This window comes from Diplotaxodon limnothrissa, linkage group LG4, assembly GCF_057381915.1.
Source record: "Diplotaxodon limnothrissa isolate DT_005_m linkage group LG4, D_limnothrissa_male_GT1.1, whole genome shotgun sequence".
Classification (NCBI taxonomy): Eukaryota; Metazoa; Chordata; class Actinopteri; order Cichliformes; family Cichlidae; genus Diplotaxodon; species Diplotaxodon limnothrissa.
In genome coordinates this window covers 504,481-648,659 of record NC_140599.1, presented here as the reverse complement: position 1 = coordinate 648,659, position 144,179 = coordinate 504,481, and the positions used below count along the sequence as shown (strand labels likewise).

Below are 144,179 nucleotides of genomic sequence, written 5' to 3'. Positions count from 1 at the left end.
TTTCAACATTTTAATTAATCTATGTTTCATGTGCCTGTGCTTAAGACAAACACCAATTAAGTTAGTGTCTCTCCTCATGTCTACTGACTGACAGACGCCAGCCTCTACCTAAACAGCTGCTGACCATTCACAATCAGAGCCAACCTCGAATAGATAGTCGACACAAGGAGAGACGGAATGAAAGAGAGCTAATGGAGCAGAGGGAAAGAGAAAGAAGAGAGAGAGAAACAAGGAAAAAAGTAGAAACGGAACATAAGGAAAGAGAAAGGAAGGAGGAGAGAGATCGCAAAGAACAAGAAGAAGAGAGGCACAAGAAAGAAAAAGATGGTGGAGAACAAAATGAGAGGGGTCACAGAGATGTGAAAATGGAAAGTGAGAGTGAAAGAAGGGAGAAGGAGAAAAAAGAAAGGGAACTTAAAGAGAGGCAGCAAAGGAAAAAGGAAAAACAGGATAGGGAGCAGAGGGAAAGGATGAACCAAGAGAGAGGATGGAAAGAAAAGGAAAGATCACTGAGAGAACAAAAAGAGAGGGAGAGGATAGAAAAGGAGAAACAGGAGAGAGAGAGAGAACAAAAACTTAGGGAGAGGGAATGGGGAGAGAGGCACAGAGACCAGAAGGACAGACAGCAGAGGGACATGGAGACAGATGGTGAGCCGAAAGAAAAGGAGAAAGCTCAGGAAAAAGAAAGAAAGGAGAACATGGAGCAAGTCAACAGAGATTATACAATGGCATTAAAAGAAGAGAAGAACCGAGGAGACATAAAGATGGCATTTCAGGGAAGAGCCAAGACTTCAAAGGACAAGGCTGAGCCTCCACCCAAGAAAAGGAAGAAATGGTTGAAGGCGGTGCTGTCCTCTTCATCTGAGTCCGACTACTCCTTACTCAGTGATGATGAAGGTCAGCTGTTCTTTGAGTGCATATGATGCACACATTTATTTTTAACCCATTGCCTTCAACCAACGATTACTGTGTCCAGGCCTCTGTGCAGCTGGTTTTGTGTTTTAGGGCCTGTGCGGGGTGGAGTGAACAGTCGAGCCATGAGGGACATGTTCAGGAGCTATGTGGAGATGTTGGTCAGCACAGCACTTGACCCTGATATGATTCAAGCCCTAGAGGACACAGATGGTGAGCACTCAGTTCAAACTACACTGTAGTCTTAAGTCAGAGAAAAGCATTCTCCAAGAAAATGGAGAATGCATGCATGTCTGTCTGTATGATTCCAAGAATTTTTGTAATATGCAAAGAAAAACAGAATGCAGTATTTGGAAATTTCACATTTTTATTCAGCATTTCAACACAAATCAAATGTTTAAACTGAGACATTTTAGTATTTGGTGAAATATATTAGCTCATTTTGCATTTGATGGCAAAAACAGTCGTTGAACTAAGTAGATGGAGTTGCTATATTATTGACAGAAGAACGTTGACCCATTCTCTTCGGTGTTGTCCACCCATCCACCCATCCATTCTCTTCCACTTATCCTTGTCAGGGTCGCGGGGGTGGGGTTGGGGTTGGAGCCTATCCCAGCTGTCTTAGGGCAAGAGGCGGGGTACACCTTGGACAGGTTGCCAGTCTGTTGCAGCGCTAACACATAGAGACAGACAACCATTCACACTCACATTTGCACCTATGGGCAATTTAGAGTTACCAATTAACCAATCCCCAATCAAATTAATTCAAATAAATCTTAAAGAGTACCTATAAGTTGTATGTGCAGAACAGTCCAAGGAAAACAATTAAAAGGGCAACTAAATCCAAGAGCCTGGAGAAACTACAGAAGGTGGAAAAAAAGCATAAAACACAGGGCTGACAATATGTGACAAAGACTAAGAGAAAGACAGCAACTATAAATATACAGAAGGGTGACTGGAGCAGAGATGAATCACCTGGGGAGCAGAGCTGCAACAAGACAGTGCACTCAAGACTAACTGATAAAACAGGAAGTAAGAAAGAATGGATACACTAACATGTGAAAACTTAACAAGGCATGGGGAACACAGGGCAGCATCACCCTGTAAAATCTAATTAGTTCCCAGAAATCAAAAAAACTATGCAAACTCGTTGCCTTAAAAACACTAAGTAAAGCTTACTTATGACTGTTAGGACCACTCATTCATTGCAAGTATGCAGTACTAAGAATAACTTGATGTTTCTGACTGTGCAGTACTAATTGTTTACCCACTGACAAACATTTCAAGTTCAACTAAATTAAATAACAATTTGTGGTAACTTACTTAAAAAAAAAAATCACATTACAGGGCTCTAGACTAACTTTTTGCCACAGTTGCACTGGTGCGCCTAACTTTTTTTCTTAGGTGCAGCAGCACAAAAGTTAGGCGCACCCAAATGTTTCAACAGCATCGCTTAAAACCAGTTTCACATGTGCACTTTTAAGGGGGCAAAATTGCTGTCCATACAGACAATATTCATTTGTAAATGATTAACTAACAATCTAACAAGACTAGAAAGGAGAAACTCAGTGCATCATGGGAATCCCCGGCAGCCTATGTCTATTGCAGCATAACTAAGGGAGGATTCAGGGTCACCTGGTCCAGCCCTAACTATATGCTTTAGCAAAAAGGAAAGTTTGAAGCCTAATCTTTAAAGTAGAGATAGTGTCTGTCTCCTGAATCCAAACTGGAAGCTGGTTCCACAGAAGAGGGGCCTGAAAACTGAAGGCTCTGCCTCCCATTCTACTTTTAAATACTCTAGGAACAACAAGTAGGCCTGCAGAGCGAGAGTGAAGTGCTCTAATAGGGTGATATGGTACTACAAGGTCATTAAGATAAGATGGGGCCTGATTATTTAAGACCTTGTATGTGAGGAGCAGGATTTTGAATTCTGGATTTAACAGGAAGCCAATGAAGGGAAGCCAAAACAGGAGAAATCTGCTCTCTCTTTCTAGTCCCTGTCAGGACTCTTGCTGCAGCATTTTGGATCAGCTGAAGGCTTTTCAGGGAGTTTTTAGGACTTCCTGATAATAATGAATTACAGTCGTCCAGCCTGGAAGTAATAAATGCATGAACTAGTTTTTCAGCGTCACTCTGAGACAGGATATTTCTAACTTTAGAGATGTTGCACAAATGGAAGAAAGCAGTCTTACATATTTGTTTAATATGTGCGTTGAAGGACATGTCCTGGTCAAAAATGACTCCAAGGTTCCTCACAGTGTTACTGGAGGCCAAGGTAATGCCATCCAGAGTAAGAATCTGCTTAGATACCATCAGGGGCGGATCTAGAGAAATTTTCTTAGGGTGGCATGAGGGTGGCAAAGAAATCAAATGGGGTGGCAAAATCGAAGCCTTTTTTTTCCCAAACACATATGCAGGTGGTTACATATGGTTAGAATAATTCAAATGCAGTAAGTATACACGTTTTTCATATAAATATAGTCTAGAACTTAATTATTGTCTGTAGCCCACATAATTACACACTTTAGTTACATAAAACATGTGAGTTTTGATGTTATGTACTGTATAGCCTGTATAATAAATAAATATTTAGCACAACAATTATAAAATCCAGAAAGCTACACAACATGGGGCGGTTCATTTACAAACACAAGTCTAACTTATGTTTCACACTGTTAGAAAACAATCACATTGTTACAGCTTAAATTACACAAAATGTCAGAAATCTGCACTGTCATGAACAAAAATTTAAACCTAATTTTTCATGATTTGTTGGATGAACCCTCTGAGGTCTGAAATACAACCGGCCACTTTTGACTCCTTTTGAGTTTACGTTTGTATTTCACCCTCAGATTGTTTCATTTTATTTTTTCCCCCGTTGCCTTGTTTGGTGTCTTTTCAGCTCAACTGAATTTAGTTGTTTTTTTCACTGACATACTGCATTAGTGTTACTGATCTGAAACCACACAAAGAACTTAAAATCCTACTAGTATTTTTTTACTGTAAAAAAAAAAACCAGTAAATTTTTATAACTTGAAATGCAAATATAAATTGTACATTTTGTAAACATAAACAACTATTTATCTAAAAATGCAGCCAATACACCTGCCGTTTCTTTCATTTTCTACAACCATTTAAACATATTACGAAAATTAAAATAAGAGAACAATCAGGTGTTGCAATAAGATGCCCTACAAATGATGTGTGCCAGTAAAAAAACAAGTTTGTCCACCAACAGACAGAAGAGCACAGGGACAAACCTGCAGGCCTGACAACAGCAGGTGTATCACTGGTTTTCTACTTAGTGACAGTGCTTACAAATGTGCCTCTGTGACATTCATTAGTGCCCTCACTGACACACAAAACAAAACGACTACACAACAGAACAACTACACAACACACTAAGTAAACACTCCACACTAAACGTCACAAATCTCCCACATCTAAACTCTCTCTCTCTCACTCGCTCGCGCTCTCTCACTGCCGTTACCGTCCTTTTCCCTCTTCCTAAACAACCAAATCCTACGTGTTGACTGTTTTTTTTTAATTGGTCGACATGGTGCATTTTTCCACCGATAGGAAAGAGGTGGCTTTTTTTCTTTCTTTACTGTTTTCGCGCTGTCCTTAGAAAACGCTTAAAACACACCCACACAAAAACGTGACGACAGTATTTAGAAAAAAGTGTGGCTTATATATATGATCATAACTCTGGATTTACTGGCCTGTAATTAAAATTTAAAAACTTTGAAGTCTGAATTTTCAATGTGGCTGAAACAGAGACTCAGCGTGGCTGCAGCTTGTTGCTGTATCAGCTTACATCAGTCATGTGATTTGGAGGTGCAGCGTGTCCGTGGACCACAGAGGGTTAATAACACTCACCTTCCTTCCATTTCCAGAGTGTAACATCCACCCACCTGTGTAAAAAGCGAAATTCCCATGGTGTTGTTCAGAATGTGCTCTGGCACAATCATAAGCATCGCTTGCTACTGAAAATAAGAAAAAAGCCGGTCCTGCTATGGGCTGAACCATTTGTTAATGGTGGAGGGGGAGACACTATCCAATATATTCAGTTTTAGTATTTATATTCACTGTTGACAGTAACTACGCTCAAACTCTTAATGCTATCTTATTTTAATAAACAACACTGTCATATGCAAAACTGGGGTGGCACTTGGGGTGGCAAGGGATCATTTTAGGGTGGTACTTGCTACCCCATGCCACCCTTCTAGATCCGCCCCTGGATACCATATTTCTAAGATTTTCAGGGCCGAGTACAATAACCTCAGTTTGATCTGAGTTAAGAAGCAGAAAGTTAGCGGCCATCCAGGTCTTTATGTCTTTAAGACATTCCTGCACTTTAACTCATTGGTGTGTGTTATCTGGCTTCATGGACAGATAGAGCTGGGTGTCATCTGCATAGCAGTGAAAATGTATGCTATGTCTTCTAATGATGCTGCCTAAGGGAAGCATGTATAATGTAAACAGAATTGGTCCTAGCACTGAACCCTGTGGAACTCCATAATTAACCTCAGTGTGTGAAGAGGACTCTCCATTTACATGCACAAACTGGAGTCTATTAGATAGATATGATACAAACCACTGCAGCACAGTACCTGTAATACCTACAGCATGTTCTAATCGCTCTAATAGGATATTATGGTCGACAGTATCGAACGCTGCACTGAGGTCTAGCAGGACAAGCACAGAGATGAGTCCACTGTCAGAGGCCATAAGAAGATCATTTGTAACCTTCACTAAAGCTGTTTCTGTGCTGTGATGAGCTCTGAAACCTGACTGAAACTCTTCAAATAAACCTCTGCAGATGATCTGTTAGCTGTTTGACAACTGCTCTTTCAAGGATGATTGATATAAAGGAAGGTTGGAGATTGGCCTATAATTAGCTAAGACTGCTGGGTCTAAAGATGCTTTTTGAGTAAAGGTTTAACTACAGCTAGCTTGAAGGCCTGTGGTACATAGCCGATCATTAGAGATAGGTTGATCATATTTAAGATCGAAGAATTAATTAATGGCAGGACTTCTTTGAGCAGTTTTGTAGGAATGGGGTCTAAAAGACATGTTGATGGTTTGGAGGAAGTAATTATTGAAGTTAACTCAGTTCAGTTCAGTTCAGTTCATTTTTATTTCAAACATTTCAAACATGTGCCTTCACAATCATTACAAAATATCATTCCATTATTTGTTTGAAAAGGAGTAGGCTGAAGTATTTACTTATTTGTCCCTACCCCCTCAAGTTTTACCTCTCATTCATTTAATTTTTTTTTGTCTTAAATTAAACAAACAACATATGAAACATATGAAGTAAAACAAAACATAACATACATAAATCAAAAACAAGAAATTAGCAAGCCCCACCACAGTATAGTTTCTTTCATATGAAAAATACAGAATGTGTATATTTGCAGATACACAAGTTATGGAAAAACAACAAACCAAAACAAAACAAAAAAACAAAAAAGAACCGCAACACCATTACCAGCAACATTACCGTCCTGGGTTAACCCCGTTTTCTTCATTCTTATACTTATTTAAAATTAGGTTTTTATATTTTACTTTAAACTGTTTTATGTTTTGACTGTCTTTTATTTCTTCTGTTAGACTGTTCCATAATTTAACTCCTGCAATTGAGATAGACATAGTTCTTAAAGTTGTTCTAGCACTTTGTATTTTTAAATTCCATTTCCCTCTTAAGTTATACCCACCTTCTCTTTCTATGAACAATTTACAGATTTCTTTGGGAAGCAATTTATTTCTTACTTTATACATTATTTGTGCTGTTTTAAGCTTCACCAAGTCTTGGAATTTAATAGCTTGCATTTTGACAAAGAGTGCATTTGTATGGTCCCTGTACCCTACATTATTTATTAATCTAATGGCCCTTTTCTGTATTATAGTTATTGTTTGTGTGTTACTTTTGTATGTGTTTCCCCAGACCTCTACACAGTAGCTCATATATGGCAGTAGTAAAGCACAGTATAAAATGTGCAGTGCTTTCTGATCCAACATATGCTTTGCTTTCCCCAGGACGGCAATGCCCCGTGCCAATTTCCCCCGAACATAAGTAATGTGTGGCTTCCAACAGAGCTTGTGGTCAATGATCACCCCAAGAAATTTTATTTCATTTACTCTTTCTAAATATACATTGTCAACACATATTTCTACTTGGATGTTTTTCTTTTGGTTTCCAAACAACATAAATTTGGTTTTATCTAGATTCAATGATAATTTATTTATATCAAACCACTTCTTTAATATCGTTAATTCCTGTGTGATCATCCCCAAAACCTGTGGCAACTCCACACCTGAACACAGTATATTTGTGTCATCTGCAAATATTACAAACTTTAAAATCTCCGATACTCTGCAGATATCATTTAAGTACATAATAAACATTTTTGGACCCAGTACTGAACCTTGAGGTACTCCACAAGCTATATCCATCAAATTAGATTTATATTCATTTATTTTCATTGTTCTCATGACAATGACAATAAAGTTTCTGATTCTGATTCTGATTCTGATTGTACATATTGTTGCCTATTCCCTACATAGCTTTTTAACCATTCCAAAACTCAGAAAGATCAATTGGAGAAAAAGAGTCTAACTTAACATCAATGGTACTAAGAGTAGCTGTAGATAATATTACATCTGTGGGATGATCACTGGTAATTTTTTTCTCTAATGATTAAAATGTTATTTGTGAAGAAGTTCATGAAGTCATTACTAGTTAACGTTAAAGGGATGGTTGGCTCAACAGAGCTCTGACTGTTTGTCAGCCTGGCTACAGAGCTGAAGAGAAACCTGGGGTTGTTCTTATTTTCTTCAATCAGTGATGAATAGTAAGATGTTCTGGCTTTGTGGAGGGCTTTCTTATAACGCAACAAACTATTTCTCCAGGCTAAATTGATGATCCTCTCCAGCTTACGAGTCATCTGCTTTCACAGGAGCTACAGTGTCCAGAGTCGTACGTAGTGAGGAGGTGAAATTATTAACAAGATAATCGACCTCTGTTGGGGTAGCGTTCAGATAGCTGCTCTGCTCTGTGTTGGTACAGGGCATTGGAGATGATAACAGTGGGTGGATTATATTCTTAAACTTAGTTACAGCGCTTTCAGAAAGACATCTACTGTGATAAAGTCTACTCTCCACCGCTGTGTAATCAATTATTGTAAATGTAAATGTTATCAGGAAATGATCAGACAGGAGAGGGTTTTCAGGAAACACTGTTAAATGTTCAGTTTCTATGCCATATGTTAAAACAAGATCTAGAGTGTGATTAAAGTGGTGGGTGGGTTCTTTTACATTTTGAGAGAAGCCAATTGAGTCTAATAACAGATTAAATGCCATGTTGAGGCTGTCATTTTTAGCATCTACATGGATGTTAAAATCACCCACAATAATTATTTTATCTGAGCTCAGAACTAAATCAGATAAAAAGTCTGAGAAATCAGACAGAAACTCTGTGTAAGGCCCAGGTGGACGATAGATGATAACAAGTAAGACTGGTTTCTGATTTTCACAGCTGGGGTGGACGAGGCTAAGCATCAGGCTTTCAAATGAATTAAAAGTCTGTCTGGGTCTTTGGTTAATTAATAGGCTGGTGTGAAAAATTGCTGCCACACCTCCCCCCCGGCCTGTGCTTCGAGGTTTCTGGTAGTTAGAATGACTCGGGGGTGTTGATTCATTTAAACTAACATAATCATCCTGCTGCAACCAGGTTTCTGTAAGGCAGAGTAAATCGATTTGTTGATCAATTATTAAGTCATGTTGTGGAGGTAAGCATATACGACACAGAGCTCTTAATTCTCACTCCTTCTTTATTCCTCTCCAACATCAACTGAACACATCGCGCCACAAAACACAGCAACACACACTTCCTCAACACTGGGTGTGAGTGGAGCCCTCTAGTGGTCCACCACACATGCCCTAACAACCAGCAGAACTAGTCCCTTTAAGCAAACGGCCTGAACGGCTGAACCGGGGGGGGTGGGGAACTGGCTGAGGGAAACCCAGCCCGGGAGCAAGGCTGGCACTGGCGGTCAGAAAAAGCTGCAGACAACTCGGGCTCCATTGGTTGTGGGGCGCTCCTAGGGGAAAAGGCAGAATCCATCAGCCCGGTGGCAGGTGGGCGGCCGTGGAGAGGGGCCTGGGCCGGGACCACCTGATCATCTTGCAGAACATGTGCTGGCTTAAGTCTGTCAACAGAGACAACCTCCTGCCAAAGTCCAAAATGTCTCAGTTAAGAATTCCCCGAGGTCTTCGTTAACCGCGCTACGCAATCCCAGCAAAACCCAAGGAAGACGGTCGACCCAGTCGTCACCTGTTAAGGAAGCCGGAGTGTGGCCTTGAGTGACCGGTGAAACCGCTCGCACATCCCATTAGCTTGCGGGTGGAATGCTGTGTTTCGGTGGACCTTGACCCCCAGGCCGTCAGCCATGGCAGATCAGGAAGTGATACTCTACCGCAGAGCGAGACAATGCTAAACTTAATCATCATCTTGACCTCCTCTGACGACCTGTTTGCTGCTGCCTGCCACAGAAAGGCAGTGTTAGAGGGGACTCTTGAGCAGTGCATTTATCGCAGCATATATTGTGTTTTCTGGATACACTGCTGCTTTTTCAGCGCTCAGAGATTGATGGCTCTGTATCAGAGCTGGCTATGAATTTCTGACGGATCAGGCCTTAACTTAACAAAAAAGTTATCAATCGTTCTTTTCATCTTTTCTCATTACCCACAGCTACATCCATTCTGTCAGGCCTAGGCTACTCACTAGGGCTTGGTATCATCACTGATTTCTATAATCCATCTGATTCCGATTCACAAGGTCCCGGTTTGATTCAATTTTGCTTCTGATCATTTATCAGTACTTATACATGTGAGACTTTATCAGAGGTGTGAGCATCACAGCAGAGGCCTTTGTGTCAAAGTAACTGAGGATAAACAGAAAAACATGAAGCAGATTTTACTGGCTTGCCTTTTTGTAGCAGATAACCCTAAAAATATTCTGCAATTTTGCACAATTTTAAAAAGTATACATTTCTTCAGTATATTCTTGTCTGAGGTCATTTAAGCTAAAAAAAAAAGAAAAAAGAAAGACAGCAGCAGACTGTGCTGTAAACGACGGTAGACTGGTAGGGTAATAAGCGAATGAATAATGCAAAAATTGAGATTTGAGACGGGAAACTGTTCTTGAAGTACAGAGAGAGAGAGAGCTGTGCATGAAGTGTGATTTTTATTGTGGTGGAAGCAAAACAGCAAAAGTCGGAGGGAATTCCTGACGACATTTATCAAATGTGAATTGTAGTTTGGATCTTGTTTTGCTGCTGGTTCAGTGAATTTTGGTTGGAGAGAGATAAAACCTGCAGCTCAGAATCCAGCACAAAAAAAGGCGTAAACACAAACCACGGACCCGCCGACGCATCAGAATCAGTGAGCTGTCGGCTTTCAGCCCCGACGGCGTGTCCGTGTACGGGCCGTCGGGTGAGAAAGCCGACAGCTCACTGACTCTGATGCGTCAGGTCCGCTCTGTGTTTACGTCTTTGTGTGGAATCCGTTTACCTGCTCTCATTTACTGTTTGGTGGTTGTTGAAATAGTTTTTGAGCTTTACTGCTTTATTTAAGCTACCCACCTCTCTCTATCCACCTGCACTTTCAACAGGACCACAGCCAATCAGAGAGGTCCCGCTCCTGACTATCTCTGATTGGTTTAGATCACGATAGAGGCATAATGTGTGTCTGTTGTTGACCACATGGAGACTTTTCTTTTTTTACTCAAACAGTTGGTCGCACCGGTGTGACCTAGGGTTTTTTTTAGTCGCACCATTGAAAAATTTGGTCGCATTTGCGAACAAATTGGTCGCACTCTAGAGCCCTGCATTATGTTTTATCATATTTGACATCTCTAGTACAACACTTATATTAATATAACGCTGAATGCAAGTATGATTCAAAAGAATAATTAACATTTAACATCACTTCTTGTGATGGTGTTAAAATCAGCCCAACTTTTATTTTCAAATGTAAAAAGGTATATGAGCCAGCATGCTGGACACTGTTCTGCTGAACAACAAACAGTTATATTACCATCATTGTTATAATCTTACAATGAAACAAAGTCTCAGATTTAATTATTCTGAAACTAAGTTTAGGCCTACCACAACTTTGTTTTGAAAGTTACCTTACTGATATAATCAGTATAAAATGTATTTATTGTCTGTAGTTTAAACAACACATTTGTTTTTCATTCCAACACAGGAGCTGGTATATTCTAATATTTTAAGGATGGCTTGTTTCCAGTCCAGGCATCACTGCCTGAATGACTATCATGGATCGAGGTGATCCAAATGTAGGTGCAGAAGAAAGTCTTTAACTTCCCTTCAGTACAGTGGCAGTGGATGTGGGTTGGAGATGCAATGAGCTTGAACCTGCAGGCGACCATCTTCACTGACAATCTGTGACGGAGGACTCATCTCTCCTGGTGTCCTGCAAGCAAACAAACATATTTTTTAGAACACCAACATATTTGCTTTCTTAAAACATTTTTTCTTCATTTACTATAGAATAGACCCCAATTTAGACAACCTCAGGCTCCGTCCCCACCGGAGAGCTGGCATTCAGTGTCCCACCTGTCAGTCTGGATAGCCGTGACCACCACCCCACACACATTAATGTTATGAAAGCATATTTTTAAAAAGGGCTCTGCAAACATGGCCAATAACTTTCATTCTGATGATCTGGAAAATAATTTGGGCACAAAACAAATTGCACTGTTCAAAAACTTGCAGACTTCACTATATACAGTGCAGACAGTGTGGTCCCTCTAAACTAAGTCTATGGGATATGATCTTTGAATAAATGCAGACCAAACTCTCAGTTTTTGTATTTACTTACACAGCATGTCTTGTAGAATTTACTGGGGTCGTCAGCAACAGCATAGTGCAGTCATATCTCAAGTCTAATAAGAGAAGACAGGAAAAGATCATGTTCTGTCTGGGGCATTCAGGGGGATTTTCAAGATGAATGAAAATGTCCGGCTTTTCCTACAGAGGACCCATATGTGTGACTCCATCCCTGAGCTGCTGCTTTGTGAGTTGTTGTTCTGTGCTCACAGACGGGAGAGACAGCATGCAGCAGTGCCTAGTGGTGTTTAAAAGATGCCAAAGCACAACTGCAGCTTTGCAGACAAACTGCAAAAAACTTTCCCTCGTACCGTCCCGGTACTGGTAATCTTTCTTATACAGATGAGGCCTTATTTCTGTACCATTATTTAATTCCAGAGGTTTTTATGTTATTTTTTTGCCCCTGTTGACTTGTAAAAGCCTATATCACATTTTTTAATTTCACCATTAAAAAAATATGGTCACCCTATCTTATCAAGTAGCTGCTCACGTTTCTGTTTCAAACAGTCAACAGAAAATTTCACAGAGAGCTTTTCATATAACATTTTTAAAGCTGTGGGGTTAATTTTTAAGTAACATGAGCCCAGAGGCAGCAGCAATGCTAGGCTAACACCAGTTAGCTAGCAAGTTCATAAACCTGGTGCTAAACTGAGAGAAGCCACAAAAACAGTTTGAATAAGAGTAAACATTTACTCACCAAGTCAGAGTATCACGTAAAGAATCACAGCAATGACAACAATGATCTCTTGAGCTGAAGCTTCTCCAGGTTTGCTCAACATATTCCAGAAAAAAAGCAGGCATCATGAACATGTGGACTGAGCTGTGTGAGGGACGACATGGCATTTTCAAACCATATCGTTTTATTCTTCCTCACTGAGAAGCAACATTTCCTGCTGACTTAGTTTTCCTAATTTAAGACAACTCAAATAAACTTAGTTTATCAGCTTTTTGAATAAAAAGTACTGGTAACTTACTTAACCTCCTAAGACCCGAACTCTTCCACAGCATGCTTTCTTTGCTATTTGGGCTGATTGGCACCTGATGAATGTAAAAACAAAGAATTACCAGATTTTTTTTTTTACCTAATTTTTGTTCCTGAGAAAAATGAGATTGACATATGAGGATATTTGTTTAAAATTTCGATAGAACAGTGGCAGTATAATGTCCTCGTAAGTGGATCAGGCCCTTGTAGAGCAAAATGTAGTATTTTGGTCTAGACAACCGAAAATGTGATGTCCACATATGTGGACGCAGGTCCTAGGAGTTTAAACTGAGTTCTAATAACAAATTGATAAAAATTGAGCTCAGTCTACTTGATATTTTTAATTAAACACAATATTATATTTTACAGTGCATAACTGAAATGAGGGATAGAGTAAAACAAACAATAACCCGTCATTGTCCTGGGTATTTTGAGTTTTTTGTGGGGTTTGGCTCCTTTTTTCAGAACTCTTGTGTTAAGCCTTTTTATTTGGTAATGTTAGTAGGTTGTTATTTTCCATTGTGATGTATTATTCTCTTTTTGTATTCTAAATTATCTTGTTTTGTGATTCCTTTCTGTCTCCCCATTATGTCCCATTTATGTCCCCGTGTCTGTGTGGTCTCCTTTGTCCTTTCTCCATTTTCATCTGGTTTCCATGTTTAATTATGTCAAGTCAGTATATCTTAGTCCTAGTCCTAGTGTTAGTTACTTCCTGTTTTATTTTGATAGGCCTTCATCTCGTATGCATTATGTTCAGTTTTGTTTCCCTTAAATAGATGGAATGACTCTATTTAACCACGACCTCAGACTGTCCGAGGTCTTGGTGGTTATGATAGGGATGAACTGCTGACCCATGCAAATGATTTCAAGTATTTTAAGACCTTTTAATAATTAAAGATAAAATGGTGCAAATAAGTTGCTAAGACAAAGACAGCATGCTCCATCTTTATTGTTATTTTTAGTGTATCCAGTATGGAAAACTACTAATTAAATTACTTGGCATCATTTCAAGAGTCTTTTGAAAATTGCACTGACATGAATTAAAATGTAAGGTTTAAAAGTAAATGAGTATTCTACTACTTTAACACATCAGATGAATTATACCTCCCGCCCATGAGGAAAATTGATAGCATGCTCAGTGAACAGAAGAAGAAGTTGTTGAGGAGAGTCAACATGAGTGCTCAGCACCAGGTAAAGCTTCATATTCTTCTGTTTTGGTTTTATTTGGCACTTCTCAAATCACTTTGTTTTAGAGATTTGTTGAAGATGATTCCCCATAGTCTAAGTGTTAAACCAGATACATTTTTGTTAACTGAAAACATTTCTTTGCAGAAATCTGATTCTTTGTGGCCTTAAGCTAAACGTGACCTTTGTCTCATGACGCCAATTTACTTTCATCATCCAGGAGGCTTTACATATATTCCCCAAAATGACAGCAGATCCTGTGGAATCTGGAGTTGTCAAAGTTCACCTTGGTGGGGAGGGCTACAACCGCAAGACTCTCAACCAAATCAAGAGGAGCATTCCTAAGCAGCAGGTGAGAAAAAGCTATGACGCTGCACATTTATGTAGTCAATACCCTGTGCCTGGTGTTACAAGCTGAAAGGCAATCTGTTGTTATCCAACAGCTGTCTAATCGCTCTGAAGGTTTTTCAAAGTTTTTCTTTTGACCTTGGCTGCTTTTTCACTAATTTTTAGTCCATTTTTAGAGGAAATATTTTTTTGGTTGTGGAACACTGACCTATGGATCATTCAAGTATAAAAAGGGATTTAAGCCAGTGGTTTGGGGGATCTTGTCAAAATTGACGAAATAATGAAACCATAAACCTACAGTCAGATTTTCATCCACCATACATTACCATCTGGAATGCAACTTATTGGCAACAGCTTTATTTTTCAGCATGACAGTGACTTCAACATTACTGAGGCAGTGTGTAATGGTCTTGAAAGAGACCTGAACAAAACGCAACCCAACATCCAAAGAAGAACTTTGAAGGTCCTTCAAGAAGCCTGGAGAATCATTCCTGAAGACGACTTAAAATAAATACAGGGTAGCTTGCCTGAGAGAGTTGTGTTGTGAGGCTGTGTTGAAGAATAAAGGTGGTCATAACCAAATATTTACAGACTGTCAAGCTCTTTAGAATTGTACAAACTCTGGTTTTACCTTATATAATGCATTTCCCATTTTCCTAACGATAAAGAAATAATGGACTCAAAACTTTTGCACACTACATGAGTACATCATCACACCAGTTAGTCTGAATCTTTTTAATAATTATTATGTGCAGGGCATATGTCAGAGGCAAGATTTAGAAAAATCCACACAGTTCAGTACAGTCAGTACAATTACAATCAGTAAAAGAAAAGCATATAACCTTTTGTAGACACTAAGGATATTTCTATTGACTTTTTCACAAACATTTTTTGTTAGTTTAAATCTATTTTAAAAATTATAGGTTTTATTTTTATTTTAACTAAATAAATAGTTTAACACGTTTAGGTTTAGTTTTTGTTAACTATAAAACCCTTCACCATCACCAGAGGGACCTTTTTTTAATTTTAATGAAAGAAACTGTTACATTTTTTGTAAAAAGGAAACATGAATCTTGTGTCCTGTCTTCCTCCCCTCACCCTCAGCTGGTAGCGGTAGCTCTCCCTCCCTGAGCCTGGTTTTGCCGGAGGTTTCTTTCTGCTAAAAGGGATTTTTCTTCCCACTGTCACCAAAGTGCTTGTCTACAGGAGTTCATACAATTGTTGGGGTTTTGTCTGTGGTATTATGGGCTGTTTACCTTACATTATAAAGCACCTTGAGTTTCACCTTCAGTTTTATTTCTTTGGTGCAATATAAATAAAACTGAATTGAATTGAATTAAACACAACATCACCTCAAGGGTTAAGAAACATCACAGTTTTGTTAAATACTTAGGTTACCTACTATGTGTACAACTTTCTTTAATTCAGTTCAGTTCAATTCAATTTTATTTATACAGCTCCAAATCAAAACAATAGTCGCCTCAAGGCGCTTTATATTGTACAGTAGACCCCAGAGGTGTGGACTCGAGTCACATGACTTGGACTCGAGTCAGACTCGAGTCATTAATTTTATGACTTTAGACTTGACTTGAAAAAATGTTCTAAGACTTGTGACTTGACTTGGACTTTTACACCAATGACTTGGGACTTGAATTGGACTTGAACCGGTTTACTTGAAAAGACTTGATATTTTACCCCAAATATAAAATTTAACATGCATATTATATAGAGATTGAAAATGTGACGTCATTCACGGGTAGAACCGCAAAGGATTCTGGGAACTCGTGGCAAGCGGTACTAGCGCACGCAGGCTTTCAATTAAAATCAGTTATACAGCGATAAAAAGAAACACAAAAATGTCAAGAAGCTGTTGTATTATTAACTGCAATAGCCGGTCGCATGACAGCCACGGGAAGCCGACGGGTAAAGAGATCGGTTGTTATCGGATTACGTCGTTGAAGAGAAATTGTTCGAGCCATGTTTCCAAAGTAACAAAGACGCGACGGATGGTCTGGATTGCAGCCATTCAAAGATCAAATATAACGTCCCAGAACACTCCAGCTCACAGGTTAGTCTGCTCCAAGCATTTACACGAAGGTCAGTGTCTTTTAGTACTTAATACGTCATTTTCATAACATAATTGGTGATATAGGTTACAAGCAAGTCTGGCGCTGAACAGAAATTGTCGCGCTATGCTCCTTTGTTTATTGTGCATAAATAGTGAATTGTCCTGACACAATATTGCGTTTCGCTTCTGTTATTATGGTACATTGACAAAAACATATACTTTTATTCACAGGATAAAACAGGTTTTTGTATCACTAATTGTCCAGTACGATTACAGCATACAGTATTATTGTCACTGCTACATTTCTGTGATGGGTACCAGAAATTATTTCCACTACTAATTAATTACCGTTGAGCTCAAAGGTCCTATTAATAAACGGTTAACGAATGTGTATTTATGAAGACGATTTGTGAGACTGGTAAACTTATGATACGTACGATGGTCTTTACTTTCTACACGGTGCATTTCAAGGTCCTGCACCCATCCGTCGGTAAACTGTACCTGGGCTTGTTGCAGTGACCGGAAGTTACTAAACTTCATGAGTGTGTGCACTCACTCCAAGAACCGTATGATTATAAATATGCATATAAATATGCTACGATGCGATAGCTGACTTCATCTAACTAGCAAATGTTTTCCAGGCTACGTTGGTGATTCAGTTTTTTTTAATATGTATGATATTTTTGTCATGCGATTTTAAAGCCGGTCCTACAACCGCATCCAAGAATAACATGCAGCTTATCTCAGAACTGTCGGTGAAAATTATTCTTGGAGCTAGGTTTAATTGAGCTGCATTTTAAAGAGGTGCAATTTCACAATTTGTGTATATTTTCTAAGTTCACTATTTTGTCATGTGTTGAGAAAAACACAGATTAAAAAATTACATGGTCTAATATTTACATTTAGCATAACTGCAACATTATTTTTTCGTTGTTTTTTTTTTAAAGACTCGAAAGGACTTGAAATTCAAAGTTTCAGACTTGTGACTTGACTCGGACTTTTACACCAGTGACTTGAGACTCGACTCTGACTTGCCTGACATTACTTGAGACTTGACTTGAGACTTGAGGATAAAGACTTGAGACTTACTTGAGACTTGCAAAACAATGACTTGGTCCCACCTCTGGTAGACCCTACAAGCATACATACAGAGAAAAACCCAACAATCATATGACCCCCTATGAGCAAGCACTTTGGCGACAGTGGGAAGGAAAAACTCCCTTTTAACAGGAAGAAACCTCCAGCAGAACCAGGCTCAGGGAGGGGCGGGGCCATCTGCTGTGATTGGTTGGGGTGAGAGAAGGAAGACAGGATAAAGACATGCTGTGGAAGAGAGACAGAGGTTAATAACAGATATGATTCAATGCAGAGAGGTCTGTTAACACATAGTGAGTGAGAAAGGTGACTGGAAGGGAAAAACCCAATGCATCATGGGAATCCCCCGGCAGCCTACGTCTATTGCAGCATAACTAAGGGAGGATTCAGGGTCACCTGGTCCAGCCCTAACTATATGCTTTAGCAAAAAGGAAAGTTTGAAGCCTAATCTTGAAAGTAGAGATAGTGTCTGTCTCCTGAATCCAAACTGGAAGCTGGTTCCACAGAAGAGGGGCCTGAAAACTGAAGGCTCTGCCTCCCATTCTACTTTTAAATACTCTAGGAACAACAAGTAGGCCTGCAGAGCGAGAGCGAAGTGCTCTAATAGGGTGATATGGTACTACAAGCTCATTAAGATAAGACGGGGCCTGATTATTTAAGACCTTGTATGTGAGGAGCAGGATTTTGAATTCTGGATTTAACAGGAAGCCAAAACAGGAGAAATCTGCTCTCTTTCTAGTCCCTGTCAGGACTCTTGCTGCAGCATTTTGGATTAACTGAAGGCTTTTCAGGGAGTTTTTAGGGAGTCAGGTACTTCTGATTAGAGACCTTAGTTTCCACAGGAGCTACAGTATCCAGAGTCGTACGTAGTGAGGAGGTGAAATTATTAACAAGATAATCGACCTCTGTTGGGGTAGCGTTCAGGTAGCTGCTCTGCTCTGTGTTGGTACAGGGCATTGAAGATGATAACAGTGGGTGGATTATATTCTTAAACTTAGTTACAGCGCTTTCAGAAAGACATCTACTGTGATAAAGTCTACTCTCCACCGCTGTGTAATCAATTATTGTAAATGTAAATGTTATCAGGAAATGATCAGACAGGAGAGGGTTTTCAGGAAACACTGTTAAATGTTCAGTTTCTATGCCATATGTTAAAACAAGATCTAGAGTGTGATTAAAGTGGTGGGTGGGTTCTTTTACATTTTGAGAGAAGCCAATTGAGTCTAATAATAATATCTAATAATAATCTTGTGTTGCTTTGATCATTAGTTGTACTTTTTCAAATAATACTGTAATTACTAAGATGAAAGACTTTAGTAGAAAGAAACTCAATTCTTTTTCTATCACCATTTTCAGGATATGAAACTTTCGATTGACATTTGCCGGATATACAGTCTGTATCATTCTCTTCACCACTACAAATATCACACCTTCCTGCATTGCAAGAAGGAGGTAAGGATTTTGCTGCACTTTTGCTATAATACCCAGTGTGTATTATATTAGGGATACAATAAATGATATAACATAAACCACCTATATGGCTGGTTTAACAAAGTTACTGAAGTTCCTGTTGGTCCCACGTGCACATGGGGATCGGGGCTTTCAGGCACCAAGCCTGTGGAGCTCTCTTCCATTGTCTTTACACTGTCCAGACTCCGTTGACTCTTAAAAAGCAGCTGAAGACATTTCTATACAAACAAACGTTTATTTAATTTGATCATTGTGTTATATTATTATTTGTATTTCTGATTTGACTGTTTGCACTTTGTGATCTTTATCTGTGAAAAGTGCTATATAAATAAATTTGACTTACTTACTAACCGCATAAATTTAAAAGCTCCCCAGTCCTTTGGAGCTTCTTTGGAACTACAGAGTGACAACACTGATGTATAAGTGTGAACACACACACTGTATAGACATTATTATTAGCCATGATACTGTATGTAGGTACTTAACATAACTGTTGTTTTCTGACTAGACAGACAATATAGAGCAGGCAGCGGAGGACCCTGGCCAGGAGGAGGTGGTGCAGCAGTGTATGGCGAACCAAGGCTGGCTTGAGAGCCTCTTCAGTTCTTTCATGGAACTGCTTACTCTTAGTGCAAAGACCTAAAGGACGATCACAACCTCTGCCTCCAAAAACAAACATCCACCTGCAGCATTAAGTAGGTGGAGGTGTTCAGAATGTGTGAAACAAAGCAATCAGAAACTGGACGCCAGAAATGCAACGAGAGTGGCCCCTATTTTTTTTTAAAGGGAAGGTTACCATTGTAAGTATTTGCTTTATTGCTGTGTCCAACTATTGTACCAATTTATGAAGGCTAGTGAACTATTGGAAAGCAATGGATTTCCCCAAAAGTCAATGAAAGATTATTTGATTAGAACTACAAAGCTGACTTTTGTCAGGACTTACACAGCATGGATATATATGTGCAAGCTGTCTTTTATGTAAGTATGTAAGTAAAATATGTATTTAATGTGGTTTGTATAATTTACACAAATCCATTTTTTAAATGTACTTTTCTCAGATGGAATTGTTTGCAGTTCACATTTTTGAAAAATGTTTTATAGGTGTAAAACCAAATGGCCCGTATGCAAAGCTAAGCTAAAACGAATGGTTTAGTGAGATGAAAGTGAGGTTTAAAAAGACAGTGTGAATGTCTTTTCTTTCTATCTGCATCAGAAAAAAGCAGGACGATAATATATTTAAAACCAAATCATGATGTTTCTGTTTGTTCTTCAGGAGATAATGAATGATTAATTTCCTTAATGAAGAAGAATACAAAAAGAATGAAGTACTGCTTTCTTAAAGGAAGTATGAGTTAAAATGATGATAAACCCTTAATATCAGTATTTAATGTCATATTTTTTTTCTGTTTGCTGCTGAGTTTTCCTATAAGTTGAACTCTCTGAGGATATTCTTGCAGAGTCTGATTTGTAAATATTGTACAGCTACTTCATCCTCTAGTTTCCAGTGGCTCTTCAGTACATGCAATTGCTGTATTGGACATACTGCATTAAAACTCTGAAAATAACAAATGCCCCAATGAATCAATAGCCTTGAGCTGAAGTCTTTTCAAGAATGTTTGCATCATAGCTAAGTGGATTTTAGCTAATGCAAAGGCACTGCCCAAACGTTTGAATTGATGTATTTAAGTTTACTGTAGATAGCATCACTTTAAAACAACTGTTCAGTTGTGCTGTACAAGGCAGCAGTGTTCCTTCTTTTTCTGTAATTTAGCCTTTCTCTTTGTTGAGAGCTCTAACAATAGTTCATCCATCAGACATTCGAAAGCATGGGGTGGAGTACAGTTTATTTATCTTCCTCTCAGGAACTTTGTATCTCAAGCAGGAATCGTGTGATGCAAATCCAATTCAGCATAGAGTCCTAGTAAGGATTATTTTGTAATCTGTTTCTCTAAACATGATACACAAGGACATTAAACCTAAGCAGTCCACAATATGCAAATGAATACTGACAAAGCTCCAGGTCAGTGAGAGAAAAGGATATGGAAAACCTTTTTGGGAACACCGACCGAATCAAGCACTCATGGGAAGACCGAACTGTGGGGTGTAAGTGTGCAGTAGAGAGAGAATGACACAGTTCATCAGTGTGCTGTGTGGTTGTAGTGCTGTAAATCCAAAGCTTATAGAAATTAGGGGTGGGGCTAGGACAGAGAGAAGAGAAAGAAGATTAGCTGCTTCAAAGGTTTCTTCGGTGATAAGAAGCTGCCAGTGGTTGTGTGTCCTTCTCTTTATTACACCAGCAGGTGAGTGAAAGATGTCTGGGTTACTGTTGTAAAACTAAGAGGAAACTTCAGTGTCGTTCAGCACTTCATAGATACAACAACAACAACAAAAAAAATCCAGTATATGGTTATCGTGCAAATGTATTTATACAAGCACTGAATTTTTTATTAGATATTGTTCTGTCAAATTTGACATGTGCTTTAATGATTGTACTTTATCTCAGATCATATTTGAATGAAGTTAGTTCATTATCAAAGTTCATTAAAATACTTAGTTAAAACTTTTTATTTGAAACTTATTTTTGGTGATAAATTTCTGTCCTGTCTGATCGTCTTTTAGTTGTATTTGCATTTGGCTTTGATTTCATCCTGTTTTGTGCTGAGGCTTGAAGCATGGTTCCAGACATAGAGAGAATTATTGAGAGCATCGTCCGCAGAGACCAGGACAGCGTGCAGCTTCTGCTCAACAGCTACAACACACAGGTCACTATTCTCTGTTACAATTACTGTGTTGCTATAGAAGTATTTATTTATGCAACAATGGAAACAGTTTTTCTGTACATTCGACACTGTAAGCTAAAAATTTTAAATATTACTTATCATCATATAATCATTACAGCACTTCAGCAAAAAAATCAGGTTTCTTCTTATTTAAAAGTGACTTTGCATTAATATATTAGACACAATTAATTAGCATTATAAATTGGACGTTGCACAAATTTAGAATCTGGTGGCTTCTAGCGGTTTTCCCAGAGACTGAGTCAGTGTTGATTGTCACAGCAGCTAGTTTTCTTGGCCTGGCTAGTCCAGAACCAGAGCTGACCCCTCTAGTTCCTGTCATGGTGCCCGTGTTGGTCTGAGTGGCCTCGCCAGCTCCGGTCTTTGAGCCAGAGCCAACACCTTAGTCCCTATTTTTGCTCTGCCTCCAGCAGGATCCACCTGTATGATGCTGCATTGCTGAAGGAATTCTGGTTCAATCATTCAACCTTTGACAAAAAACAGTTTTTCCAGTTGCTCTTTTAAGAGTGTATGTCATTATTAAAAATATGTATTATCTATATATATATCTATGTTGTGAACCTGCTATTCTCTGAAAAAAGAAAGAAAAAAATGAATATGAATGAATAAGAAATGATATGAAAAACGAGTATCCTTAAAATATTGTTTTTCTGAAATTAAATTGGCACTGTCGTTATCAAATCGCAGTTTGACTGATGTTCCTATATTCTAGGACACTTTGTCAGTGCAAATCTGTGATCTGGCTTTTCTCCGTTTTCCTAACTGCTTGTGTTCTTTCATTTCTCCACAGTATGCAGAGTGCTTCTTTTTCAACACTGAGGCACAGGAGAGGCAAAAGGTCAGCTCTGTGTGCTTCTCTCCAGTAGTTTCATTCTTTTCGTCTATATTTCCTTTGCCATAGCCTTCAGCCACTCTCATGTCAGCACCCTGTCAGTTGTGTTTTGACTCTTAGCGTGATCTCTAAATGTATATTATAAAGCATGCTTATAGCAGTCACTGGAGTATTCTGATTCTTTGCTATTTGTTTTTAGAAAAGTTTTCCTATCTTCATAGCACATGATTTTCCAAGTGCTCAGTGATTATCCCAACCCACCAACAAACAGAGGCTCAGGAATACGTTAGATGATCTGGAATAGACAAAAAAAGTCTTCTTGGATTATTTCTGCTGATTTTCAGTTTGCTTGAATTTCTCTTGCTGCTTCTGTGAGGGGTTCTGCTGCCAAACTAAAAAACAAGAAAAGGGAAAAAACCAGACTATTAACTGCTGGGAATTCTGGTCTGTTGCGTACCCTTTGACAAAGTTCCTCTTTATTATTTTCATTTTGTTTTTCATCCTCACGTTTTAGCAGCCCTCAATTTTTATGAACTGCAGTTAATAAAGGTAAAATTTGAACCTGAATGATTAACAGTCCCATCTCAAATGAATTTCTTTCCAGCTCATCTGTGCTGATTCTGCTGTCCTCCTCCACCTCAGTCTTCATCTGTTTCTAATGCTTAAATATCAATTCTACTTTTTACATGTATTTCTGTCACTGTTCATGGACTATCTGGCTGCAGCAGCAACAACTGGAAGAGGTTTGGGGCATTGATTTTTTTTAATTAGCAAACATGTACACTAGATAGAAAATTGATAGGATATGCATGTTGGTGTGATCTTAAAACTGGACGCAAACAAACTGATTTCTTTATCTACATACAAGGAGTTTCTGACTTCCAAATTCCAATTAAAATATATTGGCCATTGCACTGTATGGTAGCCGATCATGGGGTTCCCTCTACATGCAGTATGCACAGTGCAAACCACCAACCAGGCATATACCCACTGATAATGATAGTTCAAAAGAAAGCACTTCATTTTTTAAAATCACCTTAAATCCAGCCTCCTTGCTTTCCCCCAAAGGCGTCCTGTATATCAGCTGGTGCCGACACTAACTGGCTCCTTTCAAACACACCCGATCAAGCTTAGAACAGCACTGTATTATACATCACTAGTATACTACTACCACACAAGTATATATCAACATACCTTTAACATTTATTAAAAAAATTATATTTTGACGTTTTGACAATATTGTTTTTAGGAACTCTTGTGCGAATAAAGCACCTTTAAAGTTAATTATAATTAGATAGAGAGACAGAGAGAGTGAGTGAGCGAGTGCTGACTCAGTATAACAGTAATCCAAAATAATACCAGTGTGTGCATGTGAGTTCCAAAAGCGATTGCTAATTATATTTAGAGCAGCATGTTCTCAAAGCTGCTTGAACACCTCATGACTAAGCATTAGCAGCGCTGACCTTCACTGTACAGACATGCTAGAGCTACACAAACTATTCTTTTTCCTCTACACTCTCCGTACGCTGCGAATTAATGTCATCGAGATATTTGCTTAAATGATCTTGTAGTTTTCAGTGAAACCACTAAACTTACATACAACTACCACAATAAAAGGATGTGGTATTTGTCTTAAGTACTTCAGTGCTTTTTGGTATTATAACTTTAGTGTAGTACTGTAGTGCAAGTGCTGCAGGATATAAAGTGAAGAGGATGTAAATATCCAAATACAGCATGACTAAAAAAGTGGTCATGTGTACTTGTCTTTATTATCATGCAGCCATGTCATAATCATCACTCAGTCAGCACTGCTCCCTCAGCAGTGAATCTCAGATGAAGCCTGAATGAATGTTCAAACTATAAACATGCTGAGCTTCTTGTGTTGCATTAAACAGACTTTGCAGTGATTCGTGCTATTTCTCTCTCTCTCTTGGGTAATTAGTTCAGGAAGAAAAAATTCAGGGACTGTGCTCCTGCTTCCGACTCTGACATTGACTCAGATGATGAGAATGCAGAGCTTCTGCTCCGGCAGGTAGGCCAGTGATTATATACCCCTGTGTGTCTACTCTTATGGCTACATGTCCCTGTGTATGCTAACACAAGTCTGCCACACTCATCCCTGTATTTGCACATTTTGCATTCTTTGTCTTTTCTCCTTGCAGTTCGTCATTCTAACCCTTCTTCACTGTAACATCTCCCCCCCGACTACTTTTTCAGGATCTGTCTGCAGCCCTGTTGTGCTTCATTGGTAGTCAGCTACAGCCGGCGGTTTTACGGGTTTGCCTGCATACACTGCGTATCCTGTCCCGTGACCGTAGGGCCCTGGGGCACATGGTCACTGATAGTGCCCTTCTCACATTAGCACACATGGGAGGCATCGCCATACCACAGACATGCCTACAGCAAGAAAATCAGGAAGCTGAAGGTGACGTGGGCAGATCATGCAGCACAACCCATATTAGAGCTGTGAGTAGTTGTGAGCAGGGTGCAGAAGCCGGCACTGCCCCGTCTGGGTGCTTTGTGGTTTCATTTTCTGTTCTTGCTGAAGGAGCTGTCTCTCCAGCCACACGTGGTTCAGTGAATCACTGCTATCAGCAGAAACATGATGGAGCGCATGTGGCGCTCTCCCGTGGCAAAAAAGACACCCAACAAGATAACAGTGAGGAACAAGAGGAGGATGGAGAGGTGTGCAGGAAGGAAGCCTTGAAAGTCTTGTGTAATGTCATCTACAACAGCCCCCGGGCACAGGAGAGAGCCAGTGCACTAAGGTGACATTTTTAAAAATGTGTCGACTTGGTCGTAAAGTTGCCTTCCAAGCTACAAGTTTCATTCTCTGCTAAGAAAACGATTGGCAATAAAGTCTCAATAAAAATGTCAAATGAAGGCAAACAAAAACATCAGAATGATGCATTTGAGACATCTTACAGGATGCAATGTCAAAATACTCATATGAAAACCATTCTTGGCTGTCACTTATTTTCTCCTAAATCATTTACAATCTTTGCAACTATTTTTTCTAGTTATATTCAAATACTGTTTATTCTTTATATACAAGGATGTGACGCTAATCAGCTCAACTGCTTGCCTGAAAATGTGATTCCTATATTCATGAAAGGCTATTGCAAGGTTTGTGGGAGAGTCTGAAGGAGGAGATCTGGAGTAAAGTGCCACTCAGCTGCCACTTTTACAAGCTGAGGCTACTCTTCTTACTCACAGCCCTGAGACCTGAACTCAGGCTGCAGCTGCAACAGGTAAATGATTTCTAACCTATCAAGGATGGAATTACATGGTATCATTGCTTTCTAGCAATAAAAAAGGTGATCTTGAGAAACTAAATGCAGTCACACTTTCTTTATCCTGGGTGTGTATGGTATTCATTTATGAGCAACAAGCTATGAGTTGACAAAGGACATCTGTGACAGGCTTTTCATGTTGGACAATCTAAAGTGACCATGATTGCTTCAAACACATGAAGTCTCTCAAAATGTCCTATGACATTGTTAGATATGATACTGTTATTTACAGGAGCCATTTAATATTCCAGTTATACTGAAAGTGGACCAAAACTTTAGCATTTTATTTAGAAATCATTTCACAATAGAGTGACAGAGCAGTGGATGTCAGCTGACTGTAGATTGTTGTCACATTAAAATCTTAGGAATAATAAAATTAAGATTTGATTAAGTATTTCTTCATCATAACTAAACCTACAAAGCCTATTAGACAAACAGACAGTCACACCACCTCCAAGCCCTTATAGGCCTTATATGCTGATCAGGACAAACATGCATGTTTTCTGGTCTCCTGAAATCAAGAGTGTCAAAGAACCGTGCTTCACATCTGCCTTAAAGCTCAGTGGTTTGTTTGTTCTTGTCAGGAGCGGGGAGTCTCAGTGCTGACCAAAGCCTTGGAGCAGTGCCTGGCTGTGAGCTGGGGTGTGGAATATGAGGTGCTTACCGACAGTAAACAACCTCCCATTTCCATGGAGGTGTCCCAGAAGGTCATTGAGATCCTCAAGACACTCTTCAACATCACTCACATGTTCCACAGGCAGGAGCCTGATGAGGTGATTAGCTGGGGGATTCCTCCAATTTAGCTGGAGCTTAATAACTAAATCAAAGAAACTAACATCATATTGCTAACATCTGAATGTTTGTTCAGGTATTATCACTAAATTATTTTGTTTACAATACCGTGTCCACTTTAAGATAATCCTATATTTTTTTTCAGAGGTGACCAATGTCTAGGTTTTGTCTCTTAATGGGATTTTAAAAAATGTGTAATACATTATTATTGCTGCCATTTACGTTGCTGTTAGTTGATTTGCAAATCACTCAAAGCTTTAATTGAAAGCCATGCCAAAAAAATAAGTTGGGCAGGGGCACGTGTTGTATCCTTTTCTTTTGCCGTCACTGATAAATAAGCTTTGAACGTCCAGTAGCAGAGCTTCAGTTTGGTCAGGGAGGTAGACCAAGGCAACAGGCTGCAACTGAATCATAGTTAACTGATCAGCAGTTCAACATAAGTTGAGCCCAGGCAGGACACGCCCCAAATCTCCAGCCTTGTTCCTCAGTCTGTCAACTCTGCCTCAACTCTGCCTTCCTGTAATGTATTCAGTAATCTTTCATTGAGCTTATTTATATATATTTCCGGAGTATTACACATCTACTCTTTGCAGTTGTTCTTGATCGATTTGTCCTCAGCAGGAATGTAATTCTCACCACTCTTTATACAAATTTTACAACAGTTCAGGCATTTTTCCTAATGCAGACTCATCTGTGCAAAGACAACCAAAAAAATCAAGATCTTTTTCACATATGTCAAAATGTGTAAAGTCAGTCAATCATTTCAACCTTGTGTAAAACTTTTTACCACCATTTCAGGATGTTGATACTGAGTTGCTTTTTCCTTTTATTAAAACCTCACTGACTTTGAAAATAGTGCTAATGTGGGTTAAAAATTGTTCAGAAAAAAAGAAATGTGAAGGATTTATTTAAAACTTTACAAAATTGATGCTTGTGAAACTATATGGATCAGGAAACAGAGAAATATGCACAATCTGAGAATATAGTCAGAGTGTTCTGGTCCTTCAACACCTGACGCTGACCTTGTTAAGCCGGTATGGCTTCAGTTACATATCTCACACTGCAGTTTTAATGTGTTGTGAGATTTAAGTGAGAGGTGCATCAACACAGTGAAAATGTCTTTGGTAGTGAAGCGTGTGTGGAAATGTGTTACTGATTTGAGAACTGCATTTAGAGTGGTGAGAATTACGTTTCTGCTGTGTGATTTGTGCTTCAGCCATCGAAAAAACTTATAACAGGCTTTAGATAGAAATTTCTTGTCCTACGCTGAAGCCTGATGATGCCACTTTCACATTATCAGGGTTGTTTATTCAAAGTTCTTGCAGAGGCAACAAAAGCATACAGTGTGTTAACTATGGCAAGTAAACTCTGTTTAAGCCGTCTATATCTGACAAACAGAAAATACAAAGGTGTTGCTACTCTGCCTCTATGGTTCCCTTTGAAACTGTTGGCCTTTACAAATTCAATATACATTTTTCTTCTTGTTTATCACATAGACTAAACCTGTCTGAAATAAATAAAGTATATAAATATTAAGAGCAAATGTGAAAGTAAATTTGAGAATGTTCCCCAAACGATCTCACTGTAACTTTGGGCATTTTAACATCTGTGCCATTTAGCAGTAAGCCTTGCTGCTCTAGGTCTGTTACCCCTGGTTTAGTCATTAGAAGGGGAAATCAGAAAAAACATAAATCCTGCTAAAAACAAAACAAAATAAATCTTTTCAGTCCTATATTATCTGTAAATCCAGTGGAAAAGGAAGATATAATAAAAGTATATTAACAAATTCATTGCAGGAAACATTTTTTTTCCAATTAAAAAACATTAGATTAGCACAGAAAAAATGATGCACATGCTTCAGGTTCAGAGAGGAGGAGGTGTGACCAATGCCCAGTTGTTATAAACTTTGCATCTTATACATGTTTAACTGTTTTAGGAAGATGCTGCCCTGTATCGACACCTAGTGGCTGTGCTGCGCCATTGCCTGCTCCTGTCATGTGAAGGAGAAGACACATTAGAAGAACTCCAAGGGTCAGACTAGTATTTCTGAAGCTTTAGATGGTTTTGGCTAAAATAATAGATACTGGAGTGATTATTGATAACCTAGATGACATTCTTACAGTTGATCTAAAAAGTGTTATGACTTCTGTCCACAGGCACACGGTGAATGTCCTGTCAGCATTGCCACTGACATGTCTGGATGTCCTGGTGTCTGTCCAGGTGGACCAAGCATCCCATAAGTGCGAGGGGGTCAACATGGACTGTGTCCACAAATTGTTGCTCTTTATGAACCGACGGCTAAACAGGGCAAGTGAATATGTGGTGAAGGAAACACATGTTGTGACTGCATAGGTTAGTTTGACAACATGACTGATACGGATATCAGTGCTGGTATGTTTTGTCTGATGAGCTTTACAGATGAAAATGAAAAATCAGGATCAACTTTAAGATTTCCTGAAGTAACAAATAATTAAACCTTAACTAAACCATACCAGGAAAGCCTTCTTTTCTATAACCGAGGATTATAGAAACGATGGCTTACCAGAATTCTTATCATCTACTAAAACCTAAATACAGAATGGTTGAACCATTATGCAAAGTAGGTATTTTTCGTGATACACAAAATATCTACTTCACTGACTTTAAAATAAAATGATTCTGAAAAGCAGAAGCTTTATCTCCTTGTATTACACCTGCAAGGAATCTTTTGTTTGCCTACAACAGCTTGACAGTGAAGGATTTTCATTATTTCATCAGAATGATGTCATCCCTATAGCATGGTTATGGTTACAGTGGTTATTGACAGATTATATTGCTTATTTATTTAATAGATAATAAAAAGTAACTAACCGATCCAAATTGGATCTCTTACTTTACCAAATAAAGTAAGCGATGATGGCATTAACATATAACATGTTAATGCCATCATTTATAAAGTCTAAGTAAATAATTAAAGTATTTAAATGCAAATATATATATATAGAATGACTAAGATATGACCTCAGTGCTTTTGAGTTTTATAAATACTCCTTTCATAGTGGGTGTCCAAATTCATGGGCCGCATCCTCCTGAGGCCGCATGTCACAGCGACACGACGAAGGCTGTCCAAAATTCGTAGACTCCTCCGAATGCAGCCGACTAATGTGCCCTCCTATTCCCCGAATTTGAAGGATGGGTCGGGTGTGTCCTTCGTGTCCCACCATATCCCAGAATTCATAGCGTGGCCCAGCCAATTCCGGTTTCCAACAATGGAGGCCACTACTAAGTTTTAATATTACTGTTATTAATCTTTCTGGGTCACAAAATAAACTTTAAAGATATTTTCAGGTGAGAAAGCAGCCGTGTAAACTTCAAATATCTGCTCGGTTTATCAAGATATCACATATTTGCAAAAGTGCTCCCACATTTTCGGAGACGTCTGTTACCCACCAGCTCAATAGCTAGCTGGGGTGAGAACAGCGAACTCCCTGCACATCGTTTTAAAAGCCCCCCTGGTCTTTCGCTACTCAGGTTAAAAATGATATTTACAGTGACTTGCAAAAGTATTTTGCCCCCTTGAACTTTCCCACATTTTGTCACATTACAGCCACAAACATGAATCACTTTTATTGGAATTCCACATGAAAGACCAACACAAAGTGGTGCACACGTGAGAAGTGGAACAAAAATCAGACATGATTCCAAACATTTTTACAAATAAATAACTGCAAAGTGGGATGTGTGTAATTATTCAGCCCCCTTTGGTCTGAGTGCAGTCAGTTGCACATAGACGTTGCCTGATGAGTGCTAATGACTAAACAGAGTGCACCTGTGTGTGATCTAATGTCAGTACAAATACAGCTGCTCTGTGACGCCTCAGAGGTTGTCTAAGAGAATATTGGGAGCAACAACACCATGAAGTCCAAAGAACAAAGCAGACAGGTCAGGGATAAAGTTATTGAGACATTTAAAGCAGGCTTAGGCTACAAAAAGATTTCCCAAGCCTTGAACATCCCACGGAGCACTGTTCAAGCCATCATTCAGAAATGGAAGGAGTACGGCACAACTGTAAACCTACCAAGACAAGGCCGTCCACCTAAACTCACAGGCCCAACAAGGAGAGCGCTGATCAGAAATGCAGCCAAGGGGCCCACGGTGACTCTGGACGAGCTGCAGAGATCTACAGCTCAGGTGGGGGAATCTGTCCATAGGACAACTATTAGTCGTGCACTGCACAAAGTTGGCCTTTATGGAAGAGTGGCAAGAAGAAAGCCATTGTTAACAGAAAACCATAAGAAGTCCCGTTTGCAGTTTGCCACAAGCCATGTGGGGGACACAGCAAACATGTGGAAGAAGCTGCTCTGGTCAGATGAGACCAACATGGAACTTTTTGGCCAAAATGCAAAACGCTATGTGTGGCGGAAAACTAACACTGCATATCACTCTGAACACACCATCCCCACTGTCAGATATGGTGGTGGCAGCATCATGCTCTGGGGGGGGGGGCTTCTGTTCAGCAGGGACAGGGAAGCTGGTCAGAGTTGATGGGAAGATGGATGGAGCCAAATACAGAGCAGTCTTGGAAGAAAACCTCTTGGAGTCTGCAAAAGACTTGAGACTGAGGCGGAGGTTCAGCTTCCAGCAGGACAACGACCCTAAACATAAAGCCAGGGCAACAATGGGATGGTTTAAAACAAAACATATCCATGTGTTAGAACGGCCCAGTCAAAGTCCAGATCTGAATCCAATCCAGAATCTGTGGCAAGATCTGAAAACTGCTGTTCACAAACGCTGCCCATCTAATCTGACTGAGCTGGAGCTGTTTTGCAAAGAAGAATGGGCAAAGATTTCAGTCTGTAGATGTGCAAAGCTGGTAGAGACAGACCCTAAAAGTCTGGCAGCTGGAACTGCAGCAAAAGGTGGTTCTACAAAGTATTGACTCAGGGGGCTGAATAATTACGCACACCCCACTTTGCAGTTATTTATTTGTAAAAATGTTTGGAATCATGTCTGATTTTCGTTCCACTTCTCACGTGTGCACCACTTTGTGTTGGTCTTTCACCTGGAATTCCAATAACATTGATTCATGTTTGTGGCTGTAATGTGATAAAATGTGGGAAAGTTCAAGGGGGCAAAATACTTTTGCAAGCCGCTGTAAGTCACTCAGATAACTTAAAAATGTTATTGTTTGGCTTTTTTCAGTGTTTTATTTGTTCCTGAGTAAATCAGTTTGGCTGAGATTAAAGTTGTAGTTTTCACACAGCTGAATAAACGTCAAACAGAAAACTGATTAAACAGAAGTGTGAAATGGTCGAGAGTTTACTCCAGTGTCCTGTTATATTTTAGATAGCAAGGAGCAGACGTCCGAGTTTATTAAACTCCAACGAGACAGCTGGTGACGCAGATCTGAAGGCTAGACCGTCTAATTTCACATTTCCGGCCTACCATATATATATATATATATATATATATATATTTGTGTTGTACCTCGTCAATCTCTAGCTGTGAGAGCAGTCCCTTCTTTCGAATGTTGGAACACTGAGCTACTAGTTGTTTCGCCGTCATTGTGGATGTTGGGTATCGAAGAATCCATAGGTCCCTCATCCTATTCATGTAGCCCCTTCCGCCGGGGTTACTTGCGTAGTAGCATTCCAACAACGCCCTGTTTTCGTCCCTTGCCCACCGATGCCTTCTTGTTCCAGTAGCCCACTTTTCGTCAGGGTGCCCTGGTTCCTCAACACCTGACGCGGACCTTGTTGATCCGGGCGACGTCCGAGCCGGCATGCCTTCATATTTATCTGTCTCGCTCATGTCTGCGGTAGGCTTGCTTAGCATAGGGGGTCTAGCCTTAGGACCCTTACTGGATACAGACGCCCCAGGCAGGAATCGAACTTGCGATCCTCTGTTCCAAAGGCGTGTAGTTTAACCACTACGCTATCCAGCGTAGCCGGTGGATCCCCCGTAGCCGGTTACCAAGATTACGTGAAGTACCCTCAGAAGGTCTGCTAGATGATGTTAATGCAGCACTACGGGCAATACCTACAACCACGATTACCGACACTAACAAGCTGATCTACAATACGGCAGCAGTGATCAGTGAGATGCTTGGCTACAAGTTGAACAGCCACAAGGGGCAGTACCCTCCATGGAGAAGGAGGCTAGAGGGCAAGATCAAAGTAGCACGGAGGGAGGTTAGCCAACTAACAGAGTTGCAGAAAGGTGCGACAAATAAGGTGCCTAAGAAATACAGCAAGCTGTCCATACCTGAGGCCTTGGAAACTGCCAAGCAAAGACTCACAGCCTTGGCCAGCCGCTTGAGGAGGTACACCAGAGAGATAGAAGGCAGGAGAATAAACCAGCTGTTCTCCACAGAACCAGCAAAGGTGTACTCTCAGTGGCAAGGGAACAATAAGAGAACAGCACCACCAAGGCTGGAGACGGAGCAATACTGGAAGAGCATATGGGAGAAGGATGCAACCCATAACGGCAATGCTCAGTGGCTAGTGGATCTGAGGGCAGACCACAGCGACCTCCCTGAACAGGGTCCAGTAACCATCACAGTGGCAGATATCCAAGAAAGGGTCTCCAGTATGAAGAGTTGGACAGCACCAGGGCCCGACATGGTTCACGCCTACTGGCTGAAGAAGCTGACTGCACTCCACGAGCGTCTGGCAGCACAAATGAACCAGCTGCTAGTTAACGAGAGACACCCGGAATGGCTAACTGAAGGCCGGACGGTCCTGATCCCCAAGGACCCCAAGAAGGGACCGGTCCCCTCCAACTACCGACCAATAACCTGCCTCAGTACTACATGGAAGCTCCTGTCAGGCATCATATCGGCTAAGATGAACAGGCACATGGGTCAATACATGAGCGGGACACAGAAAGGAATTGGCAAGAATACCAGAGGCGCAAAACACCAGCTACTGGTAGACAGAACAATCAGCCGAGACTGCAAGACCAGACTGACCAACCTGTGCACTGCCTGGATTGATTACAAGAAGGCCTATGACTCAATGCCCCACAGCTGGATACTGGAATGCCTAGAATTGTACAAGATCAATGGGACCCTAAGAGCCTTCATCAGGAACTCAATGGGGATGTGGCGTACAACACTAGAGGCCAACTCCAAGCCCATAGCACAAGTTACCATCAAGTGCGGGATCTACCAAGGAGATGCTCTGTCCCCACTGCTGTTCTGCATAGGCCTGAACCCCCTCAGTGAGATCATTAACAAGACTGGCTACGGATACCGACTACGGAACGGAGCAGTTGTCAGCCACCTCCTGTACATGGATGACATCAAGCTGTATGCCAAGAGTGAACGAGACATCGATTCACTGATCCACACTACCAGGCTATACAGCAATGACATTGGAATGTCGTTCGGACTGGAGAAGTGTAGTCGGATGGTAACAAAGAGAGGGAAGGTAGTCAGAACTGAGGGGATTGAACTACCAGAAGGCAACATTGCAGACATAGAGGACAGTTACAAGTACCTGGGGATCCCGCAGGCAAATGGGAACCATGAAGAGGCCGCTAGAAAGGCTGCAACCACCAAGTACCTGCAGAGGGTCAGGCAAGTCCTGAGGAGTCAGCTGAATGGTAAGAACAAGATCCGGGCCATCAACACATACGCCCTGCCCGTGATCAGGTACCCTGCTGGGGTAATAGGCTGGCCAAAGGAGGAGATAGAAGCCACTGACATAAAGACAAGAAAGCTCCTGACCATGCATGGAGGGTTTCACCCCAAGTCCAGCACCCTGAGGCTGTACGCTAAGTGGAAGGAAGGGGGCCGGGGACTGGTGAGTGTCAGCACCACAGTCCAGGATGAGACAAGAAACATCCAAGAATACATTGGGAAGATGGCCCCAACTGACCGAGTGCTCAGTGAATACCTCAGGCAGCAGAAACCCAAGAAAGAGGAGGGAGACGAGGAACCATCATGGAAGGACAGGCCCCTGCACGGTATGTACCACCGGCAGATAGAGGAGGTGGCTGATATCCAGAAATCCTACCAGTGGCTGGACAAAGCTGGACTGAAAGACAGCACAGAGGCACTAATCATGGCAGCACAAGAACAAGCTCTGAGTACAAGATCCATAGAGGCTGGGGTCTATCACACCAGGCAAGACCCCAGGTGCAGGCTGTGTAAAGATGCCCCAGAGACAATCCAGCACATAACAGCAGGGTGCAAGATGCTAGCAGGCAAGGCATACATGGAACGCCATAACCAAGTGGCCGGCATAGTGTACAGGAACATCTGTGCCGAGTATAACCTAGAAGTCCCGAGGTCAAAATGGGAGATGCCCCCAAGGGTGGTGGAGAATGACCGAGCTAAGATCCTGTGGGACTTCCAGATACAGACGGACAAAATGGTGGTGGCTAACCAACCGGACATAGTGGTGGTAGACAAACAGAAGAAGACGGCCGTAGTGATCGATGTAGCGGTTCCGAATGACAGCAATATCAGGAAGAAGGAACACGAGAAGCTGGAGAAATACCAAGGGCTCAGAGAAGAGCTCGAGAGGATGTGGAGGGTGAAGGTAACGGTGGTCCCCGTGGTAATCGGAGCACTAGGTGCGGTGACTCCCAAGCTAGGCGAGTGGCTCCAGCAGATCCCGGGAATAACATCGGAGATCTCTGTCCAGAAGAGCGCAGTCCTGGGAACAGCTAAGATACTGCGCAGGACCCTCAAGCTCCCAGGCCTCTGGTAGAGGACCCGAGCTTGAAGGATAAACCGCCCGCAGGGGCGTGCTGGGTGTTTTTTATATATATATATATATATACACATACACAGTGAGCTGGGAGGGGGGACCAGGGCTCCAGGGGAGAGAGGGGGTAATCCACACACACGTTTCCTCTTCTGCACAGTCACCGCCACAGCTCCTCCGCACACACTCACTCCTCTTCAGCCGCACTCGCTCCAAAACTCCACTCACGCCGCCACACCCAGGAAGGGTCCGTGATTTGGTCCAGAAGGGGGATATCTACACACAGAATTCACTGTTAGTTACACAGCAACATACACACAGGGAAATCTTTTGAGAATGCCGAGAGCACGAACTCAGGAGGTTCAACGTTCCAGCGGTGAGCTGCTCTGTGCCACTGCCTTAAATAGCAGCTGGGGAAATCAGCCAGATCAGCAGCAGGTGGAGACAATCACACAGGTGCGTGGGCAAAGAACGAGAGCCCGTAACGAGCTCCACCCAGGCAGAGAGGAGGAGAAAAGGCATAAAAAACAACAACAAAACCCGTAGCCAGCGTGAGCCAGCCAGAGAGACATGGGGACCATGAAACTATGAATTTGGACATCTCTATAGTGTACTTCACAGTTACTTCAGACAGTTAGTAGCTGTTAGGTAGATATTTGGTGTGACCTCATCTAAAGTGAGGAATGCTTTTGCCTTATAAAGCATTTATAAATAAAATAAAAGTAACTCAAGACTTGAATAAGTATCAGCTCATCTTCATAACAGAAAAATGAAGAGATAAAGAATAAACAAATATTTATTTGCAGATTCAAACATAATCCACTATAATCTGAGGTAATACAGCTGAACCAGAGTTTTTAAGAGTGGTTTAAGTGACAAAGATACACTAAGCAGTTGAAGCGACGTAGCTAGAAGTAGCTTAACTTCAATATACTGAAGTTTATTCATTTAAAATAAAATATGAATAAAGTTATCAAAATCAGTAGTGAGTAACTGACAGAGCTTCACAAACAAGTCCAAATGTCATTAAAGTAGTTTCCATTACATTCTCATGACACAGATAATTCTCCTTGATGATGGAGAACCACCTCTTAACTTGATCACATCCTTACCCCGAGAAGAACGAGACAGAGACCATCCACTACTTCTTTCATTTAAGCTGAGCTCAGACACCCTAACTATTCTGCTTAATTCAGGAGCACTTTGGAACTGAACCTGACGCTGACTTGACTAAAACTAGCTAACAAAACACGAACCAGAGGAACGTTGAACCTCAGGAATGAACTCTTAAACATCCCAGAGACATTTTCCTGCATTATCAGTTTAATAAGATGAACGCTTTGTTTATGGTTTTTACACCTGTTTGTGAAACTCTGTCAAATTTTCACTACTGATTTGTAATAACCTTATTCCTATTTTAGCTTAAATGAACAAGTTGTAGTATATTTAAGTTTCACTGCTGTGGCTCCAGCTCAGTGTAGCTTTCTCTCTTAAACACCTCTTACAAACTGATTCAGACTCTGGTCCTTTCTACATTTCAGTATTCTGCAAACCTCAGGTGGGTCACGTTTGCATCTGGCAATATATATTTGTATAATTTGTATCTCTTTGTGCTTTGTCTGTGTCATTTTGTGTTGTGAAGACAGCTGAGACTTGTTTGAATCTTGAGGTACTTTCATTTTCATTTAAAAATAAGCCAAAAATAGTCCTCACTTTACATGAGGTCACACAAAATACTAACCTAACAACTACATATTTTTTTTATAGATAATATTTATAAAACATCTATTAACACACTGAACAACAATGAGCTCATGTCATTAATCATTGTATATATATAAATGTGCCTCTGTTAATTATTTACTTGAACATGAACATGTTATATATGAGCTTATTAATCAAGAAAAAACATTTATATCTGTTTATAAATGATACACTGAGAAGGACTAATGCTTTATAAAGGATGAATTTAAATGAAAAGAAAACAGAAGTGTTGGTGTTTGGACCCAGTGGTTCCTGCGAGTCCTCCTCTGTTGATTTGGGACCCCTGGAAGTCTATTTTAAACCTGTTGTTATCGACCTTGGTTTTAAGTTGGACAGTGATTTTAAATTGGACAACCAAATCAGAGCAGTGGTAAAGTCCAGTTTTTATCATTTAAGGCAAATGGCAGGAGTAAAATCCTTTCTTTCGAGGCAGCACTTTGAAACGGTGATACATGCTTTTATTTCTTCCTGCCTGGACGACTGTAACTCACTCTATGTGGGGGTCAGTCAGTCGTTGCTCTCACTGTACAGCACTTTGTGTCAGCTGTGGTTGTTTAAAAGTGCTTTATAAATAAAGGTAATGATGATGAGGTGATGATAAGCACTTACTAGTAGGGATGGGTATTGATAAGATTTTTACGATTCCGATTCCAGTTTCGATTCTGTTTAACGATTCGATTCTTTTTCGATTCTCTTATCGATTCTTTTTTTAAAAAAAGGAGGACACTAAGGTCGATTAGCTTAGAACTTTGTTTTATATCTTCTCTTTGAACAAGATAGAAATTTAGGAGTTACATGGCCTTACAAACCCAACAGTGAGATCTTAAGAGATCCAGCCTACGGCTCTTCAGTGGGGTGTCACAGGGTCCCCAGGAAACAAAAATTGTAAATGTAAAATAATAAAATAAATATTCTTCTGTAGCAATAACAAAGTATAACATAAATGATTCTGTAGCAATTACACAAGAATATCCAGTAATGTCCCTGCCTACAATTAAACGCATTCACTTACCGAAAATCATCTGCTGTGACAAATGTGTGCAAGCCTTTGACCACAAACTGAGTCACTGCTCGGTGACATTCGTCTATCCCGGCCTGAAAGGAGACGCTACCGGTAGACTGCAGCGAGAACTGCCAGCATCTGAGCCAGACTCTGTCTCATCATGGTCACCTAAATGCACAGTGATGGCAGGTTTTGTAATAAGGCAGATCGCGCTAACATAATATGCACTGTTGTTGATTATTTACCTGCCGCATTAACGGGAGAGGACGTGCAAACGTTACCGCTGCTGCTGGGTTGAGATTCACGAGTCCGGAGCGGAATTAAAAACACGACATTCATTTCAGGTCATCGCGTGTTTTGTGAGCAAATGCTTTTGCATATTCGTCGTGTTTCCTCCCTTAAATGAAACATCTACTTTGCAAGTATTGCAAGTTGCCCTGTTGTCATCCGTTCTCGTAAAGTATAACCAAACTTTTGAGCCACCATGTTTCCTGCCAGGTAAATGACGCTCCGCAACGTGGTGACGTCATTCGGGGCGACTGGAATCGATAAGGGAATCGTTTGCAAAAATGGCAAACGATTCCAAGGAATTGAAACAGTGGGAACCGGTTCTCAACAAGAACCTGTTTTTGATACCCATCCCTACTTACTAATTCCTTACTATTGCTTAATAGTGTTATCACACTATTAACACTATATTATTATATAGTGTTACCCAGTTTTTATTCATCTTTAGTGACATATGTAAGCTGTTTAATTGTACACAGGGCCAAAAGCTGAAGGAGAAACTAACACCTGTACTGAATCTACTGACTGAGAGTTCTCGGGTACACAGGGAGACGCGTCACTACATACGGCAAAAGGTAAAAAAAAAAGAAAAAAAAAGTACAAAATGGAAACTGTATCAGCAATTTTTTATCTAACCTCAACATTTGGAATAGATCCTACCTCCACTGAGGGATGTTGCCATCAGACCTGAGCAGGACAGCTCCCTCAGAGGCCAGCTGGTCCGCCTAATGACCCACGTTGACACAGATGTGAAGGATTGTGCTGCTGAACTGCTGTTTGTGCTCTGCAAAGAAAATGGTATAGTTGCAGTTTGCAAGACTAACTGTAGTGATGGGAAAAGTCAAGTTTTCAAAGGACTCTATACAGTCAGGTGCGAGTTAACACAGTGCCAAGAAGAACAAACATCAGCAGTAATCTTAGAGCAGATTATTATTATTATTATTTATTGTACAATCTACTGTACAATATAAAGCGCCTTGAGGCGACTGTTGTTGTGATTTGGCGCTATATAAATAAAATTGAATTGAATTGAATTATTCTTCCCAAGAGCTGACATTCTATCCAATTTACCCCAAGGTCAGACAAGCTTTGAGAAATTCCAGAAAAACCGAGGAGCTACATCTCAGATCTTACAGGCCTCAGTTAACATGTTAAATGTTAAAATTAGCAGTACAATAACAGCAGACAATACTATTAGATGTAAGCAGTTATGTATGGAATGGTTGGCAGGTGAAAGTGTCTTCTCTGGAAAAAAAAAAAGAGCCCCTGGTATTTCTCCAGCTTCTTGTGTTTCTTCTTCCTGATATTGCTGTCATTCTGAACCGCTACATCCATCACTACGGCCATTTTCTTCTGTCTTCCACCACTATGTCCGGTTGGTTAGCCATCACCATTTTTTTCTGTCTGTTTCTGGAAGTCCAACAGGATCTTAGCTCGACCATTCTCCACCACCCTTTTGTCCTCAGGACTTCCAGGCCATATTCGGCACAGATGTTTCTGTACACTATGCCGGCCACTTGGTTATGGCGTTCCATGTATGCCCTGCCTGCTAGCTTCTTGCACCCTGCTGTTATGTGCTGGATTGTCTGACGGGCAAACTCAGAGACGTGGCAAGAATGAACTCAGAACTAACTCGTTAAACTTAAATCATCCTAATAATATCAAAACACTCGGAAAAGTACAAAATTAAATAAATAACTAAATAAAGTTGAAATGCGGGGATTCATGTGTGGGCCATTGAGTCATAGGCTGTCTTGTAGTCGGTCCAGGCAGTGCACATTTCAGTCTGGTACTGCAGTCTAGGACGACTGCTCGGTCTACCAGCAGCTCATGTTTGGCCCCTCTGGTGTTTCTGCCTATCCCTTTCTATGCCATGCTTATGTATTGAGAGCCATGTGCCTGTTCATCTTAGCCTCTATGGTGCCCGACAGGAGCTTCCATGTGGTACTGAGACAGGCTATTGGTATTTGGTCCCTTCTGGTCGCTTCTGGAGGTCCTTGGGTAACAGAACTGTGGCCTTCAGTTAGCCATTCTGGGTGTCTCATCCATTAGCAGCTGGGTCATTTGTGCTGCCAGATGCTCATGGAGTACCTGAACATCTGGGGCCTGGTTATGTCTAACTCTTTTTACTGGAGACCTGTTCTTGGATGCCTATCACTGTGATATATATATATTTTCTTTCTTTAATTCCTGTCTCGCCCCTGCGGGCAGTCTATCCTTCAAGCTTGTGTCCTCTACCAGAAGCCTGGGAGGCCGAGGGTCCTGTGCAGTAGGTTAGCTGTTCCTAGGACTGCGCTCTTCTGGACAGAGATCTCCAAACTTGTTCCTGGGATCTGCTGGATCCGCTCACCTAGCTCCAAGTGCTCCGATTACCACTGGGACCACTGTTACCTTCACCCTCCACATCTTCTTGAGGTCTTCTCTAAGACCTTGGTGCTCCTCTTAAGTACAGGGTGGGCCATTTTCCTCGAGATGGGTGGTGACCATGGTGGCCATTTAGAAGTCATCCATCTTGGATACAACTTTTGTTTTTTCAATAGGAAGAGGGCCATGTGACACATCAAACTTATTGGTAATGTCACAAGAAAAACAATGGTGTGCTTGGTTTCAACGTAACTTTATTCTTTCATGAGTTATTTACAAGTTTCTCTTTGTTCACAGCCATTGACATGTCGAAGAGGTTAACACGTGAGGAACTTGAACGCGAAATTGTGTTGATATCTGGTGAATGCAGTAACCGGGTCATTGCAGCAGATTTCAATGCAAGACACCCTACGAGACCACCCATCTCCCATGCTACAGTCAGCAAACTGCTTGCTAAGTTTCGTGAAACTGGTTCAGTGTTGGATTTGCCAAAATGTGGACGCAAGAAAAATGTCACTAATGAAGAAACATCAGTGTCTGTCCTAGCTTCATTCAGCAAGAGCCCACAGCGTAGCACTCGCTGCATGTCACTGGAGAGTGGCATCAGTCAAACATCCCTTCGGCAGATATTAGCTACTCACAAATGGCACCCTTACAAACTCCAGCTACTGCAGCATCTCAGCGAGGATGACCCAGATCAGCGCACAGAGTTTGCAGAATGGGCAAAACAAAAATTGGAACAGGACCCTCAGTTCACGCAGAAGATTTTGTTCAGTGATGAGGCAAACTTTTATGTGAATGGTGAAGTTAACAAACAAAACCACCGCTGTTGGTCTGACACTAACCCACATTGGATGGATCCCTCCAAGACTGTGGGAACAACAAAAGTGATGGTTTGGTGTGGTATATGGGGCACAACGATAGTGGGTCCATTCTTCATCAATGGAAACCTCAAGGCCACTGGATATTTGAAATTGCTACATGATGATGTGTTTCCCTCTTTATGCACTGAAGCTGGCACGTTCCCTGAGGTTTTCCAGCAAGATGGTGCACCACCACATTATGGTTGCCAGGTCCGAGCATTCCTAGATGAACAGTTTCCTGGAAAGTGGATTGGTCGTCGTGGGCCAGTTGAATCGCCCCCAAGGTCTCCCAATCTGACCCCCTTAGACTTTTATCTTTGGGGTCATCTGAAGGCAATTGTCTATGGTGTGAAGATACGAGATGTGCAGCACCTGAAACTACAGATACTGGATGCCTGTGCTGGCATTTCTCCTGCGGTGTTGCTATCAGTGTGTGAAGAGTGGGAGAAGAGGGTTGCATTGACAATCCAACACAATGGGCAGCACATTGAACACATTTTATAAGTGGTCAGAAACTTCTAAATAACTCATGAAAGAATAAAGTTACGTTGAAACCAAGCACACCATTGTTTTTCTTGTGACATTACCAATAAGTTTGATGTGTCACATGGTCCTCTTCCTATTGAAAAAACAAAAGTTGTATCCAAGATGGCCGGCTTCTAAATGGCCACCATGGTCACCACCCATCTTGAGGAGTTTGCCCCTCATATATACTAATGTGCCACAAACAGGACTTTAATATCACCAACCATTCCCATTTTATTACGGTGTATCCATATAAATGGTCCACCCTGTACTTTTGGTCTAATCCACCAACTTTCTCATGGAGCAAGCTCTTGCACCAGACTGAGGGTAATTGATGGTCTTTAATATTTCTCCCATTTCCATTTAATTGCACCAGCAGTTGTTACCTCCTCACCAAGCTTCTTGCTAATGGTCTTGTATCCGATTCCAGCCTTGTGCAGATCTATAATCTTGTCCCTGATATCCTGATCCAAACAAACAAACAAACAAACAAACAAACAAACAAACAAACAAACAAACAAACAAACAAACAAACAAACAAACAAACAAACCATGAAAACTGTAATAACTTTAATTTTTCAATCACTTCCACTCTTCTGTTAATACCTATTAACACCTATTAAAGCATACTGACGGGCAGGTTTAGGACTGAATATAAAGGAAGTAGCTCAAAGGGCAGCTTTATTGTTGGCACTCACAGGTAAAACCAATAGAAATACTAACAAGGCTGGAAAGGAGCCAGGAATGCAAACACAAACACACAAAACAAGGGAACACTTTAGAATTGAAAGTGAATTAAAAATAAATAAATAAATATGACAAAAGATAAAACACATTTCAGAAACTTACATGGAAACACTCACTGCACAGTAGGAAATTATTTCATATGGAAACACTTTCTTCTGTGTTCCCTTCACAGTCAGCCGATTTGTCAAATATACTGGATATGGCAATGCTGCAGGGCTGTTGGCAGCTCGGGGACTGCTTAATGGTAGAATGAGTTCTAGTAACAGCCAGTACTCCAGCGACTCAGACTCAGACACAGAAGAGTACCGAGAGGCCAAAGCCAAGATTAACCTGGTGACTGGCCGGGTAGAAGCAGACCAGCCTGATCCAATGGAGGGCATGACGGACGAAGAGAAAGAAGAGGAGGCACGTCACCTCATCAGTATGATCAACAGACTGTCACGGTGAGTGTGTTAATAATGCAGAACACACAGTATGGTTAAAGAGAAGCTTTCATTTATAATGATGTATATGCTGTTTCTTACTCAGTGAACAAATCATTCAGCCAATGGGTGTGACAGCAGAGGGCAGACTGGCTCCACTTTGGGGCCAAATGAGTGACTGCACGCTGGAAGAAGAGGAAGAGGAAGAATTGAATCTCATGCCAGAGGGGGGCAAAGACAGTCAGATGGAATAGGATGATGTAAACAAAGAGCGAGGCAGAGATGCTAACACACGTATATCCAGTGTTGGGAAGGTTACTTTTGAAATGTACTCCACTACAGATTACAGGATACATGCCCCAAAATGTTGTTTGCAATGTATTCTATTAAGTTACTCAGTGTGAGTAATGTATTCTAAGTACTTTGGATTACATAATATTGTCATGCTTTTTACAACTACGTAAATATACTATTACTGAAGGCTACTCGCAAACGCGCTAACATTGCTAGCTGGCATTAGCTGGGGTTAGTTCATAGACTGCATTCAGAAGTGCACATTTGCAGCTAGCAGGTTGTTAATGCTATCCAGCAAGTCTAACTGTCTATGAACTAACCTCAGCTAACGCCAGCTAACAATGTTAGCTTGGTGACGAGTAGCCTTCAGTAATAGTAGTAAATCACACATAATCCAGGTAGCTACCAGAACTAAAACAAGCTAGCTGCAGTAGGCTAATGTTAGTTTTTTAAAAAAAAACAACTTACTTCCAGATAGGGTTGCCACAAACAATTATTTTGATAGTCGACTAGTCACCGATTATTTTTGCGATTAGTCGACTAATCAGATCATCATCCATTGGACGTAAAACGTACAGCTTATTGCACCAGCAGCATCTGCTCTTATATAACTATCATTAGCTTACAGCTTTAAGTGTTTAAGGTATGTGCAAACTAAAAATAAAGACAAGATGATAGTTTATTAAATTTTATTGAAATTTGCAGATTGTTTCGGTGAAGTTTAATAATCTCCTTGCTATCTAAAATATAACAGGACACCGGAGTAAATTCTCGAGCATCTCACACTTCTGATAATCAGCTGTCTGCTATAACTTTAGTCTCAGCCAAACCGATTTACTCAGGAACAAATAAAATACTAAAAAAAGCCAAACAATAACATTTTAAGTTATCTAAGTGACTCATATGTCATGTTTAACCTGAGAGAGAAAGATGGCGGTGGGTTTGAAAACTATTAGCCGGGAGTCCGGTGTTCTCGCGGCTCTAGTTAGCCTAGCCCCCGGCTAGCTATCGAGCTAGTGGGTAACAGGCGTCTCCGAAAACGTCGGAGCGCTTTTGAAAATACGTGGTGTCTTGATAAACTGAGCAGATATTTGAGGTTTACACAGCTACATTCTCGCCTGAAATATGTTAAACGTTTATTTTGTGACCCAGAACGAATAATAAGAGTAATATTAAAACTAACTAGCTGCCGCCATTGTTGGAAACTGAGCTGGGCTGCGCTATGAATTCTGGGACACAGCTTCTTCTTCTTCGGGGTTTAACGGCAGCTGGCATCCTTGTACATGCAGTGCTGCCATCTTCTGTTTGTCCGTTATTACACTCTTAAATCCTACTACTTATTCCTGCGTCTTTTGTGATCTTACAAAGCTTCAAACGACGCGTCGACTATTAAATCAGTCGTCGACGATTTTGATAGTCGACATAATCGTGACTAGTCGACTAATCGTGGCAGCCCTACTTCCAGATATTTCTTTAGGTTGGAGTCTTTTGACGCTGAGAGCAGATTGGTTGCTGGCAAACAAAGTTTGCATTGCACGCTCAGATTTCACCCATCCCTTTCTTCTCTAAATGTAAATTGGTGATTGCGCTGGCTCCGGGTCCATTGTGTAACTGAGGCCACCAACATTAACAGGACACTTACATTAGAGCCTCTAATTGTGTGTTTTGTTGGAGAATTAGAGAGGGGATAGCCTAACATATTAAACAGGAAAAGACTGCCATGTAATCCATTTATTTCAACAAAGGAACTGCATTCTAATTATCACCTTTTAAACGGTAACTGTAATGGAATACAGTTACTCATATTTTGTATTTTAAATACGTAACGCCGGTACATGTATTCCATTACTCCCCAGCACTCCCCAACACTGCACATATCTGTGTTGAAGATCATTGTTAAAGAGAGATAATCCATAAAGTGAAGGGTATCAGTCACTAGATGGCGAGTGAGCTGAATTTGTTTCCCATGTTACTTTGTATTTTACTATTTTATAGTAACCCTGTTAGCAGCTTTGTAAAAATATAGTTTTTTCAATATGTGTTATTGAATGTGGAAATTGTGTAATGTAAGCTTATAAAATGAAAGCATTTTCTGTATCATTCTATAATACTGTAGAAATCATTACAGTTAGTACACATGCAGAACTGCAGCATCTGATCCATTTATAGAAGGCTTGCATCCTAACAGATGAAGTATTGCTTGAATTCTAAAAGGCACATGAAGTATCTTAGATTAGCTGTACTCAAAGACGAGTGTATAAACATACAATGCTGTCATGTCTTTTTTCTTTCTTCGTCTTTTTTTGGCTATTCCCTTTAGGGGTTGACGCAGTAGATCATCTCCCTTTATGCCACCCGATCCCTAGCATACTTTTCTGTCACACAAACCCTTTGCCTGTCCTCCTACATCCACTACATCCCTAACCTCCTATGAAGGCTTTCTCTTTGCTTCCTGCATGAATCTTTTGTCCAATATATCCACTATCCCTCCTCTGAACATATCCAGACAATCTCAGTTTTGCTTCTCTTACTTTGTCACCAAACCCCTCAACCTGAGCTGTCCATTTGATATACTGATTTTGTCCTCCTGATCACTCTCAACGAAAATTTTAACATCTTCAGCTCTTCTATACTCTATTTTACTTGTTAAGCACCTTGGCATACCCTTGGTTTTTAAGTGTGCTTTATAAATAAAGTTTATTATTTATTATTATTATTCCACCTCCAGCACCTCCTTTGGTCAGTGTCACAATCTCCAAACCATACATTGTAGCAGGTCCTGAATGCCCCTGATGTCATCTCCACCCACTCAACCCTGCATGCCTGCGTCTCTCCTTCACCACTCTTGGGCACAGTCCCTTGCTTTGGATGGGAGACCAGGAATTTAAACTCATCTACCATAACTGCCACTACTCAAAACAAACATTGCATCTGTAGTGCTCAGTACTCACTATAAGCCTTCTCCTTTGCTGTACACCCAGCATTACAACACTCCTGTCCACTTTTTTCATCTCCCTGACTCCCCCACATTTGTTTGCTAACCTCTTCCTTTGAATACTTTGCTGAAATACAAAATAAATAATAATAAATACATAAACAAATGGCCATAGTTTTGTGATTCTGCTGCACTGCTGACACATCTAATATTGAATTTAAAATCTTTTTCTTCAAATATGTGATGGACCTGCAAGAGCAGGAGTCGTCACAGGAATTATTACAAAAATTATATTTACAAAACTAATAAATTTGAGCTCATAAAAGAGGTCAAGGAAACAAAACTGAACTGCAAACTTAACAAACCAAATGACTGCCCAAACAAACATAACTCACCTGACAGGTGGATGACTTAATCTAAGTCATCCACCTGTCAACTTGACCCTCTCCCTACTGTATTAGTTAAAGCCTGTCTTCCCTCGTTAGCTCCTCTCATAACCAATATTATTCATTCCTCCCTGAACACTGGGATTGTTCCTGAAGCACTGAAAAAGGCTTCTGTTTTCCCAAATCTCAAAAAGCCTGGTGCAGACCCCAATAACTTTGATCATCTTCGCCCTATATCAAATCTCCCCTTTATTTCAAAAATTCTTGAAAAAGTTGTCGCCGCCCAGCTTCATTTACATCTCAATGACCATAATCTCTATGAACAATTTCAATCTGGTTTCTGCCCCAATCATAGCACAGAAACTGCTCTGTTAAGGATTACCAATGACCTTCTGATGGCAGCTGATTCTGGTCTCCTATCCATCCTCATCCTTCTTGATCTTAGTGCGGCGTTTGATACCATTTCTCACAATATTCTCCTGAACCGGTGAGCTTCCATTGGCATTAGTCATACCCCCCTTGCCTGGTTTACCTCCTATCTCTCAGACCGCACTCAGTTTATCCAACTTAAATCCCATTCTTCAGCTCTCTTTCCTGTTTCTGCTGGTGTGCCCCAGGGTTCAGTATTGGGGCCTCTTTTATTCATTATTTATATGCTTCCTCTTGGTCATATATTCCGAAAATATAATATAAATTTTCACTGTTATGCCGATGACACCCAGCTCTACATTCTTTCTAAACCCAATTCATCCCTCCCACCTTCCTCCCTCTCGGACTGTCTTATGGAGATTAGATCCTGGTTCTCCTCCAATTTCCTCAAACTAAACAGTAATAAAACTGAAGTTTTACTTGTTGGTTCACCATCTATCTTAACCAAATCCCACAGCTTTTCCATTAACATTGAAAGTTCTCCCACCCTTCCCTCCCCTCAGGTTAAGAGTTTGGGTGTCATACTTGATAATACTCTTTCATTCCAGTCTCACATTAATTACATAACACGATCTGCTTACTTCCATTTACGTAATATTCACCAACTCCGCCCCTTCCTTACCCCCCATGCTGCTGCCATCCTTGTCCATAGTCTTATTACATCCCGTATTGATTACTGTAATTCCCTCCTATTTGGTCTCCCTAAAAGGTCCCTTCATAAACTCCAACTTCTTCAAAATTCTGCAGCTCGGGTCATAACTTGCACTCCGTTAAGTGCTCATATTACCCCAGTTCTTCAGCAGCTTCACTGGTTGCCCGTAGAAGCCAGGATAAATTTTAAAATCTTACTTCTTACATACAAGTGTATCCATAAATCTGCTCCTTCATATTTGTGTGACCTGCTCCATATCACCACTGTTTCCCGCCCTCTCAGATCATCATCTGCTATTCATCTTACTGTTCCGTCCTCACACCTCATCACTGTGAGGAACAGAGCTTTCAGTCGCTCTGCTCCTTGGCTCTGGAACTCTCTTCCTCCTGCACTCAGAAATATTGACTCCCTCTCCGTATTTAAGACACAGCTCAAAACACATCTGTTTAAACTGCCTTATTCGCTTTAATGCTGATTTTATCTGTTGTCACGCTCTGTTTTGTAATTTTAACTTATTTTATGTATTTTATGACTACTGTTCCTTTTATTAATTGTGTTTTTTGTAAGGTGACCTTGGGTTTCTGAAAGGCGCCCTCAAATAAAATGTATTATTATTATTATTATTATTATTATTATTATTAAACATGAAATGACACACAAGGCTGATCAGACCACTATGACACACGAGGGGTAACTAAACAAAACACAACTGTAAACAACAAACAATGCAGTATAGTCTGGTTTGTTAATAAACTAAACACCAAAGAAAAAAAATCAAAACTACTGAACCCTAATCTCAAATATTTAATTAAGTACAAATACTTTGTTGTTAATTAAAGAAAACACACATTCTCCCATTCAACAGGAAGTGGTAGTGCGGTCCAGTTATCCCTTTTTGTATTTAACAGCTTCAAAACCTGTCGACCACCTTTTGTCTGGCAACTTCCAGGGATCATGGCAGGTAAGAAGTAAAAGAAACAAAGGTTAGTCAAAAATCAAGTTAATGAAATAGTATGAATACATAAGTAAACTAAATGTGCACGCTTACAAATAGAACAAATGTATCCAAACCAGTCATAAAACTTATTGGAAAGTAAAGTGTGTTATTGTGTTCAAATAAAGGAATGAAAATACACAAGAGCTAGCGACTTTAGAGTGTAGCCATGGGTTTGGCCATCACAAAATACAAGGTCAAAATCAGGCCCCAAATAAAAAAACTAACAAAAAACAAACAGTCCTAGTCCGAAAAGGGTTTGGACACAGTGTAAAATGCTTTAATACAGATGATGTCTTTTTCAGGGAAGACTGTGGTGTGTCTGCATCATGTTTACATATAAGGAGCTTTGCATGATAGAGCTTCAGCTTGGATTGGTGGATGTCACGGTGAACTGTGTTCCCAGACATTTTATTTCCAAAAGTGTTCCTGAGGCTGTGCAGTGCAGTTCTTGGTCCTTGCACACAGATATTTCACCAGATTCTCAGAAATGATATTATGTGATGTACCCGATAAGATATTGTCTTGGCAATTTTAGATTGAGGAATATGTTACTGAAATTGTTTCACAATTTCTAGATGCAGTTTTCTTGCAGACTGATAAATCCCTGCTCATCTTTACTTCCAAGAAAAACATTCCCACAGTTACTCGGTCACATAGACACCAGTCTGATAATGAAGGGACACAAAGTGGTTCATGACCTTGAACACAGCTTACAGTCTGTGTTCCTATCTTCATACACCAGGGCTATGTACATACCATCCACTAATTGTTACGTACTTTGTGTGACCTTAACTAAAGCAACGACCAGGTATACCTTACAAAGGATTTATAAAGGAAATTTTTTCACACCAGCCTATTAATCAACCAAAGACCCAGACAGACTTTTAATTCATTTGAAAGCCTGATGCTTAGCCTCGTCCACCCCAGCTGTAAAACTCAGAAACCAGTCTTACTTGTTATCATCTATCGTCCACCTGGGCCTTACACAGAGTTTCTGTCTGATTTCTCGGACTTTTTATCTGATTTAGTTCTGAGCTCAGATAAAATAATTATTGTGGGTGATTTTAACATCCATGTAGATGCTAAAAATGACAGCCTCAACATGGCATTGAATCTGTTATTAGACTCAATTGGCTTCTCTCAAAATGTAAAAGAACCCACCCACCACTTTAATGGTAAATGGCCTGCATTTGTATAGCGCTTTACTCAGTCCCTAAGGACCCCAAAGCACTTTACACTACATTCAGCCATTCACCCATTCACACACACATTGGTAATGGCAAGCTACATTGTAGCCACAGTTACCCTGGGGCGCACTGACAGAGGCGAGGCTGCCGGACACTGGCGCCACCGGGCCCTCTGACCACCACCAGCAGGCCAACACGGGGTTAGTATCTTGCCCAAGGATATTTGGCATGCAGCCAGGAGACAGCCTGGGATCGAACCACCGACCTTCTGATTAGTGGCTGACCTGCTCTGCCACCTGAGCTACAGCCACCCCACTTTAATCACACTCTAGATCTTGTTTTAACATATGGCATAGAAACTGAACATTTAACAGTGTTTCCTGAAAACCCTCTCCTGTCTGATCATTTCCTGATAACATTTACATTTACAATAATTGATTACACAGCAGTGGAGAGTAGACTTTATCACAGTAGATGTCTTTCTGAAAGCGCTGTAACTAAGTTTAAGAATATAATCCACCCACTGTTATCATCTTCAATGCCCTGTACCAACATAGAGCAGAGCAGCTATCTGAACGCTACTCCAACAGAGGTCGATTATCTTGTTAATAATTTCACCTCCTCACTACGTACGACTCTGGATACTGTAGCTCCTTGAAAACTAAGGTCTCTAATCAGAAGTACCTGACTCCGTGGTATAATTCTCAAACACGTAGCCTAAAGCAGATGACTCGTAAGCTGGAGAGGAAATGGTGTGTCACAAATTTAGAGGATCATCATTTAGCCTGGAGAAATAGTTTGCTGCTTTATAAGAAAGCCCTCCGCAAAACCAGAACATCTTACTATTCATCACTGATTGAAGAAAATAAGAACAACCCCAGGTTTCTCTTCAGCTCTGTAGCCAGGCAAACAGTCAGAGCTCTGTTGAGCCAACCATCCCTTTAACGTTAACTAGTAATGACTTCATGAACTTCTTCACAAATAACATTTTAATCATTAAAGAAAAAATTACCAGTAATCATCCCACAGATGTAATATTATCTACAGCTACTCTTAGTACCATTGATGTTAAGTTAGACTCTTTTTCTCCAATTGATCTTTCTGAGTTAACTTCAATAATTACTTCCTCCAAACCATCAACGTGTCTTTTAGACCCCATTCCTACAGAGCTGCTCAAAGAAGTCCTGCCATTAATTAATTCTTCGATCTTAAATATGATCAACCTATCTCTAATGATCGGCTATGTACCACAGGCCTTCAAGCTGGCTGTAGTTAAACCTTTACTCAAAAAGCATCTCTAGACCCAGCAGTCTTAGCTAATTATAGGCCAATCTCCAACCTTCCTTTATATCAAACATCCTTGAAAGAGTAGTTGTCAAACAGCTAACAGATCATCTGCAGAGGAATGGTTTATTTGAAGAGTTTCAGTCAGGTTTCAGAGCTCATCACAGCACAGAAACAGCTTTAGTGAAGGTTACTGTGATGGCATGCCACACATGGTAAGCTCCACACCTCACCACCAGTTGATTCACCTTAGTTTAATTTAATTTGTTTTGTATTAGTTTGAATCCGTCAAAGTGTGTTTTCGCCGCTGCTGAGACAGAATACCTGGGCCATGTCATCGGCAAGGGGGTTATCAGGCCACAGGTCAGCAAAATCGAGGCCATGGAATCATCCCCCCTGCCCCAAACAAGGAAGCAGCTGAGATCCTTTTTGGGCATGGCAGGTTTCTATCGTCGTTTCATCCTTCAGTTCTCCAACAGGGCAGCTCTGCTCACAGACCTGATGGGATCACGCTCTCCCAATTACATCCAGTGGACAGAGGAGGCAGTGGCAGCATTTCATGACATCCAACAGTCACTAAGTAAGCAACCGGTTTTGTACAGTCCCAACTTTGATGAACCGTTCATATTACAGACTGATGCTTCAGATCGGGGCCTGGGAGCTGTCCTCCTTCAGGAAACCATGGAAGGCCGCCATCCAGTGGCTTACATCAGCCGGAAACTGTTTCCACGGGAAGTTCGGTATTCCACAGTAGAGAAGGAGACCTTAGCGATCAAGTGGGCCCTGGACTCCTTCCGCTACTATCTACTGGGAAGAGACTTCACCTTGGAAACTGATCACAAAGCACTCCAGTGGCTTGAGCAGATGAAGGACACAAATGGGCGAATTACCCGCTGGTACCTGGCCTTACAGCCATTCCGATTCACTGTCCACCACGTATCAGGCAAGGAGAACCTTACTGCTGACTATCTCTCTCGCTGTTCCAGCGAGAGCTCTGAAGAGGGGAGGTGTGTGATGGCATGCCACACATGGTAAGCTCCACACCTCACCACCAGTTGATTCACCTTAGTTTAATTTACAGTCACTACTTTAAAATATTCTATTTATTGTTCAATATCGTTTCTTTATTAAATGTATTTATTTTTCCATCACACCTTCCAATGTTTATATGGCGTGCACACATATTAACCTTGCAAGGTCAAAGTTCTGTTTTATGTTATATTAATACATCTATCTTTGTTTGAGTTACCTGGGGGTTGGCTTCTCCTGTCTGGCAAAAGGTGTGGCAAAGGGCTGCGAGACCTGAAGTACCACTGACAGCCTAATTGGATTGCACCACATGCTTCATTGCCTGGGGGGTGTTTCATGTTTGTTTCATTGTTTTGTATTAGTTGGTTATATGGCAGCCATCTTGTTTTCCCCCGTGTGTGTCATTTGGTTTAGCTAAACCAGTATTTAAGTTTCCCCCGTGTGTCATTTCAGCAGGTCAGTTTGTTATATGTTTGTTTGAGGTTTTGTTAATTATTGTCTTGAGTTTAGTCTATTGAGTTGACCTCTTTTATTGGTCTGCCTGTTTAAGTTTTGGCTTTGTTAAATATATTTTTGGGTCAATAAAACTCCTTTTTTGAATTAAAACCACCTGTGTCCTTTATGCTTTACTGCTTGGTCCCTGACAGTTACAAATGATCTTCTTATGGCCTCTGACAGTGGACTCATCTCTGTGCTTGTCCTGCTAGACCTCAGTGCAGCATTCGATACTGTTGACCATAATATCCTATTAGAGCGATTAGAACATGCTGTAGGTATTACAGGTACTGTGCTGCAGTGGTTTCTATCATATCTATCTAACAGACTCCAGTTTGTTCATGGAAATGGAGAGTCCTCTTCACACACTGAGGTTAATTATGGAGTTCCACAGGGTTCAGTGCTAGGACCAATTCTGTTTACATTATACATGCTTCCCTTAGGCAGCATCATTAGAAGACATAGCATACATTTACACTGCTATGCTGATGACACCCAGCTCTATCTGTCCATGAAGCCAGATAACACACACCAATGAGTTAAACTGCAGGAATGTCTTAAAGACATAAAGACCTGGATGGCCGCTAACTTTCTGCTTCTTAATTCAGATAAAACTGAGGTTATTGTACTCGGCCCTGAAAATCTTAGAAATATGGTATCTAAGCAGATTCTTACTCTGGATGGCATTACCTTGGCCTCCAGTAACGCTGTGAGGAACTTTGGAGTCATTTTTGACCAGGACATGTCCTTCAATGCACATATTAAACAAATATGTAAGACTCCTTTCTTCCATTTGTGCAACATCTCTAAAGTTAGAAATATCCTGTCTCAGAGTGACGCTGAAAAACTAGTTCATGCATTTATTACTTCCAGGCTGGACGACTGTAATTCATTATTATCAGGAAGTCCTAAAAACTCCCTGAAAAGCCTTCAGCTAATCCAAAATGCTGCAGCAAGAGTCCTGACAGGGACTAGAAAGAGAGAGCAGATTTCTCCTGTTTTGGCTTCCCTTCATTGGCTTCCTGTTAAATCCAGAATTCAAAATCCTGCTCCTCACATACAAGGTCTTAAATAATCAGGCCCCATCTTATCTTAATGACCTTGTAGTACCATATCACCCTATTAGAGCTCTTTGCTCTCGCTCTGCAGGCCTACTTGTTGTTCTTAGAGTATTTAAACGTAGAATGGGAGGCAGAGCCTTCAGTTTTCAGGCCCCTCTTCTGTGGAACCAGCTTCCAGTTTGGATTCAGGAGACAGACACTATCTCTACTTTCAAGATTAGGCTTCAAACTTTCCTTTTTGCTAAAGCATATAGTTAGGGCTGGACCAGGTGATCCTGAATCCTCCCTTAGTTATGCTGCAATAGACGTAGGCTGCCGGGGGATTCCCATGATGCATTGAGTTTTTCCTTTCCAGTCACCTTTCTCACTCACTATGTATTAACAGACCTCTCTGCATTGAATCATATCTGTTATTAACCTCTGTCTCTCTTCCACAGCATGTCTTTATCCTGTCGTCCTTCTCTCACCCCAACCAGTCGCAGCAGATGGCCCCGCCCCTCCCTGAGCCTGGTTCTGCTGGAGGTTTCTTCCTGTTAAAAGGGAGTTTTTACTTCCCACTGTCGCCAAAGTGCTGCTCATAGGGGGTCATATGATTGTTGGGTTTTTCTCTGTATCTATGAAGCGCCTTGAGGCGACTTTTGTTGTGATTTGGCGCTATATAAATAAAATTGAATTGAATTGAATTGAACAAGTGAGGCTGAGGGAGATCACCTTTGAAACTCGGTCCCTCAGTATTGGTGCCCCTCAAGGATGTGTCCTCTCACCACTACTGTTCTCCCTCTACACTAACGACTGCACCTCCAAGAACTCGGCTGTTAAACTCCTAAAGTTTGCAGATGACACCACTGTCATTGGCCTCATTCAGGATGGTGATGAGTCTGCATACCGGCAGGAAGTTGAGCGGCTGGTACTCTGGTGCAGTCAGCACAATCTGGAGCTGAACACTCTTAAAACTGTAGAGATGACAGTGGACTTCAGGAGACATCCCTCAACTCTGCTCCCCCTCACCATATCAGACAGCCCTGTGTCGACTGTGAAGATCTTCAAGTTCCTGGGTACCACCATCTCCCAGGACCTGAAGTGGGAGACCAACATCAACTCCATCCTCACAAAGACCCAGCAGAGGATGTACTTCCTGAGACAACTGGGGAAGTACAGTCTTCCACAGGAGCTGCTGATCCAGTTCTACACTGCAGTCATTGAGTCTGTCCTGTGCTCCTCCATCACAGTCTGGTATGGTGCAGCCACTAAACAGGACGCGCAGACTGCAGTGGACTGTACGGGCAGCAGAAAGGATCATCGGCGCCCCCCTGCCCTCCATCCAGGACCTGTACCTCTCAAGAACCAGGAAACGGGCAGGGAAAATCATCACAGACCCCTCACACCCTGGACACAGACTTTTTGATCTGCTGCCCTCTGGCAGACGGTACAGAAGCCTGCAGACCAGGACCCCCTGACACAGGAACAGTTTCTTTCCCCTCGCCATCTCCCTTCTAAACAGTTGACCTGTCACACTGCTCCCACTGCCAGACTGCAGCTGCACCTTATGTACATTCTGTAGTATTCATTCCACCTCATTTCATTTCTGTATTTTATGTATATAAGTTTAGATTAGTTATTTATAGTTGGTTTACACAGCTTTGTGTATGTATGTATGTGTACGTATGTGTAATGTGTATATATAGACACGTGTGTGTGTGTGTGAGATTTACATTGCTGTGCTTGAGAGCCACTATCTACCGGTACCAAATTCCTTGTATGTGTCTGCACATATACTTGGCCAATAAACACGATTCTGATTCTGAAAGGAAATTTCCTGTTATGTTGTGGAGTATATGCGAGAATTCAATAAAAAACACACGAGTGAAAGATGATGCCCTACGTGTGTTTGGGTACTGGTTTTTATTTGGTGGTTTTGCCTTGGGCTTGTTTATGTGTCCCTCGTTTCCATGTTTGTGTGAGTTGGTGGGTGTATTGGTATCCTGCAACTGATCAACCTCACCAGGGGAGCTACTTAGCAGAGTTGCTGAGCTCCCATCAACACTGGATTGTCGTGTGGGACTTCAGTTTCCCAGCACAACTGTGGCTAGAAGTGTGAGTTTATTGCTGTGGTGGATGTACCAATGGCTGCCTCTGTATTTTCCAAAAGGATTGCGGAAATGAGGGGGCAGCGAGCACCGGGTACATGAACACTAGGAAGCAGAGATGAAGAGCACGGGAGTCGGGGACGCATGGGGATCAATTGTTGTGTACTATTTACCTCACTGTAATTAAACACACTGCATTCATCAGAGTCCTGTATTTGGGTCATACTTTCCCCGCAACCCCACGCTCTGCCACGGCAGACTGTGACAAAATGACAGATCTGATACTCTATATTGACATTTATTGCTGGTCTACAGTTTATTAGTGAGATACATACCAATGGAGACAAAATGTCACAAGTTCTGACTAAGGGACCATCGACGTTAGAACCTGAAAATGCTAAACCAAATTTGTCAATTGTGTTACACAATGGAAGTGACTGGGACACAATATTACATGTATGCAGGAAGTCAAAGAAATGGGGGCAAAGAGAAGTCTGCCCCACTTGTTGATTAGATGGGGATAGAACTGATGCAACAGGAGAATCTCATTCATTTCAGAGAAAACAAGTTAAAGAGTGTCAAACATTTCATGTATCTTAGGTACATTATTTCAAACTCTGAACTTACCTCATCCCCATGAACTGAAGGAATATTTGAGAAATGGAAGGAATTAAAACATTCAATTTTAGCTAACAGTGTATTAGCTGGAGCTTAAAGCTAGCTAATACACAACTACAGGAGATAACCAACCATTCCCAATTGATGACTTCTGTTATTTACAACATCTGAAATACAGTGGTCACATATGCTGACTGGAAAATAAAGCTATGGAATGCAGTGGAAAAACTGTTGAGCACTGATACGCAGCAGAAATGAAGGAATATGATGAATAGAGTCAAGTTTATGTAACTGCTGGATAATATATTCAATCATGAGCACAAGTACAAGTGAAATGTGTATAGAGTGAAAAGATCAAGATGATGATGCACATTTGTTGAAGGTACGATGATCTAAAGTCACATGAGAGAGTAGCAGCTGATCTTTGACCTGTGAGCTGCAGATTCAGACTCTTTTATAGTTTGTTTGAAGTGTTTAATGTTTAAATTGTTTAAGCTTGCAGACACACCCACATTCAGGCTGTACACTTTTGAAAATTATTAGCGAATTGCTATAAACAGTGTAGGTTATATATCAGAGTGTGGTAGCTGATCTTTGACCTGTGAGCCAGATCATAAGACTCTTTGATGGTGTGAAGTGTTTAATGTGATGCAGCCTGCAGACACAGAGGACTGGTGACGGAGAAGAAGCAGAGGAATTTCTCTGTTTCTACACAGACCTGGTCCAAACAGCTGAAAGTTGCAGATTGAAGAAGTTCATGGGAAAAAGCTGAGTAAGTGCAACTTTGATTCATTCCAGTCTCTGAGGTTTTTTAAGGAGATTGGAAAGAAAAGCGTCTGGACTTCTTTAGGTTGCTTGAAGACGTTTCACCTCTCATCCGAGAAGCTTCTTCAGTTCTAGGGTAAAATGGTGGAGAGTCCCAGATTTAAACCCCGTGGGAGTTTCCCCCCAAAGAGGGACAAAGGACCCCTGATGATCCTCTACCTAATCACATGAGCCAAGGTGTGAAAATGTGTGGGTCAAAATCAGCCAGGGTTTCGGGTGAGCTCATCATCTCTGAGGTTTCCTCTTTGTCACAGAGCAGCTGCTCTTTGTTTGTTAGCGTGTTTCTGCAGAGAACACACAAAGACTTGTTTTTTCTCTGACGTCTGGTGTTTGATAAAGACTCCAAAGCAACAACAAAGTCTCCAACATCCAGCTCAGAGCCTTTCAAACAGAGTGTGCAGGTTTGTTCTCCTCACATCATCACATCAGACTATCAGTCTGTGTGGGCGTCTTCATCAGACTGTGCTGAAGAAAATGTTCCTCACACATCTGCCACTGTTTGATCCTCTTTAACAGAGGAAGTGTGACTGTGCTGTGATGTTTAGTCACACTCAGTGTTCATGTGGACTCTGAACAGGCTCGCAGTAAAACCATCAAACTGGAGTCCTGATATGAGAACCTGCTTCAAATGCTGGACTCCAGTTTGACTCTGAAGTTTTTTTTTATGAAGGATCAGAGTTCATGTTTGTCTGTTAAATATTCTCCCAAATTCATGGAGAATATTTAACAGGACTCAGCGCCCCCTGCTGGTTCCCTCTGAGTGCTGCTGTCAGTCTCCAATAATCCTGTAGGATGGATTTATGCAGTCCTGTTTTTGCTTGGTTTTTCACTTCCAGCTTCAAGTGTTGTCTGCAGCAACATTTCTTCATCAGATCTATTTGATCTTCTAGTTTCAGATCTTTTCAAATGGAAGACATCAGCAGTAAATATTGAACACAAATAGAATGGGTGGCAATGTTATGTGGTGGAACACATAATGGTTTACATTAAAATAACTTCCTGTTCCCTTAAATAAGCCTCTCACTGAGTCCTGACGGTGTGCAGTGATAACAAATAAAAAGTGCAAATAACAACAGTAGGAAGTTGTCATTGATGTGTTGTGTTAGTCAAAAAGCTGCTGAAATCTGGAACCTCATTGGCTCAAATCCTTCTAAACGGATGTCCAGTAGCATGGCAGACATTGTAGAACTCCTTTGGGTGCTTATTTGGGCATTTTTTATGAAGTATGATTAAACTGAAAGTGTGTATCACTTCCTGACATGATGTCTGACCAGCTGGAAGCTTTTTTTCATCCCACTCTAACTCCTCCCCTGCTGATGATCCTGAAGAGATTGTTACATAAATAAAGCTGCTCTCTGCAGCCATGTTTGACCTGCTGCTTTGTAGGACTACAGTAATGGAGGATTTGGAGGCTGAACGCGGCTCTGTGACACTTTTTGTAGTGAACTGATGAAAGCTGTGTCTCAGATGGATGTTAGTCCAACACATCAGACACGACCTCTGCAGCTCTCAGTTGATGTGCACAGGAATGATTTGTGTTTCCTCTGCAGGTGAAGGTAGAAAGTGTGTGTGAGCTGATGTGAATTCAGCAGCATGGATCAGTGTGAGGACAGAGAGGAGGGAGCCCCTCCCTCTAAAACCACTCTGTGTGGGGAACATGAGAGCCAGACCAAAGCTCAGAGGTGAGATGACCATCTCTAACTGTCATCTCTAACTGTCCATGACTCTTCTCCATGTCACAGCTCAGCACTCACATCACTGCTCCATCTTAATTATCAGAAACCCACCTGGACCTCCACCCAGCTCTGTGTCCTTACAGAGTGATGCGTCTAAAGATGAGTTCATTGATTTTAAAGTCCAGCCACTGTCTGCTGCAGAGAGGTGAGCTGTTAGTAACATGAACTCTTTGATGTCAGTTTGGCGTCTGATTTAAATTAACTGTTTGATGTTGTTTCCTGGTCTGCAAATTCTTTTTTCTTCTTCTTTTCTTTGCTTATTCATCACACCTAAATGATTATGTCATTTATTCAGGTCCAAACCTACCAGGCACTGTGTGGAAAAGTAGCAATAACACCACTTCACAAATGACAGACCTTTTTCCATTCTGCCAGAAAAAAAACCCAAAATACTTTTTATCATCAGACCAGAAACATTCATAGACAAATAGAAACTTCTCTCTGACATGTATGGACTTAGAAAAAACTGATTAACAGAGAGGGAGTAGAAGAAACTACAAATTTCATGAACAATAAGAAATTCGTTGTTCTAATAGACAACAGTTAGTGAAGAAGGATGAGCATGAAGCTGAACTGTCTTGTATTATTAACAAGCATATCAGTGATGCAAAATGTAACTCACATCAGCACTAGTAAAATGAAAGGAAAAATGTGCAGCCAGAAACTAACCAGTTTAAAAAAAAAAAAGTATTTTCTGTAATAGAAAGTTATATTAGTTATATTAACTGTAAAGATCGGACTTTACAGCAGCTGAATTTATTCTGTATCCATGTTTTTAGTAAAATGTGGAATTGTTGAATTAAAACAAGTTCCAAATGAAACTCAGTTTACAAACAAATATAACATTTTTACAGGATTTAGAGGAGTTTAGATCACAGGGTGTATTGTACGATGGTGTCCTTCAATGTATCCTGTCTGCTTATGTGTTACATCGATGAACACTGATTTGTAAGTTAATAAATATCATTAAATTGGGAAGGATTGAATAAGTTTAAGCTTCATGCTGTAATGAGAAGTTGGTACAGTTCTCTCCTTCCTTTCTTCTCCATGGAGAACAAAACCAGAGCTTTAAGATGAGCGGTGTTGCTGAGGAAAATCTGAATCCTCTTCAGAGGAGAAAAGCACGTCTCAGGTTCAGCTGTTTCCTGCCATAGTGACGGGGATCTTAAAGACAGAGAGTCTCTGTCAGAGTGGTCTATAGCTTTGTTTCTGTGCGAGGTCAAAAAAAACAAAAAAAACCCGGAACAATTTAAGATTAAAATTCATGAAATTAACATTTTAAATTTACAATTTTAATATGAAGGACACTTTCTTGGTTTCAGCCCTGTTGTACTGCTAAGGAAACATTTTGAGGGACTTAATCAGAGTTTAATGGACACAGAAGTATCTGTTCAAACATTTGAACACAACCGCCGTTAGAGGAAAGCCTTACTACAGCTCTGTTTATTTTGTATGAATTCGTCGTCATCAGAGTGTAAAAAAACCCATCTTTTATTTATAATTTGGGACAACATCATCCAGCTTTGTGTTGGTGCTGATCCTGGTACTGAGTTAAATACCAGTTTTCAGTTATTAATAAGCAGTGTTGGGCAAGTAACTTTGAAAAAGTAATTAATTATAGTTACTAGTTACTTCTTTAAAAAGTATCTGAGTTAGTAACTGAGTTACAACATTCTAAAAGTAATTAATTACTTGAAAAGTAACTATTGCATCTGAAGATGAGTCCTCCAAAATCCCATCTGTTTTCACCTGCAGCTGGAAGGGAGAGGTAACTCACTGACATGTCTACAGTACAGATGATTCCTCAGAGTAACTCATACAGTATCTCTGAGAGCAGGAAAATGAATATTTGCAGTTCTGGCCCAGCTCTTGATCATTGAGGCAGTACGCTTAACCTACCCTGACAGAGCCTCAGTATCAGAGGAAGACCTTTATTCTTCTCTTCTCTGTTTAACAGGATCTTTGGGAGACGTGCTGAACCTGGACCTGAACCCAGCTGTGTGTCCTTAGACTCATCACTCGAGTCTAAAGATGCAGACCTTCATTTTAAAGTCAAACAGGCGTCTGCTGCAGAGAGGTGAGCTGTTAAACTCCTTCATGAACTCTTTCAGAGCTGATTTAACTGCTCGATGTTGTTGGATTTAAACTGCAGTGCAAACACGTCATTCCCTCAATCCCATGTCTCTTAAAAACAAGCCTTTGGCTTCTAAACAATATGAACTGGTGGTTGTTCCCATTCTTAATTTACAGTGTTTAATATGATGTCAGCCCTCCTTTTGCATTGTGCTGTTACGGAATAAATAAATATTCTTAGTGCTTATTTTGTCTTTATATTGTTTTAGGTAGGCCAGCAGATTAAAGATGCTACTTTTCAGTTAAAAAGTGTGTGAAAGGTCACAAGTGGTGAGCAAGACTGAAATACTGGGCAAAAATAGGAAACTGTGCAGAGAGAAAAACATAACTAAGTAACACACACACAAATCAAGTCAGGCCAGAAGAAGTTGTTTTGTTCACAAACTATGTGTGACGTTTCAGTACCAAAAACAGCAGACTATATTATATATATCCGGCCTGTAAGGCTTCAGATCTGCAGAGGGTTTAGCCTTGTGCACATCCCTTTCCAGAAAGTAATGATTGAATAAAATAATTATAAATAATTGACCACACTGAGTCGTGTTTTCTCTGTCAAGTAAAAGAATAAAAGATAAAAGAACAGAATTTAATACTTGGTGCTGTGAACCCGGATTCTTTTATGGCTGAGAGGACAAATTTGGCCCAAGGTGGAATCATGAAATAAGGCAAACAGAGGACCAGTCTAATAGAATTTAAAGGTAAGCACCACCTGTCAGGATGCAAGTCTTGGAGTCAGCTAGTTGCCATGGAAACACATTCCATCAAACTCTCCACGCTCTGTTCTTGAGTTAATCTGAAGGCCACTTGACATTCGGAGGTCTGTAGTGATTGGCTCTACAGAAAGTTGCACATCAGCATCCACAGACCACTTCACGGCTAAGCTGTTGTCTTTCACAATCACTTCAGAATCAGAATCAGAATACTTTATTGATCCCTGGGGGAAATAATTTTTTTGTTACAGTGCTCCATTATAAACCAACATAAACCAACATTAACAAGACAGACAATACACTAACTAAGAATAGTACAATATATACATATATATACATACATACATACATACATACATACATACATACATACATAAGTCACTCATAAATAAATAGCTGGAAAAGAAACATGTGTAGTTGTAGCAGTAACCAGTGTGTTAAGTGGATGCGTTGTACAGGGAGCCACAGGCAGGAAAGATTTCCTGTGTCGTTCAGTGGTGCTTTTCGGTAATCTCAGTCTTTCACTGAACGTGCTCCTGTGACTGACCAGCATGTCATGGAGTGGGTGGGAGGTGTTATCCAACATTGTCTTTATCTTGGACAGCATCTGCCTCTCCGACACCACCTTGAGGGAGTCCAGCTCCATCCCCACAACATTACTGGCCTTACCGATTCGTTTATTAAGTCTGTTGGCATCTGCGACCCTCAGCCTGCTCCCCCAGCATGCAACAGCATAGAGGATCGCACTGGCCACAACAGACTCGTAGAAAATCCTCAGCATTTTCTGGCAGATGTTGAAGGACCTCAGTCGCCTCAAAAAATAGAGACCACTCTGGCCCTTCCTGTAAAGTGCTGTGGTGTTTTTAGCCCAGTCCAGTTTATTGTCAATGTGTACTCCAAGGTATTTATAGTCCTCCACAATGTCAACACTGACCCCCTGGATTGAAAAAGGGGTCAAGTGTTTCCTGGTCTTCCTGAAGTCCACGATCAGTTCCTTGGTCTTTGCCACATTGAGCTGCAGATGATTCTGCTCACACCACGTGACAAAGGAGTCGACCACAGCCCGGTACTCTGTCTCATCATCCCTGCTGATGCATCCAACCACCGCAGAGTCATCAGAAAACTTCTGAAGATGGAGGTCTCTGTGCAGTGGCTGAAGTCTGTGGTGTAGAGGGTGAAGAGGAAGGGGGAGAGGACAGTCCCCTGTGGTGCCCCTGTGTTGCTGATCACCTTGTCAGACACACACTGTGGGAGACGTACATATTGTGGTCTTCCTGTCAGGTAATCAACAATCCAGGACACCAGAGAAGCATCCACCTGCATCGCTGCTAACTTATCACCCAGGAGGGTCGGCCTGATGGTGTTGAAAGCACTGGAAAAGTCAAAAAACATGACTCTCACAGTGCTCGCCGGCTGGTCCAGATGGGTGTAGACATGATTGAGCAGGTAGATGATGGCGTTCTCAGTTCCGAGACGAGGCTGATAAGCGAACTGAAGGGGATCCAGATGTGGTCTTACTATGGGTCGCAGCTGGTCCAGGATGAGCCTTTCCAGGGTCTTCATGATGTGGGAGGTCAGTGCCACGGGCCTGTAATCCTGGGGGCCACTGGGACGTGGCGTCTTTGGTACAGGGACGAGGCATGATGTCTTCCACATCACCGGGACCCTCTGCAGACTCAGACTCAGCATAAACAGTTTATGAAAGACTCCACACAGCTGGGGGGCACAGGTCTTGAGGACGAGGGGACTCACTCCGTCTGGTCCAGCAGACTTGCCTGAGTGAAGTCTCCTCATTTGCATCTCAACCTGGTATTGAGTGAAGGTGATGGGTGGGGGAGGGGTGTCAGGAATCTCACAGGAGGCAACAGCGCCATGTGAAGAGAGAGGCTGGCACAGTGGTGTGGCTCTGGATTCCAGGCTGACTACAGGTGAGGTTGTGGGGGTGGGAGCAGACACTGTGGTGTCGAATCTATTGAAAAACAGATTCAACTCATTGGCTCTGTTCTCACCTCCCTCAGCTCCCCTGCTGTTGGTTGGCCTGAATCCAGTGATGGTCTTCATGCCCCTCCACACCTCTCTCACGCTGTTCTGCTGGAGTTTCCACTCCAGCTTCCTCCTGTAATTGTCCTTAGCCTCTCTGATCTTGTCCTTTAGTAACACCTGGATCTTCCTCACCTCCTCTTTGTTGCCCCCTCTGAAAGCCCTCTTCTTGTTGTTGAGGAGGGCTTTGATGTCCTTAGTCACCCACGGCTTATTATTGGGGTAACAATGAAAAGTCTGAGCTGGAACAATGGAGTCGGTGCAGAAAGTTATGTAGTCTGTGATACACTCAGTAAGCCCATTGATGTCCTCGGCGTGAGGCTCACAGAGTGTTTCCCAGTTGGTCACCTCGAAACAGCCCTGTAGTTCCGCTAAGGCCTCCTCTGACCACCTCCTAACAGTCCTGGTGGTCACAGGTTCCCTCCTCACAATGGGCACATAGTGGGGGGTGAGGTGAATCAGGTTATGATCTGACCTACCAAGTGGGGGGAGGGAGGAGGAGCTGTATGCATCCTTGACGTTAGCATACAGTAAGTAAATGGTAAATGGTAAATGGCCTGTATTTATATAGCGCTTTACTAGTCCCTAAGGACCCCAAAGCGCTTTACATATCCAGTCATCCACCCATTCACGCACACATTCACACACTGGTGATGGCAAGCTACATTGTAGCCACAGCCACCCTGGGGCGCACTGACAGAGGCGAGGCTGCTGGACACTGGCGCCACCGGGCCCTCTGACCACCACCAGTAGGCAACGGGTGAAGTGTCTTGCCCAAGGACACAACGACCGAGACTGTCCAAGCCGGGGCTCGAACCGGCAACCTTCCGATTACAAGGCGACCTCCCAACTCTTGAGCCACGATCGCCCCATAAGTCTAAAATTTTCTCTCCCCTGGTGGGACAGTCCACATATTGTCTGAATGTTGTTAGTGTATTGTCCAGTGATACATGGTTGAAGTCACCCGAGATCACAATAAAGGCACTCGGGTGCTGAGTCTGTAACCGGGCTATGGCAGAGTGGATAGTGTCACATGCAGCTGTGGGGTTAGCAGAGGGAGGAACATAAACAGCCACCAAGATGACGTGAGAGAATTCCCTGGGTAAATAATATGGCCTGAGTCCAACAGCACACAGTTCAGTGTCCGGGCAACAAATCCTTTCTTTTATTGTTATGTTGGCAGGGTTACACCACCGGTTGTTAACTAAAACAGCAAGCCCACCTCCTTTCCGCTTACCGCTAGCGATGCTGTCCCTGTTGCCCGAAAAGTGTGGAAGCCTTCCACAGAAGCATTCTCATCGGGAATGTCCTGGTGCATCCATGATTCGGTGAAACACATCAGGCTACACTCTCGGTATTCCCTCTGACTCCGTACCAGTGCTGAGAGCTCGTCGATTTTATTCGATAACGATCGCACATTTCCCATCACGATAGACGGCAGACACGGTTTATACCTCCTCCTCCTCCTCGCTTCGAGCCTCCGCTGTCTCACTGTCTCCTTCTTTCTTCTCTTCTGTCCTTGACCTCTGCATCCCCGATGTGTTTTCCTCCAAATTTCAGCTGGTACTTCTGCGGGCCTGGCCAGCGAGCCGGCCGGCATCAGGGCGATCAGCTGATCTCTGGAGTAAACAGTCCGTGAGTGTAGGAGATGTGCCGCGGTCCCGTTCCTTGATAAAAGTAACAGTTCCACGGCCACCAGAAGAACAAAAACTCTCTCAATCCACATGATTGAGTAAAAGATAAACGGATGAAAATACAAGTCAGAAAAAAAAGAATACCTAGGAAAAAAGAGCTAAACTAAGAGAAAAAGCAGGAGCGACTATAACAGGCTGCACGCTGGTTGGCGCATGCGCACTCTATTATAATCCCACTAACCCTGACTGTGCAATAGTTAGCAATGTGGACATGTCACACCTGAACTCAATGCGCAGGTAACATCCTGTCACGGCACCACACTGGAGTTCACTGAATGAGCGGCTTGAGAGCAAGCCACTCATTCACAGCTGTTTGAAGAAGCAGTCTGCATGTGATGGCTGTCTACACTTTATGTCATTAGGGCTGCAACTAAGGGTTACTTTGGTTGTTAACTGATTTACCAACTTTTCTCTGATTAGTTAACAATTATTTCAACAACTCTTATCTGTGCTTCCTGTGGGCAAATCTCCTCTTCAGGCTCCAGTACCTCACCTGCTCAAGTCAAAACCAAATCTATTTTTAATATTACTCAGTAGAACTGTCAGAATAAAACTGAAATCAATCAAAAATATTAGTTCATATAAGTGCTAATAGTATTTAAAATATAAATGTTGTCAAGGAAACAAGAATGGTTGTAATGATTTCCTATTGCATTATATCATTAGCTAACAAACTGAAATGGTGTTTGTTTAGCAAGCATCATTCTGAGAAGTTTCCAGCAGGTAAACTAACATAAAGATTACTGTACAAACATTAACAAGTGCATCTATAATTGAGAATTTGTGTGTGTGTGTTTTTGTAAAAAAATATTTATACAAGTTACACATTTTTTTGTTAAGGTCTGGTTACAGATACAAAGAAAAAAAACTGCGTAAAACTCTGCGCTCAAGTTTCCTGGCTGTGTGTGCGTTTCAAATTGCAAGTATGAATTTTGATCCAATTTTTCTTCCTTTGTCAATGTCATGTGTTATGTGCGTGTGTTGGTGGGTTATTTGTTTCTTAATGCGTGTATGCAAATTCACCTGTGCAGTCGCTGTGATTGGTGGCCCTAAGGAACGGCCTGATGTAACTGGTTCCTGCTGTGGACGTGAACTATAAAAGGGCGACTGAAGAGCTGCGGTGCGGGGGGTGTGGCAGACTTCCCGTGCACTTGCCTCAGGTCCAGACGGAGCGGCCGTAGCCATAGTATTTAGTTAAAAGGTCGGGCATGTGTGTGAAGTGCGGAGCAAGTAGGGGTGAGCTGCCAATTATTTTGGGAAGCCTTCTTTTCTCCTGTGTTTTTAGACCAGGGAGGTCAGACTGTGTTATTTCTTTCTTTTCTTTTCCTTGAACAGGTCAGAGGGTAACCAAAGCCTAGGTTGAGTTTTGTTTGTTGTGTTGGCCTTAGCTGACCCCGAAATTATACACTCCCACTACCTTGAGTGCCATTGTTGTGAATAAACCATTGTTAAAAGTCCGATGCTGTGGCTGTGTCTGTTTGGGCGTGGGAAGTCACGGGACACCCCGCTCTTGTTACGGTCATTTTGAGCCGGGTTGTAACATGATTTGGGGGCTCATCCGTTTTGTCTCGTTTTTGTGATCTGTAGTTTGTTCGGTCGGCTTTTCTTTTGTGTGTGGGGAGGAGTGAGGTGTGTGGGGGAGGATGGGGTTTTCTTTAGATGACTTTGTTACCTCGCCTTCCTGGGATAAGATAGAGTTGTGTAGAAAGGCGGATTTGCTTATTATAGCAAGTTTTTTGATATTAAAGTGTCCTACAATGCCCGTAAAGCGGAGGTGAAGGTTGCTTTGTGTGCAGGTTTGGTGGAGCGGGGCATTCTCCCTTCCCCGCAGGCAGCTGTAAAGCGGCCTGGTAGGGGCGGCGTGGAGGTGGCTCTGGAGGCTGAGCCGGAGCCAGATGCCAAAGGACCCGTTAGCGTGTCTCCAGCTGAGGTGGAGCCCGATGCGGATGAGGCGGGGTCGGATGTGGCCGAGGTGGGGTCTGGGGCGGCTGAGGAGCCTCAGGCAGTAGGGTCTACGGAGGACCTCCGTTTGACCCTCCGTATTAGGGAGATAGAGGTTTGCGCTAAAGAGCTTGAGGTGCAAGCTATGCACCTCCGGGTCACAGCGTTGGAGTTGGAGCGTAAGCCCGCCGCTGTCTCGACACCTGTTTCCGCTGCCTCCACACCTGTCTTGAGTCGCCCTGACACATCCACAGTTACTTCACCAAGTTTTGACATCACCAAACATGTTAAACTAGTACCTCCGTTTCGGGAGGCTGAGGTTGATTCCTATTTTGATGCTTTTGAGCGTATAGCAGCTGCATTGAGTTGGCCTAAGGAGTTTTGGGCACTGCTACTCCAGTGTAAGTTAATCGGCAAGGCTCAGGAAGTATGTACTAGCCTTTCCGTTAATGACAGCCTCCAATATGATATTGTAAAAAAATCAATTCTGCACGCGTATGAATTAGTTCCTGAGGCTTACTGTCAGAAATTTCGTAAAAGTGAAAAGACCGCTGAACAAACCTTTGTGGAGTTTGCCCTTGAGAAACATCGCTTGTTTGAACGCTGGATGCAAGCCAGCAAAGTGAAGGATATTGAGGGATTGAAGTGTCTCCCGGATCAGTTGGTAGTTTATTTAAATGAGCAGAAGGTGATGTCCCTGGCAAAAGCAGCAGTTTTAGCAGATGAATTCACCCTCACACATAAAGTCATTTTTCCAACCGGGGCAGCACGAGAACAGACCCGAAGGGCGAGACAGGAGGAAACTGAAAGGCGGGAATGTTTTTATTGCCGGGAGTCTGGTCACCTGATTGCCAGTTGTCCTGCGCTGTGGAAGAAAGAGGCGCAGAGGGTCCAAGGGACCCGTGGGGCTCATTAAAGTAGTTTCCCCACCTATCTGTCCTGACCAGATGCAGGGGTGTGACCCAGAAATGGAGGTAGAGTCACATTTTAATCCCTTCCTTTCCCAAGGCTTCGTTTCGGTGGCAGGAGAAGAGAAGGACAGGGTTACTATCACCATTCTCCGAGACACCGGGGCACATCAATCTTTTATGTTAGATGATGTGTTGCCACTGTCGGATAAAACCGCCTGCCACACGGATGTGTTGGTGTGGGGAATTGAAATGAGTGTTCTTCGGGTGCCCCTTCACAGAGTATATCTACACTACCTATCACAACTGGACCTGTGAAGGTTGCCATAAGACGACAGTTGCCGTTTAAAGGTGTGTCGTTTATCTTGGGCAACGATTTGGCCAGGGGGAAAGTGCTTCCACCGCCTGAAGTGATGGATACACCTGTTGCTGCTGATCCAAAAGCGGCAGTTTTTCCCGTTTGCGCTGTTACGCGGGCGCAAGCGCGCAAATTTGCTGATGTGGTTAGTATCGCAGATACGTTTGCGGCTGGGGAGCAAAAATCTTCTGTACGGGAGAAAGACAGTGTGGGGGATAAATGCAGTGTGCTAAAATTAATACTGGCATTGAGCGGCGATGTGAATAAAGAAGCTTTGGTAAGCACTCAGGAAAATGACAAGTCTTTGAGTTCCTGTTTTGCAGCCGTTGTCACGGCTGGGGAAAGCACCCTTCCCTGTTTTTTCCTGCAGGATGGCGTGTTAATGAAGCGGTGGTCTTCTGATCAGAGTGGAACATCAAGTGTTGCACAGGTGGTGGTACCATCTCAGCATCGTGATCTGGTGCTAAGCTTAGCACATGATGCCGGCATGGCTGGGCACCTCGGAATAAATAAAACTTATTACAGAGTGCTGGGCAATTTCTTTTGGCCTGGCTTAAAAAAACACGTAGCTGATTACTGTCGGTCTTGTGCCACCTGCCAGTTGGTGGGCAAACCCAATAAGCCCAATCCACCTGCGCAGTTATCTCCTATTCCATTAATGAGTGAACCTTTCGAAAAGGTAATACTAGACTGTGTGGGACCGTTGCCGAGAACAAAAGCCGGTCATCAGTATATTCTTACTGTAATGTGCTCAGCAATGAGATTTCCGGAAGCCATTCCGCTGCGTACGGTGAAAGCCAAAGCAGTAATTAAAGCTTTGATCAAATTCTTTTCTGTGTTTGGGTTGCCGAAAATCATTCAAACGGACCAAGGCGCCAACTTCATGTCCAGAGTCTTTGCACAGGTTGTTAAAGAACTACATGCTAAGCATGTTACATCCAGTCCATATCACCCCGAAAGTCAAGGTGCTTTGGAAAGGTTCCACCAAACTCTCAAAGTTATGTTACGTAAGTTCTGTTTGGAGTCTGGTAAAGAGTGGGATGAGGGGTTGCCCCTATTGTTGTTTGCCATTAGAGAGACTAAACAGGAGTCGCTGGGATTTAGCCCTGCGGAGTTGGTTTTCGGACATGTGGTCCGAGGCCCTCTCCGACTTTTGAGGGAAAAATGGCTGTCGGAGGCCCCGGAGGAGCCATGTAGTGTACCTGACTATGTGAGTCAGCTTCGAGACAGGCTTCGCCTAGCGTGGAAAATAGCCGGGGAAAACCTAAAGCAAGTGCAAACTAAAATGAAGGCTCGTTTTGACAAAAAAGCTGTGGATAGAAGTTTTCAACCAGGGGAGAAGGTGTTGATGTTATTGCCTGTAGTAGGGTCCAGTTTACTAACGCAGTTTGCTGGTCCTTACAGTGTTGAATGTAAACTCGACAATAACCATTATGTGATTCGCACTCCAGATCGGCGGCAAAAAACCAGGGTTTGTCATGTGAATACGTTGAAACTGTTCTATCCCCGTGTGCGCTGTTGCCATCCTCCCCGCCTATAAACTGTCGGATGACGGATTATCTGGGAGGGATGATGCATTAGGTAGTGGGCTGAAAAATTCAGTAATTTTAAATGATCTTGAATCATTTGTTGCCGATTTACCTGAAACTGCTCAAACTGACACCATTACTCTGATAAAAAATAACGTGTCGCTTTTCTCTGATCACCCGCGCCAAACGACTGTCTTAAGTCATGACGTTGATGTGGAGGGCCAAAAGCCAATTAAACAACATGTGTACTGGGTGAATCCAGTAAAAAGGGAAATAATGCAGAGAGAAGTCAATTACCTCCTTGAGCATGGCTTAGCCGTTCCAAGTGCTAGCGCATGGAGCTCCCCATGTGTGTTAGTGCCCAAATCTGACAATACTCCTCGATTCTGCACAGATTATCGAAAGGTGAATGTGGCCACTAAAGCAGACTCTTTCCCATTACCTAGGATGGATGACTGTGTTGATCGGGTGGGATCCGCTACTTATGTGACCAAATTGGATTTATTAAAGGGATATTGGCAGGTTCCTTTAACTGCAAGAGCGTCTGAGATCTCTGCATTCGTTACCCCCGATCACTTCCTTCAGTATACCGTGATGCCCTTTGGCTTGCGTAATGCTCCAGCGACATTTCAGCGCCTGATGGCTAAGGTTTTGGCCGGGGTCCCTAACTGTGATGCCTACTTAGATGATGTGGTCATTTATTCTGCTTCCTGGAGCAGTCATCTCCAAACCCTCTTAACTGTTTTTAAGCGTTTCGAGGAAGCATCGCTAACTGTAAATCTGACCAAATGTGAGTTTGGAAAAGCCACCATCACCTACCTCGGAAAGCAGGTGGGTCACGGGCGAGTGTGCCCTGTAACCGCTAAGGTGGAGGCTATTATTGAGTTTCCGATTCCACAAACAAGGAGGGCGTTATGCCGCTTCTTGGGAATGTGTGGTTACTATCACGGTTTCTGTAAAAACTTTGCCTCCGTAGTCGCTCCCCTGACTGACCTAGTCAGCCCAACCAAACCCTTCACATGGACTGCGGCGTGCCAAACTGCTTTTGAGTCAGTGAAAACTTTACTGTGCAGTACCTCAGTTTTAGCAGCACCTAACTTTTAATCTCCTTTTAAGTTGGTGGTGGATGCCAGCGCAACTGCAGCGGGTGCGGTTCTGCTGCAGGCAGCTCATCACGGAGTGGACCGTCCGATCTGCTATTTCTCGAAGAAGTTCAATAAACACCAAGTGAACTATAGCACCATCAAAAAGGAAGCGCTTGCATTATTGCTAGCCTTACAACACTTTGAGGTCTACGTCGGGTCTAGCTCCGTGCCAGTTCAAGTGTTCACAGACCATAATCTGCTTGTGTTTCTTTTCCGAATGCAAAACTCCAACCAGCGACTCGTGTGCTGGTCCCTCCTTTTACAAGACTTCAACTTACAAATTAGCCATAAAAAGGGCCTCGATAATGTCCTCGCTGATGCCCTATCTAGAGCAGTGTAAACAGGTAGGAATTAAACATGCAGTGGTTGTTTAATTCTTATGGTGGGGGGTGTTACGTGCGTGTGTTGGTGGGTTATTTGTTTCTTAATGTATGTATGCAAATTCACCTGTGCAGTCGCTGTGATTGGTGGACCTAAGGAACGGCCTGATGTAACTGGTTCCTGCTGTGGACGTGAACTATAAAAGGGCGACTGAAGAGCTGCGGTGCGGGGGGTGTGGCAGACTTCCCGTGCACTTGCCTCAGGTCCAGACGGAGCGGCCGTAGCCATAGTATTTAGTTAAAAGGTCGGACATGTGTGTGAAGTGCGGAGCAAGTAGGGGTGAGCTGCCAATTATTTTGGGAAGCCTTCTTTTCTCCTGTGTTTTTAGACCAGGGAGGTCTTTCTTTTCTTTTCTTTTCCTTGAACAGGTCAGAGGGGAACCGAAGCCTAGGTTGAGTTTTGTTTGTTGTGTTGGCCGGTACGCCGGTACCGGGAATGTGTGGAGTCCCGCTTCCACCAGGGCGACACACGGAGTATGTGGCACGGACTACGCACCATTACGGACTACAAAGCCAGGGACACTGCGCCGATCAACGCCGACTCTGCATTCACCAATGAGCTGAAGCAGTTCTACGCCCGTTTCGAGGTTAGCCGGGCGGCTAATGCTATCTACCCCCTGACTACCGAGGACAGTGACGTCATCAGCGAGAGACCGGTGACCAGCATCGCGGAGCATGACGTCCGTGCGGCATTGAGGAGAGTGAACACAAGGAAAGCGGCGGGGCCAGACGGCATCACCGGCCGTCTGCTGCGCTGCTGTGCTGACCAGCTAGCAGGTGTGTTCACTTACATTTTCAACGAGTCCCTGGCGAAGTCTGTGGTCCCCACATGCTTCAAAAGATCCACCATCATCCCTGTGCCCAAGAACAGCAAACCCTCATCCCTGAACGATTACCGGCCAGTTGCACTGACCTCGGTAGTAATGAAGGTGTTTGAGAGGCTGCTGAAGAACATCATCTCCTCCTCCATCCCAGACACCACAGATCCGCTGCAGTTCGCCTACAGATCCAACAGATCCACAGAAGATGCCATCGCCCACGTCCTACACACCACTCTCAGCCACGTGGACAAGAAACAGGGTAACTATGTGCGAATACTGTTTGTTGATTACAGTTCACCGTTTAACACAATAGTGCCCTGCAGACTGTTCACAAAGCTGAGGGACCTGGGACTTAACAGCCGTCTGTGTGCATGGGTGTTGGACTTCCTCACTGGCAGAACTCAGGTGGTGAGGGTGGGCAGGTGCTTCTCCAACAGCATCACCATCAACACAGGAGCACCTCAGGGATGTGTCCTCTCGCCACTGCTCTACTCCCTCTACACTTCAGACTGTGTGGCCACCCATGGCTCCAACACCATTGTGAAGTTTGCTGACGACACAGTGGTGTTGGGTGCCATCTCCAACAACGATGAGGCGGCCTACATGGATGAAGTGAAGAATCTGGCATCGTGGTGCCAGGACAACCACCTCCAGCTGAACGTCAGCAAGACCAAGGAGCTGGTGGTGGACTTCAGAAGGGGTCAGCACAGAGACTACAAGCCCATTATCATCAATGGAGCTCCAGTGGAGAGGGTGCAGTCCTTCAAGTATCTTGGTGTCCACATCTCAGACCTGACATGGGCTGCCCACATTCAGGTCCAGACCAAAAAGGCTAGGCAGCGCCTGTATCACCTACGACAACTGAGGAAGTTCAGGGTCTCTCCAAAGATCCTCAGGATTTTCTATACAGGCGCTGTGGAGAGCATCCTCACACAGAACATGACATCGTGGTTTGGGAACAGCTGTGTGAAGGACCAAAAAGCTCTCCAGAGAGTGATCCGTACAGCAGAACGCTGCTGCAGGATTGCTCTCCCCCCGCTTCAGGACACCTACACCAGGAGATGCCGGACTAGAGCAGCGCAGATACTGAAGGACCCGTCCCATCCTGGCAACAAACTGTTCCAACTTCTGCAATCTGGTAGAAGGTTCCGCATCATCCGGGCAAGGACAGAGAGACTCAAGAGGAGCTTCTATCCCCAAGCCATCCGTGCCCTAAACACACACACCCGCCCTCTCACATCATCTATAATTGACTGAGACAGGACTCTTCCAGACACTCTAAACCAAGGCACAATGTACATTCCAAATTCCTTTAATTTTAAATATGTTTATATTGTCTATCCTGTAAAATAGTCAGATGTCTATTCATATTAATGTACAGAATTCACCTGCTTGCTGCTACTACTGCACATTCACCCAATGCATATACTATATATATATATAATGTAGCGTGTCAGGCTACATTTCACTGTGTGTTATACTTGTATAACTATGCATGTGACAAATAAAGAACCTTGAACCTTGAACCTTGAACTTAGCTCACCCCGAAATTATACACTCCCACTACCTTAAGTGCCATTGTTGTGAATAAACCATTGTTAAAAGTCCGATGCTGTGGCTGTGTCTGTTTGGGCGTGGGAAGTCACGGGACACCCCGCTCTTGTTATGGTCATTTCGAGCCGGGTCGTAACCTGATTATGTTATGAAATCACAAATTTAACAATCCAACCAGAGAACAGATGGGTTTGGCTGTCGGAGGGGTGCTTTACTGAGCTTCAGATCCTGGTTGGGTAAATGCCATTTCACGTGCCACTGTTTTCCTTCATCACCACGAAGGAAAACCTGTTCGTGTCCAAGTTTGGTGAATTTTTTTTGTCACAGGTTTACGTGCTTATACATGGACCTCCAGAGCCTTTTCAACAACTCTGTGGATCTCGGGGGGAAAGCAGTGTTGTGGAAATGACAAGCGCTTTACTAGTCGGGATAGTTATAAAGCTTTCTTCGTTGTGAATGAGCGATACATGTTTTTATTGAAGATTTGAATATAATACAACACAAACTTTTGTAGAGGATATAAAGTCAGAGAGATACATGCTTTATAATGACAAGGAGCAGGTGCATCTAGTAAATGTAGAGCTGGTGCAAAAAACGAGAGAGCTCAGCGACTAACACCACAAATTTTTGGATCCTTTGCTCTTAGTTAGCGGTCAGCACAGTGGATGCCACCTCCATTGTGAAAAGATCTATATACTGCAAAGTGTGACTCACAGTAATGGTCCTGGGTCAGCCCTGACTTTGTGTGAAGGTAATACTAAAGTAATGGTATTTCTGACCACAGGGTCAAGATGGCGCCTGTGTTTGGCTGTGCTGCTGCCTTCGTCCGTGTGTTTGTTTATTTTATATGCTATGCAAGTGTTTTTGTTGCAGTTTTTTCTGGTGTCACCTCCCTTCGGATTTATGATCGTCATGCGTTGCTAGCGATCAAATCTGCAATGGATAGCTTTCAGAGTCAACGAAATGAGGCTGTTTTCCTACCGCCGTTAGAGTGCAACGCAGCACCCGGTTTACCTCCACTCTTGCCGGTTAGCTCATTTTTGCTTTAGAGGCCTTGTTGGAGAAAGCAGAGTAAGCGAGCTGGCCTTCATGTCCTACTCCGTCGTCTTCGGAAAGAGATGGACCTTCGGGGACTCTATTCCTGGGTTGCTACCGGTGAGATTCGCCTGAGACTTGTCGGAACTTGATTAATCCCCACAACCCACTATGTTTACCACCCAGGCTGCCATCTGAAAGCATGGAAAGCCAAGCCTGATCGCGGCAGGAACCCTGTTTTGCTGCGCGGCTTACCGCATAGCGCGGACTCTGTCTACCCTTGTCCCAGTGAGTCGCAGCCTTAAATGGATGTTAATTAATGCCTGCTCAATCGCCAATAAGTCTTATATTTTAAGAATGAAGTCTCACATCTGTGAGCTTTGTCCTGCTGACTGTTCATTTATCTGTGCACCTCGGCTATCTGGACGAGGAGGTGGAACAGCTGTAATTTTTAAAAAGACATTTTTATGCCAGATGGTTTCTTCAAGCTGCTACAACTCTTTTGAGATGCTTAAATAATAAAAATAAAATAAATAAAATAAAAATAAAAATTGGAAGAGAAAAGCCCATATACGGCACTTTAATTTATCGTCCACCTGGGTCTGCTGCGTCTTTTTTGTCAGACCTACAAGAATTTTTAACTTCCACTATTAAAATGGGCATGGTTATCATTGTTGGAGATTTCAACATTCATGTGGATGACTCAACAAACAGTAACACTAAGGAGTTCCTGAGCATTATGGACTCTTTCAACTTTGTTCAGCATGTAGCAGGGGCTACTCATACGGCTGGGCACACTCTGGTCTTCACCTATGGTGTTTTCCTTGACCACTTGAATTTAAATGAAGTTGTCTCTTTTACTGTATCTGTTAATTCAGAGTACCATCCTCAAGGTTCTATTAGGCGCAGGTGCTTTATTGACGACTCTATAATTTCTGAGTTTTCCTCTTTTTAATTTTAAAAGTTCTTCTAACGAGGTTGAGCTTTTAACTAATTCTTTTAATGAACACTGTCTTGCCATTCTAAATCAGGTTACTCCTTTTAAAACCAGTTATTGCTCTGTTAGTTCCCGCAAACCACGGTTAAATAATCAGACTCGTGGTCTTCGACGCTCCTATCGATAAGCAGAGCGTCTGTGGAAGTCCACTGGTCTGATTGTCCATCGTGAGGACTTTAAAGAACTACTTTACCTATATAATGAGTCAGTCAAAGAGGCCAGATCCTCTTACTTCAATAATATTATAAATCGTCATAAAAATAATTCCAGAGTTCTATTTGATACCATCAACAGTATTGTTTCTCCTCCAACCCAGCATGCTCTGTTGCTTTCTGATGAAGATTGTAATACTTTCCTTAATTACTTCTGTGTTACACATTTCGATGTTTTTTTCCTCGCTACCTAGCCTGACCTGTCTCCACAATGTGATGTTTGTGTATTGTATGTACGGTCGGCAAGGTCTGTCATCTCGGTTGTGGGCAAAAGACCTGCAAGTGACAAATAAAGGCTATCTCATCTCATCATCTCACCATGATCATAGCTCCTCCTGAGCTACATTCTAAAATTAGTCAGGTTCTTGCCTCTTTCTGTCCATCTGTCAAGTCAAATATTTGAAATCTTGGCAATACAAAACGCAGCAGCCAGACTACTAACTTGTTCTACCAAATGTGTTCACATTACTCCCATCTTATATTCTTTACATTGGCTCCCAATAGAGTTTAGAATTCGCTTTAAAATTCTTGTTTTAACATACAGAGCACTAAATGGCCAGGCTCCAGATTATTTATCCAAGCTTCTTATAAAATACACTGCTGCTCGTCATCTCCGCTCACAGACTCAGAGTCTGTTGTAATACTGTTGTACGTACGTAACATAAAAATAAAGCCCTGTACACGACTGAAGACAAAAGGGGACAGAGCCTTGTAGTCTGTGGCACCAAGGCTGTGGAACAGTTTACCACTACAATTACGTTTGCTTGACTCTGTGGATTCTTTTTCAAAGCAGTTAAAAACTTTTCTGTTCAAACAAGCCTTTTGTTGATCTACATATTTTATATTTTTTACATTATTTACATTTGATCTTTTACATTGTGTATAATGTCTATTGATTGTATTGTTTATTTTAATATTTGTGCACAGCGCTTTGTGACTGTCTGTGAAAAGTGCTTAATAAATAAATTTTACTTACTTACTTATTTACTTACACTGATACACCACAACTTTATCCTTTCAACAGCTACTGAAAGTTAGGGGACCTAGCTTGTAAGAGTCTTATGGGATATTCACATAGAGATCCTCCAGCTTCAAACTGTATTACCCTTTTAGGACCTGAAGCTCAGTACAGCGCCACTCTGACAGCCAAACCCATATGTTCTCTGATTGGATTGTTAAATATGTGATTGACATGACATTGACCAATTGGATGAAAGGAAGAAAAATTTGGTCAAAATTCGTACTTGAAAGTTGAAACGTCCGCAAATCGCTACCTTATCGTGGTGGAGGGGTTTGTGTGTCCCTGGGATCCCAGAGGCTATGTTGTCCAGGGGCTTTTGCCCCCTGGTAGGGTCTCCCATGGCAAATTGGTCCTGGGTGAGGAACCAGATAAAGAGCGATTCAGAAGACCCTTATGAAGAAAACATCGAGGGAACAGTTTACCCTGCCCGGGGTAGGGTTACCGGGACCCCACCCTGGAGCCAGGCCCAGGGAGGGTGCCCAAGGGCGAGCGTGTGGTGGCCAGGCCTTAGTCCATGGGGCCCTGCCGGGCACAGCCTGAAAAGGGGACATGGGCCCATCCTCCCGCAGGCCCACCACCCGCAGGAGGTACCATAGGGGTCGGGTGCATTGTGTGCCGGGCAGCGGCCAGGAGCGGAGGCCCTGGCAGACTGTTCCCCGGCTACCAAGACTGGCAATCGGCATTATAAAGTTGATAAGTTGAAACTCACACACAGCCAGGGAAGTTGAGCTGAGAGTTTACGTAGTTTTTTGCTTTGTATCCGTAACTAGACCTTAACAAAAAAAATGTGTAACTTGTATAATTTTTTTTACACGCACAATTTCTCATCTATGCAAAAACATAACACTTTCAGATATTTTGGTTTACATGGTCAAAAAACTCAAAACTACGCAATCTGATTTACAAAATATTTATGACCACATTTTGAGCCCATACAATTCATACCCTAGAATAAATGATTATCATGTAAGCTCAACAAGAGTGCCATTCATTACAATGATTAGTTTTTCTGGTCATACAATATTCATGCATTTTGAAACATACATTTTGAATGAATGTATGTTTCATGATAGTGATGCTAAGATTTGATCACAGAGAAAACTGAAAAGAAAGAGATATTGCCTTTCAATTCGATTCAATTTTATTTATATAGCGCCAAATCACAACAAAAGTTGCCTCAAGGTGCTTTATATTGTACAGTAGATACAGAGAAAACCCCAACAGTCATATGACCTCCTATGAGCAAGCACTTTGGCAACAGTGGGAAGGAAAAACTCCCTTTTAACAGGAAGAAACCTCTGGCAAAACCAGGCTCAGGGATGGGCGGTCATCTGCGAGTTTTTTGGACTTCCTGATAATAATGAATTACAGTCGTCCAGCCTGGAAGTAATAAATGCATGAACTAGTTTTTCAGCGTCACTCTGAGACAGGATATTTCTAACTTTAGAGATGTTGCGCAAATGGAAGAAAGCAGTCTTACATATTTGTTTAATATGTGCGTTGAAGGACATGTCCTGGTCAAAAATGACTCCAAGGTTCCTCACAGTGTTACTGGAGGCCAAGGTAATGCCATCCAAAGTAAGAATCTGGTTAGATACCATATTTCTAAGATTTTCAGGGCCGAGTACAATAACCTCAGTTTTATCTGAATTAAGAAGCAGAAAGTTAGCGGCCATCCAGGTCTTTATGTCTTTAAGACATTCCTGCAGTTTAACTAATTGGTGTGTGTTATCTGGCTTCATGGACAGATAGAGCTGCGTGTCATCTGCATAGCAGTGAAAATGTATGCTATGTCTTCTAATGATGCTGCCTAAGGGAAGCATGTATAATGTAAACAGAATTGGTCCTAGCACTGAACCCTGTGGAACTCCATAATTAACCTCAGTGTGTGAAGAGGACTCTCCATTTACATGAACAAACTGGAGTCTATTAGATAGATATGATACAAACCACTGCAGTGCAGTACCTGTAATACCTACAGCATGTTCTAATCGCTCTAATAGGATATTATGGTCGACAGTATCGAACGCTGCACTGAGGTCTAGCAGGACAAGCACAGAGATGAGTCCACTGTCAGAGGCCATAAGAAGATCATTTGTAACCTTCACTAAAGCTGTTTCTGTGCTGTGATGAGCTCTGAAACCTGACTGAAGCTCTTCAAATAAGCCATTCCTCTGCAGATGATCTGTTAGCTGTTTGACAACTACTCTTTCAAGGATGTTTGATATGAAAGGAAGGTTGGAGATTGGCCTATAATTAGCTAAGACTGCTGGGTCTAGAGATGCTTTTTGAGTAAAGGCTTAAGTACAGCCAGCTTGAAGGCCTGTGGTACATAGCTGATTATTAGAGATAGGTTGATCATATTTAAGATTGATTGATTGTGTCATGGTCCTGGGTCGTTGACCCAGCGTTTTGTGTTTTGTGATTATTTCCCTCTGTTCTAGTTATTCTGTGTCCTCCCCCCTTGTGTCCGGTTCGGGTTCTAGATTTCCTGTTTTGTTCTGAAAGTCTGTGTCTGTTGTCATTGTGTTCAGCTTGTGTCCTCCAGTCATCATGTGTATTCAGATCAGCTGTTCTTCCCTCCTGTGTGCGATTACCCGATTACCTTGTGTGTGTGTGTATATATAGTGGGTGTCGGTCTGTGTTCGTTGTCGGCTCGTCTGTGTTTCTTGGTATCCTGGTCCTTGGTCTGCGTCTCTCTGCTCCGCTCTCCGTTTTGTAAGATTTCAGGTTTGCTCTTTAGTTTCTCCCAGTTTAGGTTTCCGTTTGTAATTACTCGTGCTTCATTGCCTGTTTTTGCCACTACCACCCTGTAAATAAAACGTCATTCGTATCATCAGTTTGCTGCATTTTGGGTCCTCCTTTTCCTCCACACCACACGGCTCCCTCCCCCAGCCGTGACAGATTGATTGATTGGTAATTTATTTCAACATGTTAAAAATATACAATATACAAGTACATTTACATACTATACAAATTACATACAAAAAAAACCGTTCTGATTAATTTAATTTACATGTTGAAAGGATTGAAGATTGAAGAATTAATTAATGGCAGGACTTCTTTGAGCAGTTTTGTAGGAATGGGGTCTAAAAGCAGTGTTGGGAAGGTTACTTTTAAAATGTATTCCACTACAGATTACAGAATACATGCCCCAAAATGTATTTTGTAATGTATTTCATTACGTTACTCAATGAGAGTAAAGTATTCTGAATACTTTGAATTACTTAATATATTATCATGCTTTTTACAACCACATGAATGTACTATTGCTTTGATATTTATTACTATTACTGAAGGTCCGCGGCTCCGAACCGTAGTAAAGGGACCTCTGGCTAATACGTCGGGTTCGTGTCGGGCTCATAGCCGAAAACTAGCTTTACTTTGTTGTCTGGGTCAACTTTGCTTTCAAGAGACAGAGAGAGGCGTTGAAAGGCTGCTCCAACGGAACTTATTGTTTCGGAGGAAAACACGAACACAGGGTACAGTCGAGTCTTAATAGCTTACTTACAGCTGGGCTCATCAGGCACTCTTCTTGGCTGCAGTGGTTATTATTATATTTACATGCTTCCATCTCCCGTTTCTGCTCGATGACAACTCGTACTTTTCCACTCTCCTTTTTCTCTCTCCTCGTGCAGACACATAAAGGGTATGACAGTCCATTCTCCCTGCAGCACGGACTACACTGCCCATAAGGCTACATTCTTTAGGGCTGTGCCTGTAACACTCTGCCTATTGCCTTCATATTAAATCATTTTTAAAAATATTTCTTCATGTCATTATGAGACGTGAGATTGAGACACGGGTATTAGGGTTTCTTAATGCGTGTTTTCTTTGGGTTTCCACCGGCGTGGAATTACCAAAAATAGAGGGTATAGCCAAACATATTGTGGTGAGCTCAGACAAGGATGAGACAGAGGTGTCGTTTGGTCTTGCTTCCCCGAGTTTCCAGGGAGCACAGCCATTTATTTTCCAACAGAAACACACCGCCGCTAACCCAACTGCTCGGCATAGCTTAGCACAACAACAACAACAAAAAGGCGCTCTCTCACCCAGGAAATACACAGTCGCAGACAGAGCGCGTCGCCTTGTAACCATGGCAACCGTAACACTGCCGCCTGGAACAACAGAACATAGCAGTCAAACAAAACCAGACCTGACCTGCCACAATATGAAACAGGAAAAGACCACCGTGTAATCCATTTATTTCAGCAAAGTAACAGTATTCTAAATTCCACCTTTTTAAACGGTAACTGTAACGGAATACAGTTACTCATATTTTGTATTTTAAATACGTAACGGCGGTAGATGTATTCCGTTACTCCCCAACACTGTCTAAAAGACATGTTGATGGTTTGGAGGAAGTAATTATGGAAGTTAACTCAGAAAGATCAATTGGAGAAAAAGAGTCTAACTTAACGTCAATGGTACTAAAAGTAGCTGTAGATAATATTACATCTGTGGGATGATTATTGGTAATTTTTTATATAATGATAAAAAATTTTATTTGTGGAGAAGTTCACGAAGTCATTACTAGTTAACGTTAAAGGGATGGTTTGCTCAATAGAGCCTTTGTGCTGTGATGTTTGGGGAAAAAATAATTTACTGAACTTATGAATTTATGTTGCTGGAAAAAAATGCTAATTTGTCACAAAATATATTTTCAGACGTTCACTAAATATGCTCATTTTTTTTTACAGAAAAGTCAGCGGGATCAGATTGGATGACCAGGAGAGCTCAGAGGTTCCCAGTGGTCAGTCTGCCCAGCAGCATCAAACACACCTCGACTCCGTATTTATGGTCTGTACATGTACAACAACTACTTTTACATCTGTTCACATTCATCTCCATGCTGCTCTTTGTAGACCAGTGGATCGTCAGTGTGTCCAACATGGATCTGATGTTTGGCTCCTTGATTTCAGTCTGATTGGCTCATTCATAAAGTATTCCGTTCCAGCTGCTGGAGGACAACATCATCACTTTTGTGAAGAACGAGCTGAAGAAGATCCAGAAGACTCTGAGTCCAGATTACCCAGAATGCTTAGAGAGTCAGAGGGAGGATGATGAGCAGAGGAGCAGCAGAGAGGCATTTGTGAAGATCACACTTGACTTCATGAGGAGAATGAAGCAGGAGGAGCTGGCTGACTGTCTGCAGAGCAGTAAGAAGATTTTGCTAAAGATGAGCTGCTGGCTGAATAAAATGTTTATATAAGAGATAAATGTTGCTTTCAAGAGATGGGACAACATGGTTATAGTCATTTCTCAGTGGGGCAGAAACTGTCATGAAAACATGAAGTGATTGTTAATGTTGTGTTTTTGCGATTGTTCTTTAGAACATCCAGCTGGAGATTGTTACTGCAAACATAAATCTGTCTTGAAAAAGAAGTTCCAGTGTGTTTTTGAGGGGATCACTAAAGCAGGAAACCCAACCCTTCTGAATCAAATGTACACAGAGCTCTACATCACAGAGAGAGGGACTTCAGAGGTCACTGATGAACATGAGGTCAGACAGATTGAAACAGCATCCAGAAAACCAGACAGACGAGAAACAACAATCAGACAAGAAGAGATCTTTAAAGTCTCACCTGGAAGAGATGAACCAATCAGAACAGTGCTGACAAAGGGAGTGGCTGGCATTGGGAAAACTGTCTTAACACAGAAATATACCCTGGACTGGGCTGAAGACAAAGCCAACCAGGACATCCAGTTCATATTTCCATTCACTTTCAGAGAGCTGAATGTGCTGAAAGAGGAAAAGTTCAGCTTGGTGGAACTTGTTCATCACTTCTTTACTGAAACCAAAGAAGCAGGAATCTGCAGCTTTGAAGACTTCCAGGTTGTGTTCATCTTTGATGGTCTGGATGAATGTCGACTTCCTCTGGACTTCCACAAAACTACAATCCTAACTGACCCTAGAAAGTCCACCTCAGTGGATGTGCTGCTGATAAACCTCATCAGGGGGAAACTGCTTCCCTCTGCTCGCCTCTGGATAACCACACGACCTGCAGCAGCCAATCAGATCCCTCCTGACTGTGTTTCCATGGTGACAGAGGTCAGAGGATTCACTGACCCACAGAAGGAGAAGTACTTCAGGAAGAGATTCAGAGATGAGGAGCAGGCCAGCAGGATCATCTCCCACATCAAGACATCACGAAGCCTCCACATCATGTGCCACATCCCAGTCTTCTGCTGGATCACTGCTACAGTTCTGGAGGATGTGCTGAAAACCAGAGAGGGAGGAGAGCTGCCCAAGACCCTGACTGAGATGTACATCCACTTCCTGGTGGTTCAGGCCAAAGTGAAGAAGGTCAAGTATGATGGAGGAGCTGAGACAGCTCAACATTGGAGTCCAGAGAGCAGGAAGATGATTGAGTCTCTGGGAAAACTGGCTTTTGATCAGCTGCACAAAGGAAACCTGATCTTCTATGAATCAGACCTGACAGAATGTGGCATCGATATCAGAGCAGCCTCAGTGTACTCAGGAGTGTTCACACAGATCTTTAAAGAGGAGAGAGGACTGTACCAGGACAAGGTGTTCTGCTTCATCCATCTGAGTGTTCAGGAGTTTCTGGCTGCTCTTCATGTCCATCTGACCTTCATCAACTCTGGACTCAATCTGCTGGAAGTGAAACAACCAACCGTCTGGTTGTTGAAATTATTTAACACACCAAAACTACAATCTCTCCACCAAAGTGCTGTGAAAATGGCCTTACAGAGTCCAAATGGACACCTGGACTTGTTCCTCCGCTTCCTCCTGGGTCTTTCACTGGAGACCAATCAGACTCTCCTACGAGGTCTGCTGACACAGACAGGAATTAGCTCACAGACCTATCAGAAAACTGTTCACTATATCAAGGAGAGGCTCAGTGTGAATCTGTCTGCAGAGAAAAGCATCAATCTGTTCCACTGTCTAAATGAACTGAATGATCGTTCTCTAGTGGAGGAGATCCAACAGTCCTTGAGATCAGGAAGTCTCTCCACAGATAAACTGTCTCCTGCTCAGTGGTCAGCTCTGGTCTTCATCTTACTGTCATCAGAAGAAGATCTGGATGAGTTTGACCTGAAGAAATACTCTTCTTCAGAGGAGGCTCTTCTGAGGCTGCTGCCAGTGGTCAAAGCCTCCAACAAAGCTCTGTAAGGAAATATGTGGTGATCCCTTTAGTTTTTAAATATTGTTTTGAATAGAAGAATAGGCTACCACAGATTTAAAAATATTTTAAAATTTTTAAAATCTGGTTATAGAAAGAGATTTCATTAAAGTTTTGGTTTGTGTCTCACCTTCAGTGCAATCCCTCTCTCTCTCTCTATTGTTTTTCTTTTTAACACAAATCTCTGATACAACTGTCCTGATTGTATCCAGTATGGATGGAAAAACGTGGACTTCATAAATGAAATTGCCTCTAAGGTCCTGTTTCTTGTCAGTAACCATATCTAACTGTAAGGCTGCCATCACCAGCCTGTGTATATATTGCATTAGGTTTCCTGGTGATCTAAACTTTATGCAGGTGTGAGTTTGAATGGTTGTCTGTGTCTCTGTGAACTAAGGGGAAGAGACTGGTTAAAGAATTTACAGTAAGTTAGATTTAAGAAAGAGACCAACAGCACTTTACTAACTGTAGCACACTTTGTTTGTTTTTTGTTTTGTTTTTTTTAGGCTGAGCAGCTGTAACCTGTCAGAGAGCGGCTGTAAAGATTTGTTGTCAGTCGTCAGCTCCCAGTCCTGTAATCTGAGAGAGCTGGACCTGAGTACCAACAGCCTGAATGATTCAGCAGTAAAGTTTCTGTCTGCTTCAGTGAAGAGTCCACACGCCAAACTGAATGTTCTGAGGTCAGATCAATTTGTATTCTGTATTTGGTTTGTTTGTTTTTATCAACTGACAAAATTAAACAACTTTTATTCATTGTTCTTTCTTAGCATTTTTAGTCATTTCTGTGTTAAAGTGGAGTTTTACTAACCTGATCAGAAGAAGACAATAAGGATTCTTTAAAATACAGGATTAGTTATTGCACGCTGATTACACTTTAACAACAGTCTTTGTTCATGTTTTTATTTTCAGACTCAATGTCTGTCAACTCTCAGAGGAAAACTGTGAAGCTCTGTCCTTAGTTCTCAGCTCTCAGTCCTCTAGTATGAGAGAGCTGGACCTGAGTATAAAAAACCTACAGGTTTCAGGATTGAAGATTCTGTTTACTGGACTACAAAGTTTAAACTGTGAACTCAATACTTTGAGGTCAGATCAAAAGATAATTTGTTTTTTCAGAATTAACCAATTAAATGCATTTTATCCAAGTTCATCCATAAAATGTTGTTGATTAGTATCTTAAGTTTTCCCTTAAGAAAAATTATCAAGACGGGATTTAATATTACACAATCTATTAACACACCTTACAGTATTGTTTCATTGATTGTCTTTTATTTCTCAGACTGAGTGGCTGTAACCTCTCAGATAGAAGCTTTGAAGTTCTGTCCTCAGTTCTCAGCTCCCAGTCCTCTAGTCTGAGAGAGTTGGACCTGAGTAACTCTGACCTGCTGGATTCAGGAGTGAAGCTTCTGTCTACTGGACTAAAGCGTTCACAGTGTATAGTGGAAACTCTCAGGTTAGGATTCAAACTTTTCCACAGATTATCATTTAAAATATTAATTATATTACTGCATTAACAGGTTATCTTTTTGAAGTGAACTTTAATTTACATCTGAGTGGATTATGTCTGTGAAGGTTCTCAGTCATCCAGGTCATCGTAGTCCAAGGAGCTTGAAAAGAAAAGTGTCTGGACTTCTTTAGGTTGCTTGAAGACGTTTCACCTCTCATCCGAGAAGCTTCTTCAGTTCCAGGGTAAAATAGTGGAGAGTCCCAGATTTAAACCTCGTGGAAGTATCCCCACAAGGAGGGACAAAGGACCCCCTGATGATCCTCTACCTAATCACATGAGCAAAGGTGTGAAAATGGGTGTGGGTCACAATCAGCCAAGGTTTCGGATGAGCTCATTGTGAAACCTAGCCCCACCCTATCATGTGATTTGCTGAGGTCAGATCGCCCAGGGTGTGATTGGGCGTTAAGGCGTCTGGGAAGGGATCACAGAACTGGATTATAGATGGCAGACAGTTGTTGTCGTAACCCACCACCTCTGTTCAAAGATGGTTGCTCACAGTGGACATATCCACTGTGAGCAACCCGTTTTCACACATTGGCTCTCGTGATTAGGTAGAGGATCATTAGGGGGTCTATTGTCCCTCTTGGGGGGACACTCCCACAGGGTTTAAATCTGGGACTCTCCTCCATTGGACCCTAGAACTGAAGAAGCTTCTCGGATGAGAGGTGAAACGTCTTCGAGCAACTTAAAGAAGTCAAGACGATTACAGCACCTCAGTCAGAAAATGGGGACACAACATCATCAAAGACCGCACCCACTCACAGCACATACTGTTCATACTCCTAGAGGAATGTGAAAGCAAGGACAACCAGATGAAAAAACAATTTCTATCCAAAGGCCATCAGGGTAGTGAATCACTGACTCATTGCTGAACTGTGAAGATCTTAGACCTTTAAATTTGCGATTTTGAACATTTATATACAATATAATACAACTTCATACAATAAAAAAAAATTTAATATCACATATCCTGAATATCTACTAATGGGACAGTGTTGCCTAACTACTTGCACTGCAAATGCTACATAAGTTTGTTTATTATTTTCTATGCTCAGAGTTAAGTTTATTCTGTATATTAGTTAGTTGAATATCTAGTCGTGAAGGGAACTTGATTAGTAAGAATTTTATTGCTCTGCATAACCACTTGTGTTTTGCGGTGTATATAACAATAAAATTCTTAAATCCTGAATCTTAACATATGTGTAGGTTCAAGTTTTAGAGCTCTAAAGTGCAGCTATCATGTTAGGAACATGTTAGGAATTGACAGTAACACTGAGCACGCAGTTCAAATCTTTATTTTTTACCACTCGCTGCATTCTTGATATTCATGAATTCAGCAGGTTAATGACTGTCTGCAGCATTAATCTCATATTTCCATCTAATGTGTTGAATTTGACTGTTTTATTTGATGTTCTTTATGATCTCTAGCACCAGTTCATCTGTAGGCCATGCTCAGTCCATCCATTTAGTGAAATGAGTGAATGATGTTTAAAGGTTTCAGGTTTCAGAGCTCATCACAGCACAGAAACAGCTTTAGTGAAGGTTACAAATGATCTTCTTATGGCCTCTGACAGTGGACTCATCTCTGTGCTTGTCCTGCTAGACCTTAGTGCAGCATTCGATACTGTTGACCATAATATCCTATTAGAGCGATTAGAACATGCTGTAGGTATTACAGGTACTGCACTGCAGTGGTTTGTATCATATCTATCTAATAGACTCCAATTTGTGCATGTAAATGGAGAGTCCTCTTCACACACTGAGGTTAATTATGGAGTTCCACAGGGTTCAGTGCTAGGACCAATTCTGTTTACATTATACATGCTTCCCTTAGGCAGCATCATTAGAAGACATAGCATAAATTTTCACTGCTATGCCGATGACACCCAGCTCTATCTGTCCATGAAGCCAGATAACACACACCAATGAGTTAAACTGCAGGAATGTCTTAAAGACATAAAGACCTGGATGGCCGCTAACTTTCTGCTTCTTAATTCAGATAAAACTGAGGTTATTGTACTCGGCCCTGAAAATCTTAGAAATATGGTATCTAACCAGATTCTTACTCTGGATGGCATTACCTTGGCCTCCAGTAACGCTGTGAGGAACCTTGGAGTCATTTTTGACCAGGACATGTCCTTCAATGCACATATTAAACAAATATGTAAGACTGCTTTCTTCCATTTGCGCAACATCTCTAAAATTAGAAATATCCTGTCTCAGAGTGACGCTAAAAAACTAGTTCATGCATTTATTACTTCCAGGCTGGACGACTGTAATTCATTATTATCAGGATGTCCAAAAAACTCCCTGAAAAGCCTTCAGCTGATCCAAAATGCTGCAGCAAGAGTCCTGACAGGGACTAGAAAGAGAGAGCATATTTCTCCTGTTTTGTATTCCCTTCATTGGCTTCCTGTTAAATCCAGAATTGAATTCAAAATCCTGCTCCTCACATACAAGGTCTTAAATAATCAGGCCCCATCTTATCTTAATGACCTTGTAGTACCATATCACCCTATTAGAGCACTTCACTCTCGCTCTGCAGGCCTTCTTGTTGTTCCTAGAGTATTTAAAAGTAGAATGGGAGGCAGAGCCTTCAGTTTTCAGGCCCCTCTTCTGTGGAACCAGCTTCCAGTTTGGATTCGGGAGACAGACACTATCTCTACTTTCAAGATTAGGCTTAAAACTTTCCTTTTTGCTAAAGCATATAGTTAGGGCTGGACCAGGTGATCCTGAATCCTCCCTTGCTTATGCTGCAATAGACGTAGGCTGCCGGGGGATTCCCATGATGCATTGAGTTTTTCCTTTCCAGTCACCTTTCTCACTCAATATCTATTAATAGACCTCTCTGCATTGAATCATATCTGTTATTAACCTCTGTCTCTCTTCCACAGCATGTCTTTTATCCTGTCTTCCTTCTCTCACCCCAACCGGTCGCAGCAGATGGCCGCCCCTCCCTGAGCCTGGTTCTGCTGGAGGTTTCTTCCTGTTAAAAGGGAGTTTTTCCTTCCCACTGTCACCAAAGTGCTTGCTCATAGGGGGTCATATAATTGTTGGGTTTTTCTCTGTATCTATGAAGCGCCTTGAGGCGACTTTTGTTGTGATTTGGCGCTATATAAATAAAATTGAATTGAATTGAATTGAATTGAAAGGTCTCCTTGTTATGTGAGCGTGCACAGATCATGAAGCAGAAAGCCTGAGTTAACAGATAAATGATCTGTTAACCCAGGCTTGGGGCTTTCTCTCTAATATTGTTGGCTGTTACCATACATTGTTAAACAACATGAGATGACTTTAGTTGTGTGTACAGTATTGTCAGTTGTAAAGTTAGATTAAACTGAATTGATGTAAATGGATAGGTGTTATTGTATATGACAAAGAGAAAATGATTGTTGACAGATGGATTGTTGTTTTGTGTGTCTGCAGTCTGTCAGGCTGTCTGATCACAGAGGAAGGCTGTACTTCTCTGGCCTCAGCTCTGAGCTCCAACCCCTCCCATCTGAGAGAGCTGGACCTAAGCTACAATCATCCAGGAGACTCAGGATTGAAGCTGCTGTCGGCTGGACTGAAGGAACCAGGCTGGAGACTGGACACTCTCAGGTATGGAGAGAGTGTCTGATAGAGGAGGAAAAGCTGGAAACATTTCCTGTGTCCTTCACTCACTTCTTGTTTGTTCATAACACATGAACTGATCAATAAGAGATATTCCTGTAGGAGATGTCCAGGGAGCACTTCTCCGGGAACAACTTGTAGATATCTCAGTACATTTAGTATTCATCTTTCTATAGAAAGGGTATTAAAATAAGCACTGAATAAAAATAAACAGTGAAAACTGTCAGCTTAGCTTAATCAAAATAAAAATAAAGAAAAAATCATTATTTTACAATCAGAGCTGTGGAAGAAGCTGACAAATAGAGGGAGATGCTTCTCTGCACTTAAACCATACCATACCATAATTTATTTATATAGCACATGGCTGACCAAAGTGCTGTACAGCAGAAATATAATAAATACAATAAGAATAATAAATACAATAAATAAATAACAATAAAATAACAGTGTCAGTGACCCACTAAATCAAAGGCCAGGCAATAAAGTTGAGTTTTTAATCTGGATTTAAAAACCACCACTGATGTAGACTGCCTAATGTGAAGAGGAGGATCGTTCCAAAGATTCGGGGTCCACAATAGAGAAAGCTTGGTCTCCTCTAAGGTTTAGCCATGAGAGCAACAGCTTCTAAGCCATAGGTGTCAAACTCTGGCCCGCGGGCCAAGTTTGGCCCGCAGCCTAATTACATTTGGCCCGCGAAGCCATACCTAATTACTATTAGAGCTGGCCTACTGGTATTTTACAGCTAATATATATATTGTTTAGTATTAAGCTTTGCTTGTTCCATATTCAGTTTTTCAGCATCAGAGTCCATAAGAAGAGATTCATTCTTATATCTAGAGGAATATATTTCAATAAATATTAACGTTAGCCCGCGACTTTGTTCCAGTTTTGAATTTTGGCCCACTGTGTATTTGAGTTTGACACCCCTGTTCTAAGCTGACCGGAGTGAGCGAGGTGGGATATAGGGCGTCAGCAGATCGCACAAATATACAGGTGCCAGACAATTTACGGATTTAAAAAACAGGAAAAGAATTTTAAAATAGATCCTAAATTCAATTGGAAGCTGTTGAAAACACGCAGTTCTTTGAATCTTTGGGCTGAAGGAAGGACAATACTCGGTGTATCAATGCTCAATCAACAATCATTTATTTCCATACAATTCAACAGTTAGAGCATTACAACGTCCGGACGGGAGAGATGCTACCAGAGGGTCAGGCACATGTCTCAAAATGGTGACGGGTTGCTCAGCTTTTTATAGTCTCTAGTGGCCCCCAGCTAGTCGTAAAAGCCAAAACATCACATTTTTTCTCTGTTACAGCGCCTAAGTTATGACCTCGGCAGTTGTTTCTCTGCTTTCTGTAAGGTGGGGGTGTGGAATGTGGTCTGTCTATCTCCCCTGTCTTTAGACACAGAGTCTCCTGCTTACAACCTTCTCTTCATGATTCAACAATTAAGCATGTCAAGAAAACAGTGTAACACATTCCCAGCAGATCAAGGATACAGAGTGATGCACATTTATCTAATGAACTAATATGTGAATATGTTCTGTTAACTCAAAAGTATAATGAGAACTAAACTACATACAGATCACACACTCTATTTTAAAGGGTATAATATGATCTACAGCAGTATTCTAATTCAACTACTTTGATTACATATATAAGGTAACATATAATAACAGAATAATATCACAATACCCTCTTTTGATCTCTCATTAAAGAGATCACTAATAACAAGCACTTCAGCGTTGCAAGGTCCAGGTTTTCTTGATCCTGAGGCCCTCTGTCCCCCTTTAACGGGTGGACCATATGTGGGATGACCTCTGTGTTCACGCAGTTCAGATGCAAGCAAAGTTAGATTTACAACCATAACAGCAGTTACAGATGACACTCCCATCACTCCCCATTTTCCCACAGCTTTATTTTGGTGCTCCAGTTTTCCACCCCCATTTTAATGCCCCCTTATACCTTTCAAATGTACTTAGACTAGAACCTCTGTCTAAGGAGGTTTTAACCTTTATTTTTATTGCTGCAGCTACCAATGTCTTCCGGTTGGGTGATTCTCAGCTTCTTTCTTCGACCTCCGGGGTTAGACCACCCTTTAGTCATTGCACAGTTCTGGGAATTATTCTGCCCCGATTTCAAACAAAGATCTGTGTGTTTTGGGTTCACCGGCGTGTCCCCCTTTTTGCCAAGCGCCTCTCGAACCTCGTTGGTCTGGTGTTCCTGGTTTTCGCCAACCCCTTCATGGTTATTGCTGTGTTTGTGGGATCCATCTTCTCCAGGAGCCCAAACGTCATGACACTTGACCCCAGTTGCTGTCTCGGCAGTCCCTACATCTGTCCCTGCTGTGAAGGGTCCTCCCATCTCCGGGTCCCCGTCTGGTGTCTGTTCCTTTCTCTGCAAGAGACAGAAAACCAAAACACCTCTCTCCCTAGCCTTGATAATCTAATGTTGTTATCCATTGTTCTTCTAATGATTCAAATTTGGTTTAAAATATTATGTTCAGGACTTATTCTAATCATAATCTATGTGTGTGTAAAAGAAATAAAAAATTAGTGAACCCTTTCTAAGTCTAACACATTATAAGCTTAAGTTTTACCATCGCTAATTTATTAAACACACAAATAAAGTCATAAAATGTTCATAACACCATTGTTTGATGTTCGGACTCAACTCCCCCTTTTTGACACACTCCCATGTGTCAATTCATTGGAGCTAGACACTTAAAAGAGAAGGTTAGTGACATCATATCTGGTAACTGGTCCATCCAGAGCTGTAACATTTTGAAATGTACATACAACAAGCCAAACCACACCTTGGTCACACCAACCCTTTTCTGCCCCGAAGATGTCCAATGCCACCCTAGTATGGACTGTCAAAAGTGGCTTTAACGCTGACTATCCTGACAATCCATTTTATAACGTTTCCTGGTCAGATTTGCCAATCTCTGCACCAGGGTTTTAAACTTTTCGCCATTTCCATTAGTTGTTATTTTTATTTAGTTTCGACTCCAGATTTTCAATTTTTACCAGTTGTAATTAGTTTTTACCAATTCTTTGCTAGTTTAGTGTAGTTTTTATTTTCTGAAAATCCTTAGTTTCAATTTAGTTTTATTTGTGTTTTGCAAAAATTAAGTGTAACAAAATCCCAGTTCCATCATATCAGTCATGCTCTTCTGGTTATCCTTGGGTGTTGAGACTAATAACTATTAACTCTTGCCGCACCGTGTGGTCCTAATTTTGGTTCAAGTGAATTGATAACCTTTTGAAGGCGATTGTTTCACACCTTTATTTAGATGTCCCAGTCCTGTTGTCTCGGGATCCATCACGCTGCCTTATCTGGGGTTAGCTGTTTTCTGGGGATGCGGGTTGAGTGGGTGAGCTCTTCAAGGAGGGGGAGTGTGCTCCCCCTGATGAGGTCTTCTAGGTAAGCTAGGTTAACCTTCTTGTGTGGGCTTTTCAAGTGCACTTTAAGGTTAGTGGGATTTTTAGTTTTATAAATGTCCCTCATGACCCCCTGATGACCCAGTATTTCATTTTTGCACACTGTAGTACACATTTTAGTTTTTGCTTGTAGCTCGCATACTCTACTTGCCACTCCTCTAATTCCTGATGTTTCTTAGAGAGGGCAACAGTACCTTTAAAATTATATCACATGTGTGGGGGTGTGGCCTTGCCAATTGTTTTGCCCACCTTTTCAAAATGGCTGGCGTGCCCACAAGCACATTTCATGGAAAAAGAAAGGTAAGCTTGATATTTACATTTAAAATGTTTTGTTAAACTCAGATTTTTATTTTATTCTTTTTGCAAGTACCCCTCCTCGGTGGCGAGAAACTGTTGGTGTGGTCAAGTGGGTGCTCTGGAAACAAACGCTCAGGACAGAACAGTTATCAGTCATGTACTTCCTACAAATTTTGCATATGTTTTATTCCATATTGATCATCTGAGTGTAATGGTACATTTTAATTTGAATTTATCCAAACTAAACACAATATTTTCTTTATTTACTTTGCTCTTGTTCTTTTGCAGTACCACATCCTATCAAATGTCCCTGTCGATTATATTCTACATTTAATAACTTACTATTTCAAGTGAGAACCTAAATCATGTGGACCAATGTTTATTATTGCATATCTCTATTCTGAATGTGGCCAGTCATTCATAGGTATTGTTCAATTTTGGCGATTTTCCTCTATAAAATTTAATTGACTTTTTACAGTGGCCTGCTATGATTAATAATAACATATTCCAGTCATGAGTGATATCAATAGTTATCTCCACTGTAGCATTTGGCATTCCCAATAATATAACATGATACCTTAATCAAAACACAGCTAATATAGCACAGTTTTCTTAATGCAAACATCAGTAACTCAAAATCAGCAACCACAGTGTTAAGTCTGCAGTTCATACTTATGTGAAGCTAGAGTCTCCTCCTCCAGTCTCTCTTATCCTCCTGCTCCTGAAAAAACAAAACAAAACAAAGCGAAGCATCCACCCTTCTCTTGTCGGCTGGGTGAATTGTTTATGAATTGTTTATTGGCATTTACTAATCCTAAAGTGGGTGCAGTCATTGTCTCAGTATCAAGTCAGTCAAAGCTTTTAGTCGTCAGTCCATCCCAGTCCATTCACATGCATACCTCCATACACATTCATACCAGATGTTGCTGATAATGGAGTCTCACGCGCAACCTATTCGAGCATCCATCACCAGCAAGATGACGTCATCATTTTAAAGGAAAACAATTCCTTGTTGTTTTTTTTTTTTTGGGCCGGATTGACTCGGTGCAATCCTTTTAGACTCAGAACTTCTCAGTGTTCCCTATAAGTGAATTTCTCCCAAGCCAATTACAATCATGGAGAAGCACACTTTGCAACTGTTTACAGTAATAATATTTTATAGCGCTTTAAATTTCAATCTTTCAGGCCTTGTTTAAAGAGCTGATTGTTAAATCATGAACTCACAAAATATCAACATATCACCACCGGTGGATCACACCTCTCAGATGTTTTTTCTCCAGTGCACTGTAACAAAAACGAAAACAGACATAACCAACAAAATACTACTAAAATAACACAAACTAGGGCCCGTTGCAGACATGTCCAAGCATAAAACTATCCCTCTCTCGCTTACGAGAAAGAACACAAGCCAAAGCTCACTGATAAAATCAAGCTAGCGCTAAACAAAACCAAACAATCAACCAGAAATTCACAGGAACATTTTGCTTCCTGCCAGGACAATATTGTGTGGGAATGAGAACCTCAGGTGCCGTAACACCTTTTGTTCCTCCTTGAATTAAAACTCAATCACAGAAAATGCCGTACTCCAACCTAACCTTACACTATTAATTCATCATTTTCACTCTGTGCCACTGTTCCTCATCAGGGCTGTGTGAAGCACAGCAAAGAATTCAGTCAAGGCCTTGAGCCATAAACAGACATCACGCACAGACATTGTTTTCATAACCAAACTTTTTTAGACCTTATTAACTCTACATAAATGCCTTCTAGGTGACATATAACACATTCTAAGTAATCAATGGTAATCAATGGAAATCAATGGCTCCTCATAAAAATTATGCATTGGGTGTTTGTGTGCAGCATTTTGCATATCAGCATAAGCAAAGCATTCTTCATTGCATCAGCGTGTATGTGTGTGTGCGTGTGGATCACTCTTCATTGCACAAGCGTGTGCATGTGTATGTGTGCATCACTTCTCAGTGAATCAACATTCCCGTGTGTGTGTGTGTGTGTGTGTGTGTGTGTGTGTGTGTGTGTGTGTTTGTGTGGGTGTTTGTGTTCATCACTTTCCTGTTCTGGTGTTCTGGGTAAACCACGGCCTGAAGCATGGCCTGGGGTCCTGCCCCCCTCCTTTTTCAGTTTGTTTGCGACCATTGCTGCTGCTGCTGCTGCTCAAAATTCAGTCCGTCCTGGTTCTGACCCCAATTGGGGCAGTCCTTTCTCCAGTGTCGATGTTCACCGCAGGTGAAACCTGCATCTTCTTCTGTGTTTTTGTCCATTCTGAGGTGCCTTCTGTCCTCAGTTACTCCTCTTGTCTCGGTCACGCCCTTTTTCGCCACCCGATCATCCGTGTTGGTCCATCACTGTCCTGCACAGTGTGAATGCAAAGTTATCAAGGTCAGCATTCTTTCGCTCGGCCTTACTTTTCATTCGGGCTTGGCGGGCGTCTCGTCACAGCTCTGTCAGCTGACGCAGTCTGGGAATTTTCCCCCGTGTAGTGAAACGGGCCTTAGGTTTAGTGCTCTCCGTCTCGGCTGCATGAGATCACATTCCTGCAGGTCTGTTGACATTCTCAGGTCGTTGTTGTGGGTCCAGCTGTTGCAGCATTTGGTCAGTGTCACGTATGGGGGAGAGCAGGAGTCCAGTCAGCCTCGGCTTTCAGGGCCGGCAAAGCAGCCTGTAATTAAATATGTATAGAAAAAACAAAAACAAAACAAAACAAACAAAAAACAAAAACAAACGAACAGGAAAATGATGTTGTGTTGGCTGTGTTATTCAGAGGGGAGACAACGGGGCCAGGCCCTGTGTCAGCCTTCTCTCCCCCTTTTTTTGTTTTTTGTCTCCCGATATAATCAACTCCTAACCCACCAAGTTGACAGGACAACACCGGTATATGTTAAAATTCTTAAGATCATGTTTAAAAGCCCAAAAAAGGAACTTTCTTTCATTCAGTAATCACTTTTATTAATCAATCAACAGAAAACATGTCACAATTTGAATCTTTTAACCACTAAATTTGTTGCGTCTTGCCTGGTTGGTTAGACCAGTGTTCTTTTTTTTTTTTTTTAGTTAAATTGTTGTCCTGCAACCCAGAGGGTTTCTTTGTCAGTAATGTATAGACTTCATCATTTAAGTATGTTAATTTTTCTTTAACCTTGCTGGAAAATCTTCACGTGTTCATGAGTGTAAGCTGTTTCTTCATTGCGTGTATGTGCATTTGTATAAAAGCAGGTTACTTTTATCTTTTCTCAAACTAGGCGTTACCTTAAAAGGAGCCTTTCTCTCAGATTTCTCTGCTTGTGTGTGTTTTTGTTTCACCTTTTGTTGTGATGCTCCGGACGCCTTCCCAACCTCCACAAGTCCGTTGGCCCCAATTTTATGTGTTAAAACTTCTCTTAATTTCTCCTCTAATTCTCTCCTCGCTGCTGTCTTTTTCACAGCTGCTGATTCGTGCTGGGTGTGGTTCCCATTACCTATAATTTTGCTTCGGCCGCTGTGCTTGTGGGGGCAGTTGGTCCAGGTCCGCAGCTTCCTGTATTAACACACTAAGAGATTTATTTAATTTCATTTTCATCACTGTTAAACAGATAAGCAGGCAACACGCCTACCTTGACAGCGTAAACTGTACGCCAGTCTCCCAACACATTCCTCTCTCTACTCCTCCATAATTCTCCACTGCACACCTCTTACTATCTCTCCTTTTTATTTTTATTACACCACAGAGTAATACACCCAATTATGCCCGTCTATCTCTATGTGGCTCCAAATTCCCTCTTTATTTTAATTTCACACTCGTCAGGGGACAGGCACACAACAATTTCAACCACTGAAACGAGGAATTCAACCTTTTTATATTTCTTTACTAAATCTAGACTCAACGTTTGTTCGCAAAATGTGTCTTGTTCTAGTCCGGAAATAAATGTGAACCCGTGATTACACGGCCGTTCCAGTGTTATTTCCGTAGCTATGCGGGGGCCCTCACCTCCCCAAGTCACCACCTCGGCACCCGGACAACGCCGGTCCTGGCCACGCGTCCACGAACAGGAGGGTCGCCACTCCTAGGGCAAAGTTCCACAGGTACACTAGGCATCAACCTTTGATCCTAAAATGTGTATTTGCTCTAATGTCCTCCTAATCAAACACATTAACCGTCACTGTCACTGTGTTCACGCTTCACACTCTACACAAAAACACACTCAGAGCGCGCCTCACTCACACTCTCACTCAGTGCGCGCTTCACCCACAAGACAGCACCCAGAGCGCGCCTCGCAGCTTCACACACACTCTCTCACCCAGAGCGCGCTTTCACACACACCCACACAACACTTTTCCTCAGCGGGAATTTTACACAGAAACCTCTGAGCTCAACTATTAGATCTTCTGAAAGCACACTGCACCATAGACCAAAATACCCTTTTCTCTGCGCTTATGACCGCCACAACGGAGCAAAGTCGCATCATAAAAGTGATGCTTGCATCCCCGAAGTTATACCAGACATCATAAACCAGGTTTTGCTCTATGTACTTCTTGGCAAGTAAAATTTTACTTTGTTTTATGACCGCAGCCCTTAAAAAAAAACTCGACTGACGCCACAAACCACCGTCAAACCTCTGTTCAATGTACTAAAATTAGCACCAACCACTACTGCACTTCACAGCCGCATATCACCGGAACACGGCCGTATCATAAACCAAACCTACGGACGTGTTTCGCTCTCGCGTTGCCAGTGTTTAACCGCACCGTGAAGCCAGCATCTGCTTTTCCTTAAATCAACTTCTATTTCATAGCCGGCAAGAGCCAGGACGTAACCGACACCATAAACAAACTTCAAACCTCGACTTCAATGTACTGAACTAATGGCCGCGTCTTCAGAAGAAATTCTAACGTATTATTGCTACAGAAGCCAGTATTAGACAAAATTAAATGTGGAAGGTAAAGTGGCTGCAACTAGTCCAACGTAGTATGTTATTAGTATCTCGGTAGAAGCAGATTACTGCAATCTAGACCAACGTAGTATGTTATTAGTATCTCGGTAGAAGCAGTTTATTTAACACACTGGAATTCAGCCTCAACTTATGTTGTTAGTATCTTGCGCCAAAAACCAGACACCGACAAATTTACTGTGAAAATACATGTGACTCAGCGAACAGATTAATTTGGAAAGCCCAATATGCACATTTGGTATTTATAATACAACAGGCTGTGCTTACCTTTTTATTTTTGGACCGGTCCTCTGTTCACCTCGCCTCACGATCTCACCAAAGGTCAAATCTACACCTCCTCAGCACACCAAAGATCCGGGTCACACGGCACCAAGTTGTTGAAAACACGCAGTTCTTTGAATCTTTGGGCTGAAGGAAGGACAATACTCGGTGTATCAATGCTCAATCAACAATCATTTATTTCCATACAATTCAACAGTTAGAGCATTACAACGTCCGGACGGGAGAGATGCTACCAGAGGGTCAGGCACATGTCTCAAAATGGTGACGGGTTGCTCAGCTTTTTATAGTCTCTAGTGGCCCCCAGCTAGTCGTAAAAGCCAAAACATCACATTTTTTCTCTGTTACAGCGCCTAAGTTATGACCTCGGCAGTTGTTTCTCTGCTTTCTGTAAGGTGGGGGTGTGGAATGTGGTCTGTCTATCTCCCCTGTCTTTAGACACAGAGTCTCCTGCTTACAACCTTCTCTTCATGATTCAACAATTAAGCATGTCAAGAAAACAGTGTAACACATTCCCAGCAGATCAAGGATACAGAGTGATGCACATTTATCTAATGAACTAATATGTGAATATGTTCTGTTAACTCAAAAGTATAATGAGAACTAAACTACATACAGATCACACACTCTATTTTAAAGGGTATAATATGATCTACAGCAGTATTCTAATTCAACTACTTTGATTACATATATAAGGTAACATATAATAACAGAATAATATCACAAAGCCAGTGTAAGGAGGCCAGAAGTGGAGTATTAAGCTCAAATTTTCTTTACCAGTTTACCACTTTTACCAATTTTCTTTTAAAAACCGTGCCGCAACAGTTGCAGGTGTGACCGAGTGCCCTGGCCAACCCCCATTAAAAGGAGTTGCAGTAATCCAAGCGTAAGGTTATCAAAGCATTGTTGACAGTTTCGAAGTCACGCCTGTAAAGAAAAGACTCAACCTTCGACAGATGTCTGAGGTGATAGAATGAAGATATCACCACCCCGTGGCCATCAAATCATAGAGCAGTGTAAATTGGGACTGAATAAATCCATGATTTAACATCAGACAATCAAGCAGGAGTCCAATCGAATAAAATGACAGTAAACAGCATCCTCGACATGCAAGTTACAGAAAGAGAATCCATATGATATCACCAAGTCCAATGTGTGACCTTGTTCTTGAGTGGTGCCCTTAACAGACTGAACAAGATTAAAAGAGTTCACTAAGTCCATGAAGTCCTTACCAGGGGCTTCTCTGGGCAAACGACGTGAATATTAAAATCACAAAGTAAAAGGAGATGGTCATACCGTGATGCACAGTCAGCAAGAAAGTCCAAAAAAAAAAAAAAAAACTCAGATAAAAAAATCCTGATATGTTATATATCACTGAGTTACAGAAGAATCAGAAAGAAAGGAGGCAGTTATGACTGTTGGCTTGGATACAATGATCAGTCCTGGTGTCTAAACTGCTCCTCCTTTCAGGGTGGAGCCTGCTGGAGTCCGATGGTTGAGACCAGGTCTGAGGAAGTGTAAGTGTGCTTTTAACGTGATTCATGAAAACAAAGCAGCACACATTCAACCATCTTCATCATTCTGATGTCAGGAGCCATCATCAAAGTGTCAATCAATGAACAGATGATGGATCAATAACTGCAGCTGGATTGTGTTTGCTCTCTCCATCAGATTCCTGTCAACTCACAATCGACACAAACACAGTGAACACAAAGCTCCAACTGTCTGACAACAACAGGAATGTGACATGTGTGGAGGAGGTTCAGTCATATCCTGATCATCCAGACAGATTTGATAGTTGGGAACAGCTACTGTGTAGAAATGGTCTGACTGGTCGCTGTTACTGGGAGGTCGAGTGGAGAGGAAGGGTTGATATATCAGTGAGTTACAGAACAATCAGAAGGAAAGGAGGCAGTTATGACTGTGTGTTTGGATACAATAATCAGTCCTGGTGTCTAAACTGCTCTGGGGATGGTCCACAATTTGCCAGGCATAATAGTATGAAAGGACGCATCTCCTCCATCTCCTCCTCCTCTGTCTCTAACAGAGCAGCAGTGTATGTGGACTGTCCTGCTGGCACTCTGTCCTTCTACAGAGTCTCCTCTGACACTCTGATCCACCTCCACACCTTCAACACCACATTCACTCAAACTCTTTATCCTGGGTTTTGGTTCTATCCTGGTTCCTCAGTGACTCTGTGCTGAGTGGAGTGTAAAGAGTGTCCTCCTGTTAGAGAAACACTCTGACTGTTGAACAGATAGTTCAGTCTGTACATGTCTGTCTCTTTCACTCACAAACACGTTTTCAGATTCATGGATTCAATCAGTTGATGTTTGAAACTGTTCTAAATGATTCCTTGTAAACTTCTTCCTCTTCAGTCCTTTAAAGATGGAAGCTCCCATTATTCCAGGATCCACATGTTGTTTTTCTGAAAATATTGGCTCAATAGTTTTGAATGCAGTTCTAAGCAGAATCTGATTGTATTGAGGGAATGCATGTAGCTTATCTAATAAACAGCAAAGGCTTCAATCCTCATTTGAAAGTAGTCTTGTGTTTTTCCCATGTTGATCAAGAACATGGTGCAGGATGTTGGTAAGAGCTTGGTTCTCAATCTCTTAGAAACATGTAAATATGTGTGTATAGCACTGCATATGTTGGGTATCACTTTAGTTTGTATGAAACTATTAGAAGCTGATTCATTGTCTCTGTGAAGGTTCTCAGTCATCCAGGTCATCGTAGTCTAGGATGCGTGGAAAGAAAAGAGTCTGGACTATTTAAGTTGCTTGAAGGCGTTTCACCTCTCATCCGAGAAGCTTCTTCAGTTCGAGGTTAAATGATGGAGAGTCCCAGATTTAAACCCTGTGGGAGTGTCCCCCCCAAGAGGGACAATAGACATTAATCACACTAATCACATGAGCCAAGGTGTGAAAACAGGTTGCTCACAGTGGATATGTCCACTGTGAGCCACCATCTTTGAACAGAGGTGGTGGGTTACGACAACAACTGTCTGCCATCTATAATCCAGTTCTGTGATCCCTTCCTAGATGCCTTAACACCCACTCACACCCTGGGCGATCTGACCTCAGCAAATCACATGATAGGGTGGGGCCAGGTTTCACAATGAGCTCACCCGAAACCTTGGCTGATTGTGACCCACACCCATTTTCACGCCTTGGCTCGTGTGATTGTGATTGATTGATTATTAGTTGAAGTTCATAATGGAGTAAAAAGTTGCAGTTAAAAGTTACTCAATGTATTATTTAATTTCTTTCAAATATGTAAATGTATAAACAAGGGTAAAAGAAGTCCCATTAAGACACAGGTGTCAAACTCTGGCCCACGGGCCAAATTTGGCCCGCAGCTTAATTACATTTGGCCCGCGAAGCCATACCAAATTACTATTAGAGCTGGCCTACTGGTATTATACAGCAAATATATATATCGTTTAGTATTAAGCTTTGCTTGTTCCATATTCAGTTTTTTAGCAAAACTTGTTTGAGTCCATAAGAAAAGATTCATTCTTATATTTGGAGGAAGATTTTTTTTCCAATAAATATTAATGTTAGACCGCGACTTTGTTCCAGTTGTGAATTTTGGCCCACTGTGTATTTGAGTTTGACACCCCTGCATTAAGAGATGTAATGTAACACAGGCTAAAACAGTTAAAAGAGTTCATGACTATGTTCAACCGGATAGCAATCCTTAATGTGACTACAACCTGTGTAAAATTCAATCTGTGATCTACTTGTCGAGCCTGGGGAATAATCCTTGTGATTCAGTGATCATGATTGATTCGTTATGCCTGACGTTGCGGGAGGGGGAGCTCTGGCCACGATGCCTCATTTGCAATGAAGCTGCTGAAAGAGAAGCATCATGTCTGAGCGTCATCATTGACTTATCCCCTTTTCAGGTCAGAATTGAGCAATTCTGCTTTTGAACTTTACAAATATGTATGTTGAGCTGTACTGACCGTGTTTCCAAATGTACCAAGAGGGTACTAGGAATATTTAGATGATTTGTGTTAACTGTGTTGTCAGGATAAGCTATAAGCAGCAAGCTAAGCTAAGCCCTCTGTTGGTGGCTAGTATGGAGCACTATTGTGCCAGACTGTGTATGAAACATACAGCATTGTGTGCATTTTGCGTGAAGGGACAAATCAACATCAAACTCAACACAACATCAAACTTTATTTATAGAGCACATTTAAAAACCAGCGGTATACCAAAGTGCTTAACATAAAAGACAGAAAAGTAACATGAGTATTATAAGGCCTCAGCAAAGTATCAAATATACTCAGAGGTCATTGCCACTAATACACAGGGGTAGTATAAAATGCATATTAGTATTTTTATATGAATACTTTGTTTATTTTCTATACATTTAAGTTTAATGATCTAAGTTTGCTTATTGATTCATAAGCTGTTTTTGTAAATTCTTACATTCAATTTATTCTGTAACTTAAAGGAAAGGAAAGAAGACGGTCTTGAGATATATTGTCTTACAACTAACAGAGACTGTACATCGTTGTTAAGATTTTAATACTTTTGTATGTATGTTTATATTTCTGAGTCATTCGCAATGAAGCTGCTGAAAGAGAAGCATCATGTCTGAGTGTCATCATTGACTTATCCCCTTTTCAGGGTGTAACATGATTAGGTAGGGGGTCATCAGGGGGTCGTTTTGTCCCTCTTTGGGGGTATACTCCACCATTTGACCTTAGAACTGAAGAAGAGGTGAAACGTCTTCAAGCAACTTAGAGAGGTCCAGACGCTTTTCTTTCCAAGCTCCTTAGACAAGGTTGAAAATGGTTTATCTTTTCATTCTTTCCTAACCTGGAAGCAACATGAGGCAGCTCGTGTATCAATGTTACCAAACGAAGGCGTCTAGCCTGGATATCAGCTGTGAAATGAGCTGATATCCAGTTCTCTTCCATCTCCAGATATCTGTTGGTGCTCCAGACATTTTCATTCCGGTAAGTTCTAAATATGTTCATATCACTCTTTATAGCCTAATAGTTTTATTTTCGATGCGCTCTGAGGTCATAGCAAATTAGAACAAACATCCTAATGAGTGATTTTGCAGAACTACCTTCTATTTATAGAGTTGCTAATTATTTGGCATTATTGCAGCAAACCAGCCTATGGAATGGATGAAACACACCGTGACTGGGTTCCAGCGCTACACAAGCTCCTTAGACCAAGCTGATTCTGTCACGGTCTGGGTGGCAGACCGTGGGGGATGTTGGAGAAAAGGACCCAAACGCTGGACTTAGTGGAATGAGCAGTGGGTTTATTTACAGTGAGGTAAATGTACACCACACAATAAATCTCCAAAGTGCTCCCTCGACTCCCGTGACGTGTCTTCTCCTAAGTGCTGGTATTTCGTGCTCTCTGCCCCTGTGCCTTCGCACACCCCGTGTGTCTTGCAGTCCTGTGTTCCGCTGTCCTCCTGAGGAAAAACAACAGACACAGCCGTTATGGCACCAACTCCAGCAGGCATACACTGAACCACACTTTAAACACTGACATGGAGTCTAACTCAACGATCCTGCGCCGGAGGAAGCTCCATCGCTCTGTTAAGTAGCTCCCTCGACGAGCCTGATCAGAAGCAGGTGTGTGAGAACCTAGGTGTGACCGGCAGCCGGCAGGGCCACGCCCATCAGGCCTGCAGGTGGCTGTCCTTCGTCCTTCAGCCACACCCGCAGACACCCACACCTACACACACACCAGCATGGAACACAAGAGCACAGTGCAGCAAACATACATCCAATACAATAATAACAATAATAATAACAATAACAATAATAATAATGGTCCACACTGTTCACGGACCCCGAGTCCCCGGAACCAGGTCCGTGACAGATTCATTGTTTTTCATGCAGCTCTAATTTGATAAAACACTGCATCAAAAACAAAGAGAAAGTGATGTCACATCCGTTTATGTCCACACAATTAGAAGAATAATTTGGACATGTGTGAAGAACTCTAACCAAGAGAGCAAACCAAAACAAGAAAGCAATGTCAAACAGATCCTTCCAACAGACAATTTCCATGACTGGAACTGTTCAATCTAAAAATCCTACATTTGTATGGGTCACAAGCACATCAGCAGCAGTCATTATTTGAATCCCTTTAAATGTGTTGTTTGATTGAATAAGTCATATTAAACAGTGATTTAGATCAATAATATAATACTTTAGTGTTGTTAGCTTCATTGGAAACTTGCACACAGCTGTGAATGTGGGAGTGAGTGTGAATGGTTGTCTGTGTCTACGTGTCAGCCCTGCCACAGACTGGCCACCTGTCCAGGGTGGACCCCGCCTCTCGCCCTAACACAGCCTGGATAGGCTCCACCCCCCACGACCCTGATAAGGATAAGCAGAAGTGACTGGATGGATGGATATAACAAGGTTATAAGAAACATGGAACATGACAAGGTGCTGTAGTCCAGTCTATGTTGTGTGTTCTCCCTGTGCCAAAAACCCACTACAGTATAAAACTATGTCAAGCAGTGTGAATGAGCATATTTAATGTGTGGAGGATACGATCATGAGAATAATATTAATGCCACTTAAATCCTACACCCAAGCTTCTTATGGCACTTGCAGAGGTAGAAATGTTGGATGATGGGGGGCTTCAGTTGGTGGAGCTGAGCCCTGTTGACCCCTGGATGGCTGATCCTCGAGAGCCTCTGGAGCTCCAGGAAGGAGAAGTGAAAGGACCTGTTTTGATTTTACACTTTAAATAACAAATATTTAAGCACAGTTTTCAGACAATACTGTGGATTGTGTTACTCTTAAAGAACTGTTTATCACAATGATCTCAAACTTCAATTATCTAACTAATAATAATAATAATCTCACATTTTCTCCATACTGAATGAACTAAGAGTCCATCAGTGGTCCCCCAAATGTAAATGTTCTTTGAGCTTCCTGTCAGGTGACATGCTTCAGCCACGCCTGCATGGAGCTACAACTTGGTGAGAGAAGGTTCATGTTCGACCCCTGGTTGAAGGGTCCCGCGTTTGCCAGGGGCTGGTGGCTTCTCCATGAGCCTCCAGCAGACACACTTTGTGCTGCAGATCTCATCTACATCAGCCATATGCACTCAAACCACCTCAGGCAAGCTCTGCTGATGTTGTTAAATACAGCAGTTCCTCGTTAATCGCAGGAGTTACGTTCTAAAAATAACCCGCAATAGGTGAAATCTGCGAAGTAGCCAGCTTTATTTTTTACAATTATTATAGATGTTTGAAGGCTGTAAAATCCCTCACTACACACTTTATACACTTTTCTCAGACAGACATGAACGTTTTCACACTTTTCTCTCTTGTTTAAACACAAAGTTCAAACCTTGGTAGAAAAATAAGTCCAATATTATAGAATAAAACCAACCTCAGAGTCACCCTGCTGGGGATCGAAGATTTATGTACATTTGACAAGCTGAACACATTCTGTACTGGACAGGAGAAAAGAAATCCACGAAAGGTAAGTGCGTTAAAGTGAGGGACCACTGTATACATAAAAATATACATTACATATTACTGCTGATTTTATTTGAAGCAGCTCAGTGACTGAGAGCAAACACAGCACAGTATCTACAGACTGTTCTTGCTTCAGCTGTTCATCTGGATCACACAGCATTTGATTGATTTCTTATGGCTCACATACATTCCAATATTTAAACCATGACCAGCTGCAATCAACATCAACAAAGGAAAATAGCCCATGCTGCACACAGTCACAGTAAAGACAAGCTATAACATTCTTAAATTAAAGGCTGGAAAACAACTTTTACATCCTTTCATTATGAATCGATTGTAATTAATTATAAATCACTACAAAGTCATGTAGAGCACTCTGCATTTGTGCCCCAGTCAATACTTACAGTCTACTTACCATATAAGATGGACAAAAAGTTTTTCCACCAAAAATTACTGACACTGTACTTCAAACTATTTACACACGAGTGAAATTGACTTAAAGAATAATTATTTTTAGTTTCATATAAATATTTAACTTGGTATTCCCTTATTCTATTGGAGCCAAATTTAACCACAAACCATATTATAAAGTGTTTCTAGAAGCTATTGACTAATGGTGTGTATTTAGTTTTTTTCTACACTGTATTTTTGTTTCTTTGTTGTTAAATAAATAATAACACAGTGCCATATGTTTGAGTTCAAGATGTCATAAGTCCAGGTTACTTTCTATATGATGTCCTCATATGTAAAATCTTAGAATTCATAGTGTATACTTTGGCTTGATGACTGTACATGTCAAAGAATATTATTAGCTAATTGGCTCTTGGGAGAAACAAAAACATGTTTTGGAACTTTAAATCGTTTTATTCTCACTGGTTTGAAACTACAAATCCAAAATCTACGAAAAGAACAGTTTCCAGTAATGAAGGCTGTTTCTATTTACAGTGCAGGGCAGGGACGTGCAGAGGGGGGGGGGCTAGAGGGGCTTGAGCACCCGCCCCTTTCCTGATGAGTGCCCAAAGTGCCCTTTTGTTGAGGCAACTTTTAAATTTTTTTTATTTATTTATTTATTTATTTTTTATGTGTGTGTGCGTGCGGAGTCCTGTCTGTGCCCCTCAACAATAATATTTAACTATTAATCATAGTTTTGCTAAATAAAAGGATCTGGCTTGCATCAGTCACATGATCACATTTAACCAATGATCGCCCTTGACGGCAGAACGCGCTGGTTACGAGCCGGGAACGAGCTCACAAAGAGCACGCGCATTTTTTGCAGTCCGGAGCTGTAGGAGAAACACAAGTTAACTCAGAGACACAGACTGATGCGACAAACCCAGTAAGTAGGTGTACAGCGCACACTGTAGTGTGTAGCACACAGGAGTATTAGCTTATTACGTACACGTTGGTAAGCTGTCTTGTTGCAACTGACGAACTGAAACAAACGAGCGTGCTGTGTGTGCAACAGCGTGACACACATTACCTGTCCTTTTATTAACTGCACAAGTAGTGCTGGTCATAGCTGCTGGCTACCTGTGTAAGGCTGTCATGGGTCTGTAGCTCTGTCACCGTTTTAGGGAACATATTTAGTTTTAAAGTATTTAGAACATATTTAGTTTTAAAGTAAGTTTCTGGGCATTTCCTGCCTTTCTGGAGGGATTATATTTCACTAAAAAACGATCTAATATGCATGTCCACATAATAATTATTATAATTATAATATATTAAAAAACACACGCTGTATTTTAAAGAACATACATTAAGAAGCAGATTATATTAGATTTATATTTTAAATAAGACAAAATTTGGATTTTACAGCAGTAAAATGATTGTATCTCTACAGTTTAAACATGTAATAAGCTTTGCCCTGCACAGAGTGGATAGTGAAACAAATGGAATCATCATAAATACATTATTTCATATTTATTACTTCCCCCTCCTCATTGCTTTATTATTGTAGCTCTAGTAATAAATAATAATGTAAGGATGCCCATAGTATATACAGTATTCTGAAGAAGGTCTAAAATGTCACTGTGTGTGCATGTGTGTGTTTTATTTAGCTGGATTTAAAAAAATATTACTCATGATATAACATTGTGCAGACATGGCTGGTAAGGACATGAGGAGGAAACAGTAGGAGCTGTGTGAGGCTACTAAAGGCAGTGCTATAACATTTTGCTGTCATCATTTTATTATAGATTAAGTGCAAGAGTTGTTAGGTGTGGATAATTATATAGTTTATTGCAATAGCAAGTTGTGCCTTGTTCTCAGATAGACAGCAAGTGGAGAGTGATATATGAAATGATGGGATGGAAGGAAGAAGAGAAGCAAAGAGTGATTCACAGGCAGAGCCTAAATTATTTCTCACAGTTTTTCGTTGCCTTATGGTTCCAAGCGCTGTCACCAATCTTTGCATTTTGTTATTATCTCATGACACTTGTTTAATCAGCTACCATCTCTCCTGTGGACTTTTTAATGTCTACAGTCTCAGATCAACACAGCCCTGCCCTTCCCATATTAGATTCTTGATGAATGTGTGTTGTTGTTATTCAGCCTGGTTCAATGTGCCCCTTTTTAACTTTGAGCACCCGCCCCTTTAAACCTCTCTGCACGTCCCTGGTGCAGGGCACTGCCTTGTTCTGTTTCCTTTATAGCTATCCCACACTCAAAGTCTCCATATATGTGGCTGACACCAGTGTTTTGGTTAGTAATGAAGTGGAGCTGAATGTTCCCCTTAAATTACAGAGGAAATAAATGAGATCCAATGTCATTCACATCTGGTTATCTCTGCTGTGACGGGTATCTGAAGGAAAGCAAACATTAAAGTCCTTCCCTTTGGTGTTTGGCAAAATGTAAGTCAGCGCCTCTGTCATTTGTTTAAGAGGAATTACAACAAACATATTCAAACATATTAAAAACATATGATTACCATAATGAAGTCAAAGTCTTACTGTCTCACTGCATCATTGTTGATTACAAAGATGTCATTTTGAATCATATCATTACTGATGCTGTGAAAATAAGTCTGATTATAATATAAAATGTTGTTTTGATTGCAGATCACATGATCCTCAACACTGTGGACTGCACCAGACCAAACGGAGGCACCTACCATAAAATACGGACGTGATGATGACCGACTTTGCTTCTGGATTCCCAGTGACCTTCTATAGAGGGAAATACAGCGGTGAGCCTGAGCTAGGTTAGCTTAGTTAGCTTTTAGCTCCACCTGCACACAGCAGTGTCTAAGTTAGAGTTAGGGCAGGACCTCCTCCGAGTTTAGACTCTGTGGATTGCATGAAGACGTCTGGAAGGGAAAAACGACAGATGAGATTTAAACTACGCTGAGCGGAGGCTGATTGAACTACTTCCGGCGCCCCCGTGTGCAGCAGCCTGTTACAGCAGCTCTGCTCATTCTGAGTTTCTTTCTTTCTCATCTTTTTCCTTCCCGTAATTTTCATAACTAACGTATTAGTAATTAGACTCTGCAACCATGTTCTACCGTTTTGTGCTAGTTCTGGTCATTTTTCTTAGTTTTTTTCTACTTTATTCACCCGTGTCTGGTGAACCAGAGCAGGGATCCTTTGTTTACAGTAGGGATCAGCTGCCAGCGCTGCGTCCCGCAGCGGTGCTGCCGGCAGACAGACTCGACATTCCCAGCGAGCTGAGGAAGAAAAGACGGGGGTGTCGTGCTGGGAAGGAGCGCTGTCGCCCGAGAAGGAGACGTTATCGACCATCTCTTCCTTCTGTAATTATTGGAAACGTAAGATCTTTGCCCAATAAGATGGATGAGCTCACGTCGCTAACCTGGTCACAGAGGGAGTACTGGCAATGTAGCATCATGTTGCTAATGCTAATGGAGTCGTGGCTAACACCCCTAACTCCGGACACAAGCGTGACACTACCGGGATTCCAGATGTTGCGAGCGGACAGGACGAGAGACAGCGGTAAGACGAAAGGAGGGGGACTGGCAGTGTTTGTGAATGACAGATGGTGTAACCCCGGGCACATCACTGTGAAAGAACAACTCTGCAGAGACATTGAGCTGTTAGCCGTTAGCATGCGTCCGTACTACCTGCCCTGGGAATCCTTGCATGTTATCGCGATAAATGGTAAATGGTAAATGGCCTGTATTTATATAGCGCTTTACTAGTCCCTAAGGACCCCAAAGCGCTTTACACATCCAGTCATCCACCCATTCACACACTGGTGATGGCAAGCTACATTGTAGCCACAGCCACCCTGGGGCGCACTGACAGAGGCGAGGCTGCCGGACACTGGCGCCACCGGGCCCTCTGACCAAACAGCGTATGTCCCCCCCCCCCTCAGCCAACGCGGATGCAGCCTGTGACACTCTCCACTCTGTGGTCAGCAGACTGCAAACACAATCTCCGAGAGCCCTTCTCGTAATATCAGGGGACTTTAATCATGCCTCATTGGACTCCACACTGCCCAGCTTCACCCAGTATGTGACCTGCCCAACCAGAGACAATAAAACACTGGACTTACTGTATGCCAATGCAGAAGAGGCATACAGTTCATCACCTCTCCCTCCCCTGGGCAGATCTGACCACAACCTGGTGCACCTTGTCCCTGTGTATGAGCCCTTAGTGCGCAGGGAGCCACCAGCCACCCGCACAGTACAGAGATGGTCAGAGGAGAGCGAGGAGGCTCTTAAGGATTGTTTTGAGTCGACTGTGTGGGAGGTGATTTGTGATGACCACGGTGAGGACATCGACAGCCTTACTACATGCATTACTGACTATATTAATTTCTGTGTGGATAACACCGTACCTACCAGAACTGTACGGTGTTTCTCCAACAACAAACCTTGGATTACCCCAGAAATTAAAGCTGTTCTCAAGAAGAAGAGGAGGGCCTTCAAATCCAAAGACAAAGAGGTGAAAAGAAAAGGGTGCAGAGAGAGCTGAGGGGACTGATAAGGAATGGGAAGGAGAGCTACAGGCAGAAGATGGAGAACCAGCTTCAGCAAAACAACGTTGGTGAAGTCTGGCAAGGCTCCAGCCTGTCTCTCTCAACCACCCAGGTTAGGAGGGAACGGAGGAGGATTAATGGCAAGAAGGCAGCGGGCCCAGATGGCATCAGCTCGAGGGTCTTCAGGTCCTGCGCAGACCAACTGTGTGGGGTGATGTAGCACCTCTTCAACCTGAGCCTGAGGCTGGGGAGAGTCCCACAGCTCTGGAAAACCTCCTGTGTCGTACCAGTGCCAAAGACTTCACGCCCCAAGGACCTCAACAGCTACAGGCCGGTGGCTCTGACATCCCACCTGATGAAGACCCTGGAGCGGCTGGTCCTGACTCAGCTTCGGCAGCTGGTGAGCTCATCATTGGACCCACTTCGGTTTGGCTACCAGCCTGGCATTGGAGCGGATGATGCCGTCATTCACCTCCTACATCGTTCCCTCGCTCACCTGGAGACCGCTGGAAGCACTGTGAGAATCATGTTCTTTGATTTCTCCAGTGCCTTCAACACCATTCTTCCCACGGCCCTGAAGGACAAGCTGGAGAACTCAGGAGTGGACCATTACCTCACTACCTGGATTCTGGACTACCTCACCGACCAACCACAGTATGTGAGAACTCAGGGCTGTGTGTCGGACAGGGTCGTCTGCAGTACGGGGGCCCCAAAGGGAACGTTCTGGCTCCGTTCCTCTTCACCATCTACACTGCAGACTTCTCCCACAACTCCACCCAGTGCTTCCTGCAGAAGTTCTCTGCCCCTCTATTGGTCTTCCTTGGTCTCTTGTGTTCTGGGGGCCTCTGGATGTCTGAAGTTTTGATCTCCTCCATACCAGCTTCATCCCCTGGAGGACGGGGCTGTGGCCCCCCCACACCCTCTAGCAGATCATTACATGAAGGAACCTTTTAAAAAAACAAGCGCGTCCATGCTCACAGATGTACACACGGGTGCTCACACACACAAACTACACCCTTTTTGGCTCCTACCTCAAAGCTCACTGTGCGCTGTCGATCTTACGTGCTGCACAATAATGTTTAATATTTAGTATTTACTGTTATATTCACATAGATCATCGTGATGTTGTTTATTCTATTGCTCTCTTTTTCTTCTGCTTGTTTTCTTTTTTCTTTCTCAACAGGTGATCCAGGTGATTGATATATGTATTTTTTTTCTGCTTATTTTGTTGGTTTTTGCTTTTTGCCCTTTATCCCCGTCCCTCTTCTCGGCTGTCCCCCCCGCCCCCTTCTTTCTCCCCTTTCTTCTCCTCATTCAAGTCTGTCCCGTATCTAGCAAGTGAAAATTAAAAAAATTAAAATAAAATAAACAATAAAAGGTGAATCAAATAGACCATAACGGCAAGGCTGGGATGGTCCGTTTGGTAAAGTAAATCCGTTGGGCATCTTTCTTCGCCTTTAGACAATAATTCTGATGGCAAAAGAACCAAACGGGACAGGCAAAAGAAGAAGAAAAAAAAGAAAAAAGAAGAAGTTCTCTAATGACTCTGCAATAGTCGGCCTCATCACTGATGGGGATGACAGGGAGTACAGAGGACTGACCCAAGACTTTGTGGACTGGTTGTCATGGTCCTGCGTCGAGTGACCCAGTGTGGGAGTTTTATGTCTCTTTTGTATTCATTTGTGCCCTAATTTAGTTCATCTATTTTATTTTGAGATCACTGTTTAGTCCTTTGTTTCTTAGTGTTTATGTTATCTCCTCCTGTACGCAGTCTCCCTGGTTCGTGCGTCTACCTGTCATGCGTCATGTCTGTGTGGTTATGTTTAGTTCATGTCATGTCTAGTCTCCATGTTTCCTGTTTTACTTTGAAAGTCTGTGTCTAATGTCAGTATATGTAGTTTCACTCTCCCTGTCCTGTCATTAGGTTCATGTGTATCAGCTGTTCCCCCTCATGTGTTTCCACTTCCCTTGATCATCCCTTATGTGTATTTAGTCTCTGTGTTTCATTCAGTCTGTGTCGCGTCGTCTGTGTTCCCACGCTCCATGTCCTCACGGCCAGTCTTTACAGTCATCGTCATTGTCCTCTGAGTCTTCTTAGTTTATCAGTATCTGTTTCCCAGTTTAGTTTAAGTTCAGTTTAGTCACGGTGTTTCTGCTTTGTTTGAGACCTGTCATCAGCCATAATAAAGGCTCGCTTTCAGTTAAGTTTACTCCGGTCTACTCTCTTGTGTTCGCACCTGGGTCCACCACACACACCACCACACGGTCTGTCTCCTCAGATCGTGACACTGAATTACCTCCAGATCAACACCAGTAAAACCAAGGAGCTGGTGGTAGACTTCCGCAGGCACAAACATCCTCCACTGCAACCACTGAACATCCAATTCATGGACATTGAGGCTGTGGGCAGCTACAGGTACCTTGGTGTTCATCTGAACAATAAACTGGACTGGACTCATAACTCAGACACCCTCTACAGGAAAGGGCAGAGCAGGCTGTGCCTGCTGCGGAGACTCAGGTCGTTTGGAGTGGAGGGCCCACTCCTGAAGACCTTCTATGACTCTGTGGTGGCCTCAGCCATCTTTTATGGTGTGGTCTGCTGGGCGGCAACATCTCTGCCGGGGACAGGAAGAGACTGAACAGGCTGATCCGCAAGGCCAGCTCTGTTCTAGGATGCCCTCTGGACCCAGTGGAGGTGGTGAGTGACAGGAGAAGGGTGGCTAAGCTGTCATCACTGATGGACAACATCTCCCACCCCATGCAGGAGACTGTTACAGCACTGAGCAGCTCCTTCAGTGGCTGCAGCACCCACGGTGTGGGACGGAGAGATTTCGCAGGTCTTTCCTCCCCACTGCTGTCAGACTCCACAACAAAGACTTTAACTGATCAAAAACACACACCCACACATGTGCAATAACAACAATAGTCCTTTCTGGCATAGTTGTATTTTAACTCAGTTGTATACAGCATTTGTATTCTATTTTTATCCTATTGTATATTTTATTCCATTTTATTCTACTGTATATAGTATTTTATGTTATTCTATTCTGTACAGTTGTGTACTATATTTATTCTTATTGTATTCTAATTTTTGCATCAGAACTTTTGCACTGTCCACTTCCTGCTGTGACAAAACAAATTTCCCAGTTGTGGGACTAATAAAGGTCATCTTATCTTATTGGCCTGAAAAAGGCCAAGATAAAGGAATGGCTAAGATAAAGATTAGCCATCAGAAACCCACGGAGCAGACAGACGTGTGAAGACAGACCTTCCTTAATGAACTTGTTCATGATTTTCATTTGTCTTGTCCAGTGAGTCAAGCTGAGAGCAATGTGGTTATTCCTAATGAAAATGACAGTGAACAACATTTTTTTTAATATACATAATTTGATTTTAGTATTATTCTAGTTAACCTTGTTAGCCATAAAATCCTGTAGAGTAATCTATAAAGTTCTATAAAATTCAAAGGAACTTAGATGTTTTCAGTCTGAGCTTTCCTGTTTGATGAACATACATGAACTTTGATTACTTTTTTTGTACTTTGTTTTACCTGATTAATAGTTAGTGGCTTCCAGTGTTTTAAAACACTAAATTTTTTGTTAAACCTGAACAGGAATGTTCCTTGTCTTTATCTTTATGTTTTTAATTTCCCCTATTGAAATTAGAAATAGAGATGTAGTCCACATCCAGTCATCCACACACACATTCACACACTGGTGATGGCAGCTACATTGTAGCCACAGCCACCCTGGGGCGCACTGACAGAGGCGGGGCTGCCGGACACTGGCGCCACCGGGCCCTCTGACCACCACCAGTAGGCAACGGTTTTTATCTTTGGCTCTGTTTTATCTTCTGTGCCCAAAAGTGACTCCCCGTATTTAAACAGCTATGAATAACTTGTTGGTTTATAATAAGTGAAACATGTGTCAAATGTATCCATCATGAAAGATATCAGGTCGTCTTGAGCCACAAAAACATTCCTATCATGAGGTAGAAGCTGGAATCAGTTTGTTGCAGAGGGACGTTTGTATATCCGATATTTATCCAGTTAAAGTCACATTGAAATTCAAAAATGTCTTTTCAAGAGTCATCTGTCAAAGAGGAGCAGAAACTGCAACAAATATAACAACAGTTATTTAAGGCTGTTTTAAACGGCCACAAAGGAGCAGATTGGTTATAATGCAGCTGCTTCAGAGGAATAAAGATGAAACACTGTTTTTATTTTATGTATAACACCTTTCAATAATGTGTTGACTAAAGTCTATTGACCAGTATAAGTAAAGACATTGCACACACACAAACACATGGAAACAATGGAAATGTGTTTTTGGTGCAACAGCGGTCCCAGCTGCTCGCCTTTATCTAGACTGGGTCGGCTGCTTATCTCAATATAATCAATGTTTAAAGTTTTGTTCTCAGTGTTTCTGTGTTGCTGCGTATAGGATCTCCCAGCATCATCAGCTGTGCTGTCCAATCATTGTGTGCTAGGTTACCCTTATAGTTCAATGTGTGTTTGCACAAAGAGAAGCATGTGTGTCAAATATAAATAAGCACAGAACAGAAACAGCTGCTAGTTTCTTCTATTTAGAGTCAAGTTAGTGTTTTGTGTCTTTGTTTGAGGCCTAATGTCAAGCAGAGGTGTGTGTAACTGGACTGGTCTGTTATATGTGTGAAATGTGTGCTTCTCTTCAGCATCATCTTTGTCACTGCTGATTCCTTTGTGTCATCATTTGTTGAGAAGAGAGAACAGTTATAACGGAGGAGCAAAAGGAAGCCCTGAAATCTGCATCCAACAAGGAAGTGTTGGCTCACCAGTGATCCCAGCAGAGGCCACTGGTTTGGCTCCAGTTGTTATAGATTCAATGATGTTGTTCCTACAGATACATGTTAGCATCTTTATTGTAGTAAGGTATTGTAATCTGAAGATACACTGTAAAAAATGGCAGTGAAATTGACACAAAAACCATGTAAAATCCCTACAGAAATGTATAGTAAACCCCAAAATACAATTTTTCTGTTTCAATCACAGTGAATTTTTGTAAACTATTAAACAGAATGTTTTTGTTATATTTACAACATCAATGTGTGATTATAATCAAATTTATTTGTTAAAACTACAAATATTGGGAACAAAAACAGTGAAATACTTTAATACTCATAACAAAACAATTATGTTAATTTGACATGCAAATATTGTAAAAACTATAGTCTTAGTCAGTTGTTTGTAAAAATACATGAATTACATGTAAGTCACTTTACAAGTTTACACTGTAGGCCTGTAACGGACCTACATTTTAGTGATGGGATTTCCAGCTCTTTCGGCTCGGCTCACTAAAAAGATCCGGCTCTTTCGGCTCCAAACCGGCTCTTCAGGTTGTTTTGTTGCTTTAATTAATTTATTATTAACAACAATATAAAATTATGCACAAACGTAATTATTAATGTAAAAAAAAGTGGTTTTATTTATATATGTTTATATATATAACATGCAGTTAGTGGGGATAGGTTAATTGGAAAATCCAAATTGCCATTAGGTGTGAATGTGCGAGTGAATGTGAGTGCGAATGGTTGTCTGTCCCTGTGTGTTGGCCCTGCGACAGACTGGCGACCTGTCCAGGGTGTACCCCGCCTCTCGCCCTATGACAGCTGGGATAGGCTCCAGCGCCCCCCGCGACCCTGAAAAGGATAAGCGGAAGCGAATGGATGGATGTTTATATATAAATATATGTGGTGGCCCCTAGAGACAAAGCACGTACAAACCACAAAACACATTTCTAGCGTTAACTGAACTTCCAAAACAGAGCTACCTAATCACTAGCCGTGCCACTATCCCAGAAAGAGCTGAGGAGAGCCCCAGATGAGGAGCTGCGCCAGAGTGACCGAGCTCCAGGCCGAGAGGCTGAGGGCACCCCACCCCCGAAGTGGCCCGAGCGAGCCCCAGGCCCCGACAAGCAGCCACCAAGGAGTGAGCCGGTGGGTACCTGGACGCCCATCCCCGGACACAAAGGACCACCAACGCACCGATGTCTGAGGGCATCTGCCACTGGCAGGGGAAGTGGTGGGGGGAGATAGGCCTCCATACCTTGGAGGGCCTGAGATGTCCCTAGAGAGGTGGCGTCTGATATCCGACCTGACATATAGACACAGACAAACAGGCACACACAGATACAAACATCCATTCCCACCCTCATGCTCTCATATGCAATTACTCAACACTCACCCAACGTGGAGACAGACATAAAGAGACACTGCACACACAATCACTCTCCCCAAGCGTACTCTAAGCCCCAGGTCTAGGTACCCTTTCCCTTGGAGGAGGAAACTGCACCCAGACCCAGGTGGTGTTACCCTTCTCCATGGGTTGGAGAGAAGCAGACCGCCCCGACTCGGCAGCAGCAGGGAGGCCCCACATTCCAGACCCCAATCGGGTCTGCCCCCCCCCCCCCCCCCCCACACACACACACTCCAACAGGCTGCAGAGAACGGGGGTGTGTGAAGACTCCAAACCTCCCTCCGCCCGCTCATATGTAGTATGGATTCATGTTTGTTCTAAGGTGCATTTAAAGCCCAGGAGGGCATGGAGCTACCTGCCAGAGAGCAGCAGGTAAGCGCATAGCCCCTCCTGATAGCCCTCAATGTATACGTGTATTTAAAATTGAGAGGTGGGCAACGACGCCAGGGGTGAGGTAGTACACCCTGATGGTCTTTTGAATTACATGTAGCGTGCCCACCCCCAAGATCCTATATGTATGTGTTATGAGAGTGTGAGTAATGTGAGTGTCTGAGTTGTGCGAAAAAATTGAGGCACAGGCAGCCAGAAGGGGACAGAGGGGGGGATGCCTCCCCTGCACCCTGGTGACACACCTTTACCCCAAGGCCCTGCATGTGTGGGTGATTGTGGTGGAGCGGGAAGCACTGTTCTTTTTTCGAAATTCTATGCGCGAGAGCCTTGTGCGACTGCTGCTGAAGTCAAAGTAAACTTTATTGTCATCTCAGCTACATACAGTCCAGTATATAGAGAGACGAGACGACGAGGCTCCAGTTACAGCGGTGCAAGTAAACAAACAATAAATATAGGAAGAGTAAGAAAATAAATATACACTTTAGGACTAGGGGTAAAGGGATCAATAACAATTTAAATTTTATAATTTACAGTTTGATGATTTAAAGTCTCACACACAACCCGTCGAAAGGGGAGGGGGGCCGGATGCTTCCAAATAGAGCACATTTCATTCATAATGATGTAAATCCAAGCCCATTATGTATTCATGATTTGAATCCTGGGTTGTGTGAAATCCCAGAAATACACCTTAGACAAAGTGAATCTGTGAACTAAGGTGTAGGTCTATTAGGTTATGTTGTGGCGATTCTCGAGTTGGGGGATTTGTGTTCATACTGGAGTGCAACATAAAACCAATGGAAGAAGAACAAGAAAAGTTCAAAGCCATCAGGTGCTCATGTGCCAGAGGGAGTGTTCGCCTGGGGCGCCAAACAGGCTAGGACTGCCACTGCCTGTACCAACATAGAGCAGAGCAGCTATTTGAACACTACCCGAACAGATTTCGATTATCTTGTTAATAATTTGATTGATTGATTGATTGATCGTACTTTATTCATCCCGAGGGAAATTGGGTTAAGGCTGCCAGCTGTGCCAGCACCGTCTTACCCTTCCGACCATACATACATTACATAAACATCACACGGGGAAGACAGGTCAGAGGGGTATAACATGGAAAAGCACAACATGAGGAAAGATAAGGAGAAAAAAATAACTCCCCCCAGACTGAGCTCCAACAGGGAGATCAGTTTGAGAACAGAAAAAAACCTCTGCACATGAAACAACTCTTAATACACGAAAGAAACACATGACAAGCAACAGGGATGGGTAAAGGGTGAGAGACAGCCAGTGTAGACAGCACATCCGGACCTGCGTGCGCTGGTCTCCATGATCCACCGTCAGCATCGGAAGGGAATAAGCGTCGAAGGCGTTTGGAGGGGGGATGAGTGTATATCTGCATTTGTATATGTCTGTGTGCGTGTGTGTGTGCGTGTCCAGAGTTCAGCTGAGACAGTGTCCTTCGCCCTGCCAGGCTAAGTAAACAGTCTACCAGCCATCCCAGGTGGCCTTGCATGGAGTGGGAAGAACAGTCTCAACACAGTCGTTATCAGGGTGTTGTTGTTCAGCTCCAGCCTTGAGACCGCAGCTGGCGCCAAAGGGGTCTCCGCATGAAGTGATGGTGGTTTTTACTTTAGTGCGAACAACTCATATGAATTTCAAAGCTGTTCTAACAGTCCAACACTGGTCTCTCAATCTCCCGTTGGAGAGCCGTGCGCTTCTCCATGATGTTATCAAACTTACGATCAGTGATGTTGTCATTCTTGTGGTCAAAGAGCAGGTTCTGAGAACTCACGACCGCAGTGAGCTTCTCCAAGATGTCATCCAATTTGCGCTCAGAGGTCTTATTCCGAGCGAGCCCCTCCAGATGTAATCCAGTTTTTCACTCAGAGGTCTTCTTCTGAGTATTCACAGCAGCCGTGCGTTCTCCAAGATCTTCTCCGTGCTGCACTCAATGAGCCCATTTTGAGAAACTCACGCCTCGTCCCATCATTTCAATCCCAGCGGGCAGCCTTGTGGGGGTTTGAACACCCGGTTCTGCTTCCTTAATTCTTCGATAAGCCAGGGCCAAGCCAGCTCCGATCAGGAAGAACCCTGTTATCATGGTTTCCTAATAGGTAGATATCTTCAGCACTCAGGCTCACCCGAACCCAGACTTCTTGTTGAGAAAGGGGTGTCAATTGCATTCAGGGACCAGTTGATCAAATCCATAATTCCTCTTTTAGGTTTTAGAGAACAGACTGTGAGAGAGTGTTCCAGGGAAAAGTAATACAAAAAACACAGGACTAGACAAGGACACAAGGCTAAGCAGGGAAGCTAAGGGAGAGGAGGAGGAAAAAAAGTGTGACCGCCTTCACCGAGAGCAAGAAGAGAGATTTTACCTCCTCACTACGTACGACTGTGGATACTGTAGCTCCTGTGAAAACTAAGGCCTCAAATCAGAAGTACCTGACTCCGTGGTATAATTCTCAAACACGTAGCCTAAAGCAGATGACTCGTAAGCTGGAGAGGAAATGGCATGTCACAAATTTAGAGGATCATCATTTAGCCTGGAGAAATAGTTTGCTGCTTTATAAGAAAGCCCTCTGCAAAGCCAGAACATCTTACTTTTCGTCACTGATTGAAGAAAATAAGAACAACCCCAGGTTTCTCTTCAGCACTGTAGCCAGGCTGGCAAAAACTCAGAGCTCTATTGAGCTAACCATCCCTTTAACGCAGAAAGGTAAGCAACCCATGTTGTAGGTGACGTCAGACGCCGGAGATTTGGCGGAAAAAAAAAAAGCGAATGGTAGTATAGAATTTAACAAAGTTTCTTTAAACTTCAGTATTGCCAAATAAACTAATCAACATCTGTCCTATCATCTCTAACACCCTGGAGGACAACGAGGAGAGTTTAGATGCTCTCCAAGATTACATCGACCGGTGCTTCGAAGATTTAGTAATGAAGAAGGCCCAGAGCGCGTCTTCCCCGGCCAAAGCTGAGACGCTGTCATCTAAAAGATATCGCCCGGCAGACTCCCCGGGCACAACATCGCCTGCAGGCAAAGATATCGTCGACATCCTGGAGTCAATCGATAAGTGATTGTCCAGTTTTGATGCGAGGCTGTCCCTGGTGGAGATCTTACACCGGGAATTTAAATCTCTGAGAGAATCCCTGGAGTTCAGCCAGCGGCAGGTGGAAACATTTGCTGCGGAAAATGCCACGCTACGGGACTCGGTCAAATCTCTAACCGATAATATGACCCAATTAAACATAGAAAATAAAAAAATAAAAGAGACCGTTATAGATTTACAAGCCCGTAGCATGAGAGATAATCTGGTGTTTTCTGGTATTCCAGAGTCTGCCGGAGAAGACCCGGAAACGACCGTGAGAAGCTTCATTAAAATCCACCTGAAGCTGCCGGAGGACACGGTGAAAAACATAGGGTTCGAAAGAGTGCATCGCATCGGGGCTCCGAAGGAAGACCACGTCCTATTGTAGCCAAATTCGGCCACTTCAAGCAGAAGGAGCAGGTGAAGAGTCGTGGCAGAGAGCTGAAAGGAAGGGATTTTAGCGTGAACGACCAGTTCCCCAGAGAGATCCTGGAACGACGCAGGGTCCTCTTCCCAGTCCGACGTAGTTTTATCCAGAAAGGCTCCCGGGCTGTCATCGCCGTGGACCGGCTCTACGTGGACGGACAGCTCTACCGCGACCCCGGCAACACTCCAGGGCTGTATTGACCGCACACCAGATAAGAATCCGCTACACTATCCTCTTCACTCACACTCTCTTGTTTTAACTTTTGCTTAACTATGTAATTTCAGTTTGCTAATTTAGTATAACGTCACTGTCACTCTCCGCCAATGCTTTAATTGGAATGTCCATCCATCCATCCATCGTCATCCGCTTTGTCCGGGGTCGGGTCGCGGGGGCAGCAGCCTAAGCAAAGAGGCCCAGACCTCCCTCTCCCCAGCCACCTCCTCCAGCTTGTCCGGGGGAATACCAAGGCGTTCCCAGGCCAGCCGAGAGATATAATCTCTCCAGCGTGTCCTGGGTCTGCCCCGGGGCCTCCTCCCGGTGGGACATGCCTGGAACACCTCACCCAGGAGGCGCCCAGGGGGCATCCTTGTCAGATGCCCGAACCACCTCAGCTGGCTCCTTTCGATGTGGAGCAGCAGCTGCTCTACTCTGAGCCCCTCCCGGATGGCCGAACTTCTCACCCTATCTCTAAGGGAGAGGCCAGCCACCCTTCGGAGGAAGCTCATTTCTGCCGCTTGTATCCGCGATCTCGTTCTTTCGGTCACTACCCACAGCTCGTGGCCATAGGTGAGGGTAGGGACGTAGATCGACCGGTAAATTGAGAGCTTCGCTTTTACACTCAGCTCCCTCTTCACCACGACGGACCGGTGCAACGTCCGCATTACTGCAGCCGCAGCCCCAATCCGTCTGTCGATCTCCGGCTCCCTTCTCCCATCACTCGCGAACAAGACCCCGAGATACTTGAACTCCTCCACTTGGGGCAGGAACTCATCCCCGACCCGGAGTGGGCACTCCACCCTTTTCCGGCTGAGAACCATGGCCTCGGATTTGGAGGTGCTGATCCTCATTCCCGCTGCTTCACACTCGGCTGCGAACCGTTCCAGTGCGAGCTGGAGGCCTTCACCCGATGAAGCCAACAGAACCACATCATCTGCAAAAATCAGAGATGAGATTCTGAGGCCACCAAAGCGAAAGCCCTCCGCCACTTGGCTGCGCCTAGAAATCCTGTCCATAAAAATTATGAACAGAACCGGAGACAAAGGACAGCCCTGGCGAAGCCCATCACCCACCGGGAACGAGTCCGACTTATTGCCGGCAATGCGAACCAAGCTCTTGCAACGGTTGTATAGGGATCGAATGGCCCGTAGCAATGGGCCAGACACCCCATATTCCCGCAACACCTCCCACAGGACACCCCGAGGGACACGGTCGAATGCCTTCTCCAAGTCCACAAAACACATGTAGACTGGTTGGGCAAACTCCCATGCACCCTCAAGTATCCTGGAGAGGATAAAGAGCTGGTCCAGTGTTCCGCGACCAGGACGAAAACCGCATTGTTCCTCCTGTATCCGAGGTTCGACTAACGGACGAACTCTCCTTTCCAGCACCCTGGCATAGACTTTCCCAGGGAGGCTGAGGAGTGTGATCCCCCTGTAGTTGGAACACACCCTCCGGTCCCCTTTCTTAAAGATGGGGACCACCACCCCGGTCTGCCAGTCCACAGGTACTGCCCCTGATCTCCACGCAACATTGCAGAGGCGTGTCAACCAGGACAGCCCTACAACATCCAGAGCCTTCAGGAACTCGGGGCGGACCTCATCAACACCAGGGGCTCTGCCACCAAGGAGTTGTTTAACTGCCTCAGTGACCTCGCCCCCGGAAATTGGCGGGTCATTCCCCTCATCCCCAGACTCTGCTTCCTCCTCGGAAGACGTGTCAGTGGGATTAAGGAGGTCCTCGAAGTATTCCTTCCACCGCCTGACAATTTTCTCAGTCGACGTCAGCAGCGCTCCGCCAGCACTATACACAGTGCAGGTAGAGCACCGCTTTCCCCTCCTGAGACGTCTGACGGTTTGCCAGAATCTCTTCGAGGCAGTCCGTAATTGGAATGTTTCCATTTTTATTTCTTTTTCCCTCTCTCTCTCTTGTCGCGCACCTTGCTTTTTGGTTTATTTGCTTCTCTTTTCTATCACTATGTCGATCACCTGTTTCCCTATCCATCCACAAGCGACACTGTCTATTTCTACATGCTTACTCTGCACGATCACGCACACACATGCGTTTAAAGGCAACACATTTACAACAGCCACACAGCGCACACAGATATAGGACACACGCACACATTTGCTCATATTAGTTATTATGCACACACATAGTCAGACCTATGGAGCTTCTCGCCGTGCATTTTCTTCTCTTTACTTACAAAAAAAAAATGTTGTGTTTCCATTTTCCTCACCCGTCTAAGCGAGACACACAGCGTACATCATTAGCCACAAACACACATCTATGGGCATGCTAAGATTTGTCACATGGAATGTGCATGGAGCTGGCTCTAGGGAAAAAAGGTTAAAAATACTTAACCAACTTAAAAAATTACAGGCAGACGTTGTTTTATTACAAGAAACCCACATGCCTGTCACAGGTTTGAATAAACTTAAAACACCTGAGTTTCCTAACGTGTTCTCAGCTTGTTATAATTCTAGACAAAGAGGAGTAGCAATTCTAATACATAAAAATATTAATTTCACAGTACTCGATACAGTTATAGATCCAGAGGGCAGATTCCTAATCGTCAAACTATCTATACTTAACCAAAAGCTAGGTATTGTAAGTATATATGGTCCAAATGTTGATGACCCCTCATTCTTCCACGGTTTTTTTAGTACACTCTCCGAACACCTTGACTGCACAATTGTTCTTGGGGGACACCTCAACCTTGGACTAAATGAAGACATGGATAGGCTCAATACAGCAGGAACTCAGCGTAATTGGCAGTCCACAAATATAATCAAACAGTATATGAGCAACTTTGGTCTTTGCGATGCATGGCGCTCCTTTCACCCCAACAGTAAGGAATATTCTTTCTTCTCACATGTTCATCACTCTTACTCTCGTCTGGAATATTATTTGGTCAGCAGCTCACTGCTGAGTGACATTTCAGACACTGAGATTCACCCTATAGCTGTCAGCGATCATACTCCTGTATCTTTAACACTAATGCATATGAATAATACTACACCAAGTAAAAACTGGAGATTTAATACATCACTACTTAAAGATGAAGACTTTATTAAATATTTAAAAAAGAATGGACTCTATATTTAGGCTTTAATGACATTCCTGGAACATCAGCATCTGTCCACTGGGAAGCAGGGAAAGCCGTAATGAGAGGAAAAATAATCTCTTTCTCATCACATAAGAAGAAAGAAAACAAAAAAATTCAGGAACTAGAGAAAAACATCAAATCCTTAGAAAAAGCCTATGTGTCACACCAAGACCAAGAAATATTAAACAAAATACGCAAGACAAAACTAGAATTAAATGAAATTATTAATAAAAAGACTAAATTCTTAGTACAAAGACTTCGCCTGCAAAATTATGAACACGGTAACAAATCCGGACAATTTCTTGCTAACCAGTTAAAAATCAATAAAGAAAAAACAACTATATGTGCTGTTAAAGATTTATCTGGGAATACAATATATGATCCTAAAAAAATAAACAAAATTTTTAGGGATTTCTATGAAACTTTATATACACCACAAATAAACCCATCTAAAAACGAAATTGATCAATTTCTCGACAACATAACTCTTCCAAAATTATTAGACACCCAAGCAATGGCACTGGATTCACCACTGACGCCAGGTGAACTCCAGGAAACCCTGATAAGTATGCCCAATAATAAGGCTCCAGGTCCAGACGGTTTTCCAACAGATTTTTTACAAAGAATTCTGGACAATTCTGGCACCAGTTTTTCACAGGATGTTGCAGGAAATCAAAGAAAATGGTAGACTACCACCAAATATGAACTCTGCAAATATCAGTCTCTTACAAAAACCAGGCAAAGACCCTGTATATCCCTCAAGCTATCGTCCAATATCCCTTATTAATGTAGACCTTAAAATAATCTGCAAAGCTCTCTCAAAAAGATTAGAGAAAATAACCCCCCTTTTAATTCATCCTGACCAAACTGGTTTTATAAAAGGTAGGCACTCATCAACAAACACACGTAGATTACTTAATTTGATAGACTACTCATGCAGTAAAAACATTGAAACCATAATATTTTCTTTAGATGCAGAAAAAGCATTTGACAGAGTTGACTGGAAATTTCTATTTGCAACTTTACAAAAATTTGGTTTTGGATCCTCTTTCATAAACTGGTTAAAAATATTATATAACTCCCCAACAGCTTGTGTCAGAACAAATGACCAAACATCCTCCAGCTTCTCTCTTCTGAGGGGCACCAGGCAGGGATGCCCACTCTCCCCTTCACTGTTTGCAATTTTTATTGAGCCACTAGCAGCAGCAATTAGACAGGCTACAACAATTAAGGGCATAAAATGTAAGAATATAGAACATAAAATCAGCCTTTATGCAGATGATGTGTTACTTTTTCTCCAAAACTCACAAACCAATATCTCTGGGGTGATTGCATTGATAAATTCTTTCTCAAGTGTCTCAGATTATTCAATTAACTGGTCGAAATCAACAGTTCTTCCGATTAATTGCTCCTTCCATAATTCTTCTCCTTCCCCACTGCAATGTGGAAATATAAAATATTTAGGTATTAATGTCTCTCCTAAACTTTCAGAATTAACTAAATTAAACCATATCCCACTTTTAAAGACAGTAGAAGGCGACCTGGCTAGATGCAAATCTTTACCCATATCACTCATGGGAAGGGTCGCCGCTATAAAAATGATGGTCTTGCCAAAAATAAACTATTTATTTTCAATGATCCCAAATAAGCCATCACAAGATTGGTTCAGATCTCTAGACTCGTATATTTCTAAATTCCTTTGGAAAGATAAACCCCCACGTATCAGCTTAAAAACACTACAAAGGACCAAGGATAAAGGAGGATTAGATCTGCCTAACTTTAATCACTATTTTTTAGCCAACAGGCTTCAGTTCATCTCTAGATGGTTTAAACACACCCTCTTAGATGAACCTTGGATAGATGTAGAACAGGCACTATGTAATAACCTAGAAATTTCAGACCTACCATTTATCAGCTCAAACATCAAATGACATGAATGCTTTAAAAGCATCAATATTAGCTCTTCTCTGACAGCATGGTGGGAGTTTCTAAAAATGTCAGAGTCTTCATTAATCCCATGCAAACGTACACCTATCTGGAACAATCCGGACATATTACAAAACAATAATATGATAAACTTTCCAGATTGGAGTTGCAAAGGAATTAAATACTTGGAACATATGTTGGAAGGAACAGACTTTATTTCGTTTGACAGACTAGTTACACAATATGGGATCAACAAGAAACGATTTTTGGAATATCAACAAATTAAATCCATAGTAAAAAAGAAATGTAATCCCAGTGAAGCTGAATTACAAACACCACCAAGTGTGGTACAATTTTTTAGTCTAAAACCCCCCAAATTATTGTCTAAAATATACAGAACACTTTCTAAAATAGATGAATCAATATCCCTTCCTATTGCAAAATGGGAAGCAGATTTATCAATCAACTTAGACCCAAACCTTTGGTCTCAGATATGCTTAAAAACCTTTCAATGGATCAGAAATCCCAGTTTGCAATTAATACAATACAAAATATTACACAGAGTGCACTATACTGGTCATAGGATGTTCAAGATGGGCTATACGCCTTCCAACAACTGCTCACACTGCACAGCAAATACACCAGACAATTACATCCACGCTCTTTGGTTCTGTCCACCAGTTCAGAAATTTTGGTGTGAGATATGTGAAGACTTATCAAATGGTCTGAAATGTAACATTCCAGCCTTTAGTATGCTTGCTGGGCAACTTGGATGAGGTCACTGCAGAAACAAACACAACCCACGTTGTTTTTACGGCCCTATGCATTGCCAAGAAAATGGTCCTCATTAACTGGAAAAATAAAAATAATCTTAATTCTAACCAATATAAAAACCATCTAATAGATCACATTAGTCTTGATACAACCTCTGCCATCACATTTGATCAATCCCTTTGGGCTCCTTTGATCGGCTTCATCACCTAGTGGGGGTGGGGGGTCATGGTTTGGTCCTGCCTTCACTATTGTGGTTGATATGGGGGTAGGGACGGCCTTAGGGTGTCTGGGGAGTCCCTAGGGACGTTTTCCTAGAGGGTCTAACCTGGGGGATGTGGCCATGACCTGGTTAGGAGCTCTGGGGCTCTTGGATGGTGTTTTCCTTGTGGCTGTGTACAGCGGAGATGGGGGAGGGTCTGTGCTGGCGGACATTGGTTACTGGCCCGGTAGCCTGGCTGCCCCTGGGAGGGTCCAGGACGGGCGTGGAGGCTTGGGGGTCTGGGGGTGCTGCGGCTGCGGGCCCCGGTCCGGATGGGCCTGGGCCCCCTTGCCCTGGTGGGTTCCAGAGTGTGGGGGTGCCTACTGGGGTCAGCGGGGGAGCTGGCCCCAGGGAGGGGCCGCTTGCCCCTCCCTTTCTTCCCTCCCCATCCTCAGCTGCCTCCCTATTCCCGCTCTACCACACCCACCCACACACGCAGGGCTTGGGGTGCAGGTATGTCACCAGGGTGCAGTGGAGGTACTCCCCCTCTGTCCCCTTCTGGCCGCCTGTGCCTCAATTTTATTCTGCAACCTAGACATCCACATTACTCACACTCTCACATAACACATACATATAGGGCCTTGGGGGTGGGCACGTTTTACAGCATCCAGAGGATGGTCGGTGTACTCCAACCCACCTCTGGCGCTGGTGCCCTACCCTCAATTTTAAATGCATTTAGACACTAAGGGTTTTCGGGAGGAGCCGTGTTGCTCTCTGAGAGGAAGCTAGTACCATGCTCTCCTGAGTTTTAAATGCACTTTAGAACAGCACACAGCAACACTACATATGAGCGGGCGTAGGGAGGTTTGAGGTCTTCACTCACCCCGGTTCTTTTAGCCGTCAGGGCTGGGGGGCTGGGAGGGGGTGCTGGCCGTCAGACTGGGGTCTGGGATGCGGGGCCTCCCTGCTACTGCAGATAAGGAGGTGGTCTGCTTGCCTCCACCCCAGAGAGAAGGGTTACATCTCCTGGGTCTAGTTGCGGCTTGCCCCTCTGGGGGCGGGGGTACCTGGACCTGGGATATAGAGTATGTTTGGGGAGTGCGACTGTCTGTGCAGTGTCTATTTGTGTCTGTCTACACGTTGGGTGAGTGCCGAGTATTTGGTTGTGCATATGGGGTGGGAATGCACGTTTGTGTCCGCGTGTGCCTGTTCGTCTGTGTCTATATGTCAGGTTGGGTCTTAGACTCAACCTCTCTGGGTACATCTCAGGCCCTCTAAAGTACGGAGGCTTATCTCCCCTCACCACACTCTCTGCCGGTGGCTGATGCCCTCAGACGTTGGTGTGTTGGTGGTCCTTGTCGTCTGGGGCTGGGCGCTCATGTATGTACCGGCTCACTCCTGGTGGCCGATTGGCGGGGCCGGGCGCCTGCGGCCCGACTGGGCTCCTTCCGGGGGGTGGGATGCCCTCAGGCCTCTGGGCCTGAAGCTCGGTCCTCTCTGGCACAGCTGGCTGCCGGCAGAGCCCGCTGGCACGCCACTGCAACCCCCTCTGGCCTCTGCTCCGTAGCTGCGGGGTGACCTCTCCTTTGGGGCTCTACTCAGCTCTTCCCAGGAGGGTGGCACGGTTCCCCCCCCTTTGGTGGTCCTCCTCGGGTCCTTGTACTCTGGGGCCTCTGGATATCTGGGGCCTGGATCTCCTCCATACCTGCTTCATACCCTGGTGGACGGGGCTATGGCTCCCCACACTCCCTAGCAGATCGTTACATGGAGAAACCTTTGGAATACAAGCATGCTGATCCACACAGGTGTGCACACAGGTGTACACATGGGTATTCACAGACGCGGACTACACTTTTCTTGGCTGCTGCCTCAAAGCACATTGTGCGCTGTCTATCTTGCGTGCTGCACAATATCGTTTATTATTTAGTATCTACTGTTATCTACTGCTAGCTAGTTTATTGTGATGGTGCTGTTTTTTTATTATGTTGCTCTTTGTTGTTTGCTTTCTCTTCTGTTTTTTTTTCTCCATACAGGTGATCCAGGTGTTTTGTTTGTTTGTTTGTTTCTTTCTTTCTTTCTTCCCCCCCTTCTCACCGTCTCTTCTCCCCATTGGTTTTCTTTCTCTCCCTCTCTTTCTTTCATTCTTTCTCCCTGTCCTATCCCCCAGTCATGTCTGTCCCGTTTGTAGCAACTGAAAATAAAATAAATTCATAATTATAATAAAGGTCAATCAAATGGACCAATATGGCAAGGCCATGATGATCCACTTGGTAAAATAAATCCGCTTGGCATCTTTCTTGGCCTTAAGACAACAATTCTGATGGCTAAAGATCCAAACGGGACAAAAAAAAAAAAAAAAAAAAAAAGGATGAGGAAAAGAAGGAGGAGGAGGAAAAGAAGAAGAAGGAAGAGGAGGAAAAGAAGAAGAACAAGAACAAGAAGGAGAAGGAGGAGGAGAAGAAGAAGAAGAAGAAGAAGGAGGAGGAGGAAAAGAAGAAGGAGGGGGGAGAAGGAGAAGGAGGGGGAGGAGGAGAAAGTGAAAGTGAAAATCTTGCAAGATTTGAAGACAAGGGTTGATTTTGTCTCCTCTCTGTGTGGACTGACCCAGATCATAGATGACCCTACCAGAAAGAAAACATGTATTGATCACATCTACACAAATATTTCAGACCTTCAAGGCAAAACCCTACCTCTACCTGGATCGACTACTGATCATAACTTCATCACTTGCACTGTAGAAAGAAGTAAATTCAGACGCAGGAACACAGAAACAGATCCTTCTGTGTCGTTAGAGTTTCTGCTTACAAAATATACAATGAATCAAAAAGAATGTATTACCAAGTTGAAAAGTGTTAATGAGGAAGACCTGAAGAGTTTGTTGTCCCTCTCTTGTGGAAGAGATGAGGTTAAATCACCCAACTCTGCTGCTATATGCGACATTCTGAACTCGTGGATTGAACGTGGCGAATTTCCATCAGAGAGACATGAGGACTTTATTTGGCGTCAGATGCTGGAGAAAGTTGTCCTCCGTCAGATGGAGAAGCACTTTAATCCTTTGAAAATTTGTCAGGACACTCTTGCTAAAATAACCAATCAGTGGATCAAATATATGGAAAACAGTCAAAAAGTCGGAGTTGTATTCATGGATTTCAGTTTCCCCACTGATGTCATCAGTCCTGATCTGCTGCTTCCCAAACTGAGGATTTACAGTTTCTCAGATTTGCACATTTCTATGATGAGTAGTTTTCTCTCTGGTAGAAACAGCTCCTCATGTTGCAGGACAAACGCTCACTGTGAGCTGCCACAGGGATGCTGCATGACTCACTTCCTCTTCTCTGTTTATACAAACGATCTGAAATCATCTTTAGAACAAAAAGAAAGTGTTGCTCATATTGTTGTGAGTGGCAGTAAGCTGATGATATATCACTCAGCTGACTACAGTTTTTTAAAGATAGTGTTGAGAAAGACATCAGAAATTGTGCATCGTTGGCTCAGAGAAAACAGGATGGTTTTAAAGACATTCACATTAGCAATGATCAAATCCAAGAATCAAGTGACAGAAATACAAAGGCGGCTCAAATCCACACGCAACTTAGATGTAGAAGAGTTTAACTGGATCAGAGTATTAGGACTTTTACTACACGATGCACCTCACCTGGTTTGGACGTTTAAATGAAATTCTTCAGAAAGAAAAGCTTTGGTTTGAACATGAAGTGCTGTGCGGTTTGCTCCTCCCCTTTTCTCTGTAAATCTTTATTCTGAGAATATAATAAGTGGAGAGTTTTGTACTCCACCGGTCTGCACTGTGGATGTCTGTCTGGTGATATATTTAACTAAAGAGGTGATTTATGAGATTGTTAATTAGATCTAACTTTTGCTTTCGATACGGTAGACCATAATATTGGCCTAACAAGGCTAGAACATGTAGTTGGTGTCGTGTTTTCAATAAAACATCCGTAGTAGTGAGCAAGCTTCTTTATTTTAACGTGGCTCACATCCATGTACGTAAACATAACCTGCCGCTGCTTCTACGACACAGTATATATCACAATTTGGTTAGACAGCCCCCTAGTGGTGAAGCTGAACTACCCACATAACTCCTATCAACACATCCCCTTTTCTTTAGATGTTATCTGCTGAACAACACTGTGGAAACATACCTAACATTGCATAGCTTGAATAACATCACAAACACTTGTGACAATAATGCAGAAAGTTCCTTTTTGATATATGTATATATATCTAGCTATATATGTATACACCAACATATACATATATATATGCTTAAAGGTTTAGTCTATCAGGTGGCTTGATAGAGCGTGCTGATCTTCTGACAATGGGTGACTGGTCTCTTTGCTCCACACTGTCCTTCCAACACGTTCTCACTCCCAACTCGTCAAACGTGTGACGCATGGTCAGGCTCCCTCTGCTGCAATTATGGACGCGCAGGGTACCCCCCTCGCGTCGGGAATTGACGTGAAGGGTCCTCCGATTGAAGAGATTGCCGCGGAAGAGCCTGTTGTCCGTATATTTATATATTTCCGAAATCACTTTGTAGTGACGTATACTGAACACAATAAATTATATAATGTAAACAACTACCTGGAAAACAGGTAGAACGATACTTTTGTATGGTTTATTGCATTTATGGAGGGAGTGATGTATGCTGGGTAATGGCACAGCTAGCTACTGGGTGACTTTATTCACCCGCTTCGGCTGTTATCAGTCCATACAATGGGCGTTATTAGCACAAATCAGTCCCATAGATATGGGCCATCTCCTGCTAGATTGTTCAGAAGGTTGTTCTCATCCATCCAGATGGAGGATCACTAACAGGAGCTTGGAAGACTCCAGAATCCACTCTGGCTGGAATCCGGTGGATACAGCAGTGTTTACAGGTAAGACCATTTAAACGGACAGCATTTATAGAATGACCATTAAACGTCAGCGAGTGTCAGTAATGTTAATGTGGTTATGTTAGTAATACACCGAGTGCTAATATAACAGCTTTAAGATGCATTTGTAGATATTATTACGTGTTTTACTGTCTTTATGGTGCTAGCTTAAAGTTACGGTGTAAACGTTAGCTTATATTGGAGTAAAGCTGTTACTGGTTAAACGATGTTAGCACAGAAATATTAGCTTCTGTCATGACTGATGAAGTTACTAGTTAATAAAGTTTCCAGTAAAGTGATTAATCGCAGCCACAGATTGACAGCAAATATCTCGATTAGCTTCAGTGCATCTGTAATAAATATGTGCAAGTTTCAGTGCTTCGTTTAAACTGTATGATACTTATACTGACCCAGGGTCAGTGTAAAATACAATCCTAGCTGTGTGAACAAAGCCTGGCTCCTTTAATCCTGCATGACAAACCTCAGGATGCAGGTTATTATTACTCTTTCCTGCTGGCACACCTGTCACACCTGAGAGTCAGCTAGAAACTTACAGTGACGTGGACATCATGCAAAGACCGCCAGACTCTGTAATACTGCAAATGATCAGTGACTCAAGTTAACACTAAACTTTAAACGGCACCTCTGTGTCTCTGTGTGCTGAACATTTAGGATTGAGTCAGGCTGCATCAGCTGAAGCTGTTATTTGTATATATCAGTATTTTTTATTCAGGTGTGGGGAAAATACGTAAGACTGCAGTGAAGCGATGCACCAGAGTAATCCCTGGCCAAAGGTATCGTACTTAAATCAGACTACTGATCCAGCCACATCAGCCTTTTGTGAGGTCTGTTTAAAGTTGACTAAAAGTCAACTGCAGGTTCCTGAGAGGTGGACTGTGAACACAGAAACACATGTTCATACATACAGCTGCAGCAAACTTACATTAATTTTAAATAGATTTGTTACTCTGATGTCTGTCTCTGTGTTAGTCCTCTGACAGACTGGTGACCTGTCCAGGTGTGCTCTACCTATGACTACTGGGACAGGCTCTAGCTCCTGTAAAAGAAATTTTCTGTTATTATCATTTAAAGTATTTAAGTGCTTATGCATGTGCTTAGTTGTGACACTGTTACTGTTCAGTGAAAGTTTCTAAAACTAGATGAACTTACTTCAGCGTCAGCAGTTTGAGAAAACAACTCCCTTTACAGGTGCTGATAAGGCCAAGGGCACAAAACAGCACAACCATTGATCCGTTAGGTTTCATAGCGAGACACGTGAAGTGTGGTAGGATCAGTTTGTAACTTCCTCCCTCTTCCTTGGAATGCATAAAGGAGGAGGAGCACGACCTCTGTGGCAGCGCTGACATGACTGAACTGTGATGTTTGATGTGTGTTGGCGCAGTAATAAATAGCTTGATCACAGCTCTTTCTGTGTTGCAGACTTTATTAAAAAAATTCCACGACACCCCCCCCCCCCCTCCCACTGTGAACATGAATTGAATATTCAGAAGACATTTGTTTAAATAGTTCTACAAATCTGAGCTGTTGGTGTGTCCTTGGATTGTGTGGTAATAATATTAGAGCCTGCAATCTTTCTTACTGAATCTCTACTATGAGTCATGTTACCTGAGATTAATTCTATGTTTACCTGTCAGCCTGGACGAATGTGCTGTGTGAAGGAAATTAAATTAAATCAGATCTGAACTGCGTACATTTAAGGAACCTGTTCATATTTAATATGAACCAGTGATTTTTTTGATTGCTGATTCCAAGACAGTCTTTATGGAAATCCTGTTTGGCTTTTTGTTATTTTAATTCTCTTCTCTGTTTTCCAGAACAGTTCTCCACAGTCACTGTCCATATGGGTCAGTGGGACCAAGAAGCACTCTGCTAATGTGGGACTCTGACCAGCAACATCCAGCAAGACCCAGACAGCGTTTTCTATCTCCCAGCTGGAGTTTTTGTTTGTCAGTGACTTGAGAGTCAGATTTTTGTTGAGCTTCACACTTGCAGAGGTAAGTCGTTTTGCAGAGATCCCTCCCACCCTGGCTTTTATGTGCTAGATTTCTTATCTGAAAGAGTAATATTTCAGTGACTGCTGCTTATACCACAGGTTAATACACTCTACTGATCCCTGATGGGAGAATCATCAATTTTGGCAACAAAGAAGCCTGGTGGACGTTTGTTTACAGTCTGATGATGGGACATCATGCTCTGCATCTTCAAAGTTTGCCTCCTCATTATTATTCATACCCAGTAATGTGAAGTATGCTTATATCTACTATAACTGAACCAACCTGGTGCTGTTCATTTATGGAGGCTGTTGAGTCTGAATGTTGGATGTTGTGTATCTCGTGTTCTCTGGGCTTTGTTGTCCTCAGTCTTTTCGCAGGATCAGAAAACAAAACCAGGAGGCGCGTAAATGTTTCTTCTGCATGATGTTTCTTCAAATGTTTCTTCTGGATGATGATAAGACTGTGACACGGGATGCCACCTTTGGTCTTGTGATGAAGCAAAGCTCAGGAAGAAGTGGGATTAAATGGTACCCACATGTGTGAAGCACTGAGAAGGATGTACAGGGGCACCTGCAGCCAAATCCAAGCCTCAGGTTAGTTGTAGTTGCAGAACGCTACAGGACTGAGACAGCTGAGGCATCAAATGTTTGATTAAACGGATGAAAAAGAGAAGTTTCTTCCCTATAATTATCACTTCTTAAAATCTGTAGCAACTTCAAGTCTGTCAGCGTGCTGAGCATGCTCAGAATGTGACAATATATTTTTGTTCAATATTTAATTTCTTTCAGTTGCAATTGTTAAATGAAAAAAAAAATTCTTATAATTTAGCAAACTAATTTATCAAAAAAATATACATATATCTGTATTAGTTTTAATAAATTAATTTGACACCTGTATTGAAAATACCATATTGTATTCATACAGAATCAGTTTGGTATCATTGTTTGTCTGCTCACTGATTGTTGAAGCTAAGAGCTACTTTGATCTGTTTAGATCTAAAGCATCCAAAGTTGAGCTCTGATGTTTCTTCACCCCTGTGTGTGATATGTGATTCCTACATGATGGCAGAGCAGCAGTTTGTGCTCACAGATGGTGACGGTGTGGAGAGACGGTGGTGTTTCCTCAGAAGAACCAGCAGAGTCACAAAGGACACCAGTCCATCTCACCACCTTGACTTGCTGACTGATGTTCGTCTGCACTGCACAGAGGAAATCAACTGACCGAGGTTTGTCCAGTGACGTGTTATGAATGTATATTTGTTTTATGCTTACAGTTATGTTTTTCTTGACAGAGGCTCTGCAGAGGTTAGACAAAGCAGAGAAAAAAATGTGCTTTACATTTTACTGTGATTTATTGAGATATTTGTTGCCTGATGTTCAGCAGGAATGGAGAAATAGAATCAAAGGGAGATGTTTTTGATGTTTTTGTAATGATGTAAGTAAATCTTCAATATTATTTATTTGTTTGGTTATATTAGGAGTGTTTCTGAGTGAGGGGGAGAGGAGTCATCATCCAGGTAAAGTGACGTGGATCAGTGGATACACTTGTCTCCCCTTTAAAGGAGACGATCCAAGTCATCCTTAAATGTTAGTGCTTTCAAATACACAAACATTTTTAAAGGACAAAAATGAACATCCAACTTTGACTGTAATACAAAATAAATCTTTGCATGTGTGTTTTCAAACTCTCAGATGGGCAGCATATCAGTCTTGGACTGTCTAACCTGCAGCACTGAATGACCACCGCACATGAGCATGTTCCTGCAACATTCAGCATCTGATCCTTCATCTGTGTGCTTCTGCTTTTGGTAAGTAGAGTTACCCAACTCCAGTAACTCTAAACACATGCCATACATTTCTAACGGCCTGGTTACTTCCTGTCAGTTACTTTAGAAACCATGTGGTCACCTGACCTAACACTGTTTCTTCTTCTTCCCCTTAATGTTCAAGTGTCACATGTCAAACAGCTGGAGAGGAAACTACACCAGTGTACTGGGATGTTTCAGCAACACGTGCCAGATGCTGTTCCTTCATGGTGACATCACCAGAGACAGCCCCGCCCACCTCAGGACCTCACCATTGATCATGAAGATTATAATGATGACAGCGAGCGGAACTAAGACTGTAAAAATCCACGACCAGAATTTTTCTTTCTAATTATTAATGAATACTGAGAGCCTCTTTCTCTGTTTTGTCTGTTTTGTTTTTTACCTCATTTGTTTCTAACAAAGTTCACAAGCTCACACAGTTTACATTCTGTATGTTTCCATCTTTACCTGCCACACTCTTAACTGCATTTAAGAAAATAATCCTTAGAAATCGTTGTTTTTCTCTTTTGTAATTGATTATAATTCAGTGAATATACTGCGCTGCTTCCTTTTATTGCGTCACACATTGCTTTAAGTTTTTCACTGTCCAGTTATTTTTTACTGCTGTTTGAATTCTCTGTATGTTTGACCCTGTAGACTGTTTGATGGACTGCTTGTCTTCCTGTTTGTTACCGCCGCCTGTTTTTTAATAAAGATTTGGATTTCTGACTTCAACACAGCCTCTGCGTGTCCTCCCTTTGTGTCCTCTTCCTCTGTGAATGTGTTGCATGTGTCACAGATTCATTTTATTAACAGCTTTCCCACAGTGAATTGCATCAGCATTCATTCACAGCACATTGCAGAAGGATTCAGATTAATACAGTGATCTTATGGTCAGAATCATCCTGACAGAGTGCCACTGTAAATGATCTTTCATCAGGTAAATTTTAAAGTTCAGGGGCAGGAGTTATGAAGAATCATGCTGGCATTAGGACTAATAATATGTACTTACAAAGTCAAAGTTTTTTAATTATGCTAGAATATTGGAAGACAATCAACTTTTAGTGTTTTCCGCATATTAATTATTCTGAAATAGAGACGGTGACCCTAACTGTACAGAAGCACTAAACAACTGACAATCTAACAGACATCATTGGGCCTGAGCAGTCATGCACAGTGAGTCTGATCCTTTGCTGTGAGAGTCTGACAAGCATGTTTCTGGTCAGTTTGGAACAAATAATATCACAATGTTGATCTTTTTTTCAATATTCCTTCTCTTTTACGACATAAACTGTGATCAAAGCTACTTATGTTCACAGCATGTAATAATACTGACAGTCCAGGGCATTGTGGTCTGTTGAGCTAGGGTTAGGGTTAGGGTTAGCAATTCAGACATATGTAATAAATATTAAACGTCTCTGACGTGGGCCACTGTCCGCAGTGTTGGGAAATCCATACCAGGCTGGAACGAGTCAAGGTAGGTGAGCATCCATGAGAAGACACAGCAGATGCATCCTACTGACAGGACCAGGAGACTCCAGAAACCGAACATCTTCTCTTCAGTGCCATCCTCTCCTGTCACCCTCTCTGCCCGCAGCTCTTTGAATTTGGGGTAGATAAGGGCGCAGAGAAACCCTTATTACTAATTTGTATTATAATTCAATTTTCATGAAATATTCATATTCAGTATCGGTCCTTTTATATTATAACCACGTATCCACCCAGGCTCATGGTGGGGCAGGGCTCTGTCCTGGGATGCTTGAGTACAAGGTAATGTACACCCTGACAGTCTAACTGTAAGCAACAGTCTAAATGTAAAGTGCATTCTAAAGTCCTCTTCAATAAATCATATGCAGAGTCATTCAGGACTGTAAAACGTGAACTACAGAACCCAGAGTCTTCATCATTAAATCTCCGGTTGCTTCATTTTTCTATCCTATATCAGACACTTTAAGGTTAGGTTAGGTAAACTTGCATTCTCATGGTGAGGCAAAATGCTTTATGTGTGTGTGTGCGTGTCATGAACGGCTATAAAAGGCCTATAATTAAAGAACAAAGCGGGGTTTGAGTCCGAGTTGCGGCAGACTGTCACTACTTGTAAATGGAACGCAGCCTTCCTGCGGCAGACAGCTAATAACAGGAATCGGACGCGGTCCAGCCAAGTCCACAGCAACCACCATAGCAACCGCCTAGCATGACCTTAAAAACATTTTCTGTCTTCATAACTATCAAAAACGTGAAATGATTTGCAAAGTGTGAAAGTGTTACAGCTGCAGAGAGCTATGGCGGCATCTTTGGAAGCTGTTTGCATAGCTAATAATATACGATGTAACCATGGAGACAGTCAGTCACGTGAGCTAGCGGTGCACGTTTACTACAGTGAATAAGGTGATTGCGTGCACAGCGTCCACACGCTGCAGAGGGTAAAGACATTACTTCAATATTGTTTTATATTTGCCTTCTGTTGACCATCACCTCAGGTTCACCATTACAGTTTCAGCATACAGATGCACACTGTCTAAATATCAACACATTCAAAAACTCATGTCTCAGAAATAAGCACAGCTGTTCATGTTTGTCATTAGAGTTTTATTTGTAAGAAAATTATGAACTTCATATTGTGTATCAAATAAAAGAACATTTCACAACTCTGAGTCAACAGAAATTTCTCTAATGTAGACGTGTACAGTGTAGTGTAAGCATTAAAAGATCATAAAGGAAACACTAACATTTACGTGAAACTAATTGTAATAAAAAAAATGAACAGGTGGTTTATAGATGTAAAAGAAAGAATCTGAAAACAACACTTTTTTGGTCTAAGTGATCAAAGTAGAAAACAGAACTGATGTTCAAGAACAAACCGTAGCTGCACTAATATTACACATCTCCATTGTTGTGGTGAACAGACATGTTGCTTTTAAAACCACATGCAGTGTGTGACCGTGACTGTTCACTGAGACCATGAACGCCACTTCGCTGAAGCCTTCGCCTTCTTCTTCTTCTAAATTGGAAGCAGAAGGAGCACGAGCTGCTTTGATCTACTGAAATGAAAAAGCAGAACATCTGAGCTGAAACCAGTCAGCTGAAATCATTAAGACAGGAACAATCATTCAATGCAGTGTCTCACGTATCTTAGCCTGTTACAACTGTTGATACAAGCTAAATACGGTTAACACACAGTGTCAGGGAGCTCCAGTGTGGGAACTAGTGGCTTTACGTTTGTAGTCATTTAACTTTCATCCATTCATTCATTTAATTCAGGAGGAAGAAATGCCAGGTTGGTGCAGGCTGGTTACATGCATTTGGTCCCATGCTGTCTTTAACTAAATGACTTGGTTCACTTTATGGCTGGGCTGTATGTGGGGTTATATCATGTTATTTGGGCAGGAGTTCCTGTCCTCTGTTAGACTTATAAAGTTTCTCCATAAGTAGAGTTTCTAACTCTTCTAGCACATCTGTGGCTGACAGCTTTTTGGTGGCTCTTTTTACCCCACACTGGTTGTGAGTGTGTAAATAGCCCCACTAGTTCTTTTGGGTTGCAGTTAACTTGGGAGGAAGAGGTAGGTCTGCCATGACTAGATGAATAACAATTATCTGGGATACATAAATTTCATAATGCATGCATATATCTCTATAAACCTGGCCTGTGGGCTGCCATTTTTACATTCAGTTATTTCTTTGTTGAATCTAAATAATGAATGTGTTACAGTTAAACTGACACTGATCAGTGTAAATGGCTCATTGGTACACAGAAACCTTTAAATTAAACACTATCACCTGATATCGAGTGTCAAACAATATCAGAGCTGTAAACGCTGTTTACAGTCAGAATTTATAAAACTATGATTGTAAATAAATTCAAACAAGTGAGCTTTTCTCTTTGTGCTGAATATCAACACTGTGATTTCTTAGACTGTAAGCTTTAGTTTAGCACAACCAGTTGTAGAAGCCGTCACTCCAAATGTCTTTGATAACAAGACAAAAATACCTTTTCAGTACACGGCCTGAAGTTCTTCTCTGACATCTTCTGCCATCGGCTTTGTCTGCTGGTTTGAAGACAATAAACCACAAAAAGATAATTTAGTCACTTTGTCTGCATCATGCAGCTCGAATGTGTCATGTAACGATGTTGAATAGCCGTCATTATCCCTCTGCTGTGTCAGTAGGATTGTACTGTACAGCATCTCACTGATATGTGAGGAATGCTAATGTAACACGATAACAGACTTACATCATTAAAACATAAAGGGCAGGAGATATTTAGATATTTTTATATTTATATTACATTTTATAGCTGACGGATATTACTAAATAGATAGAATTTACTAAATAGCTGGATGAACATGAAAAATATGTCTATAATAACAAATGACCATGAGAGCCAGTAGAATTAATTCAACTGGACACTCAAACGACGTCCTTAAATGCTCTTTAAGTGGCAGAACAGATGAACAAACAGTTAATTGCTTACTTGAGATGAAATCTGCTCAGCTACTTTGAAAACAGCTTCTAACTGGTTCCTCCTTTAACAGGATGACGGCTCAGGGGTAAGGCCATCATGCAGTCCAGCAACCTTTATGGTTCTGCTTTGATTCACCAGGAACTATTAGGGAAACCTTCCAGCGCCTCCTGTGAAAGACACAGGCATAAACACACAAACATTTATTAACATGTTCCACAGTCTTCCACTTTGATTTTCTCATCCTGTGGACAACAACGTACATGGATGCAGGTTTATTGTTAACTTTTGTAAGGTTTATTTAGTGAACATATCCAGCTGCAGCTCCACTGTGATCCTGAAGTGGATAAGCACTTAAGAAGATGTGTCAATAAATGGACAAACATCAGGTTATTATATTTATCCAAACAGACGGGACCAATAATGCTTCACTGAGTTAGAGACTTCAACAGACTCTTCTATGTAAGAATGTCTCGTGCTGATAGACCTGCAAACTTGACAACAAAGGTTTTTCAGACTGCATGTAGCTGTCCTCTATGTCAGCTCACACATTTGCATTTATGTCACACTTATTTCTGCTTTCCCATTTTATAATTATTACTTACATTTTGATTAGATACCTTGAGTTTGTAAATGATCAGATTACATAATTGGAATACAATGTATCCAATTCAGGGTCGCGGGAGGATGAAGCCTATCCCAGCTGATACAGGACAAAGACAGGCTGCCAGTTTATCGCAGGGCTAACACAATATGTGTAACAGAAAATCCACTTAAATGTTTGATATTTCTTATAATAATCATAATTATGACTATTATTTAAAGGTTTCTTTATAAATACATTTTGATTTTTTATAACTTCTAAAATATAAACCTGAGCCGTTTCAGATTCTGACCTCTGACCTCACTGCAGCTCCCTCTTGGAAGTACGTCTGCTTCTTGTCTACCCCCAGTGTTGACCGCCTGCCCTTGATATCACGTATTGTACCTGAGGAACAAAAAAGGACAAACACTTGCCTTCATTTAAGAAGTACATTCATACAGAGGTAATCTATGGAAACACACTAGTTCAACCTTTGGGAGAAATCAGTTCCTGTGAAACATTTCTGTAAATGAACATCATGTGGAGAATGAATGAAACGAGTTCTTCAGGTGACTCAGCAGTCCCACACTGACAAATGAAATCTAGTTAAACTATTAAGCATATTTGCTCTTCTGAAATCTGTGTTAAACAACAACAAACATAAGTTAGTAACAAAAATACAGCTGAGTAGAGGCTTTACAAACCACCAGCAGCCATAATGCTAAATTTTAATCTTCAAATGTTTCTGAGCCGTCTTCAACCTGCTTTTAACACATTAAAGTCCCACAGTCAATGCAGCCTGACCCAATCCTAGATGTTCAGCACACAGAGACACAGAGGTGCCGTTTAAAGTTTAGTGATAACCTGAGTCACTGATCATTTGCAGTATTACAGAGTCTGGCAGTCTTTGCATGATGTCCACGTCACTGTAAGTTTCTAGCTGACTCTCAGGTGTGACAGGTGTGCCAGCAGGAAAGAGTAATAATAACCTGCATCCTGAGGTTTGTCATGCAGGATTAAAGGAGCCAGGCTTTGTTCACACAGCTAGGATTGTATTTTACACTGACCCTGGGTCAGTATAAGTATAATACAGTTTAAACGAAGCACTGAAACTTGCACATATTTATTATAGATGCACTGAAGCTAATCGAGATATTTGCTGTCAGTCTGTGGCTGCGATTAAACACTTTACTGGAAACTTTATTAACTAGTAACTTCATCAGTCATGACAGAAGCTAATATTTCTGTGCTAACATCGTTTAACCAGTAACAGCTTTACTCCAATATAAGCTAACGTTTACACCGTAACTTTAAGCTAGCACCATAAAGACGGTAAAACACGTAATAACATCTACAAATGCATCTTAAAGCTGTTATATTAGCACTCGGTGTATTACTAACATAACCACATTAACAATACTGACACTCGCTGACGTTTAATGGTCATTCTATAAATGCTGTCCGTTTAAATGGTCTTACCTGTACACACTGCATATCCACCGGATTCCAGCCAGAGTGGATTCTGGAGTCTTCCAAGCTCCTGTTAGTGATCCTCCATCTGGATGGATGAGAACAACCTTCTGAACAATCTAGCAGGAGATGGCCCATATCTATGGGACTGATTTGTGCTAATAACGCCCATTGTATGGACTGATAACAGCCGAAGCGGGTGAATAAAGTCACCCAGTAGCTAGCTGTGCCATTACCCAGCATACATCACTCCCTCCATAAATGCAATAAACCATACAAAAGTATCGTTCTACCTGTTTTCCAGGTAGTTGTTTACATTATATAATTTATTGTGTTCAGTATACGTCACTACAAAGTGATTTCGGAAATATATAAATATACGGACAACAGGCTCTTCCGCGGCAATCTCTTCAATCGGAGGACCCTTCACGTCAATTCCCGACGCGAGGGGGGTACCCTGCGCGTCCATAAGTGCAGCAGAGGGAGCCTGACCATGCGTCACACGTTTGACGAGTTGGGAGTGAGAACGTGTTGGTCCTTCACGGGTGTTGTTGGTTCAGGTGGTGTGTTGTTGTCATCACACTGTCCTTCCGATGGTCCCATTGTCTTTTTGAGTGTACAGTAAACTCCTCCGATTTCTCCTTAATATCAGTCCATCTTCAGTTTTCACATTCTACGATCTTGGGTTTACCTCCTCCAGTACAGTTGCTCTCTTTGCCCAGATGTTTGCATCTTCCACTCTGACTGCTTCATTGGGTGCGAGTGGTTTTAGACTTTTTGAGGACTTGTCAAAGTTGACCTTTTGTCTCTTCTGCAACTGTTTCATTTTGTCTCTCACTTGTTTATGTTTCCTGGTTGTTGTGTAAGGAAGAGTGGTCCGTAGTTTTCTTCCCATTAATATTTCTGCTGGTGACTTGCCATGCTCCAGTGGTGATGCTCTGTAGCTCTGCCAAATAAGGATCTGCCTTACCATCTTTTGCTTTCTTTAGTAACTGTTTCACAATGTGCACACCTTTCTCTGCTTTCCCATTGGACTGTGGATGCAGGGGGCTTGAGGTCACATGTTTAAAGTCATATTCCTGAGCAAATAGTTGG

General features: G+C 42.2%; 3 protein-coding genes across 5 annotated transcripts in view; all 3 read left to right on the top strand.

Annotated features, from left to right (window-relative positions):
* prr12b (proline rich 12b) overlaps positions 1-19,619 on the top strand; it is a 66,864-nt gene extending 47,245 nt beyond the window's left edge. The window contains exons 11-16 of the mRNA XM_085351911.1: positions 95-897; positions 1,006-1,125; positions 13,904-14,001; positions 14,216-14,347; positions 18,863-18,958; positions 19,485-19,619. Of these exons, the coding sequence (XP_085208037.1) occupies positions 95-897; positions 1,006-1,125; positions 13,904-14,001; positions 14,216-14,347; positions 18,863-18,958; positions 19,485-19,619 (1,384 nt within the window). The remainder of the gene's footprint in view (positions 1-94; positions 898-1,005; positions 1,126-13,903; positions 14,002-14,215; positions 14,348-18,862; positions 18,959-19,484) is intronic.
* Positions 19,620-21,648: 2,029 nt separating this feature from the next.
* LOC146632952 (chaperone Ric-8A) lies at positions 21,649-43,614 on the top strand. Its single transcript, XM_085351909.1, has 13 exons — positions 21,649-21,738; positions 22,565-22,612; positions 23,332-23,349; positions 24,549-24,638; positions 24,824-25,374; positions 25,722-25,857; positions 26,484-26,672; positions 28,628-28,722; positions 28,848-28,998; positions 38,919-39,014; positions 39,093-39,237; positions 43,111-43,381; positions 43,467-43,614. Exons 1-13 carry the CDS (start codon positions 21,649-21,651, stop codon positions 43,612-43,614), a joined length of 2,028 nt encoding a protein of 675 aa, XP_085208035.1.
* A 15,618-nt stretch (positions 43,615-59,232) lies between these two features.
* On the top strand, positions 59,233-101,544 carry LOC146632951 (NLR family CARD domain-containing protein 3-like). Of its 3 annotated transcripts, XM_085351906.1 has the most exons (12): positions 59,233-59,321; positions 59,419-59,520; positions 61,333-61,452; positions 82,572-82,653; positions 82,811-83,012; positions 83,187-84,987; positions 85,508-85,681; positions 85,911-86,084; positions 86,278-86,451; positions 89,932-90,105; positions 100,552-100,598; positions 100,753-101,544. In XM_085351906.1, exons 1-12 carry the CDS (start codon positions 59,233-59,235, stop codon positions 101,283-101,285), a joined length of 3,672 nt encoding a protein of 1,223 aa, XP_085208032.1. In that variant the 3' UTR covers positions 101,286-101,544. The 3 variants fall into 3 exon arrangements, with proteins under 3 accessions (XP_085208032.1, XP_085208033.1, XP_085208034.1); XM_085351907.1 differs by lacking the exon at positions 61,333-61,452; XM_085351908.1 differs by lacking the exons at positions 61,333-61,452; positions 85,508-85,681; positions 85,911-86,084.
* The last annotated feature ends 42,635 nt before the right edge of the window (positions 101,545-144,179 follow it).

Coding starts and splice junctions, on each gene's coding strand:
- LOC146632951 (XM_085351906.1), top strand. CDS start 59,233: ATGGATCAGTGTGAGGACAGAGAGGAGGGAGCCCCTCCCTCTAAAACC. Junction 59,322..59,418: donor AGCCAGACCAAAGCTCAGAG/GTGAGATGACCA, acceptor CTTAATTATCAG/AAACCCACCTGGACCTCCAC. Junction 84,988..85,507: donor AAAGCCTCCAACAAAGCTCT/GTAAGGAAATAT, acceptor TGTTTTTTTTAG/GCTGAGCAGCTGTAACCTGT.
- LOC146632952 (XM_085351909.1), top strand. CDS start 21,649: ATGGTTCCAGACATAGAGAGAATTATTGAGAGCATCGTCCGCAGAGAC. Junction 28,723..28,847: donor ACATTAGAAGAACTCCAAGG/GTCAGACTAGTA, acceptor TTCTGTCCACAG/GCACACGGTGAATGTCCTGT. Junction 39,238..43,110: donor TGTGCTCTGCAAAGAAAATG/GTATAGTTGCAG, acceptor TTCCCTTCACAG/TCAGCCGATTTGTCAAATAT.